General features: G+C 45.6%; 1 protein-coding gene across 1 annotated transcript; it reads right to left on the reverse strand.

Moving 5' to 3' along the window:
• Nucleotides 1–24,292: 24,292 nt before the first annotated feature.
• LOC120991095 (vomeronasal type-2 receptor 26-like) lies at nt 24,293–100,982 on the reverse strand. Its single transcript, XM_040419986.1, has 4 exons — nt 100,851–100,982; nt 98,155–98,655; nt 60,243–60,366; nt 24,293–25,200 (listed from the first exon to the last, which is right to left on the reverse strand). The coding sequence occupies exons 1-4, from the start codon at nt 100,980–100,982 to the stop codon at nt 24,293–24,295; spliced, it is 1,665 nt and encodes a 554-aa protein (XP_040275920.1).
• Between the last annotated feature and the right edge of the window lie 43,197 nt (nt 100,983–144,179).

Genomic DNA, 144,179 nt, shown 5'->3' on the forward strand with positions numbered 1-144,179 from the left:
AAAAGGATGCCTACAAACTCCCAGTCAGGACAAAAAGGTTCACAAGGAAAAACCCGGATGACATACCCTGAACCATGGAGCAAACTCACAAGCTATCGCGAGTAGCAAGTCGCTGTGACCTTCTCCTCCCAGACCTGTCTGGATCAGTCACAGTCATGACAGAGGTAGAAGCCAATTTTCCTCACTTTTGGGGAATAAAAAATTCCCACCCGACTCCAATCAGGCAATCAGAATATCTCCCTGGATCACCGACCCCTCTCTAGTAGCTATATCCTGTAATATTATTACACTCCAGAAACACATCCAGGCCCCTCTTGAATTCCTTTATTGTACTCACCATCACCACCTCCTCAGGCAGAGAGCTCCATAGTCTCACTGCTCTTACCGTAAAGACTCCTTTTCTATGTTTGTGTACAAACCTTCTTTCCTCCAGACGCAGAGGATGTCCCCTCGTCACAGTCACAGTCCTGGGGATAAATAGATGATGGGATAGATCTCTATACTGACCCCTGATATATTTATACATAGTAATTAGATCTCCCCTCAGTCGTCTTTTTTCTAACGTGAATAACCCTAATTTTGATAATCTTTCAGGGTACTGTAGTTGCCCCATTCCAGTTATTACTTTAGTTGCCCTCCTCTGGACCCTCTCCAGCTCTGCTATGTCTGCCTTGTTCACTGGAGCCCAGAACTGTACACGGTCCTCCATGTGTGGTCTGACTAATGATTTGTAAAGTAGTAGGACTATGTTCTCATCACCCCCATCTATGCCCCTTCTGATGCAACCCATTATCTTATTGGCCTTGGCAGCAGCTGCCTGACACTGTTTTTTGCAGCTTAGTTTGCTGTTTATTAAAATTCCTAGATCCTTTTCCATGTCAGTGTTACTGAGTGTTTTACCATTTAGTATGTACGGGTGACTTGCATTATTCCTTCCCATGTGCATAACTTTACATTTGTCAGTGTTAAACCTCCTCTACCACTTATCTGCCCAAGCCTCCAATCTATCCAGATGCCTCTGTGGTAGTATACTGTCCTCTGTAGTGTATATATACAGTATACTGTCCTCTGTAGTATATATACTGTGTACTGTCCTCTGTAGTATATATACAGTATACTGTCCTCTGTAGTGTATATACAGTATACTGTCCTCTATAGTATATATACAGTATACTGTCCTCTGTAGTAGTATACTGTCCTCTGTAGTATATATACAGTATACTGTCCTCTGTAGTGTATATACAGTATACTGTCCTCTGTAGTATATATACAGTATACTGTCCTCTGTAGTATATATACAGTATACTGTCCTCTGTAGTATATATACAGTATACTGTCCTCTTCAGTGTTAATTACTTTACACAGTTTAGTGTCATCTGCAAAAATTGATACTTTACTATGCAAGCCTTCTACAAGATCATTAATAAATATATTGAAGAGAATAGGGCCCAATACTGACCCCTGAGGTACTCCACTAGTGACAGTGACCCAATCTGAGTGTGTACCGTTAATAACCACCCTCTGTTTTCTATCATTGAGCCAGTTACTTACCCACATACAGACGTTTTCTCCCAGTCCGAGCATTCTCATTTTATATACTAACCTTTTATGTGGTACAGTGTCAAATGCTTGTGAGAAGTCCAGATATACGACATCCATTGATTCGCCGCTGTCAAGTCTAGAACTTACCTCCTCATAGAAACTGATTAAATTAGTTTGACATGACCGATCCCTCACAAAGCCATGCTGATATGGTGTGCTTGGTTTTAACGTAACTGTGGCGAAACCAATCTCGCCACTTGGGTTTTGGAGAGGCCTGTTTATCAGCCTCTTGCCCCAGGATTATGGGCCCTCTCATCAGCCCATGCAAAACTTAAACCCCATGGCGATTTGACTGTGTTTGTGGCATCTGAGCGCTCAGATCCAAGCCATATGGGGACATGTGGGGTTTTGAGATGTGTGACAGAACCATCTGTCTGTGTAATTGTATTGTATGTTATGTGAGGGTACCCAGTTAGCTCATTTTATTGTATTCATGTTGTCTGAGTGTCATTCACCTAATAATATGCACTCAGACTTGAGCTGTCTGGGAATGTGTTAAATGTCTATGTGTATTGTAAAGGGTAAGACATTGTATGTTTGAGTAAGTGATGTCTGTTCCATTGTCCCCACGTGTGTATTGGTGACTTCTCTTTGTCTTGAGAGATAATTGGATTACGCCTCGGGTGTCTCCAGGGCAGAGAGGATTAAACCATGATGCATTGTGGGGATGTATTGTCTCTGTAAAACCTGCTTGAGCCAGATTGCCATGCTGCCAGCCAGGGCCCAAAAGATACTTTTATTAACTTTTCAACCCCTGGTCTGATTCATGCCATTTTGTAATATGTTGTTCCCCTGAATGGATTGATTGTGAATATGTAATTTTTATGTGAATGTGATGTATGGTTTTACAGTTATGAAAGTTAGGTAGAAAGTATGTTTTAACTGTATGTGTAATTAAGTTTCCTCTCAGGATAAGGGGAGGGAATATGTGGGATGTAACTGATATGTGATTGGTTGTTTTATACCTCCCTGTGGGCGGTCCTGTATTTGAAAAGACTGTAATAAAAACCAGGCTGGGTGTGCCAGCACCTCAGACCACTGCTTGACCCTCAACACGGAGCCTTGTCTCGTTATTGGGGGGATCCGCTGTATGCTGTCAGAGACTGATTGCCAGGAGTGTAAGCTGATTCCTGTTCGTCTGCTAGCAGCTATTCGTGAGGTTCCAGTTTGGAGTGCTACTTTGTATCCAGTTCGGGGGTTTGGTGTTCTGCAGTAGCTGGGCCTGTCTCTCAGAAAAGGGGCCTTTCGCCTGAACGGATTTTAACCCCTTGTCTGCTGAAACGGTCCGTTACAGTAACTTTATTCTTTCAAGAGTTATTTACAAGTTTCTCTTTGTTTACAGCCATTGACATGTCGCCGAGGTTAACACGTGAGGAGCGGATAGAAATTGTGTTGATGTCTGGTGAACGCAGTAACCGGGTCATTGCAGCAGATTTCAATGCAAGACACCCTACGAGACCACCCATCTCCCATGCTACAGTTAGAAAAATGCTTGCTAAGTTTTGTGAAACTGGTTCAGTGTTGGATTTGCCAAAATGTGGAAGCATGAAATCTGTCTCTAATGAAGAAACATCAGTGGCTGTCCTAGCTTCATTCAGCAAGAGCCCACAGCGTAGCACTCGCCGCATGTCACTGGAGAGTGGCATTAGTCAAACATCCCTTCGGCGGATATTAGCTACTCACAAATGGCACCCTTACAAACTCCAGCTACTGCAGCATCTCAGCGAGGATGACCCAGATCGGCACACTGAATTTGCAGAATGGGCAAAACAAAAATTGGAACAGGACCCTCAGTTTACGCAGAAGATTTTGTTCAGTGATGAGGCAAACTTTTATGTGAATGGTGAAGTTAACAAACAAAACCACCGCTATTGGTCTGACACTAACCCACATTGGATAGATCCCTCCAAGACTGTTGGAACAAAAAAAATTATGGTATGGTGTGGTATATGGGGTACAAAGATAGTGGGGCCATTCTTCATCAATGGAAACCTCAAGGCCACTAGATATGCGAAATTGCTACATGATGATGTGTTTCCCTCTTTATGCACTGAAGCTGGCACGTTCCCTAAGTTTTTCCAGCCAAATGGTGCACCACCACATTATGGGTGTCAGGTCCGAGCATTCCTAGATGAACAGTTTCCTGTAAAGTGGATTGGTCGTCGTGGGCTAGTTGAATGGCCCCCAAGGTCTCCCGATCTGACCCCCTTAGACATTTATCTTTGGGGTCATCTGAAGGCAATTGTCTATGCTGTGAAGATACGAGATGTGCAGCACCTGAAACTACGGATACTGGAAGCCTGTGCTAGCATTTCTCCTGCGGTGTTGCTATCAGTGTGTGAAGAGTGGGAGAAGAGGGTTGTATTGACAATCCAGCACAATGGGCAGCACATTGAACACATTTTATAAGTGGTTAGAAACTTGTAAATAACTCATGAAAGAATAAAGTTACGTTAAAACCAAGCACACCATTGTTTTTTTTGTGAAATTCCCAATAAGCTTGATGTGTCACATGACCCTCTTCCTATTGAAAAAACAAAAGTTGGATTCAAAATGGCCGACTTCAAAATGGCCACCATGGTCACCACCCATCTTGAAAAGGTTCCCCCCTCACATATACTAATGTGCCACAAACAGGAAGTTAATATCACCAACCATTCACATTTTATTAAGGTGTATCCATATAAATGGCCCACCCTGTAGATCGCTGAGTTCAATTGGAGTTCTGATCACAGATTCTCTCCTATTCTCTCCCTCACAGCAGCCGCGTCCTCTCCCTACAGTAAGCACAGCAGAGTGACGTGCAGCGCTACGTGACTCCAGCTTATATAGAGCCTGGGTACATGCTGCACTGGCCAATCACAGCCATGCCATTAGTAGGCATGGCTGTGATGGCTTCTAAGGGCACAGAGTTAAGCGCTTGTTGATTGGCTGCTCTGCAGCCGTTCAAAAAGCGCCAAGAAAGCGCCGAACACTGAACCCAAACCCAAACTTTTACAGAAATGTTCGGGTTTGGGTCCGGGGTCCAAAAATCCTAAAGCTCGGCTCAACCCTACCGATAACATATACCGATATTCTGTGCATTTTCATTTTTGAAAAAAGAAACTTTTTCTGTTCCGGCGTTCACCACAGAGAATCTGTCAGATAGTGTTGGTATAATACAGGCCTTAGATCCATAATGGTTATATAGCGGACACTGGGTAGTGTGGGGATTCGCTCGGGTAGGCAGCTTAGGGGACGCAGTATAGAGGCAATCACAGAGTCTTTAACTTAAATAGTTCAGTGTTTATTCACACAGAAGGCAAAATAAAATAACAGTCCGCAGTGTTGGTGCATGTTCACACCATGGAAAGTCCACAGAACACAAACATTCACTACAGCAGACTTTAGGGGGCCTGTTTTCCAGCAATGTGGCTCTCAGCCCTTTAGCACGGCACACCTCATGCAGATCCCAAAACCACAGCATCTCCACAGCTTCACTGTGAAGTGGAGGATAATCCACCCACAGCTGAGACTGCTGGCTGGGTTTTTATATCACTAACCAAAACCCGGCCTGGAACGTGGGGAGAAGCGACCCACCCTGCACTTTGGCTGCTCCCAGTAAGAGCCTGCCCAGATCGGCTCTACAGCCATACTAAATAACAAATAGTGTCAGTCAGCACTAACTGCCGCTGACACTTAACCCCTTAAGGACCGGGCTCATTTTCACTTTAAGGACCAGGCCATTTTTTGCTAATCTGACCAGTGTCACTTTATGTGTGAATAACTTTAAAACACTTTTACTTATCCAGGACATTCTGAGATTGTTTTTTTGGTCACATATTGTGCTTCATGACACTGGTAAAATGGAGTCAAAACAATTCATTTTTATTTTTTATAACTACCAAATCTTCCAAAAATTTGGAAAAATTTGCAAATTTCCAAGTTTCAATTTCTCTACTTCTATAATACATAGTAATACCTCCAAAAATAGTTATTAATTTACATTCCCCATATGTCTACTTCATGTTTGGATCATTTTGGGAATGCCATTTTTTTTTGGGGGGGGGACGTTACAAGGCTTAGAAGTTTAGAAGCAAATATTCAAAAACCCACTTTTTAAGGACCAGTTCAGGTCTGAGGTCACTTTGTGAGGCTTACATAATAGAAACCACCCAAAAATGACCCCTTTTTAAAAACTACACCCCTCAAGGTATTAGAAACAGATTTTACAAACTTTGTTAACCCTTTAGGTGTTCCACAAAAGTTATTGGCAAATAAAAATGAAATTTCTGAATTTCAATTTTTTTGCAAATTTTACATTTTAATCCATTTTTTCCAATAACAAAGCAAGGGTTAACAGCCAAACAAAACTCAATATTCATTGCCCTGATTCTGTAGTTTTTAGAAACATCCCATATGTGGTCGTAAACTGCTGTACGGGCACACTGCAGGGCACAGAAGGAAAGAAACACCATATGGTTTCTGGAAGGCAGATTTTGCTGGACTGGTTTATTTACACCATGTCCCATTTGAAGACCCCCTGATGCACCCCTAGAGTAGAAACTTCAAAAACATGACCCCATTTTGGAAACTATGAGATAAGGTGGCAGTTTTTTGGGACTATTTTTAGGTTACATATGATTTTTGGTTGCTCTATATTATATTTTTGTGAGGCAAGGTTATAAAAAATTGAAATTCTGAAATTTCATCTCCATTTGCCAATAACTCTTGTGGAACACCTAAAGGGTTAATGAAGTTTGTAAAATCAGTTTTGAATACCTTTCAAAAACCATATGGCGTTCCTTTCCTTCTGCGTCCTGCCGTTTGGCCATAAAGCATTTTTTGACCACATATGGGTTGTTTCTGTAAACTACAGAATCAGGGCAATAAATATTGAGTTTTGTTTGGCTGTTAACCCTTGCTTTGTTAACGGAAAAAATGGATTGAAATGGAAAATTTGGCAAAAAATAGCTGTTTACGCACCATTTATTTTATTTATTTTTTTCGACTGTATTCATTTGATTGGTTAGGTCATGTGTTATTTTTATAGAGAAGATTCTTACAGACGCGAAAATGCCTAATATGTCTATTTTTTTTATTTATTTAGGTTTTACACTATAATATCCTTTTTTAAACAAAAAAATAAAAAAATTTGTGTCTCCTAGTCTGAGAGTCAGTTTTTTCTTTTTTTTAGCCAATTCTCTTAGGAAGGGGCTTATTTTTTGCAGGATAAGAGCACTGTTTTGGGGTGCATATGACTTTTTTATCGCTTGCTATTACACTTTGTGATGTAAGGTGACAAAAAACTGGCTTTTTTTACACCGTCTTTTTTTTTTGACTGTGTTCATCTGAGGGGTTAGGTCATGTGTTATTTTTTATAGAGAAGATTCTTACAGATGCGGCAATACCTAATATGTCTCCTTTTTTTAATTTATTTAGGTTTTACACTATAATATCCCTTTTTAAACAAAAAAACAAACATTTTACAAACCGGATTCGATTAAAGTTGGGACACTAAACAAATTGTGAATAAAAACTGAATGCAATGATGTGGAGATGGCAAATGTCAATATTTTATTTGTAATAGAACGTAGATGACAGATCAAACGTTTAATCAGAGTAAATGTATCATTTTAAAAGAAAAATACGTTGATTCAAAATTTCACGGTGTCAACAAATCCCAAAAAAGTTGGGACAAGTAGCAATAAGAGGCTGGAAAAAGTAAATTTGGGCATAACGAAGAGCTGGAAGACCAATTAACACTAATTAGGTCAATTGGCAACATGATTGGGTATAAAAAGAGCTTCTCAGAGTGGCAGTGTCTCTCAGAAGCCAAGATGGGTAGAGGATCACCAATTCCCACAATGTTGCGCAGAAAGATAGTGGAGCAATATCAGAAAGGTGTTACCCAGCGAAAAATTGCAAAGACTTTGCATCTATCATCATCAACTGTGCATAACATCATCCGAAGATTCAGAGAATCTGGAACAATCTCTGTGCGTAAGGGTCAAGGCCGTAAAACCATCCTGGATGCCCGTGATCTCCGGGCCCTTAAATGACACTGCACCACAAACAGGAATGCTACTGTAAAGGAAATCACATAATGGGCTCAGGAATACTTCCAGAAACCATTGTCAGTGAACACAATCCACCGTGCCATCCGCCATTGCCAGCTGAAACTCTACAGTGCAAAGAAGAAGCCATTTCTAAGCAAGATCCACAAGCTCAGGCGTTTTCACTGGACCAGGGATCATTTAAAATGGAGTGTGGCAAAATGGAAGACTGTTCTGTGGTCAGACGAGTCACGATTCGAAGTTCTTTTTGGAAATCTGGGACGCCATGTCATCCGGACCAAAGAAGACAAGGACAACCCAAGTTGTTATCAACGCTCAGTTCAGAAGCCTGCATTTCTGATGGTATGGGGTTGCATGAGTGCGTGTGGCATGGGCAGCTTGCATGTCTGGAAAGGCACCATCAATGTAGAAAAATATATTCAGGTTCTAGAACAACATATGCTCCCATCCAGACGTCATCTCTTTCAGGGAAGACCCTGCATTTTTCAACAAGATAATGCCAGACCACATTCTGCATCAATCACAACATCATGGCTGCGTAGGAGAAGGATCCGGGTACTGAAATGGCCAGTCTGCAGTCCAGATCTTTCACCTATAGAGAACATTTGGCGCATCATAAAGAGGAAGGTGCAACAGGGAGGCCCAAGACGATTGAACAGTTAGAGGCCTGTATTAGACAAGAATGGGAGAGCATTCCTATTTCTAAACTTGAGAAACTGGTCTACTCGGTCCCCAGACGTCTGTTTGGTTTTGTAAGAAGAAGGGGAGATGCCACACAGTGGTGAAAATGACCTTGTCCCAACTTTTTTGGGATTTGTTGACACCATGAAATTCTGATTCAACATATTTTTCCCTTAAAATGGTACATTTTCTCAGTTTAAACTTTTGTTCCGTGATTTATGTTCTATTCTGAATAAAATATTATAAGTTGGCACCTCCACATCATTGCATTCAGTTTTTATTCACGATTTGTATAGTGTCCCAACTTTTTTGGAATCCGGTTTGTAGTATCTCCATAGTCTGAGAGTCATTTTTTTTTTGTTTTTAGCCGATTGTCTTAGGTAGGGGCTTATATTTTGCGGGATGAGAGGATTGTTTTATTGGCACTGTTTTGAGGTGCATATGACTTTTTGATCGCTTGCTATTACACTTTTTGCGATGTAAGGTTACAAAAAAAATGCTTTTTTTACACTGTTTTTATTTAATTTTTTCGACTGTGTTCATTTGAGGGGTTAGGTAATGTGTTTTTTTTATAGTTCAGGTTCTTACGGACACGGCGATACCTAATATGTATACTTTTTAAATGTATTTTAGTTTTACAAAATAATATCATTTTTGAAGCAAAAAATTGTTTTAGTGTCTCCAAAGTTTTTTTTTTTTATTGGGCGATTGTCTGTGGCCAAATAGTATTTTAAAATTGGAGAAGGGGATTATAAATTTAGTAATCCATGGAAGTGTGTTACTCCCTGAAGCAACCGTCAATGCAGAGGCCCGGATAATCGGGGCACGTGTCACACTGAGTAGTGGTGTTCTTCTGTATCCCCCTCCTGTGACACGCTCTGCACTTCGTCCCTTCTTTCCAGTATGGGGGACCACACCTGGAAAGTGTTGGCCAGGGACGATCCGGGCGCCTCCAGTTCCCGAGGTACTTTGGCCTGCTCTTTCCCGGTAAGAAAAGATCAGGTCCTTGAGGACTGCCTCATAGAACTGAAGGAATGTCCCTGTTGCCAGCGCTCCGGGACAGCACAAAAGAGTTGTACAAGGCAACCTGCACCAAGTAGACCGCAACTTTTTTGTACCATGCCCGGGTTTTGCGCATGGCATTATATGGCTTGAGGACTTGATCAGAGAGATCAAATCCTCCCATATACCGATTGTAGTCCACAATACAATCGGGCTTGAGGACCGTTGCCGCGTTACCTCGCACAGGGACAGGGGTGATGATGTTACCGTGAATTGTGGACAGTACAAGGACATCCCTCTTGTCCTTATATCTGACCAGCAACAGGTTTCCACTGGTAAAGGTATGGGTCTCACCCCTGCGGATAGGTACCTGGAGGGGGTGGGAAGGGAGGCCTTGTTGATTTTTCCGCACGGTCCCACAAGCGGCGGCGAGGGACTGGAACAAGGGGATACTAGTATAAAAGTTATCCACGTACAGGTGGTAACCCTGATCTAGCAGTGAGTGCATAAGGTCCCACACAAGTTTCCCGCTAACACCCAGAGTGGGGGGACATTCTGGGGGTTCAATACGCCTTGGGGGCCGACCTTGGGGGCTCATCATCATCATCTAGATGATGAGGAGGACGCGGATGACAAGAGGAAAGCGGGGTCATACTCGTCCTCACTGGGGCTCTTTTTTATAAAACTAAATAAAAAATATATAAAAGCCCCAAAAATTGGAAAAAAAAACCAAAACGATTCAAACTCGCTGATCAGCGGTCCGAAGCTGATCAGCGGTGGGGTGGGCGATGCACTAACAGTGGCCGGATGCTAAGAGTGCCGGCCACAGTCAGCGCACGCACACAAAAAAAAAAGCACTTGCACCCCCAAAAATGTGTGTGTGGGGGGGCAAGACACCCGATCAGGGTGAAGCCCAAAAATAAAACTTATTTTTTTTCCCCCTAAAACCATCCCTGATTAATCTAACCTTTCCCTGCGAACTTTGAGTGGCTCACGTGAGGGAGCTGGAGGTGCTGGGCTGAGGTGGACAAACGGGCTCCTCTCTCTCCTGTGTACGGAAGCAGTGTGGAGGAGGAGAGCAGAGCTGGAAGATGTGAACCCCGCCCGCCCGTCCAGCCAAAAGGATGCGATCCTGAGAGGTGTCACCGCCACCTCTCAGGATCTAAGGATGGTGATTTGTGGTGTATTATCACACCACCGATCACCATCCTATTCCGGGTTATCGGGTCACCGGAGACCCGAATGACCCGGAAACGCAGGGATTGACCTGCGGTTTGCTGCGATCACCGATACGAGGGAATCACAGGACCCCCCTCGGCATTGTCACAGAGTGCCTGCTGAATGATTTCAGCAGGCACTCTGTTCCGATCACCGCCACGCTGCGGTGATCGGGAATACACAGGGTGTACCTGTACGCCCTGTGTCCTTAAGGACTCAGACATCACAGCGTACCTGTACTACCTGTGCCCTTAAGAGGTTAAAATTACCGGCTCTTACCTCACCAAAGCCAGGAATCTCGGTGACACATACCTTCGGTCAATGATGCGCCTTCCTACATACCTCCCCCCTTCGTTCAACCCTGAGGGGGTGAACACTTGTCAGACAGTGTACCCGGGACAGGGCATCCGCGTTTCCATGTAACCTGCCTGTAAAGACAAGAACCACCTGGTGACCCGAGCATTCCTCTCTTTGGCTTGGCTCATCCACTTGAAAGGGGAGTGGTTGGTTTCTCCCCAACAGATAATAGTGGAGAGACTCGAGTGCCCATTTGATGGCCAGGCACTCTCTCTCCACTATACTGTACCTAGTCTTCGCTGAGGTAAGCTTTCGGCTCAGGAAAACAATGGGATGTTCCTCCCCATTGATGTCCTGAGAGAGTACAGCTCCGAGGCCTACTTCAGAGGCATCGGTCTGTACCACAAACTCCCTCTTGAAGTTGGGCGTCACCAATACAGGAGACCCACACAGGGCCGATTTCAATGCAGAGAGCCTTTTCCGCCTGCTCATTCCACTGGAACGTCACTGACTTGAGTCCCTTCAAAAGGCCTGTCAATGGTGCGGCGACTGTAGCAAAATTGGGGACAAACCTCATATAGTACCCCACTATACCCAGGAACGACTTTACTTGCCGAGTAGTGACAGGTCGGGGCCAATTCCCAATTGCCTCAATTTTGTTCACCTGAGGTTTGATCATTCTACTGGACTTAACAATCACATTTCGTATGCATGTTTTATTGCTCTGTAGTTTTCCTAAAGTCCACATTCTTGAGCTGTCACAAACGTCCTGTCTTATTTGCAATTTCCTAGATATAATGGCAACAAATTTTTGTTGGAGGCTTTGCATGTGAGATATTTTTGACACAGCTGTGTCAAATATGGGCTGATACCCTTGTATCTGTCATAAAAAAATAAAATAATATTTGGGTTATTGATTACATTTAGGAATTATTGACCTTTAACTGAATAGTGATGAGCGGCATAGGCAAAATTAGTTTTTTTGCAATATTTTGCAAATTTTTTGCATACTATTCACAATAAATTCACGAATCGGCACTAATGATGCGCATATTTATTGCGGAATACATGCAACTTCCATTTGATCAGGTCTGAGTAGATATTACTGATTGGTGCACTAAATATTGTTGTGACATCACAGCACTATGTCTGTAGCTGTATGTATGGACAGCAGAGAAACAGTAATTCCTATCACACTACCTAACACCCTGCACTGGAACCTATCAAATCCACTATATCAGGATATAACCCACACTGACTATCTCAAACTAACTATCTGTAATATATATATATATATATATATATATATATATATATTACAGTACAGACCAAAAGTTTGGACACACCTTCTCATTCAAAGATTTTTATTTTATTTTCATGACTATGAAAATTTTAGATTCACACTGAAGGCATCAAAACTATGAATTAACACATGTGGAATTATATACATAACAAACAAGTGTGAAACAACTGAAAATATGTTGTATTCTAGGTTCTTCAAAGTAGCCACCTTTTGATTACTGCTTTGCACACTCTTGGCATTCTTTTGATGAGCTTCAAGAGGTAGTCCCCTGAAATGGTCTTCACTTCACAGGTGTGCCCTGTCAGGTTTAATAAGTGGGATTTCTTTCCTTATAAATGGGGTTGGGACCATCAGTGGCGTTGAGGAGAAGTCAGGTGGATACACAGCTGATAGTCCTACTGAATAGACTGTTAAAATTTGTATTATGGCAAGAAAAAAGCAGCTAAGTAAAGAAAAACGAGTGGCCATCATTACTTTAAGAAATGAAGGTCAGTCAGCCGAAAAATTGGGAAAACTTTGAAAGTAAGGGCTATTTGACCATGAAGGAGAGTGATGGGGTGCTGCGCCAGATGACCTGGCCTCCACAGTCACCGGACCTGAACCCAATCGAGATGGTTTGGGGTGAGCTGGACCGCAGAGTGAAGGCAAAAGGGCCAACAAGTGCTAAGCATCTCTGGGAACTCCTTCAAGACTGTTGGAAGACCATTTCAGGGGAATACCTCTTGAATCTCATCAAGAGAATGCCAAGAGTGTGCAAAGCAGTAATCAAAGCAAAAGGTGGCTACTTTGAAGAACCTAGAATATGAAATATTTTCAGTTGTTTCACACTTGTTTGTTATGTATATAATTCCACATGTGTTAATTCATAGTTTTGATGCCTTCATAGTCATGAAAATAAAGAAAACTCTTTGAATGAGAAGGTGTGTCCAAACTTTTGGTCTGTACTGTATATATATGAGATAACTAACTATCTAGTGTAATTGGATTTAGTACCAGAGGTCTGGCATTTTCTATGTAGGTTATTTATATGTATTTATTGCCACAGGCTAGGACAGCACTTTTATTGTGGATTCAATCAATGGTTGAGGTATCTATTTCGGTAGTGTAATTGGATAAGGCCTAGGATCCCGATGAAAGCACAGAGCACAGCAATGTCACCGCTCTCTCTCACAGAGCAGAAAATGGCTGCTGGGGAGGTTCTTATATAGTAAGGGGTCGGCACCTTTTCTATTGGTTGTTAGGGATGTTGCTAAGCTCAGACAAAGACATTGCAGCCTTCCCATTGGCCCACAAGCAAGAAGCGAGGTTACCGATGAAACAATTCTAGAATATTTGTGATTACGAATATATAGCACTATATTCTACAATGTTGCAAATTCTCGAAGTGTCGTGATAAAAATTAAGAATGTGAATATTAGCGATCAACACTATTACTGAATTCAATAACCATCAGCAACCATCATCATTCTTTAGGTTCCTCTTTTTAATTGATAATCCCTATTTCCTCAGTAGTAGTTTTCTCTACCATCAATTCCCATTATCATCTGGGTTCCATCAGATGTTTCTTCGTATCCTCTATAACCGATACAGTGTGTATACTTCTCACTTGATACTTTTTGAATCATCTGTGCATATTGTGAACACTGTTGTAATTGAGCTATTGATACATAATTAGCCTCTTATAAGGAAACTTCCTTTCCACGTTGTCTCCAATTATTTTAGCAGCAGAGAGAAGTGCTTTGCCTGCTGCCCTTGCTCACCTCTATCCCTGTTTATAGTTGGCCCCTACTCCCTTACCTGCCGATGTTGTCCCTGGTTATCCGTTAATTGTTAGGTGTATGCGGGACTTATCCTATGCGGCTCTATGAGATGCAAAGGGTTAATATCACGACCGGCGTGCCGATCACATACGTGACGCAAAGGGAGGGAAAAGGGAAGGCCCTGTCCAAGGGAGAGGGAAAGGTGGTGACCCCTAACTCACCTTGAGGCTGGCACCTGACTGCCCTGACGTCCCTAGATGGGTTTTTCACCCGTACGCCGATCACGTGCCGAAACCTAAAAGCTTTCCCTAAGATGAGCCCTACGTAGTGAATAGGGCGGTGGGATCACTAGTCCACACCACTAACACTAAAGGGAAACAGCAAGGAGAGGACAGACAATACAGACAAACATATAATCCCAGGTGGGCGACAACAGTGGAAAACAAACAGAGGGAGGGTAACGCTCTGGTACGACAACCAGGGATAACAGCGACACAGCTCCAGAGAGTCAGTATAGAAATCCAGGCAGGAAGCTCTATATCTGGCAACCAGAGAAGTGGGAGATGGGAATATAAGGAGGTTGGGATTGCCGGACAAGAAACAGCTGAGGAGAAGAAGCTACGGATCCCTGAGTGAGACAAAAACGATTGCAAGGCAAACACAGAAAGCTACCATTAAGTAACAGCGCTATCTTTAGACATAGAGCGCACCGCCACCCGCTGCGACTTCCTGACCCCGGGTATAACGGAGTCAGACGTGGCTCTTGACACCCTCGTGACAGTTATGGAGTCAATTCCTCCCCGTTTGCATCCTATTGGCCGCTGGTCCTCTTTGCCCCTCTGGGGGGAAGGTGTCTCACCTCCCTATATATTCCGGCGGTTGGCGCGGCCGCTTCACGTCCGCCACAGTGGTGGTTATGCTGTCACACAACACCAGTGTGACAGCGTTTGTTATCATTTTCTCCACTACATGCTCTTGTACTTTGCATAGTTAATTGCTCCTGATGAGTCCTCTGTGATGAAACGTGTCGAGCCCTAGACGCTGCATGTGGGAGCTTTAGTTAGTGGTGGCCACGTGGTTGGTGGCTTATATTAAACAAATAAATCCCTTAGGTACATGTACAGGAGGGTCAGATTTTGTCTAGCTGGCAAAATTGGCAAAATCCCATCAATTGTGAGATACTGACCATCAGGCCTCTTACACCAGTGTATCTTACCACCTGCTGATACATATTTGGGCCCCTAGAATGCCAGGGCAGTATAACTACCCCACAAGTGACCCCATTTTGGAAAGAAGACACCCCAAGGTATTCCGTGAGGGGAATGAAGAGTTCCTAGAATTTTTTATTTTTTGTCACAAGTTAGCGGAAAATGATGATTTTTTTTTCTTACAAAGTCTCATATTCCACTAACTTGTGACAAAAAATAAAAACTTCCATGAACTCACTATGCCCATCAGCAAATACCTTGGGGTGTCTTCTTTCCAAAATGGGGTCATTTGTGGGGTAGTTATACTGCCCTGGGATTCTAGGGGCCCTAATGTGTGGTAAGTAGTTTGAAATCAAAATCTGTAAAAAATGGCCGGTGAAATCGGAAAGGTGCTCTTTGGAATGTGGGCCCCTTTGCCCACCTAGGCTGCAAAAAAGTGTCACACATCTGGTATCCCCGTACTCAGAAGAAGTTGGGCAATGTGTTTTGGGGTGTCATTTTACATATACCCATGCTGGGTGAGATAAATATCTCGGTCAAATGCCAACTTTGTATAAAAAAATGGGAAAAGTTGTCTTTTGCCAAGATATTTCTCTCACCCAGCATGGGTATATGTAAAATGACACCCCAAAACACATTGCCCAACTTCTCCTGAGTACGGGGATACCAGATGTGTGACACTTTTTTGCAGCCTAGGTGGGCAAAGGGGCCCACATTCCAAAGAGCACCTTTCGGATTTCACCGGCCATTTTTTACAGATTTTGATTTCAAACCACTTCTCATGCATTCGGCCCCTAAAATGCCAGGGCAGTATAACTACCCCACAAGTGACCCCATTTTGGAAAGAAGACACCCCAAGGTATTTCGTGATGGGCATAGTGAGTTCATGGAAGTTTTTATTTTTTGTCACAAGTTAGTGGAATATGAGACTTTGTAAGGAAAAAAAAATAAAAAAAAAAATCATCATTTTCCGCTAACTTGTGACAAAAAATATAAAATTCTAGGAACTCGCCATGCCCCTCACGGAATACCTTGGGGTGTCTTCTTTCCAAAATGGGGTCACTTGTGGGGTAGTTATACTGCCCTGGCATTCTAGGGGCCCTAATGTGTGGTAAGTAGGTAAATGACCTGTGAAATCCGAAAGGTGCTCTTTGGAATGTGGGCCCCTTTGCCCACCTAGGCTGCAAAAAAGTGTCACACATGTGGTATCGCCGTATTCAGGAGAAGTTGGGCAATGTGTTTTGGGGTGTCTTTTTACATATACTCATGCTGGGTGAGAGAAATATCTCGGCAAAAGACAACGTTTCCCATTTTTTATACAAAGTTGGCATTTGACCAAGATATTTCTCTCACCCAGCATGGGTATATGTAAAATGACACCCCAAAACACATTGCCCAACTTCTCCTGAGTACGGGGATACCAGATGTGTGACACTTTTTTGCAGCCTAGGTGGGCAAAGGGGCCCACATTCCAAAGAGCACCTTTCGGATTTCACCGGCCATTTTTTACAGATTTTGATTTCAAACCACTTCTCATGCATTCGGCCCCTAAAATGCCAGGGCAGTATAACTACCCCACAAGTGACCCCATTTTGGAAAGAAGACACCCCAAGGTATTTCGTGATGGGCATAGTGAGTTCATGGAAGTTTTTATTTTTTGTCACAAGTTAGTGGAATATGAGACTTTGTAAGGAAAAAAAAAAAAAAAAAAAAATCATCATTTTCCGCTAACTTGTGACAAAAAATATAAAATTCTAGGAACTCGCCATGCCCCTCACGGAATACCTTGGGGTGTCTTCTTTCCAAAATGGGGTCACTTGTGGGGTAGTTATACTGCCCTGGCATTCTAGGGGCCCTAATGTGTGGTAAGTAGGTAAATGACCTGTGAAATCCGAAAGGTGCTCTTTGGAATGTGGGCCCCTTTGCCCACCTAGGCTGCAAAAAAGTGTCACACATGTGGTATCGCCGTATTCAGGAGAAGTTGGGCAATGTGTTTTGGGGTGTCTTTTTACATATACTCATGCTGGGTGAGAGAAATATCTCGGCAAAAGACAACGTTTCCCATTTTTTATACAAAGTTGGCATTTGACCAAGATATTTATCTCACCCAGCATGGGTATATGTAAAATGACACCCCAAAACACATTGCCCAACTTCTCCTGAGTACGGCGATACCAGATGTTTGACACTTTTTTGCAGCCTAGATGCGCAAAGGGGCCCACATTCCTTTTATGAGGGCATTTTTAGACATTTGGATCCCAGACTTCTTCTCATGCTTTTGGGCCCCTAGCAGTGGCGTAACTATCAGGGAAGCAGGGGAAGCAGCTGCTTCGGGGCCCGAGCTCAGAAGGGGCCCGGGAGCAGTCACTGTACTTCCTCACCCCGGGCCCCTGTCATAGAAGCTGACTTCTCCTGCACTTGCACCTCTGACCTGACATCAGTGACATCGCTCCGCCTCTCCTCAGTTCTTATGATGGACACTGACCAGCAACAGGCGGGCCCTATGTGGGCGGAGCTATAATAGCCCCGCCCCCTTTTCTACCCGCGATTCCTGCAGCTTGAATCTTCCCTGCCCGGCAAGCTGAACATCAGTTGGATTGTCACAACTGCACCAGTGATGTGAGTAGCAGGGGAACTGGGGTTATATTCAGCTTTCCCAGACTGTGCACATGTGACCTGCAGTACAGTAGGAAATCTGGGTGAATTATATCATGAAATGTCATCCAGCTTCCCTGCTATCCTGCATGGCACCAGTGCAGAGGCATTAGAGTATGCGGGAGAGGCACAGCAGGAAAGCTGGGTGTCTATATATGTGTATTGTATATGTGTGCGTCCATGTATGTGGTGACTATGTGCATGAGTGCGTCCATTTATGTGGAGAGTGTGTGTATGAGTGCGCCCATGTATGTGGAGAGTGTGTGTATGAGTGCATCTATGTATATGGTGAGCACATGTATGAGTGCATCCATGTATGTGGAGAGTGTGTGTATGACTGCGTCCATGTATGTGGAGAGTGTGTGTATGACTGCATCCATGTATGTGGAGAGTGCGTGTATGACTGCATCCATGTATGTGGAGAGTGCGTGTATGACTGCATCCATGTGTGTGGAGAGTGCGTGTATGACTGCATCCATGTATGTGGAGACTGTGTGTATGACTGCGTCCATGTATGTGGAGAGTGTGTGTATGACTGCATCCATGTATGTGGAGAGTGCGTGTATGACTGCATCCATGTATGTGGAGAGTGCGTGTATGACTGCGTCCATGTATGTGGAGAGTGCATGTATGACTGCATCCATGTATGTGGAGAGTGCGTGTATGACTGCATCCATGTATGTGGAGAGTGCGTGTATGACTGCGTCCATGTATGTGGAGAGTGCATGTATGACTGTGACCATGTATGTGGAGAGTGCGTGTATGACTGCATCCATGTATGTGGAGAGTGCGAGTATGACTGCGTCCATGTATGTGGAGAGTGCGTGTATGACGGCGTCCATGTATGTGGAGAGTGCATGTATGACTGCGTCCATGTATGTGGAGAGTGCGAGTATGACTGCGTCCATGTATGTGGAGAGTGCGAGTATGACTGCGTCCATGTATTTGGAGAGTGTGTGTATGACTGCGTCCATGTATGTGGAGAGTGCATGTATGACTGCGTCCATGTATGTGGAGAGTGCGTATATGACTGCATCCATGTATGTGGAGAGTGTGTGTATGACTGCGTCCATGTATGTGGAGAGTGTGTGTATGACTGCGTCCATGTATGTGGAGAGTGCGTGTATGACCGCGTCCATGTATGTGGAGAGTGTGTGTATGACTGCATCCATGTATGTGGAGAGTGCGTGTATGACTGCGTCCATGTATGTGGAGAGTGCGTGTATGACTGCATCCATGTATGTGGAGACTGTGTGTATGACTGCGTCCATGTATGTGGAGAGTGCGTGTATGACCGCGTCCATGTATGTGGAGAGTGCGTGTATGACTGCATCCATGTATGTGGAGAGTGCGTGTATGACTGCGTCCATGTATGTGGAGAGTGCGTGTATGACTGCATCCATGTATGTGGAGACTGTGTGTATGACTGCGTCCATGTATGTGGAGAGTGTGTGTATGACTGCGTCCATGTATGTGGAGAGTGTGTGTATGACTGCATCCATGTATGTGGAGAGTGCGTGTATGACTGCGTCCATGTATGTGGAGAGTGCGTGTATGACTGCGTCCATGTGTGTGGAGAGTGTGTGTATGACTGCGTCCATGTATGTGGAGAGTGTGTGTATGACTGCGTCCATGTATGTGGAGAGTGTGTGTATGACTGCATCCATGTATGTGGAGAGTGTGTGTATGAGTGCATCCATGTATGTGGAGACTGTGTGTATGACTGCGTCCATGTATGTGGAGAGTGCGTGTATGACTGCGTCCATGTATGTGGAGAGTGCGTGTATGACTGCATCCATGTATGTGGAGAGTGCGTGTATGACTGCATCCATGTATGTGGAGAGTGCGTGTATGACTGCGTCCATGTGTGTGGAGAGTGCGTGTATGACTGCATCCATGTATGTGGAGACTGTGTGTATGACTGCGTCCATGTATGTGGAGAGTGTGTGTATGACTGCGTCCATGTATGTGGAGAGTGCGTGTATGACTGCGTCCATGTATGTGGAGAGTGCGTGTATGACTGCGTCCATGAATGTGGAGAGTGCGTGTATGACTGCGTCCATGTATGTGGAGAGTGTGTGTATGACTGCGTCCATGTATGTGGAGAGTGTGTGTATGACTGCATCCATGTATGTGGAGAGTGCGTGTATGACTGCGTCCATGTGTGTGGAGAGTGTGTGTATGACTGCGTCCATGTATGTGGAGAGTGCGTGTATGACTGCATCCATGTATGTGGAGAGTGCGTGTATGACTGCGTCCATGTATGTGGAGAGTGCGTGTATGACTGCGTCCATGTATGTGGAGAGTGTGTGTATGACTGCATCCATGTATGTGGAGAGTGTGTGTATGACTGCGTCCATGTATGTGGAGAGTGCGTGTATGACTGCATCCATGTATGTGGAGAGTGCGTGTATGACTGCATCCATGTATGTGGAGAGTGCGTGTATGACTGCGTCCATGTGTGTGGAGAGTGCGTGTATGACTGCATCCATGTATGTGGAGAGTGCGTGTATGACTGCGTCCATGTATGTGGAGAGTGCGTGTATGACTGCGTCCATGTGTGTGGAGAGTGTGTGTATGACTGCGTCCATGTATGTGGAGAGTGCATGTATGACTGCGTCCATGTATGTGGAGAGTGCGTGTATGACTGCATCCATGTATGTGGAGAGTGTGTGTATGACTGCGTCCATGTATGTGGAGAGTGCGTGTATGACTGCGTCCATGTATGTGGAGAGTGCGTGTATGACTGCATCCATGTATGTGGAGAGTGTGTGTATGACTGCGTCCATGTATGTGGAGAGTGTGTGTATGACTGCGTCCATGTATGTGGAGACTGTGTGTATGACTGCGTCCATGTATGTGGAGAGTGTGTGTATGACTGCGTCCATGTATGTGGAGAGTGCGTGTATGACTGCGTCCATGTATGTGGAGAGTGTGTGTATGACTGCGTCCATGTGTGTGGAGAGTGCGTGTATGACTGTGACCATGTATGTGGAGAGTGCGTGTATGACTGCGTCCATGTATGTGGAGAGTGCGTGTATGACTGCGTCCATGTCTATGACCTGACCATGCACGCAGTCAGGTGACAGAGCAGCGCAGGCTGGGAAGACAGGGGAGCGCAACTTCTGCCAGAGGTGAAGAGGAGCCGCGGCGCAGGACAGGTTAGAGGAGGTTTTTATTTTAATCTGATATAAGATCTGATGGGGTCTAACATTGAGGGCTGATCAGAGGTCTGATGGGGGTCTGACAATGTGGGCTGATATAAGGTCTGATGGGGGTCTGACAATGTGGGCTGATCTGAGATCTGATGAGGGTCTGACAATGTGGACTGATATAAGGTCTGATGGAGGTCTGACAATGTGGGCTGATCTGAGGTCTGATGGAGGTCTGACATTGTGGACTGATCGGAGGTCTGATGGAGGTCTGACGATGTGGGCTGATCAGAGGTCTGATGGAGGTCTGACAATGTGGACTGATATAAGGTCTGATGGAGGTCTGACAATGTGGGCTGATATAAGGTCTGATGGGGGTCTGACAATGTGGGCTGATCTGAGGTCTGATGAGGGTCTGACAATGTGGACTGATATAAGGTCTGATGGAGGTCTGACAATGTGGGCTGATCTGAGGTCTGATGGAGGTCTGACATTGTGGACTGATCGGAGGTCTGATGGAGGTCTGACAATGTGGGCTGATTTGAGGTCTGATGGAGGTCTGACGATGTGGGCTGATCAGAGGTCTGATGGAGGTCTGACAATGTGGGCTGATATAAGGTCTGATGGGGGTCTGACAATGTGGGCTGATCTGAGGTCTGATGAGGGTCTGACAATGTGGACTGATCTGAGGTCTGATGGAGGTCTGACATTGTGGACTGATCTGAGGTCTGATGGAGGTCTGACATTGTGGACTGATCTGAGGTCTGATGGAGGTCTGACATTGTGGACTGATCTGAGGTCTGATGGGGTTTTGACATGGAGGGCTGATTTGATGTCCTGATATTTATGGGGGTCTGATCTGAGGATCTTATATGAGGTCTGATGAAAAATATTTTTTTCTTATTTTCCTCCTCTTAAACCTGGGGTGCCTCCCCACAAGAGAAAAAAAAAGTAATTGGGAGAAAAAAAAAAAACACCCAAACTATAACTCCTAGAACCATTTCTACAATCTAGGCGCCATGTTTCCCTAAGGCCTCTTTCACACGGGCTTCGCGTGTGAGGGCCGGATAGGATGCAGGTAAGTTCAGGGAAAATGGTGCGAGTAGGCATGCATTGCAGTCAGTCTTGACTGCGATTGCGTGTTATTGTTGTTTTTTCTGCGCGAGTGCAATGCGTTTTGAACGCGGGTTAGAAAAAACTGAATGTCGTACCCAAACCCAAACTTCTTCACTGAAGTTCGGGTTTGGGATCGATGGTGAGCGCGATGACGTCACCGAAGGTCCTTTGCCAGTCATGTCCTGCAAGAAGAAGAAGAAAGAAGACGAGCTCGGCTGCGCAATCAAGTGGATGAGGTGAGTTACATTTTTTTTTTTAACCCCACAATGGACCTTTTACTAAGCATTCTGAATTAAAGAATGCTATTATTTTCTATTATAACCATGTTATAATGGAAAATAATAAAGTCAATGGGGTCCTGGGTAACTTATCCCTCGTCTCCTTAGCAACCATGCGTGAAAGACACTTGCTTGCGGATGCTTGCGATTTTCACACATCCCCATTCATTTCTATGGGGCCTGCGTTGCGTGAAAACCGCAGAATATAAAACATGCTGCAATTTTCACGCAATGCACAAGTGATTCGTGACTTGATTTATAATCTTAGCTCTTGACATAACTTATGGATCCGATCCACCCTTAATTCCATGGGGGCATTTTGGGGTAACAACAATAAACACATATCGGTGAATGTATTTTTTAAATAACTTTCACGCAAGCCTTTTATTCTGATGTTGCTTTGTAACGCCCCAGAGGTGCTGCATTACCACCTTTTACACCCCCTCACTATCTCATATGGTTAACTCCAGGTCATCATATGAACTTATTTCCAAATCCTGCAAAATGTGTATATTTATTTCTATGTAACTGTTGTGTTCATGTAATGTGCCTGGTTCACCAGCAGGTGGCAGCAAGTTTGGCAGAGATAGTTTACCTGAAATGGAGCCTTTCTTTCCATTCTAGCCCTCTTTAGAGAGGGACGAGTTTTAGTTAATGAAGGTCAGATGAGAGTACCCCCTCTAAGGGGAAGGAAGCAGGCCCTCGTCCCTGCTGGACGGACCCTGCTAAAGCCAGCAGAGCACCATCAGCTCTGCTGGACCTGGAGGCCCATGCTACAAGCCACAAGAGCCAGGGAGAGACAGTTCCTTTAGATAAAGAAAGTTATAGACAGAACAGATGACAAAGTTAAGTTGCAGCATACAACAAAGGAAGAGTTCCTATTTAACAGCAGAGCCAGAGAGTAGCAGATGTAGCAGGGCCGAGTGTGTTTGTGTGCCAGGATTGAAGCCAAAGCCTGCTGGTGACCAAGATAAAGTTGGAAGATTGTTGCCTGATGAAAATTTATTCAAGTAATAATAATAATCTATATTTAGATAGCGCCAACATATTCTGCAGCGCCTTACAATTCAGGGGTTCACGTACAAACAGTCATAAATAACATAGCAACAGACAAGTCGATTATTACAACAAGAGGAATGAGGGCCCTGCTCGCAAGAGCTTACACTCTATGAAGTAAGTAAACAAGTAAAGCTGTTGTCAAGTTCATCACAGGGTCTGGACTCCATTTATTTCATCATCTACTTAACCAACTACCCCTTCTGCTTCAACGAACGGCCACACCTGGGGCTCCAGTATTATCCAGGTAGGAGCACCATGACAAGTGCAGCACCTTTAAGGGACATTAGGCCACCCTACACCACTCTGACATTCCTACACCTGGGTACCACCATATCACTAAAAGGGGCCCTGGGTCCTCATTGCTGCAATGCATCTGGCGTCACGACAAACACTTATTCCATCTTAAAGGGACCCCTTGCGGACCGCGGTTGCTGCAGCTTCTCTTAGATCTGTTCTCGAGGTCTGCTGTTTTTATCCTGAATGACCTTATGACATCACTCTGCCCTGCACGTTATACACTGTATATGTATGTAGAGTCTTGTGATAAAAGAATTCATCTTTTTTATATTTATTTGTATATTTAAAAATTCCTTACCCAGACAAAGAAAGACAATTACAAAGCCCCCGTAACCTAAAGGGACTGATATTTTCGATGTCTTTGACACCATGTCAGATGTATGAATTCATTAGCTATACCAAGGAGCAGTAATGCCTGTGTATAGATCCTACATATCAGCAGGTAGACATGGAGAGAGCCTCTCCTTCTCCTACTAATAAATGCACTGCTGAGATAATGTAACGATTGGAATCTACTTATATTTTATCATTTCTTTCTAGTATAAGATGATATCTACAAGTTGTTATTTTCAGAGTTAATCACTATTATCGGGGTTACCATTTTGCCGTCAGTTCTTTCTTTTCCCCAGCAGGTCAGCTTTTCTGTTCATTTCAGATTTAAACAAAATAATAAAACATTTTGGGAAAAATACACAACTTAAAAGTCCAGCACTGGAAGCCATTACTGCAAATATCTCCACAGCCACCATGTTCTTTCCCCTGGTGCTCAGATAAGCCGGGATCATGGAGATCCAGACGCTGCAGAACACCAGCATGCTGAAGGTGATGTACTTGGCCTCATTAAAACTGTCCGGTAATGTCCTCACCATGAAAGCCAGAACAAGGCTCACACCTGCCAGGAGCCCCAGATAACCCAACATGGAGTAGAACCAGATATCTGAGCCTTCATTACATTGAATGATGATCTTCCCAGGATAAGAGTCAGTGTCCAGGTCCTGAAATGGAGGAGAAATAGACAACCAAATAATACAGATTACAGCTTGAAAGGATGAACACAATGACACTATGGTATATGGTAGTTTCACACTGAGCCATTTTCTCCAAGGGCTTCCAGGCTTGGTGGACTTAAAAGCAACACAAACCATCACAGTCTTGGCGAGAAGTGAAGAGACGGCTACTGAGAAGAAGATTCCAAAACTGGTTTCACGTAATCTACAAGTCACATCATTGGGACGACCCAGAAACAAGAAGACAGAGAGGAAGCTGAGGATGATGGAGACCAGGAGGAGATAACTCAGGTTCCGGTTATTGGCTTTAACAATAGGAGTGTCTCGATGGGAAATGAATATTCCAAATATGAAGCCGGTCACAAGACATCCGAAGACCGAGACACAGGAGAAGACAGAAGCAATGGTGTCATTCTGGTAAGAGATGAATTCCACTACTTTGGGCCGGCATCGGTCTCTCTTCTCATTAGGCCATTCATCACTTTGGCATTTAATGCAGTTGTCAGAATCTGTAGGAGAATGTCAAAACATCTTATATCTATCTCCCCATCTGATACACAGTAGTAGCGATGCTAAACAGCATGGTTTATTACATCATCCACATAATATGCCTACGATGGTTGTTTAGTGACTCTTACTAACGTTATATTAGAAAACCAAAATTACTCAAATAGCAAATACAATAAACCGTGATGCACCGCACTATTAACAGAACAGGCCATACAGTTATTTGGCACTTGCTTCATCTGTATATCCATCCACCACAGTTGCACCTACTGTACCATCTGGTGGGGATGAACCTGGATCATTGGCTTCTTTAGTAAGGATGTGTGGCACAACATGCTTCCAGAAGGTGTCAGTGGTTCAGCTGCCCATCCTTGAAGATGTTCTCCAAGAATGATTTAAAATGGCCACAAGCAACCTGCCCTAGAATGTGAGCCAGACTGATTTCTACTAGAACATCTGGCATATTGTGGGCAGAATGGCATCATTAACATTTATTGTAGAGCAGTGTAGTTAGGCCGAGCACCCTCATTGTGATGAGCACATTGGTTTGTCCCATTACAACCCCGATTCCTTCATTATATTATCTTTACTGGCCGTCTTTATAACACTGTTAAAATGGATTCTTTCTGATGAGGCCAGATTAAGATGGCCATCCGTATCGCGAGACCTTCTTAATCCTGCACATGTACCAGTATTGTCAGTAGTGACTAGTGATGAGCGGCAGGGGTCATATTCGAATTCGCATCACACTTATTGTCAACAAGCAGTCTAATATATAGGCACATTTATCTAGTTCACCTGCTGCTCCATTCATACTTAGCTACATAGTTACATTACTAATTCAGTTACTGTACACTATAGATAACAGACAGTTGCCTGGGCCCTCAAAAGGAACGGGCAGTGGCAAAAATCTTGCTGAAGCTGGCACAAGCAGCGGCAGAAGAAGGGTTGGTGGTAGCAGCTTCTGCAGCAACTAGCCAGAGCTGCCACTGTCATCCAGCGGTTGCGTATTGAGCAACAATCTAGCTGTACTGGAATGGTTGACTCGCTCTTCAACATCTTCCCAGGTGACAACAGATACACACAGCGAGGAATCTGTGGGTTCTTCTGAAACCACACTTAGTTGGCATGGCCCAGGAACTGACTCTGTGCCCTCACCTGTCCTGCAACTGCCTCTTTCTTTTGCTGCTCCTTCTGCTCGGGAAGTAAGACATGCTGCCGGCTCATCTCTGCTTTTCAGCGAGGATGAGCTTAGTGAAGACAATCAGCAGCTACAGGCCAGCACAGACTTGGAGAAGAGATCCCCAGTGTCCTTCCTTAGGCGTACAACTACCGATAATGACAGTCAGGTGGGAGCACGTGTTGTGAGTGGTCAGGGGCTTGGCCATGAGACTGGTGAGGGCAACATAAGTGACAAACAGACAAGTTTGGATGATGATTTATCCACACATAGGAGCCGGGTGAAGAGGAGGCATCATCATCATCATCATAAAGTGAGGGTGACAAGGTGGCAGTGAGACAGCAGCAGGGTGGCAGCATCGATGAGCCAGCAGAGTGGAAGCAGTGGGAGATCTGGAGCCAAATGTGCCTGGGGTAGATCATCTCAACCTCAGAAGAAGTAAGCGGTCATTTCTTTCCTTTGTCTATTGCTTCTGATGCTCCTTGCCTTTTCCTACTGCTCATCACGTGTTTCGCCAGCAATTGATCACTGAGGCTATCGCACAGAGACAAGAGTATGTGTGCACTCGTCCAATGGCGCAGAATCTGAATGTGCACCTGGCCAAGTTACTGATACTACAGTCCCTCCCTTTTCATATCATGGACTCTGAACGTTTCAGAGAACTGATGGTTTGTGCCCACCCAAGGTGGAGAGTCCCAAGCCATCATTACTTCTCTTTAAAACCTGTACTAGCCCTGTAGAGTTATGTTGAGCAGAAGATGGGCCAGTCCTTGAGCCTGTTGAATTCTGATACAGTTCATGCCAGCACTGACATGTAGAGCTGTAACTATGCACAAGCACACTATATAAGTCCTTTACAGCCCACTGGGTAGACGAGCTAGAGGGTGACGGCAAAGACAACACAGATAACCCGACAGACAGTCGCAGTATGCAGTGGAGATGGAGGAAAGGATTCCCTCCGATTCCCTTGTGCAAAAGGCCAGATGCATGCTGAGTTGTTTGTGTAGTGACAACCATATTGCCACCATTCGGCAGAGGGATGACTACTGGCATGCCACAATGTTAGACCCACACTACCAGTCGAAATGGGGGAATTTTTTACACCTTCTGAAAGAGATGAAAAACTCAACTACTATCGAGATATCCTTTTGTAGTGAGTTGGTCGCTGCCTATGTGCGCCATCGCCAATCATAAAGAAGGCCTAACTAGGGGGACCCTCTGAGCTCCTGCTCCACTGTCATGACTGTTGGAGGGGGTGGTGGTGCAGGAGCAGTACCAGCTCCATCAGTAGCAACTTAACTCTTGATTCTCAAACTGACTATGTGATAGAAGCCATTAAAGTCCTGCATGCAGGATTTCTTTTACATCTGAATAAAACGGATTTCAGAGGCAAAAGGTCAAAATTCATGCAAATTGAGCATGAGGCCTCTATCACATGGTCAGTATTTTGGATCAGGATTTGATCATGATTTGGAGGCCAAAAGCAGGAGTGGGTAAAAAAAACCCACAGAAGACATTCAAATATTGCCATCACATGTCATCTCTGTTTTGGACCCATTCCAGTTTTTGCCTTACAAATACTGATCAAATGCTCACCAAATACTGACTCTTTGAAGGCAGATGCTCAAAATAAAGAGTGGTGTGAACACAACCTTACTGCTGACATCCTCCCCGTTGCACTGCATGCAGGGGTCGAGTCGAGGGGGAACGCGTGGGAACGGCGTTCCTGCACTTTTTTCATGGCAGGAACGCCGTTCCCTTTCAGCATGGTCTGTGTGCGGCGGCGGCGGCAGGCAGTGTGCGGCGGCGGCGGGGCAGGCACTGAGATGAGCGCTTCCATTGTGGAAGCGAAGCGCTTATCTCCATGGTGATCTGTTTCTGTTTATATCGCTGTCCTCAGGACAGCAATACAAACAGAAGGCTGCGGAGGAGCAGGGCAGGGAGGTGTGTCCCTTTCCTGTTCCTCTGATAGGCTGCCGGCACTACTAGGCCGGCAGCCTATCAGAGGCCGGCATAGGCGGCGCGATGACGTCATCGCGCCGCCGGCCTGAGCCGTACAGCGCTGGAGTCAGGACACAGGCTGGAAGAGGCCTGCATCGCATCGCTCCAAAGAGGTAAGTATAAGTTTTCTTTTTTTTTTTTAACTATATTATACTGGCACATGATTGGGGAATTTGGGGGGGCCCTGGAATTACTGGCACAGATTGGGGGGGGGTCTGGTATTACTGGCACATGATTGGGGGGGTCTGTTATAGTGGCACATGATTGGGGGGGGTCTGGTATAGTGGCACATGATTGGGGGGGTCTGGTATAGTGGCACATGATTGGGGGGTGGGGGGTCTGGATAGTGGCACATGATTGGGGGGGTCTAGTATAGTGGCACATGATTGGGGGGGTCTGGTATAGTGGCACATGATTGGGGGGGTCTGGTATAGTGGCACATGATTGGGGGGTGGGGGGTCTGGATAGTGGCACATGATTGGGGGGGTCTGGTATAGTGGCACATGATTGGGGGGGTCTGGTATAGTGGCACATGATTGGGGGGTGGGGGGTCTGGATAGTGGCACATGATTGGGGGGTCTGGTATAGTGGCACATGATTGGGGGGGTCTGGTTTAGTGGCACATGATTGGGGGGTCTGGTATAGTGGCACATGATTGGGGGGGTCTGGTATAGTGGCACATGATTGGGAGGTGGGGGGTCTGGTATAGTGGCACATGATTGGGGGGTGGGGGGTCTGGTATAGTGGCACATGATTGGGGGGTGGGGGGTCTGGTATAGTGGCACATGATTGGGGGGGTCTGGTATAGTGGCACATGATTGGGGGGGTCTGGTATAGTGGCACATGATTGGGGGGGTCTGGTATAGTGGCACATGATTGGGGGGTGGGGGGTCTGGATAGTGGCACATGATTGGGGGGGTCTGGTATAGTGGCACATGATTGGGGGGGTCTGGTATAGTGGCACATGATTGGGGGGGTCTGGTATAGTGGCACATGATTGGGGGGTGGGGGGTCTGGTATAGTGGCACATGATTGGGGGGTGGGGGGTCTGGTATAGTGGCACATGATTGGGGGGGTCTGGTATAGTGGCACATGATTGGGGGGGTCTGGTATAGTGGCACATGATTGGGGGGGTCTGGTATAGTGGCACATGATTGGGGGGGTCTGGTATAGTGGCACATGATTGGGGGGTGGGGGGTCTGGTATAGTGGCACATGATTGGGGGGGTCTGGTATAGTGGCACATGATTGGGGGGGTCTGGTATAGTGGCACATGATTGGGGGTGTGGGGTCTGGATAGTGGCACATGATTGGGGGGGTCTGGTATAGTGGCACATGATTGGGGGGGTCTGGTATAGTGGCACATGATTGGGGGGGTCTGGTATAGTGGCACATGATTGGGGGGGTCTGGTATAGTGGCACATGATTGGGGGGGTCTGGTATAGTGGCACATGATTGTGGGGGGTCTGGTATAGTGGCACATGATTGGGGGGGTCTGGTATAGTGGCACATGATTGGGGGTGGGGGGTCTGGTATAGTGGCACATGATTGGGGGGTGGGGGGTCTGGTATAGTGGCACATGATTGGGGGGTGGGGGGTCTGGTATAGTGGCACATGATTGGGTGGTGGGGGGTCTGGTATAGTGGCACATGATTGGGGGGTGAGGGGTCTGGTATAGTGGAACATGATTGGGGGGGTCTGGTATAGTGGCACATGATTGGGGGGTCTGGTCTGGTATTACAATACTGCCACATGATTGGGTGGGTCTGGTATTACTGGCACATGATTTGGGGGGGGTCTGGACCGTCTGGTATTACTGGCACATGATTGGGGGGGTCTGGTATTACTGGCACATGATTGGGGGGGTCTGGTATTACTGGCACATGATTGGGGGGGCTGTTATTACTGGCACATGATTGGGGGGGCTGTTATTACTGGCACATGATTGGGGGGCTGTTATTACTGGCACATGATTGGGGGGCTGTTATTACTGGCTGATGAGAGGCACTGAGGGGCTGATGAGAGGCACTGGGGGGCTGATGAGAGGCACTGGGGCTCTTATCTGAGGTCTGATTGGGGGTCATTCATATTGGGGTCTGAGCTGAGGTGTGATCTGAGGTCTTATTAACATTGGTGATCTTATTGGGGCTGTTAGCTGAGGTCTGATTAACATTGGGGGTCTGATTGGTGGTCTGACCTGAGGTGTAATGAAAAATATTTTTTTCTTATTGTGCCCACTTCCAGCCCGGAGCCCAGCTGACCAGAGCACTGATCCGGAGCAGCTTGGAGAAAAAAGGCCTCACAGTCTCCCACTCCTTCTGCTCGGCCAAGCCTGTCAGCACCCCTGAGGCCAAGCCTGTCAGCACCCCTGAGGCCAAGCCTGTCAGCACCCCTGAGGCCAAGCCTGCCAGCACCCCTGAGGCCAAGCCAGCACCCCTGAGTCTTCAGAACTGTAAGTAAATTATATATAAGGGGAGTTTTTGTTTTGTTTTGATCACAATGTGTACATTTGGCTCAGTCCGCAGCGACACAAATTACAGCATGCTCGATTTTCTGTGCTTTTCTTTTTTTTCCGCTACACGTAGCTTTCAAAAGGCCATTCACATGTATTGTATTTTAAAGGGGTTTTCCCATCTCAGACAATAGGGGAATATCGCTAGGATATGCCCCCATTGTCTGATAGGTGCGGGTCCCTATATATATTTGTTTATTTCATGTTAATTTTGCAGTTGTTTGTGTAAACTGTCACTTTACAATAAATGTTGCACTGAATTTTCAGCGAAATATATATTTTTTTGGCGGGGGTGGGGGGGGGGGGGTTTGCAGTGGATCTTGGGTGAGTTCCCACACTTTTTTTTTCCAGGACTTGACCCCTGACTGCATGGTTAAGTCCACTCCGAGTTCACACTTCAGTTATTTGTTCAGTTATTTCCATGAGTTTTTGTGGACCAAATTCAGGTGCCAAGCCTACTCTCTGATTAGGTATCCCACCTGCTTTGGGTTTACAATAACTGACCAAATAACTGATGTGTGAACTAGGCCTAATAGTGATGCACAGTCATTCTACAGCTAACATAAGAGATTCAAAAGCATGCGTCTGCACAGCCACAACATGTTTTTTTGTTTGTTTGTTTAGCTGGGGGTCAGCTTGGAATGTTGGTGGCTTGCACAATGATCCATACCTACATATGTTTGACCTTTCTGTCATTCAGATGCACAGTAACTATTTTGCTTCCAGAAAGGACTAGCTATGCATGTTGCTGCACTGCACAATGATGTACACCGAGATATACTCTTCCTATAGTTTAACTGCAGGCCAGGATAGACCTGATTTAATGCACTTCGTGATTAATTAATTCGCAATGAATCTAATTTTTGAAAACTTTGCTCATCACTAATTAGCACCCTGGCTGCACATCACCTTCTGGCCACATATCCTGTATAGTGCCACGCTAACATCCACCAGCGATATGCTGAAACATTCTCACGCTGCCAAGTATGGCATTTTACCTACAGTCGTGGCCAAAAGTTTTGAGAATGACACAAATATTAGTTTTTTTCCTTCTAAGTCGGTATTTATTGCGATATCTATCATCATTGCAATAAATTTCTTAAAGGGATTCTGTCACCTCGTATAACCCAAATTCTGATTTTAAACCAGTCATGCTCCACAGCTTACCTTGAATCGGCTATGCTGTTTGTTATTGTAATCCGTACAGCAGTTTACCAGAAAAACGACTTTTATAAAACCCTGAAGGTGCCCAGAGGGGCGTTATGTTCCCCTTTGTGTGCCCAGTAACGCCCCTCTTACAGTGCCCAGAACGCCTTCCTCCAGAATCCCTAACCGCCCACAGCGTCTGATCCCTCTCCTCCCCCTCCCTGACGGCCGAGCGAAGTCTCGCGCGAGCATCGGACGTCACTGGGCTCGGCGCATGCCCAGTGACGACGATGAAGCTCCTGCCCTCAGTCTCCTGCAAATCGCACTGGCGCAGCCCTCAGTGGGTACTGCGTCTGCATGAGACTTCGCTCGGCCATCAGGGAGGGGGAGGAGAGGGATCAGACGCTGTGGGCGGTTAGGGATTCTGGAGGAAGGCGTTCTGGGCACTGTAAGAGGGGCGTTACTGGGCACACAAAGGGGAACATAACGCCCCTCTGGGCACCTTCAGGGTTTTATAAAAGTCGTTTTTCTGGTAAACTGCTGGACGGATTACAATAACAAACAGCATAGCCGATTCAAGGTAAGCTGTGGAGCATGACTGGTTTAAAATCAGAATTTGGGTTATACGAGGTGACAGAATCCCTTTAATATCGTTATCGTGGGAAATAAACTGATTGAGGGCTGCGATATACCTGTTGCCCCAAATAAACAGTGTGGTGTGATGTAACTGTTGTGGCAAGAAAAATAAATGAGGGGTGTGATATACCTGCTTCCACAAAATACTGATTGAGGCCTGCGATATACCTGCTTCCACAAAATATTGATTGAGGGGATTGATATACCGGCTTCCACCAAATATTGATTGAGGCCTGCGATATACCTGCTTCCACAAAATACCGATTAAGGGGTTCGTTATACCTGTTTCCACCAAATATTGATTGAGCCCTGCGATAAACCTGATTCCACAAATACTGATCTCTCTAGAGACTTAGGCACAGGATCATTTTGAAAATGACAGGCAGAGGAAGAGGCAGGCTGCCCCCATACAGTATAATGTCTCCTTGTAGCCCCCCCATACAGTATAATGTCTCCTTGTAGCCCCCCCATACAGTATAATGTCTCCTTGTGGCTGCCCCATACAGTATAGTGGCTTCTTGTTGTTGCCCCCATACAGAATAATGTCTCCTTATGGCTGCCCCATACAGTATAACGTCTCCTTGTGGCTGCCCCATACAGTATAACGTCTCCTTGTGGCTGCCCCATACAGTATAATGTTTACTTGTGGACCCCATACAGTATAACATCTCCTTGTGGCTGCCCTATACAGTATAATGACTCCTTGTAGCTGCCCCATACAATATAACGTCTCCTTGTGGCTTCCCCTGTCCCCATACAGTATAATGTTTCCTTGTGGCCCCCATACAGTATAATGTCTTCTTGTGGCTGCCCCATACAGTATAATGTCTCCTTGTGGCTTCCCCATACAGTATAATGTCTCCTTGTGGCCCCCATACAGTATAATGTCTCTTTGTGGCTGCCCCTGTCCCCATACAGTATAACGTCTCCTTGTGGCTGCCCCATACAGTATAATGTCTCCTTGTGGCTGCCCCATACAGTATAATGTCTCCTTGTGGCTGCCCCATACAGTATAATGTCTCCTTGTGGCCCCCATACAGTTTAACGTCTCCTTGTGGCTGCCCCATACAGTATAATGTCTCTTTGTGGCTGCCCCGTCCCCATACAGTATAACATCTCCTTGTGGCTGCCCCATACAGTATAAAGTCTCCTTGTGGCTGCCCTATACAGTATAACGTCTCCTTGTGGCTGCCCCATACAGTATAATGTCTCTTTGTGGCTGCCCCTGTCCCCATACAGTATAACATCTCCTTGTGGCTGCCCCCATACAGTATAACATCTCCTTGTGGCTGCCCCATACAGTATAACATCTCCTTGTGGCTGCCCCCATACAGTATAACGTCTCCTTGTGGCTGCCCCATACAGTATAATGTCTCCTTGTGGCTGCCCCCATACAGTATAATGTCTCCTTGTGGCTGCCCCCATACAGTATAACGTCTCCTTGTGGCTGCCCCATACAGTATAACGTCTCCTTGTGGCTGCCCCCATACTGTATAACGTCTCCTTGTGGCTGCCCCCATACAGTATAATGTCTCCTTATGGCTGCCCCCATACAGTATAATGTCTCCTTGTGGCTGCCCCCATACAGTATAACGTCTCCTTATGGCTGCCCCCATACAGTATAACGTCTCCTTGTGGCTGCCCCCATACAGTATAACGTCTCCTTGTGGCTGCCCCCATACAGTATAATGTCTCCTTGTGGCTGCCCCCATACAGTATAACGTCTCCTTGTGGCTGCCCCATACAGTATAACGTCTCCTTGTGGCTGCCCCCCATACAGTATAACATCTCCTTGTGGCTGCCCCATACAGTATAACATCTCCTTGTGGCTGCCCCCATACAGTATAACGTCTCCTTGTGGCTGCCCCCATACTGTATAACGTCTCCTTGTGGCTGCCCCCATACAGTATAATGTCTCCTTATGGCTGCCCCCATACAGTATAATGTCTCCTTGTGGCTGCCCCCATACAGTATAACGTCTCCTTATGGCTGCCCCCATACAGTATAACGTCTCCTTGTGGCTGCCCCCATACAGTATAACGTCTCCTTGTGGCTGCCCCCATACAGTATAATGTCTCCTTGTGGCTGCCCCCATACAGTATAACGTCTCCTTGTGGCTGCCCCATACAGTATAACGTCTCCTTGTGGCTGCCCCCCATACAGTATAACATCTCCTTGTGGCTGCCCCCATACAGTATAACGTCTCCTTGTGGCTGCCCCCATACAGTATAACATCTCCTTGTGGCTGCCCCCATACAGTATAACGTCTCCTTGTGGCTGCCCCCATACAGTATAATGTCTCCTTGTGGCTGCCCCCATACAGTATAACGTCTCCTTGTGGCCCCAAGTGTTTTTTTCTTCTAAATGGGTATTTATCGCGATATCTATCGTCATCGCGATAAATTTCTTAATATCGTTATCGTGAGAATATTTTTGATATCGCCCAACCCTAGTAGGAGTCAGGAGTCCTGACATTCTATGTGCTGCTGTGACGCCCCTTCCATTCACAGATTGTCTGTGATCTCCATGTTGTCTCCATCCCCCTCCTAATATGCATTTAATCAGGTGAGTGGACAGATTACTGCACAACGCTAGACCACTGCACTGAAATACTCTGCGCTGCTGTGAAGCCTCTTCCATTAACTGTCTGTGATCTCCATGTTGTCTCCACACCATCCTCCTCCTTGCAAATCAGATGAGTGGACAGATCCCTGCATCTCGCTAGACCACTATACTGAAACACTCTGTACTGCTGTGAAGCCCCTTTCATTCAAATCTATGCCCCCCACCTGCATCTATTCCCTTCCTCATGCATTTAACCATATGAGTGGACAGATAACACTCTGCGGAAATACTCTGCGCTGCTGTGACACCTCTTCCCCTCACTGTCTGTCGACAGCCTTATGTTTCACCATTTCGATGATCAGGTCATGACACAGCCCTTGTCACACGAGGCCCTGTACCTCCGTCTAGTACAGACCACCGCCCTACTGTAACAAAGCACAGGTTAAGGATTATGCCTGCACTTTACACATACAGACTGCTGTGTATTGGGGGGGTCACTATTTACACAGGGACACTGTAATGGGGGGGGGGGGGATCTGTGGATGACACATGTATAACATAAGATGCTGTGTGTCATCCCCAGATCTCCCCATAACAGTGTTATCCACAGATCCCCATAACAGTATGTCATTCACAGATCCCCCATAACAGTGTCATTCACAGATCCGCCATAAGTCTGTCATCCACAGATCCCCCATAACAGTGTGTCATCTACAGATCCCCATAACAGTGTGTCATCCACAGATCCGCCATAACAGTGTCATCTACAGATCCCCCATAACAGTGTGTCATCCACAGATCCCCCATAACAGTGTCATCCACAGATCCCCATAACAGTGTCATCCACAGATCCACTCATTAACAGTGTGATCCAGAGATCCCCAATAACAGTGCCATCCACAGATCCCCCATAACAGTGTCATCTACAGATCCCCCATAACAGTGTGTCATCCACAGATCCACCATAACAGTGTCATCTACAGATCCCCCATAACAGTGTGTCATCCACAGATCCCCCATAATAGTGTCATCTACAGATCCCCCATAACAGTGTGTCATCCACAGATCTCCCCATAACAGTGTTATCCACAGATCCCCATAACAGTATGTCATTCACAGATCCCCCATAACAGAGTGTCATCCACAGATCCGCCATAACAGTGTGACATCCACAGATCCCCTATAACAGTGTCATCTACAGATCCCCATAACAGTGTGTCATCCACAGATCCGCCATAACAGTGTAATCCACAGATCCCCCATAACAGTGTCATCCACAGATCCCCCATAACAGTGTCATCCACAGATTCCCCATAACAGAGTGTCATCCACAGATCCCCTCATTAACAGTGTGATCCAGAGATCCCCAATAACAGTGCCATCCACAGATCCCCCATAACAGTGTCATCTACAGATCCCCCATAACAGTGTGTCATCCACAGATCCCCCATAATAGTGTCATCTACAGATCCCCCATAACAGTGTGTCATCCCCAGATCTCCCCATAACAGTGTTATCCACAGATCCCCATAACAGTATGTCATTCACAGATCCCCCATAACAGTGTCATTCACAGATCCGCCATAAGTCTGTCATCCACAGATCCCCCATAACAGTGTGTCATCTACAGATCCCCATAACAGTGTGTCATCCACAGATCCGCCATAACAGTGTAATCCACAGATCCCCTATAACAGTGTCATCTATAGAGATGGCCCGAACTATCCGACGGCGAACAGTTCCCGGCGAACATAGCTTGTTCGCGTTCGCCTCTGCCGGGCGAACACATGCGATGTTTGGTCCGCCCCCTATACATCATCATTGAGTAAACTTTGACCCTGTACCTCACAGTCAGCAGACACATTCCAGCCAATCAGCAGCATACCCTCCCTCCCAGACCCTCCCACCTCCTGCACAGCATCCATTTTAGATTCATTCTGAAGCTGCAGTCTTAGTGAGAGGAGGGAGACTGTAACTGCTGCTGATTTAATTGGGAAATCGATAGCTAGGCTAGTGAATTCAGTGTCCACTCCAGTCCTGAAAGACTCATCTGATCTCTGCTGTAAGGACAGCGTCCTGACAGCACCCCAAAAAGCCCTTTTTAGGGCTGCAACATTAGTCTGCTTTTTTTTTTTCCTTTATATACATATTGCAGTTGCCTGGCCTGCCTGTGTGTGAGGAGCTGCAGGCCCACAGACTGTAGTGTGCCCACTGCCAGTGCTCACCCCTGTCATTCCGTGTGGCACAGGACTTTGCTTAAAAAAAGGCACTTAATTTTTACACTTTAATCTAAGGTTAGTTGCCTGCCAGTGTGTGTCAGGCTGACTTCCACTGACTGTAGTGTGCCCACTGCCAGTGCCCACCACTCATACCGGCTGGCACAGGACTTTGCATAAAAAAGGCATTTAATTTTTACACTTTAGTGTAATTTCAGCTGCTTGCCTGCTGCTAGTGTGTGTCAGGCCGACTTCAACTGACTGTAGTGTGCCCACTGCCAGTGCCAACCACTGATACCGGGTGGCACAGTAGCTTGCCGATAAATAAGGCATTTAATTTTTAGACAGTAGTCTAAATTCAGTTGCTTGCCTGCTGCCAGTGTGTGTCAGGCCCTCTTCCACTGACTGTAGTGTGCCCACTGCCAGTGCCAACCACTGATACCGGGTGGCACAGTAGCTTGCCGATAAATAAGGCATTTAATTTTTACACTTTAGTGTAATTTCAGTTGCTTGCCTGCTGCCAGTGTGTGTCAGGCCCGCTTCCACTGACTGTAGTGTGCCCACTGCCAGTGCCAACCACTGATACCGGGTGGCACAGTAGCTTGCCGATAAATAAGGCATTTAATTTTTAGACAGTAGTCTAAATTCAGTTGCTTGCCTGCTGCCAGTCAGTGTGTCAGGCCCTCTTCCACTGACTGTAGTGTGCCCACTGCCAGTGCCAACCACTCATACCGGGTGGCACAGTAGCTTGCCGATAAATAAGGCATTTAATTTTTACACTTTAGTGTAATTTCAGTTGCTTGCCTGCTGCCAGTGTGTGTCAGGCCCGCTTCTACTGACTGTAGTGTGCCCACTGCCAGTGCCAACCACTGATACCGGGTGGCACAGTAGCTTGCCGATAAATAAGGCATTTAATTTTTACACTTTAGTGTAATTTCAGTTGCTTGCCTGCTGCCAGTGTGTGTCAGGCCCGCTTCCACTGACTGTAGTGTGCCCACTGCCAGTGCCAACCACTGATACCGGGTGGCACAGTAGCTTGCCGATAAATAAGGCATTTAATTTTTAGACAGTAGTCTAAATTCAGTTGCTTGCCTGCTGCCAGTCAGTGTGTCAGGCCCTCTTCCACTGACTGTAGTGTGCCCACTGCCAGTGCCAACCACTCATACCGGGTGGCACAGTAGCTTGCCGATAAATAAGGCATTTAATTTTTACACTTTAGTGTAATTTCAGTTGCTTGCCTGCTGCCAGTGTGTGTCAGGCCCGCTTCTACTGACTGTAGTGTGCCCACTGATGAGAATAGTACTACAGAAAATACCACTCATATCGGGTGTGACAGTAAATTGCACGGTGCAGACGCAGTCACCGTGGATTAAAACAGAGTGGAGGGAGCCAGCGTTTTTTTAACCATCTCCCCGTCCGAAAAATCTGTTTAATAAATGGCCCCCAGATTGGGGAGTCGGGGACGTTAGAGGGATTAAACTGATGAGAATAGTACTACAGAAAATACCACTCATATCGGTGGAGGGAGCCAGGTTTTTTTTAACCATCTCCCCGTTCGAAAAATCTATTCAATAAATGGCACCCAGATTGGGGACGTTAGAGGGATTAAACTGATGAGAATAGTACTACAGAAAATACCACTCATATCGGGTGTGACAGTAAATTGCACGGCGCAGACGCAGTCACCGTGGATTAAAACAGAGTGGAGGGAGCCAGCGTTTTTTTAACCATCTCCCCGTCCGAAAAATCTGTTTAATAAATGGCCCCCAGATTGGGGAGTCGGGGACGTTAGAGGGATTAAACTGATGAGAATAGTACTACAGAAAATACCACTCATATCGGGTGTGACAGTAAATTGCACGGCGCAGACGCAGTCACCGTGGATAAAAACAAAGGGGAGGGAGCCAGCGTTTTTTTAACCATCTCCCCGTTCGAAAAATCAATTCAATTGACCTTTCGGGGACCCTTGGTGTTGTACGTGGCTGGGTGGAGGAAGAAACCTTCAATGACATCACCGGGACGTGGCTAGCTTGGTATCCAACCTTGTGCAAATGGGGAGTTTGCGGTTGTGCAAATGAACTGTTTGCGGTGCATTAAAAGGGGAGTTTGGTCTGTCAATGTCTGTGATGCGGGCGTAACCCTTACACTACCTGATCGATACAACATCATACCTGATCGTATACACACACTGGATGTTTTAAAGCACGTTATTCCAAACAATTTAGGAATGTTAGTTGATTTATGCCCTTTATGGATTAAAACCCGACTCTGCGTCCACTACGTAATTTTCCATGGGAGTTTTGCCATAGATCCCCCTCCGGCATGCCACAGTCCAGGTGTTAGACCCCTTGAAACAACTTTCTCATCACTATTGTGGCCAGAAAGAGTCCCTGTGGGTTTTAAAATTCGCCTGTCTATTGAAGTCTATGGCGGTTCGCCCGGTTCGCCAGTTCGCGAACATTTGCGGAAGTTCGCGTTCGCTGTTCGCGAACTGAAAATTTTATGTTCGCGACATCACTAGTCATCTACAGATCCCCCATAACAGTGTGTCATCCACAGATCCGCCATAACAGTGTAATCCACAGATCCCCCATAACAGTGTCATCCACAGATCCCCCATAACAGTGTCATCCACAGATTCCCCATAACAGTGTCATCCACAGATTCCCCATAACAGAGTGTCATCCACAGATCCCCTCATTAACAGTGTGATCCAGAGATCCCCAATAACAGTGCCATCCACAGATCCCCCATAACAGTGTCATCTACAGATCCCCCATAACAGTGTGTCATCCACAGATCCACCATAACAGTGTCATCTACAGATCCCCCATAACAGTGTGTCATCCACAGATCCCCCATAATAGTGTCATCTACAGATCCCCCATAACAGTGTGTCATCCACAGATCCGCCATAACAGTGCCATCCACAGATCCCCCATAACAGTGACATCCACAGATCCCCCATAACAGAGTGTCATCCACAGATACCCTCCTTAACAGTGTCATCCACAGATCCCCATAACAGTGTGTCATCCACAGATGCCCCCATAACAGTGCCATCCACAGATCCCCCATAACAGTGTCATCCACAGATCCCCCATAACAGTGTCATCTACAGATCCCCCATAACAGTGTGTCATCCACAGATCCCTCATAACAGTGCCATCCACAGATGTCCCCATAACAGTGTCATCCACAGATCCCCTCCTTAACAGTGTCATACACAGATCCCCCATAACAGTGTCATCTACATATCCCCTATAACAATGTGTCATCCACAGATCCCCCATAACAGTGTCATCCACAGATCCCCTCCTTAACAGTGTCATCCACAGATCCCCCATAACAGTGTCATCCACAGATCCCCTCCTTAACAGTGTCATCCACAGATGCCCATAACAGTGCCATCCACAGATCCCCCCATAACAGTGTCATCCACAGATCCCCCATAACATTGTGTCATCCACAGATGCCCCCATAACAGTGCCATCCACAGATCCCCCATAACAGTGTCATCCACAGATCCCCCATAACAGTGTGTCATCCACAGATCCCCCATAACAGTGTCATCCACAGATCCCCCATAACAGAGTGTCATCCACAGATACCCTCCTTAACAGTGTCATCAACAGATGCCCATAACAGTGTCATCCACAGATGCCCCATAACAGTGTCATCCACAGATGCCCCATAACAGTGTCATCCACAGATGCCCCATAACAGTGTCATCCACAGATGCCCCATAACAGTGTCATCCACAGATGCCCCATAACAGTGTCATCCACAGATGCCCCATAACAGTGTCATCCACAGATGCCCCATAACAGTGTCATCCACAGATGCCCCATAACAGTGTCATCCACAGATGCCCCATAACAGTGTCATCCACAGATGCCCCATAACAGTGCAATCCACAGATCCCTCATAACAGTGTCATCCACAGATCCCCCATAACAGTGTGTCATCCACAGATGCCCCATAGCAGTGTCATCCAAAGATGCCCCATAACAGTGCCATCCACAGATCCCCATAACAGTGTCATCCACAGATCTCCCATAACAGAGTGTCATCCACAGATACCCTCCTTAACAGTGTCATCAACAGATGCCCATAACAGTGTCATCCACAGATGCCCCATAACAGTGCCATCCACAGATCCCCATAACAGTGTCATCCACAGATCCCCCATAACAGTGTCATCCACAGATCCCCCATAACAGTGTGTCATCCACAGATGCCCCCAAAACAGTGCCATCCACAGATCCCCCATAACAGTGTCATCCACAGATCCCCTCCTTAACAGTGTCATACACAGATCCCCCATAACAGTGTGTCATCCACAGATCCCCCATAACAGTGTGTCATTCACAGGTTCCCCACAACAGTGTCATCCACAGATCCCCCATAACAGTGTTATCCACAGATCCCCCATAACAGTGTCATCTACAGATCCCCCATAACAGTGTCATCCACAGATGCCCATAACCAGGGGCGTAGCTAAAAAGTCATGGGCCCTGGTGCAAAAGTTCATCTTGGGCCCCCTTCCCTCTGTGCTTTGTGGCCAGGGGCAAGGAGGCACATAGCCTTCCTGCTGCCTGAGGCAAGAATTGAAACGGAAATCCTCTCATGCCAAATTCTTGACCTAACCCCTTTCCTCCAGCCAGAGGTGTAACTTGACCAGCATGTGCTTTCTATAATACCGGTGTCTTCTTATGTGGCACAAGGGTCTTTGGAACCCCCCTCAGGCTCCTGGGCCCGGTGGCGACTGCTAATTCTGCACCCCCTATAGCTAGGCCCCTGCCCATAACAGTGTCATCCACAGATGGCCCCATAACAGTGCCATCCACAGATCCCCCATAACACTGTGTCATCCACAGATCCCCCATAATAGTGTGTCATCCATAGGTTCCCCATAACAGTGTGCCATCCACAGATCCCCCATAACAGTGTGTCATCCATAGGTTCCCCATAACAGTGTGTCATCCACAGATGCCCATAACAGTGCCATCCACAGATCCACATAACACTGTCATCCACAGATCCTCCATAACAGTGTCATCCACAGATCCCCATAACAGAGTGTCATCCACAGATCCCCCATAACAGAGTGTCATCCACAGATACCCTCCTTAACAGTGTCATCAACAGATGCCCATAACAGTGTCATCCACAGATGCCCCATAACAGTGTCATCCACAGATCCCCCATAACAGTGTGTCATCCACAGATGCCCCCATAACAGTGCCATCCACAGATCCCCCATAACAGTGTCATCCACAGATCCCCCATAGCAGTTTGTCATCCACAGATCCCTCATAACAGTGCCATCCACAGATCCCCCATAACAGTGCCATCCACAGATCCCCCATAACAGTGTCATCCACAGATCCCCTCCTTAACAGTGTGTCATCCACAGATCCCTCATAACAGTGCCATCCACAGATCCCCCATAACAGTGTCATCCACAGATCCCCTCCTTAACAGTGTCATCCACAGATCCCCTCCTTAACAGTGTGTCATCCACAGATGCCCCCATAACACTTCGCCTGTGCACTGAGGAGAGACAGAAAGGAGGGGAATGATTCTGCGGAAGCAAGCAGAGGACGGCACAACAGATGACTGAATAGCTTGTTTTGTAAGTCAATTGTTTTATAATAAATGTAGTTTAATGTCTGTTTTTGTCTTTTATTATATTCTGGCTTTTGCTTAAAGGGACAGTAACTTATTTTTATTTTTTTTGTTATTTATGATGCTTTTTGATAATAAATAAATGTAAATGTAGTGGTGCTATAATGTGGACCCCAGGCCTCTCTGATGTCCTGCAGGCTGGGCTGGCGCTGTGGCAGCATACGGTTGGCCAGGCAGCAGAAAGGCTCTGGGGCTGTCATTGTGTGCTCTGGAACTTTTCCCTTCACAGCCACTGCTATCTGCTATCTCCCTGTCCCTGCCTCTCGGCGGCGCAATGTGTGGGTGGGGCTGTGTGTGGGTGTGGCTTGAGGGTGGGTGGGGACACTGGGGCTCCATAATCTCCTATTGCCCGGGGGCCCCATGAGTTGTCAGTCCGCCCCTGGGGGGATTTTAGACTTTTTGGGGATCACTGGTATTGTACTTGGCTGGGGGGAGAAGACCGAGGATGACATTCTCCTGGGCGATAAGCAGGAGCCAGGGCGCTCTACCGCTTCCAATTTAGTGCAAATGGGGGCCTTCATGCTCCAGTGTTTGAAGAAGGACCCCCATATAAAAAGCATAAAGGGCAAGGACCAGTACTGGGTGGCAACGTACTTTGTAGGGTTGAGCAAGAGTATTTGAAAAGTGAATTTTTATCTCGAATATCGCCAATTCGAGAATTTGAGAATATTTAGAATATAGTGTTATATATTCGTTATATCGAATATTAGTCATTTTTTTCATCTGAACACATGATTCCTCCCTGCTTCTTGCTTGTGGGCCAATGAGTCATTGGCCCACAAGCAAAAAGCAGGGAACAATCATAGAAACATGTGTTCAGATGGAAAAAATTATGAATATTGTAAAAACAAATACATACAGTAGCACTATATTCTATAGTACTATATATTCGTTTTTGATCCATGCCTGTATTGATCGCGTAATATTCGCATATTACGCGATCATTACCTTGCCAATTTTTTTATTAAAAAAATGAATGTAGAATATAACGAATATTCAAATTCGCGACTATTCTACAAATATTCTACAAAATATTTGCAAGATATTACGAATTTGAATATGACCCCTGGCGCTTATCACTAGTACCTAGACCCCCAGTACAAACACAAAATGGCGGACATGTTACCAGCATCACAGAGGGCTGGCAGAATGCAGCATTTCCAGGCCTTGCTGCGAGAGATGCTGCATTCTGCTTTTGCGGGCGCTGGCAGAGGAATTTCCACCCACAGGGAAACAGTTGCGGGTACCAATCCTACTGCGCATGCAAGAAGAGGGCGGTTTGAAGATGTGTTGGTCACTTCGGATATGAGATCATTCTTGCAGCCAACCCATCGACAGCCGCCCTCCGGATCCAGCCTCAGGGAACGCCTAGACCGACTACATCAGGTTAACGGCCGATGTGGACGCTCTGAGAAGCGACCTGTGGCCAGAGCTGTCACAATTTGCCATGGAGCTCTTGGCTTGCCCCTCGTCTAGTTTCCTGTCCGAATGGACGTTCCTGCAGCAAGGGGAGATCGTGACCGATAAGCGCACTCGCCTAGCTCACGACAGGGTGGACTACCTCACACTTCTAAAAATTAATGAGGCATGGATCTCGGAGGAATTCAACACCTGTGACGACCACGTGTAATTGAATTTTCTCATGCCAGCCCACACAAATCCACGACCACATAGAACAAATAATGGTCCTTATCTTATGTATATACAGCGGCATAAAAGGCCTTTTCTGTCAGGTGAATGCCTCATTTTTGGGGCCTGTACTGGCCGACAGTAAAATTTGTATTTAGTGACCGCCTAATGTACCTCCAGCCACATTATCACATCTTCTTTTCTGTCAGGTGAATGCCTAGTTTTTGGGGCCTATACTCCCGTGGCCTAAAATAAAAAAAATTCTAGGCTCCAGCAGGGCACATTTTTGAGAGTTTCCAATTAAGACGCATAAAAATGGCCCCTGATTAAAATACATATTTTTTGTGGGAATGTTTCCCAATGATCCCCCTCTAGTATGTCACTGTCCATGTTGTGGGACTATTTGTGCACTTCTAGTAATTATTTGGTGGCTTAAAATATGAGCTGAAGGTTTTTAAGGTTCGCCTGCCATTAAAGTCAATGGGGCCCGCCGCAAACGCGTGGTTCAAGAACATTTGATCGCGAACGTGCGTTTGCGAAACATTCCGGCCGATGTTCGTCCATCACTAGTCGTCTCTATTTCACTTACAGAGCGAGGTTCAAACACGAGGAATCAGGCTTCAACAGTTAGCAAGTCCACCAGTTTCCTAGGCTGTAATCATGTAGGTTAGCTTTCCAGGCAAACCTCCCTCAAACTGACAGTCTGGGATCTCTTTTATTTCCCCCAGTGATGATGTCAGCAAGCCTCACCTGGGATCATCTCTGGCTAGCGAAAGAACGTGTACTGGGGGATTGTGGACTGGGAGGTCCCACTACCAAACCTACCTACCAGTCCAAATAAAATCCCGCCCAGAACAGAACCTAAACAAACCTGTCTCTGCAAACTACACTTTGCTGAAACCACTGCAGATTTCTGGATTTCAGTTATCTCCCTCAGCTGAGATATCTGGGTGAGATACAAACGTCGTCCTGCATTTCACTGTACACATTACCACAATATATCTATACTAGACATTAAGCCCGTTACAATAACGGGCGCTAGAGCAGTAGGAACAGTCTATATTAGGCCTCTTTCACACAACCATTTTTTTTTTTCCATTTGCGGGCCGTTTCTTGCATTCCGTATACGGTCATTCATTCCAATGGTTCCGCCAAAAAACGGAATGTACTCCGTATGCATTCTGTATTTCCGTTTTTCCGTTCCGTTGAAACATAGAACATGTCCTATTATTGACCACAAATCACGTTCCGTGGCTCCATTCAAGTCAATGGGTCCGCAAAAAAAACAGAACACATACGGAATGTACTTCGTATGTGTTCCGTATCCGTTCCGTTTTTGCGGAACCATGCATTGAAAATGTTATGCCCAGTGTGAGACGACAGTGACAGGTCTCACGCAGGTTGGAGGCAAGGAAGGGGTGGATAGTGCGGTCCACACCCCTGTTCCACCACAGGTGAGACCAGCTGGAGGTACTCAGCCTGGCATAAAGCACCTCCCAGAGTGTCAGCAAGGGAAGTGTGTTACCTGTAGACAGAGGCCTGGAGGCTCTGTCTGTGTGGTCTCAGCTAGGCTAGGCTGAGGGACCACGAGGCTAAGTGACAGCCTGGAATTTGGGGGATGCGGTACAAGGGCCACAAGGTCGGGGTCGGGAGGACTGCTGGGCCACAATCCCCCAAAGGGACTAGCGTTTGCTACAGCCGGGAGGCTGCTGGACTATTGGGCTGAGAAAGCCGCATGTTATGACCGTGTGTGAACGGTCCTTTAGGTGAGTCAGGTTATTATATGTTTAGTTAGAGCCCAGCCGGATGTTTATTTGTATCATTTATGTTTGTTTTGCTGAGGTGCCAAATAAAGCGATGTTTGGACCTAAAACTTGGTGTCTGGCGACGATACTTGTGTGAATGACCCCCGGAGAAGAGCTAACCCCCCACAATTGGTGTCGGATGCGGGCAGGTGTCCCTGCTGATAAGTAAAAGTGCTGGAAGCCTGCTAGTGTGCAGGAGCAGAGACTGCTGGTGTTAATCTGGACATTTTTTTTTTTTCTGTGGTGCAAACAGTGCAGGATTTAAAGGGCCAGTAGCCGAGTAAAAGAGACTGACGTGGCATTTTTGGTCAAAATGGCTGCGGCTTGGTATCATCCATGTGAGAAGGACTGCGAGCTAGTGATTGGGGGAATCCCACTGGGGGTCACTCTAGATGCCCGCCAGCAGGTGTCTCGCGTCAGGCCTGAAGTGCTGGACTTTCTGGAGAGAGGGCCAGAGACGGATGCCACCGTGTCTCTGACCTTTGTGACAGAGTATGGCTCTGTGCAATGGGAGCTGTTAAAATGTGAGACACTGGAAGTGGAATTTGTACTGGGCAAGGACTTTCCATTGTTTGGGCAGTTGTGGAGCGGAGTTCCTGATAAAAAGCAAAGATATGCCGTTGAAAAGGGCAACCTTCGGGAAGACAAAGAGGTGGAGAGCGGTGGGGTTCTCATGAGTACATATCTTCTCTGCGGCTGGAAGGACCGTCCAGGAAGAGTCTCAACTGCAGGCCAAGTTGTTTCCGGTAGTAACTGCTGGAGTAAGGAGTCTGCAGGTGATCATGGTGCCAGCAATCAAGGGCAGGTCTCCAGAGGCTGGATTTTGGAGGATCGTCTCGGTAGAGATGTCCATGGGATGTACTCGTCTCCCGAGACTGCTGTACCCGTGACAACGAAGGGTAAGACTGTTCCTGTTATTAACTATGTAGCAGACCCAGTGACAGGGAGCCGGCGGCAGTTGATACCTGCTGGGCCGGTAGGTAATAAGTCACACAGAAAAAAAGCAGTGTCTGAACAGGCGGATAAGCATGTTGGGATTGCTCCCTCGCAGAAATCTACAGAGGAGAAGGTTTCTGTGTTACCTCAGGTGCCCATGACCAAAGCTAGTTTTGGGATGACAAGGATCCGGGATCCCATGCTAGCCCGGGTAAGAGGTAGCACAATATTGAAACCTGAGACTGGTAAAACAATAAAGGTGCTGGACAGTAGTGCGGATAAGGACTATCCGCGGATTTTCACTGAGCGTCAGACTCCAATGAGAACAGGGACTTATGAACTTGATGTTACAGCTCATGCATGAGGGAGTGTTGGGGTGTAATTTTCCCTTATGCTGGGAGTTGTGGAGTAATGGAGACACTTCTGCAGAGAGTGCAAAAACTCCTGCAGAACTTGTACCTGTCCCTTTAAGTGAACGTGTAAGGGAAAGGACCATTGAAAACAGCGATGTAGCTGAAGTGAAAAATGAAAATGTGAGGTCATGTGAAGTATCCCTTTCAGGATGTGATCAGGAGAGAAGCGCCCCCTGGTGGTAAAAATGTAAATGATGATGAAGCTTTATTTTCTTCATCTGCTACTTCTCATGAAGAACTTTATGACTTGAGGTTTGAAGAATTGCATATAAGTAATGTGAACCGGGCACCTGAAAGAGAGCCTGAGCAAGTGCAGGTGGTTCTCACTGAGGGGGAGTCTCCAGTGAGAACTGGGTCTTGTGGACCTGATGTTACAAATATGTTCTTATATGATGTGATGTTGGGTTGTGATAACGTTTCGTTGTTGTGGGGCAAGGTAGACACTTCTGCAGATAGTGACGAAACTCCTGCAGAACCTGTACTTGCCCGTTTAAATGAAGGTCTAAGGAAGCTGCACATTGACTGCCATGGGGAAAGAATATTGCCTATTGAAAACAATGGTGCTGATATGAAACATGTTAATGATGCAGAAGTGCAGATAAATGTTGGGAGCACCGAGTGGAGCAATCCTACTCTGGTGAACGTGCAAGAAAGGGTAGCACTCCTAGAGGGTGTATCACACAAACCAGAGGTGGACATGCAGTCTCCACGGTGTTTTATGGTCAATAAAGTAATGTCCCAGGTAGGGATTAACTCAGCAGTGCCCCTAGAGGTCAGCGTTAATAATGACACGAGTGACATAGGCGATGTATGTGATGGGACCATTAGCAACTCCGAGAGGAAAGCTACCAGGTCAAGGTATTGCAAAATTCAGGCGGTCACTAGTAGCGACCAGACGACATTTATACCTGACATGATGAGAGCTGAGTGGGGAGATGGCAGCCTAGTGTCTGAGACCCATACCCAGGCAGGGGTAGATGACCTGACACGTCAGTACAGCTGCAATCCTGAAGATTTTTCTCTCTCCACACGGTCCCTAGATATGATAGAGAAGGGACTAGATGTCTTCACAGAGCAACTGAAGGAGAGCCAGAAAGAGAATGGTGATACTCCTACATCTGCTGCAGCAGAGCCGAGCAAGGAGCAGCTGGAACCGAAGGCCCAAAAGCGGGGCACTTCCCACAAGCTTGTGCAAAAAGCTGAAAAGAAACTGCTGAAAAACATGGAGTTGGTGGTTCAGCGCCTGGAGAAACAGGGTGTGACATACAAAAAGGTGGAGAAAACCAAGAACAAACTTCTGCGAGAATTGGATGATCTGATGGTGGACCTGGACCACCAGAAGCAAATTAGGTCTAATCTAGCGAAGAAACAGGAGAAGTTTGACTGGCTCCTAACTGAAGAGAAATACATCTCGGCTTGATATGATGAAAAACGTGACCAAGCAGAGACTGTTGCTTGGGAAAAGGAGACCCAGGCCCTCTCCTTGGCTAGAGCCCTTGAAGCGCTTGAGGAGTGTGCTGAATTGAAGAGGCTAAACAAGCAACTCAGAACAGAGATGGAAAATCTCATGACGAGCTTAAAAGATGAGTTGGAGAAATCTAAGTGTGCTCTCGAGCAGCAGGTGGAATGTGAGAAACCTGAAGAGGAGAGTTCTCTGGAAGACGTCAAGAAGCCAGAGCCTGTTAAAAATGGGACTGGAGATGGTGGCACTGTGGTGCTAGCTGTGGCAGAGAAGATGGAAGATGCTTCTGCTGAACCAGTTGATGGGGCTGATGTGGATGCCGAAGACCACAAACCCGTGGTAGCGTATAGCCCAGGTATGGAAGACATCCCCTATGCATACAAGGCCTTCCAAATAGCCAGCAGCCTGCTGGGGAAGAAGTACGAGGAGGTGAACTATCAGTTTTTGGATCCGGGCTATTAAGATGGGCTGTATCTCCTGACTCCTCCACAAAAGGAGAACAGTGTCCTGGGTGAGCCTCTGGAGAAAATGACAGAAGACGAGGAGTCTGCTGAAGACCCTAGTGCCTCCTGCCTCGATGAGAAAGAGGGGGAGGGGTTAACAGGGCAAGTGTATGGTGCCATGTCTCAGAAGGATGAGAAGGCGGTCAAAGAGACTGGAGACTTCGAGAAGACAAAGGCTGAAAAAGTTAAGGCCGATGTGTTCGTTGACGTGAAGTCCCCAGGTGCTACAGAGACCAAAGTTAAGCCAAAGGGAGCCGCGGCCGAAGTGGAAAAAGCCACTAAAGAAGCAGAGGTCTCTGAAACTGCCACCGTAACTGGGGTAACTACGGCTGGAAAGAAGGAAAAAGTGACCCAGATGCACGTAAAAGAAGCGAGCTGGGGCAAGCATGCTCTGCTGAAGGAGCCCTTCAAAGCAAAGGAGAAAGTGTCGGGACATGACCATGACTGGGAACAGTTCAGTCAAGAGTTGCAGCAGTCCAAGAAAGGACGTGAGGCGCATGTACAGGAGCCAGACGATCTAAAAAGAGAGAGAGATCAAAATATACGACAGCGCATCATTATCACTTGGGAAAGAGTAGAAAAAGATTATCTGGCCATGAGATGGGCACATGAGGTCGTTAGGCAGTTTCTGTTAGGCAAGATGTTGGTTTTGGTGATAAACCAAGCTCTGCTGGCGTGGGTCTGGCAGAACAAGGGGAAGGTACGTGTCACTGAGGTTCCTGGCCTCGGTGAAATAAGAACCGGTAATTTTCTGTGTCAGCGGCAGGTAGTGCTTGCTGACACTGGGTTACTTAGTGTGGCTGTAAAGCCAATGGGGGCCGGTTCTTATTGGGAGCAGCCAAAGAGCAGGGTGGGTGGCTGTTCCCCACGTCCAGGCCAGGTGGATGCCCTCTCACCAGCCTCCCGTGTTATGCAGGTGTTCAGCTTCACGGGCTTGAACAAAGGGGGGGGGATATGTGAGACAGTGACAGGTCTCACGCAGGTTGGAGGCAAGGAAGGGGTGGATAGTGCGGTCCACACCCCTGTTCCACCACAGGTGAGACCAGCTGGAGGTACTCAGCCTGGCATAAAGCACCTCCCAGAGTGTCAGCAAGGGAAGTGTGTTACCTGTAGACAGAGGCCTGGAGGCTCTGTCTGTGTGGTCTCAGCTGGGCTAGGCTGAGGGACCACGAGGCTAAGTGACAGTCTGGAATTTGGGGGATGCAGTGACGCCTGCGGTACAAGGGCCACAAGGTCAGAGTCGGGAGGACTGCTGGACCACAATCCCCCAAAGGGACTTGCATTTGCTACAGCCGGGAGGCTGCTGGACTATTGGGCTGCGATAGCCGCATGTTATGACCGTGTGTGAACGGTCCTTTAGGTGAGTCAGGTTATTATATGTTTAGTTAGAGCCCAGCCGGGCAGGTGTTTATTTTGTATCATTTAAGTTTGGTTTGCTGAGGTGCCAAATAAAGTGATATTTGGACCTGAAACTTGGTGTCTGGCGACGATACTTGTGTGAATGACCCCCGGAGAAGAGCTAACCCCCCACACAGGCTTAATTTTTTTCTATGTAATTACTGTATACTGTATATGCCATACGGAAAAACGGAACAGAAACGCAACGGAAACAAAAAAAATGGAACAACGGATCTGTGAAAAACGGACTGCAAAATACTGAAAAAGCAATACGGTCGTGTGAAAGAGGCCTTAAATGGCACTGACTGGTGGCTGAGACAGCTGGCAGCAACTGGTGATGAGACTGCTGGCACTGACTGGTGGCTGAGACTGCTGGCACTGTTACTGGTGGCTGAGACTGCTGGCACTGTTACTGGTGATGAGACTGCTGGCACTAACTGGTGGCTGAGACAGCTGGCACTGTTACTGGTGATGAGGCTGCTGGCACTAACTGGTGGCTGAGACTGCTGGCACTAACTGGTGGCTGAGACAGCTGGCACTGTTACTGGTGATGAGGCTGCTGGCACTAACTGGTGGCTGAGACTGCTGGCACTAACTGGTGGCTGAGACTGCTGGCACTGTTACTGGTGATGAGGCTGGTGGCTGAGACGGCTGGCACTGACTGGTGGCTGAGACGGCTGGCACTGACTGGTGGCTGAGACTGCTGGCACTGTTACTGGTTGCTGTGGCACTGACTGATGGCTGAGACTGATGATGTGGCTGGTGGCACTGACTGGTGGCTGAGACTGCTGGCACTGTGACTGGTGCCTGTGACTGATGGCACTGTGACTGATGGCTGAGACTGCTGGTACTGTGACTGGTGGCACTGACTGGTGGCTGAGACTGCTGGTACTGTGGCTGGAGGCTGTGACTGGTGGCTGAGACTGCTGGCACTGTGACTGGTGGCACTGACTGATGGCTGAGACTGCTGGTACTGTGGCTGGAGGCTGTGACTGGTGGCACTGACTGATGGCTGAGACTGCTGGCAGCGGCAAGTGTCTGTGGCTGAGACTGCTGGGACTGTGCGGCTGTGTGATGCACGAACAGTAATGGAGAGCACACCATAACCTGCGCGCAGCGGCGATTTGCCTGGCCGGCACGCAGGTGCGTGCGGAGCGTCGTGTGATGATTGGTCGGTGCGCCGTGCGTGCTGGTGTGGGCGGCGCGGTTGCGTGTGGGGCGGCGGTGATTGGGCGGCACGTGCACAGTTCAATTATAGCCAGACATGCAGCCGTGAGCATGCACACAGGGCTTTTATCATAGTAGATATATAAAGTCCCTGTGTGCGTGTGGGACCGTGCGTGTGGGACTATTAGTTAAGTGCGCATGCGCGGCGGCCAATCAACACACGGCACTCCGCACGCACCGCCCACCCCTGCCCATCGGCCCGCTGCTGTGCCCAGCTCCACCGTGCCTCCTCCTACCCCTCCGGCTTCCTCTGCAGCTGACTGACACCCCGGGATCTGGGCCCAACAACCACCGCCTGCCACAGCGTATCCTACACCGACACCCTTACGCACTGCCCACACCTGCGCACCGGGCAGAGAGTGGCCCGTACCTGCTGCAGCATTGCATCCTGGAGTTCATAGAACTCCCAAAGAGCCTGGGAGGACAAAGCTGGGAGCACTGGGGATGGGGACCTCCGATTCTGGACCCCGGGTATCTGTCAGCACAGGGGGCACATGTTAGTCCCCGCAGCGGCCGCATCCTACTCGCTCCTATCTCACCCTAACCCCGTCCACCAAAGTCAGGAAATGGCCGCACAGTAGCAAGTGAGGGAAGCTATCACAGGCAGAGAGCATTACACATGTATTACACTCCAACCCCCATCATTACACTACAGCCCTCATTGGAGTGTAATGATGGGGGTTGGAGTGTAATATGTGTATAATGATGGGGATCCTGGGGTGTAAGGCGTCTGTGGAGGGGGAGGAGGAGTCACGGCGGAGCTGGGTGCAGGTGCGGCGGCGTGTGGAGCGCTGTGTGCTGATAGGTCCCCGCGCCACGCATGCCCAGTATAACAAACGGCGCACACGCACACGGACACAGGGATTTTATTATGTAGGATTACACTCCAGTGCCCTGCGTCTGTGTGCCGTTGTTATAGTGGGCATGCGTGGCACAGGGACCCATCAGCATCATTATATCCCACATCATTATACACTCCAACCCCTATCATTACACACATATTACACTCCAATGAGGGCTGTAGTGTAATGATGGGGGTTGGAGTATAATATGTGTACAATGATGGGGGTTGAAGTGTAATATGATGGAGGTTGGAGTGTAATATGTATACAGTACAATGTATTTCCTCCTGTATCCCCCTCTATCTCTACAATATATTCCCTGTAGCCCCCTCCCTAACTCTCTCTAATGTCATGGCCGGAGTTTACAGATGTAGTCAGAGTAATAGGGGGAGGAAGGGGGCAGGGAAGTTTCCCCGCGTCAGCTGCCTGCAGCTCGGGATGGCAGGGGACGGCACATAGGGATGGATGTGGCCTCTCACCTCCACTCACAGAGACTGCCGCCGCTGTTCTGCCACTTTTCTATACCCGGACAAAAGCCTATACCTGGAAGTGATGTAGCTGCACCGGAAGTCACGTGGACGCGTTGGAATCAGCTGGAGGAGGGGGTGTGCGCGCTGCGCAAGCGCATTCGGCTAAAGTATGTTAATCTGGCAGAACGCCCCTGCATTTTCCCAGCCCTCCATTTCTTTACTATCCATCTCTTTCTTTACCATCCATTTCTTTCTTTACTATCAATGGCGGCATAGAGTTAGTTCTAGCAAATGCCGAGCACAGCGAGGCCGAGCCCGATGCGTGGTGAGCAAAGCGAGCCCGCGAGGGTACAAATTAATGTAGATTACGGGCTCGCGGCGTTCTGCCAGATTACTATACTGTAGCCGAATGCGCTTGCGCAGCGCGCACACCCCCTCCTCCAGCTGACTCCAACGCGTCCACATGACTTCCGGTGCAGCTACATCACTTCCGGGTATAGACTTTTGTCCGGGTATAGAAAAGTGGCAGAACACAGGACGCACATGTATGGGTGCTGCAGGCGGTGTCCGTACGTGCGTGCCTATTGGCCAGCGCGCCCCGCATGCGCACTTAACAAATCGGCACACACACACGGACGCGCACGTACACAGGGCTTTTATTATATAGGATATTAACAGTTTAATGTTAATGCTGTAGCAGGTGAGTCTGACACACAGTAATTCTTTGTATATTCGAACTAGAGGCGGGACAAATCCAATTTTTTTCAAATCCGAATCCGAAAAGGTTCTCGAATATATTGAATCTTTCGAATCTCTAATCCTACAAATACTGTACATAAGAATCGTGTGAACGGTGTAAGAAACAAAGTGATCCAAACACTTATGGGAGGGGGGGGGATCTGTGGATGACACTGCTATGGGGGGAGATCTGTGGATGGCACTGCTATGGGGGGGAGATCTGTGGATGGCACTGTTATGGGGGGAGATCTGTGGATGACACTGCTATGGGGGGGATCTGTGGATGGCACTGTTATGGGGATCTCTGGATGGCACTGTTATGGGGATCTCTCGATGGTACTGTGATGGGGGATCTGTGGATGACACATATATAGCATTTTATGCTATGTGTCATCCACAGATCCCCTCATAACAGTGTCCCTGCAGTGTGAATGACCCCCAATACAGGGGCTGGGGGCCGGCATCTGGATTAGGATTGACAGCGGGGACCGGTGCAGTCCCTGTATTCTATTGCACTGGCCCCGCTCACTGTTATCTTATCTAACCTGTAGGCATTTTTAAATTTAATAATCATTTGTAATCCAGCTGTATTACTTACAACTAAATTCCGTAGCAGAGAGGAGGCAGGCAGGAGGGAGGCAGGCCGGGAGCGCGGGCGGAAGACGCGTCACTCACTAAGTCATGTGCCCGCGCCGCCTGCTTCATTCATAAAGTGACGCGCCGCCCGCCGCCCTCCCGCCCTCCCGGCCTGCCTCCTCCGGAACTTAGTTGTAAGTAATACAGCTGGATTACAAATGATTATTATATCTTAACAATGTCTACAGGTTAGATGAGATTATACAACAGTGAGCGGGGGCCGGTCCCGCTGTCATTCCTAATCCAGATACCGGCCCCCAGCCTCTCCTCCCTCTGTTGATACACGCGCCCACCGCACTGTGCGGCATGGCAGTGGCCATGTATCATTAGGTAAACTAATCACAGCATTTTTGGGTCGGTCAAATCGCCATATCTTGTCGCGGGATTTGTCGGATTCGAATTTTGCTAAATTACGTCGGGATTCAAGGACACGAATCCCACAAATCCAACAAGATTCGAGGGATTCGTGGATTTGACGGATTAGTTGTCCCACCTCTAATTAGAACAGATTAAGTATGAAGGCTGCAGCAGGTGAACAAGATAAACGCAGAAATAGATTAGACTGCTTGGTGACAATAAGGCCTCTTTCACACTTGCGTTGTCCGGATCCGGCGTGTACTCCATTTGCCGGAATTACAAAAACGCAAGTGAACTGAAAGCATTTGAAGACAGATCCTTCTTCAAAATGCGTTCAGTGTTACTATGGCAGCCAGGACGCTATTAAAGTCCTGGCTGCCATAGTAGTAGTGGGGAGCGGGGGAGCAGTATACTTACAGTCCGTGCGGCTCCCGGGGCGCTCCAGAATGACGTCAGAGCGCCCCATGCGCATGGATCACATGATCCATGCGATCACGTCATCCATGCGAGTGGGGCGCCCTGACGTCACTCTGGAGCGCCCGGGGAGCCGCACGGACGGTAAGTATACTGCTCCCCCGCTCCCCACTACACTTTACCATGGCTGCCAGGACTTTAGCGTCTTGGCAGCCATAGTAACCATTCAGAAAAAGCTAAACATCGGATCCGGTAATGCGTCAAAACGACGTTTAGCTTAAGGCCGGATCCGGATCAATGCCTTTCAATGGGCATTAATTCCGGATCCGGCCTTGCGGCAAGTGTTCAGGATTTTTGGCCGGAGCAAAAAGCGCAGCATGCTGCGGTATTTTCTCCGGCCAAAAAACGTTCCGGTCCGGAACTGAAGACATCCTGATGCATCCTGAACAGATTTCTCTCCATTCAGAATGCATTAGGATAAAACTGATCAGGATTCTTCCGGCATAGAGCCCCGACGACGGAACTCTATGCCGGAAGACAAGAACAACGCAAGTGTGAAAGAGCCCTAAGTCTGATGCACAGTACTGTAAGTCTATGTAACATAGTGTTGAGCGCGAATATTCGAATATCGAATTTTTTTTTTTAGAATATCTGCACTTCGCTAATTCGCGAATATTTCGAATATAGCACTATAAATTCGCAATTTCGAATATTTTTATTTTATTTTAATTGTTATATTTTTTTCTTTTCCACTTCCCAAAAGTAGTTCTTACCTGTCCTGAGGATTCCTGGCTTCCTGGCTGCTCCAGTCAGTGCCCGTTGCCGCTTCTGACCTTCTTCCGTGCTCATGGAGAGTCCCCATCACCATGGGAACGCCTCCATACTAGAATGTACTGTCGGATGTGAGAATTAAGTTGAAATTGCAATTCGATTATTATAACTTGAATTAATCGAATTGCAATTTCAACTTAGAACTGGTTTGGCCTCTTTCACACGACCGTATGGCTTTTTCAGTGTTTTGCGGTCCGTTTTTCACGGATCCGTTGTTCCGTTTTTTGCTTCCGTTGTGTTTCCGTTTCTGTTCCGTTTTTCCGTTCCGTTTTTCCGTATGGCATATACAGTATACAGTAATTACATAGATAAAATTGGGCTGGGCATAAAATTTTCAATAGATGGTTCAGCAAAAAACGGAACGGAAACGGATCGGAAACGGAAGACATACGGATGCATTTCCGTATGTGTTCCGTTTTTTTTGCGGACCCATTGACTTGAATGGAGCCACGGACCGTGATTTGCGAGCAATAATAGGACATGTTCTATGTTAAAACGGAACGGAAAAACGGAAATACGGAAACGGAATGCATACGGAGTACATTCCGTTTTTTTTGCGGAACCATTGAAATGAATGGTTCCGTATACGGACCGTATACGGAACGCAAAAAACGGCCCGCAAAACGGAAAAAAAAAACGGTCGTGTGAAAGAGGCCTTACTATGGTTGGCTTGGTAGAATTAGCGAAGATGACGAATGTATTCGTCATATTCCTCAAAACGAAGATAACAAAGTATTCTCCAGCTTCATTTTAGCTCCATATTCGTCAACTTCGCTAATTCTAGCAATCAAATAGGAAAGTTGACTATTGAGACAGCTAAGTTTAATTCGCTATGCGATAATATTACTTTGCTTTTTTTTTTAATAAATAGAATAATTATAATTATCAAATATTATAATCTATTTATTTTAAAAAAAGCAAAGTAATATAATCGCATAACGAATTAAACTTAGCTGTCTCAATAGTCAACTTTCCTATTTGATTGCTAGAATTAGCGAAGTTGACGAATATGGAGCTAAAATGAAGATGGAGAATACTTCGTTATCTTCGTTTTGAGGAATATGACGAATACATTCGTCATATTCGTCATCTTCGCTAATTCTAGATGTCAAACCAATAGGAAAGTTACCGTAAGTTAAAATCGCAATAAGCGATTATTTAAATCGCATATTAATAGCGATAAGTAGAATAATGACGAATATTTGATTTCGACAAATATGAGACGAATATTCAAGCAGATATTTGCAAATTTAGTCGAAATCGAATATGGCACCTCCCGCTCATCACTAATGTAACATAGTAACATAGTACATAAGGCCGAAAAAAGACATCTGTCCATCCAGTTCGGCCTGTTATCCTGCAAGTTGATCCAGAGGAAGGCAAAAAAAAAACCTGGGAGACAGAAGGCAATTTTCCCCACTTTAGGGGATTAAAAAATTCCTTCCCGACTCCAATCAGGCAATCAGAATAACTCCCTGGATCAACGACCCCTCTCTAGTAGCTATAGCCTGTAATATTATTACGCTCCAGAAATACATCCAGGCCCCTCTTGAATTCCTTTATTGTACACACCATCACCACCTCCTCAGGCAGAGAGCTCCATAGTCTACACAACAGATTAACTATGAATGGCGCAGCAGGTGAACAAGATGCACAAGTCCAATAAATTCAGCCTGCACTGTCCCTACAGTCTCACGGCGAATCACGTTAAAAAACGGCTATTTCCTGGCTGCAGAGAGCCTGTATAGCGGTGTAGAACACTGTGCCTGTATAGCGGTGTAGAACACTGTGCCTGTATAGCGGTGTAGAACACTGTGCCTGTATAGTGGTGTAGAACACTGTGCCTGTATAGCGGTGTAGAACACTGTGCCTGTATAGTGGTGTAGAACACTGTGCCTGTATAGCGGTGTAGAACACTGTGCCTGTATAGCGGTGTAGAACACTGTGCCTTTATAGTGCTGTAGAACACTGTGCCTTTATAGTGCTGTAGAACACTGTGCCTGTATAGTGGTGTAGAACACTGTGCCTTGCAGTAACACACATAGGGAGTCTGCTGTGGTAGTGAAATAATACTGTGAGTCCGTATGACATGCAGATGACAGGCGTCGCTCCTAGAATCACTGCACACTTCACTTATTTGGGCAGTTACGGGGCCAAAAGTGACCAAATAACTGAAGTGTGAACTCAGCCTTACAGAGCGATGTTAGCGCCAAGAAGAAGCGCACTCCTTTTACACCGTCGTCAGCTGATTCCACATAGATGTCTACAGAACCTGTTCTATTAAACGCTTATACAAATTGAGCCCCCCAACAGATTGGAGAGGGTGTCAGCCGTAAGTTTGTGTTTATGCCACAGATTATTTTGCCCCTGTCTGTTGAGCATCCGCCTTCACTCGGTCACATTTTTTTTTTTTTTCATATTTCTACACCCTATAAAAAGAAATATAACAATCAAAATTCACTGCAGAACGACTAATAGGACGTACGTATATATCCTATTAATACACCCTGTAAATGGCTGTAGTACAATGGAACTTCACTACTGAACGGCAAATATATTTTTTGCCAGTAATACACACCAAAAAGGGCTTTAGAACATATAACTGCACCGCTGAACGGCAAAAGTTTTTCTTTTGCCACTAATACACGACAAAATGGGCTGTAATTTTCACACTTCGCCACACAACGGCAAATAAATCCTTTTTATTCCCACTAATACAAGCCAAAAAATGCTTTAGATCATATAACTGCACCTCACAAGGGCAAATAAGACGTAGAAATATTTCCTGTAATAAACCCTGTTAATGGCGGTATCACACAGCACTTGCACCCCAATAACAAGAACGGTTTGCTGGCATTACAGAGCTGTATAATGGCAATTTGGATCCGCAGTCAGTGCAGCAAGGTGTAATAGGATTGTTCCTATTCCCCAGGCTGTAACCTCCCCTACTGAACCCTGTTCTACATAAACTCTTTGGAATGATTCCTCCCTATCCTTTCCCTACACCTTGAATAATCTTTCCCTGAACTTGTAAATCGTTTTTTTTAGCACAATTAAGTTTTTCCTAGCACTGTCCCTAGCGCCTGCCGACGTCTCTCCCTGCACTAAGTACACTGGAAAATGGCAGAATCCAAGATGGCTGAGGCTATTTATAGGGCTGTGACATCACAGGGCTGGCTGGCTGCTGATTGGCTGCATGCATGGCATTATGGGTGATCCCGCTTTCCCATAGTTCTTTGCTCCATGTTCTCTCATGCGCAGCAGTCATTTTAGGAAAAAATGTGATTAGTTACCAGAAAGCGTGAGGAAATTAGGATTCGATGTGAATCGAATAATGCCTGAAATTCGGATCGAATTCCACTTCTTCAGCTTTGATTCGCTCATCTCTCATCACCACAACTGGTAACACAGTACTACAACTCCATACTATCACATACCGGTTATATTGGATATCTCTTCTTCTGAACATGGGACGCAGTCATAGCAGCAGGTGTGAATTGTCGGTCTCGCCATTTTCCGGCTTCCAGGTAAACATGGGTCTGAGCAGCGGGATACCGGGATCTGAAGGAAAAGAGAAAATGCACAAATGTGATAATAGTGATGAGGAAACCTAGAAGGGTGGACTACAGAAAGTGAAATCACCATCATAAGAAGTATATGAAGACAGCACCAGCGGTTCTCCAAATATTACATAGAAGAGTGACGCGAGCAGGTCCTATTTCTTCTAGCTTTAGGTTACAGACATACACTCACGTAAAGAATTATTAGAAACACCTGTTCTATTTCTCATTAATGCAATTATCTAGTCAACCAATCACATGGCAGTTGCTTCAATGCATTTAGGGGGGTGGTCCTGGTCAAGACAATCTCCTGAACTCCAAACTGAATGTCAGAATGGGAAAGAAAGGTGATTTAAGCAATTGTGAGCGTGGCATGGTTGTTGGTGCCAGACGGGCCGGTCTGAGTATTTCACAATCTGCTCAGATACTGGGATTTTCACGCACAACCATTTCTAGGGTTTACAAAGAATGGTGTGAAAAGGGAAAAACATCCAGTATGCGGCAGTCCTGTGGGCAAAAATGCCTTGTGGATGCTAGAGGTCAGAGGAGAGTGGGCCGACTGATTCAAGCTGATAGAAGAGCAACGTTGGCTGAAATAACCACTCGTTACAACCGAGGTATGCAGCAAAGCATTTGTGAAGCCACAACACGCACAACCTTGAGGCGGATGGGCTACAACAGCAGAAGACCCCACCGGGTACCACTCATCTCCACTACAAATAGGAAAAAGGGGCTAAAATTTGCACAAGTTCACCAAAATTGGACAGTTGAAGACTGGAAAAATGTTGCCTGGTCTGATGAGTCTCGATTTCTGTTGAGACATTCAAATGGTAGAGTCCGAATTTGGCGTAAACAGAATGAGAACATGTATCCATCCTCTGATGGCAACTTCCAGCAGGATAATGCACCATGTCACAAAGCTCGAATCATTTCAAATTGGTTTCTTGAACATGACAATGAGTTCACTGTACTAAAATGGCCCCCACAGTCACCAGATCTCAACCCAATAGAGCATCTTTGGGATGTGGTGGAACGGGAGCTTCGTGCCCTGGATGTGCATCCCTCAAATCTCCATCAACTGCAAGATGCTATCCTATCAATATGGGCCAACATTTCTAAAGAATGCTATCAGCACCTTGTTGAATCAATGTCACATAGAATTAAGGCAGTTCTGAAGGCAAAAGGGGGTCCAACACCGTATTAGTATGGTGTTCCTAATAATTCTTTAGGTGAGTATATATGAAGCATAGCAACATTTCCACTTAAAGGGGATCACTTTCTCTGGAATACCCCTTTCATATAAGCCTTTTTCAAGCCATACAAATACAGACTAAATACAATGGTATGAAACACCAACCAGCATACATTAACCTTTTGTTTACCGCCATACTATTTACGTTGTGGCTGTAAGCTCTTATATGTAACCCGACGTATGAAAGTGTCAGGTTACATTGAGATCTGTCAGCACTCCATGGAGTTGTAGATCTCTGTGGCTGTGCTGCCATTAGACCTCTCCGGTCACAGTAAGTATCCCATAGCCCAGGCAGGTGTACAGCGATCCATCACAGTATGAAGTCAAATAGCCAGCAACGGCGTGCTCTTCTTGATGTCAGAGTGCCCTTGTTGGTAGTTAAATTAATTGTGAGCCTTCAGGCTGCCATGACTGTGGCAGGATGGGGTAAATTCACTTTTTGCAGATTTCAGAAAAATTTTTAATACAAAATTAATAACAATGTAGAAAATAATATTATAAAAAATGGAACAAAGAATAGTTTAAATATAGAGAATAGTATAGCAGACATTGTTTGTGTTAAATATACAAATGTCCATCTTTTTTTTTTTCTTTTTGATTTCTTCCAATTTTTTTAAGTATAGGTATTTTTTTTAGCTCTATATACTATATATGGGGGAGTGGTGGTTGTATGTAAAATATGCAAACCCTTTTTTTAATTTGATTTAAAAATGAAAAAAATAAAATAAAATAAACATAAAACATAAAAAAGTCACCTTGAAGGAGCTTCTAATGTTTTGGCTCTGTACAACAAATAGAAAAATAGGCTGCCAAAATCCAAAATGCTCTCCAGTCCTCTGAAGTCTTGTGGCGGGCCCAGCCAGTAGATAAATTGTACAAAAAGTGCCCATTTCCATAGTAAAAACATATGGTAATGGTTTTAGAAATATTTTGTCTTCAAATCTTTTGTAACAGAAAAAAATGGATATTATTCTATCATCTAATGGCTAGAGTTGAGCGGACACTAATGTTAGCTCTCGTTGGAATGGAAAAGAACTGTACAAGAAAGATGGTTTGCATCTTTCTCTCAAGGGAACGAATTTCCTCAGTGAACAGTTCAAAGTATTTGCTATGGAGCATTTAAACTAGGAAAGGGGGGCAAAAGAATGATAATCCAGCAGTTCGACTGCCCTCGAAACAATGCCAGAAGATGCCAGTAGCACATAGGTTAAGAAATGATAAGTTCAGAGTCTTGTCTACAAAGGCTCACAGTTTAGGGAATAAGATCAATGAACTTGAGTCTATAATGGCATCTGAGAATGTAGATTTAGTAACTGTTACTGAGATATGGTTCAATGGGAGTAATGACTGGGATATAACAATACCAGGGTTCTCTCTATATAGGAAAGACAGAGAAGGCAAGAAAGGGGGAGGGGTGGCCCTGTATGTGAAAGATAGCATAAAATCTAATTTAATACAAGTTAGCGAGACCAATTTAGAGTCAGTTTGGGTTACCTTGCAGCTTGATAATCATAAGTTAACTCGTGCAGGTGTGATATATAGACCACCTAGCCAAGTCAAAGAATTAGATGATCTACTAGTTGAGAAAATAGCTAAAATGACATTGAAAGGGGAAGTTATCATTATGGGAGACTTTAATCTTCCTGATGTAAACTGGAAAACCAAAATAGCTAGTTCTGCCAGGAGTACAGATATTCTAAATTCCCTACTAGGATCATCTCTACAGCAAGTAGAGGAGGAGCCAATCCGGAAGGAGGCCTTTTTAGATTTAGTATTCACAAATGGAAATTTGGTATCTGATATTACTGTAGGGGAAAGCTTGGGATCTAGTGCTCACCAGTCAGTGTGGTTTACTATAAGTACAGTGACTGAGTCACACCACACAAAAACAAAAGTTTTAGATTTTAGAATAACTGAATTTCTAAAATTAGATTAGAGGTATTCGAGTCCCTACCAGATTGGAACAGTTTCAATGGAGTCCAGGAGAAATGGGACTACTTAAAAGTGGCACTATTGAAGGCAACAGATAATTGGATTAGGCTTGTCAGTAAAAGCAAAAAAAGGAAGAGACCACTGTGGTACTCAGCAGAAGTGTCCAAATTCATTAAAAACAAAAAGATAGCATTTAGTAATTATAAAAAAAAAAAAGAGCATGACAGACACATTTATGATTAGGCAGAGAGAGGCCAAGCAAGTTATAAGAGCTTCTAAAGCACAGGCAGAAGAGAAATTAGCTCAGTCAGTGAAAAAAGGCGATAAGCCATTCTTCAGAAACATAAATGAAAAAAGGAAACTAAAACAAGGAATTACCAAATTAAAAACAAAAGAAGGAAGGTATATGGAAGAAGATAAAGAACTAGCTGACTGCCTCAATGAATACTTCTGTTCAGTCTTTACAAAGGAAAATGAAGAAAAAGGCCCTCAGTTAGGAAAGAAGACTAATGAATCTTTTGATGCATGTGTCTTTACAGAGGAAGAGGTTCTAAGTCAGCTGTCTAAAATTAATACAAGTAAGTCACAGGGGCCTGATGGGATACACCCAAAGCTATTAAAAGATCTTAGCGGTGAACTAGCAAAACCATTAACAGATTTATTTAACCAATCACTGGTAACAGGAGTCGTCCTAGAAGATTGGAAATTAGCAAATGTTGTGCCCATTCACAAGAAAGGTAGTAGGGAGGAATCGGGCAACTATAGGCCAGTATGCCTGACATCAATAGTGAGGAAATTAATGGAAACCATACTTAAAGAGAGGATTGTGGAACATCTAAGATTTCATGGATTGAAAGATGAAAAACAGCATGGGTTTACTTCAGGGAGATCATGTCAAACTAATCTTATTGATTTTTTTTGATTGGGTGACTAAAATAATAGATGGCGGAGGTGCAGTAGACATCGCTTATCTAGACTTTAGTAAGGCTTTTGATACTGTCCCACATAGAAGGCTTATCAATAAAGTGCAGTCATTGGGCTTGGACTCCCATATTGTTGAATGGATTAGGCAGTGGCTGAGGGACAGACAACAGAGGGTCGTAGTCAATAGAGTATATTCAGACCATGGTCTTGTTACCAGTGGGGTACCTCAGGGATCTGTTCTGGGACCCATATTGTTTAATATCTTTATCAGCGAAATTGCAGAAGGCCTCGATGGTAAGGTGTGTCTTTTTGTTGATGACACAAAGATTTTTAACAGGATTGATGTTCCTGGAGGGATACACCAAATGGAAAAGGACTTAGGAAAACTAGAGGAATGGTCAAAAATCTGGCAACTAAAATTTAATGTTGATAAGTGCAAGATAATGCACCTGGGGCATAATAACCCAAGAGCAGAATATAAAATCAGTGATACAGTCCTAACCTCAGTATCTGAGGAAAGGGATTTAGGGGTAATTATTTCAGAAGACTTAAAGGTAGGCAGACAATGTCATAGAGCAGCAGGAAATGCCAGCAGAATGCTTAGGTGTATAGGGAGAGGCATTACCAGTAGAAAGAGGGAGGTGCTCATGCCGCTCTACAGAGCACTATTTAGACCTCATCTGGAGTATTGTGCTCAGTACTGGAGACCATATCTCCAGAAGGATATTAATACTTTGGATAGAGTTCAGAGAAGAGCTACTAAACTAGTACATGGATTGCAGGATAAAACTTACCAGGAAAGATTAAAGGACCTTAACATGTATAGCTTGGAAGAAAGACGAGACAGAGGGGATATGATAGAGACTTTAAAATATATAAAGGGAATCAACAAGGTAAAAGAGGAGAGAATATTTAAAAGAATAAAAACTGCTACAAGAGGACATAGTTTTAAATTAGAGGGGCAAAGGTTTAAAAGTAATATCTGGAAGTATTACTTTACTGAGAGAGTAGTGGATGCATGGAATAGCCTTCCTGCAGAAGTGGTAGCTGCAAATACAGTGAAGGAGTTTAAGCATGCATGGGATAGGCATAAGGCCATCCTTCATATAAGATAGGGCCAAGGGCTATTCATAGAACTCAGTATATTGGGCAGACTAGATGGGCCAAACGGTTCTTATCTGCCGACACATTGTATGTTTCTATGTTAGGGTTCGACGGGTTCGGCCAAACTTCACAAAAAAGTTAGAGTTCGGGACCCAAACTTGACCCGAACTAGACCCCGAACCCGAACCCCATTGAAGTCAATGGGGACCGAAACTTTTGAGCACTAAAATGGCTCTAAAAATGTCATAGAAAGGGCTAAAGGGCTGCAAATGCCAGCAAAATGTGGTTAAGAGCATGGCAAGTGCTCTGCAAACAAATGTGGACAGGAAAATGACTTAAAATAACATAAATTACATAAAAATAAAAATATATAATCTTGATCTAGGAGGACAAGGTCCATATGTAGTAGGAGGTTGAGGAGGCGGTGGATGTGGCAGTGTAGGTGGAAGCGGCAGTGGAGGAGGAGGAGGTAGCAACACTGTTTTTTGGTTTTAATTTTTTATCTAATTTTTTTGGGTTTAAATTAGGGTACACCCTAAAACAGCCGTGCTAAACAAATGTTCAGACAATACACTGGCTGCAGGGCAGGCCAGCACCTCCAAGGCGTAAAGGGCAAGCTCAGGCCATGTGCCTAATTTGGAGACCCAAAAGTTGAAGGGGGCAGAACCATCAGTCAACACGTGTAGGCGTGTGCACACATACTGCGCCACCATGTCGCACGTCCCCGTGATGTACATGATCCAATTGGATATCTGCTCCATCAACTTTCGATGTTCTTTTCTGCGCCTACCATGTTAATCACTGTTAGCGGTGAATCAGGGTTCCACGCCGGAGAGGGAGAGTGAGAATGGGAGACCACATGCAAGGGAGGTCAATGTATCAAATTCAATGTGATCGAGCAGAAATGTGGGACAAATTATTGAAGCCGAAGCTTCCAAGTAAAGGAGGGGGCGCGTAGCAATTACCCACTTCCGACACGGGGACGTAGTAACGATAAATAACAATACAGGACTCTTAAGATGCACTGTTATTGGAATGATTAATAAAAAATTATAGGGAATGTCACTGGGTTATTTTGGATTTGGAAACATTAGACAGGAGAAGCCCTGCTGCTGCTTTGTTGACTCTAGATAACTTCTGCCTGATCGCACGTCCCCATGACGTCCACGATCCTTTTAGATATCTTCTCTATCAACTTTCAATGTTCTTTTCTACCCCTACCATGTTGATCACGGTTAACGGCGAATCAGGGTTCCATGCCGGAGAGGGAGCGTGAGAAAGAGAGACCACATCCAAGGGAGGTCAATGGCTCCAATGTGATCGAGCAGAAGTGTGGAGCAAGTTGTTGAAGCATCGAATGAAAGGAGGTGGCGCACGTCAATTAAAGACAAATTTTTGAAATTTAATTCCCTGTCACCAATGCAGAGCAGGGGTTTTTCATCGCCAAAAATGGATTAATGTCACCCACCAAAGGAACAGACAATTTTTAAAAATTTCGGTCACTGTCACCTATGCAGAGCAGGGGTTTATTCACGGCAAAAATGGTAAAATGTCACCCAAGAATGTAACAGACGAATTAGTGAAATGTATTTCCTTGTCCACTAGGTAGGGCAGGGGTATATCACAGCCAAAAATTGGTGAATGTTACCCAACTATGTAACAGAAAAAATAGTGAAATGTATTAACCTGTCCACTAGGTAGAGCAGGGATATATCACAGCCAAAAATTGGTGAATGTCACCCAACAATGTAACAGAAAATAAATACAAAGATATGGTGGCTCACTCTGTCTATAGCTGTGGGTTGGGTGCTGCTAAGCCTAATGACTCACCCAGTCATGAGAAAAATTGAATACAAATAGCTAGAAAGGCTGAGCACTCACCACCTGGACTGCACAGAGAAACGTACAAATGTGGGCAGTGGTAACAATTGAATAATTTATTATTACACAAAATGCAGATATGACTACTTAAAATATATAATTATTAAAAAACGATAATAGTAAAATCTAACCAATATACACTCACCTAAAGAATTATTAGGAACACCTGTTCTATTTCTCATTAATGCAATTATCTAGTCAACCAATCACATGGCAGTTGCTTCAATGCATTTAGGAGCGTGGTCCTGGTCAAGACAATCTCCTGAACTTCAAACTGAATGTCAGAATGGGAAAGAAAGGTGATTTAAGCAATTTTGAGCGTGGCATGGTTGTTGGTGCCAGACGGGCCGGTCTGAGTATTTCACAATCTGCTCAGATACTGGGATTTTCACGCACAACCATTTCTAGGGTTTACAAAGAATGGTGTGAAAAGGGAAAAACATCCAGTATGCGGCAGTCCTGTGGGCAAAAATGCCTTGTGGATGCTAGAGGTCAGAGGAGAATGGGCCGACTGATTCAAGCTGATAGAAGAGCAACGTTGACTGAAATAACCACTCGTTACAACCGAGGTATGCAGCAAAGCATTTGTGAAGCCACAACACGCACAACCTTGAGGTGGATGGGCTACAATAACAGAAGACCCCACCGGGTACCACTCATCTCCACTACAAATAGGAAAAAGAGGCTACAATTTGCACGAGCTCACCAAAATTGGACTGTTGAAGACTGGAAAAATGTTGCCTGGTCTGATGAGTCTCGATTTCTGTTGAGACATTCAAATGGTAGAGTCTGAATTTGGCGTAAACAGAATGAGAACATGTATCCATCCTCTGATGGCTACTTCCAGCAGGATAATGCACCATGTCACAAAGCTCGAATCATTTCAAATTGGTTTCTTGAACATGACAATGAGTTCACTGTACTAAAATGGCCCCCACAGTCACCAGATCTCAACCCAATAGAGCATCTTTGGGATGTGGTGGAACGGGAGCTTCGTGCCCTGGATGTGCATCCCTCAAATCTCCATCAACTGCAAGATGCTATCCTATCAATATGGGCCAACATTTCTAAAGAATGCTATCAGCACCTTGTTGAATAAATGCCACGTAGAATTAAGGCAGTTCTGAAGGCAAAAGGGGGTCCAACACCATATTAGTATGGTGTTCCTAATAATTCTTTAGGTGAGTGTATATAATTAACTACAATACATTAAATCTAAAATAGTGGCTGATGTGATAAAATCATCATTCAAATATATATAACATAATGTAGCGTCAATATTGGATAGGAATGATGTTCTTATCTTCTGTGGCATGTAATATTACCCATTCGATTATATGGTATCGATAAATTAGTAATGAAAAGTTCGATAAACTTTCGCCGATTAAAGTGCCCAGTGAATATTCGGAATGACTATCTAAACAAAGTCATCTGTATAGGTCTCAGTTCGATATTCTAGAAAGTTCGGCATATATTCGCTGACTGAGATGCTGTGATTACACCTCCTAATATGGTATAGTTCAATTGCCGTACGACTTGCGCACACAATGGCGTCCCACGTGGCTGGCAACGTCGAATATGGCGGTACCTGGTTGCCAGCCATGTGGGATGCCACTGTGTGCACAAGTCGTAAGGCATGGGAGGCCAGGTGCCTTCTTATGGCGGTCTTCCCTAGGTGCGTGCTGGGCTTACCGCAACTTATGCGTTGGCAGCACAGGCTGCAGATGGCAACACTATTGTAAGCAGCAGACACGTTAAAAAAAGCCCACACTGAGGAGCCATGTGCCGGCGTCCTGGGAGTGCCAGATGTGACCGTGCATGGTGGATGGCTCGTTCCAGATACATTAGCAGTCTGCTTTTTGCCTCCTCTGCACTCTGATCTCCCCTGCTCTTCATCTCTTGTTGGCACCCACGTGAAGTCCATCGACAGGTTATCATCGTCATCTTCACCACCACTGACATTAGAGATCTCAGAGTAGGCAGCAACAGCCGGGATCACCCTCCTTGGGCTGATCTGGGTTCTGTCGTCAGACTGCTGGTTGGCGACTGTTGATACCTCCTCTTCCTGATCCGATGCCAATAATGGCTGCGCATCGGTAAGATCTTGTAATGGATGGGAAAATAATTCCTCTGACTCTAGTGCATGGGATATGGTGGTGGTGGTGCTGGTGTCTTTGGGGGTGCACACAGCAGAGAGTGAAGAGGGTGCAGATAGAGAGGCTAAGGAGGGTGCAGAAGCTGAAGGCTCAGTGAGCCACTCAACCAAGTCTGGTGCGTCCTTTTGCGTAATCGCACGCACCTTCTGCAACTTCCCACTTAGGCTCCGGCCTGGTGCACCTGCCCACACCCTACCACCCCTGCGGAATGGCCTGCCTCTTCATCTGCCTGTCATTTTCAAAATTACCCTGTGACAAAAGTCCCTATAGAAGAGCAGTATGTAAGATCCTCACCTGCTTTGCACTCCAGGGGAACCAAGAGGGGTCCTCGTGGAGTTGCGGGACAGGTTATGCGTGTCTCTGATGCACCAGCGCTGACCCCTTTGCGAACCAGTGCGGGGATGCGTTCGCGTGGACATCGGAGGGGAGGACCGTCGGAGTCCCGGGGACAGAGTGGCCAGGCGAGTGACAAGACGCCGCGGCCAGGGTTGTCTCCGGTGTCTCCTGCGACTTCCGTTTCCGCATCTGGGTCCACGCGCTTGCATACTCGCGCTGAGTCAATCATGCGTCCGTGCGTACGCACGAGGGCAGGTTCGCAAAGGGATACACGGTCGCGAGTACGCGCTTCTTATGCGCTTCGTCGACCAGTGGCGCATAATATACTGACTCACAAGAGCAAAGTGGATTAGGGAGCCAGCCATGGGTTAATCAACTTGTGATTGCCTTAGGCCATGTACTCAGGTGCAGGGCAATTTGTTCACCTATGGTAGTGGACACTTGGCACCCTGGGATTGGTCAGCAGGCATTTAAAAGGAGGTCTCTCAGGGTGATCAGTGCCCACTGTTATTTTCCCTCAACCAGGTATAGGTCACAACTGCTAGTGACTGAAGACTTCCAGGAACTTTGTCCTTTGCAGCGGACCCAAGATCTGGAGTGACTCGACTGCCAAGTGCACAGCGTCATTCAGCACTGGTTGGGACTATTCCTGGAATCTCCTTGCCTGGTTTTTGTTATTATTCCTTGTTACCAGCAAGTGTCCTGGACGTTTATGTTTCTGGTGAATAAACACCTTTTTGCTTTCATCACTGGTCTGTTTGTTGGTGCCTTGCATTACACAGTAATTGTGGAAGCAGGTATATCACACCCCTGCCTCAATCTTTTTTTGGGGGCGGCAACTGTTATATCACACCAGTAGAAATTATTTGTTCCAATAGCGTTTATCACTCTGAGTAGATGCAGTAACGCAGCAAAACCGCAAACAATTGCTGCTCTGCCTAAATGCACTATATAGAAAGGATATTATTGGTATATAACACCCCTACTACTCATTGTCACGGATGGTGTTGCAGAAAGCTGGAACTTATAAATAAACATCCGACTGGCTTGATCCCAAACTAAGGAGCATATGGGTGAGCCCTATAAAACCCCTAGAGCTCTCCCTGACTGCTATGCCCATGCAAAGATCTTTATGGTAGACGATTAGGGTTAGATTGCATGTCCTCGTACCTTATACTATGTGACACCTGAAAACCCTATAATAGTGAGGGGACACGACCACCGGCTCCCTGCACTTAATACAGACGGAGTCAGGGTCACCTACAATCAAGCCAGCAAGAAACACAAATAAAGGAAACAGACTTATCTGAGGAATCAGGAGAAGCAGCCTCCAGCAGTGAAGACAATCCAGGAAGAAGTATAAACCGCAAAGTGAGGCAGTATGGGAGGAAATATAAAGGGACACAATCAGTGCAAATAGGTGCAAATAGGTGACAGCTGGGAGAAGGAAAAGAGATAAGAAAGTGAAACCAAAACAAAGAACATCATACAACAGGTAGAGAAGAACGTCTGCCAGAACTTCTCACAGAGCTTGCGGTGACAGTACCCCTCCCTCTACGGGTGGACTCCGGACAATTTAACAATGTGATCAACAAACGCTTGCGCCAGCGTCTTAGCATTGGGTAACCCAGGAAAGGGAATGAAATGCGCCATTTTGCTAAAACGGTCCACTACTACCAGAATCACAGTCTTCCCCGAGGAACGAGGCAGGTCCATAATGAAGTCCATGGACAGATGCGTCCAAGGACGGGAAGGAATGGGTAACGGGAGGAGAGAACCCGATGGCCATGAATGAGAGACCTTGGCACGAGCACAGGTCTCGCAGGATGCCACAAAACCCTCCACCGTCTTACGAAGAGCCGGCCACCAGAATCTCCGAGAAATGAGATCCATTGTGGCTCTGCTCCCCGGGTGCCCAGCAAGGACAGTATCGTGGTGCTCCTTAACCCCTTAAGGACACAGCCCTATTTCACCTTAAGGACCAGGCCATTTTTTGCAAATCTGACCATTGTCACTTTAAGTGCTGATAACTTTAAAACGCTTTGACTTACCCAGGCCGTTCTGAGATAGTTTTTTCGTCACATATTGTACTTCATGACACTGCTAAAATTTGGTCAAAAAAGTGAATTTTTTTGCATAAAAAAATACCAAATTTAACAAAAATTTGGAAAAATTAGCAAATTTCAAAGTATCAGTTTCTCTACTTCTGTAATACATAGTAATACCCCCAAATATTGTGATGACTTTACATTCCCCATATGTCTACTTCATGTTTGTATAATTTTGGGAATGATATTTTATTTTTTGGGGATGTTACAAGGCTTAGAAGTTTAGAATCTAATTTTTAAATTTTTCAGAAATCTTCCAAATCCCACTTTTTATGGACCAGTTCAGGTTTGAAGTCACTTTGTGAGGCTTACATAATAGAAACCATCCAAAAATGACCCCATTCTAGAAACTACACCCCTCAACGTATTCAAAACTGTTTTTACAAACTTTGTTAACCCTTTAGGTCTTCCACAAGACTTCATGGCAAATGGACATAAAATTTTGATTTTTTGGAAAATTTTCCATTTTAATCCATTTTTTCCAGCAATAAGGTAAGGGTTAACAGCCAAACAAAACTCTAGGATAGTGTCTAGGAGACCTGACACATTGGGTAAAACACTCTCCCCCTCTATGTACATTTCTACACATTCTAAAAATCCACCTACGTGGTTAAAGTATACTGGCTTCTCAAAGTGTGGAAGTACAAGATGTAAAACATGTAAAGTCACCAAAAATACTAAAGAATTTTATAATTCAACGCATACTGAGATCTTCCCTATCAAGAGTTATATTAACTGCAACACAACGGGAGTTATATATATCATCACCTGTACCTCATGTGATTTGACATACGTAGGTTGCACTAGCAGGAAATTTAAAGATAGATTGCGTGAACATCTCAACTACATTTTGAATCCATTAACCACATGAATTTCCAATGCGGCACATCACTTCATAGATACCCATAATCGCAGTATAAATACATTCAGTACCTTTGCTTTTGAACATGTCACATTGTCTCAAAGAGGTGGTAATATCAAACAAAAAATTCTCCTTAGGGAAGCATTCTGGATTTGGAGATTAAACACAAGATTCCCACATGGCCTCAATCTCAAAAAAGAATTAATGTATCTATATTAATATCAACATGCACTGCAGCCATTTTTTGCTTTGTTTTTATACATACCCATATAGAGATTAATATATGTATGGTTATTTTTAATTCTCTGTAGTGTTTTTTCCTCCAAATCTATGATTGGATTGCCTTATGATATTTGTACAGGTATTATATATGTGTACTTGAAGGATCAATTTCTACAATATATACATATGACCTAGTCCAGGTATTAATATTGTGACAATACAGGTGTGCTGCTCCGCATCCCCAGGTGGTTTATGCGCTCCAGCACACATGTGATCCCCCGATGACACAGTAACCGGTGAATATGAGAATAGGCATGCATAGCATTGCTTTCTGTACATGATTTTCTGATGTCTACAGAAATTATGTCCAGACAGATACTAAGACCATAAAAATTATAGACTAGTAATACAAACAAAAAAACAAAAATAATAGAAAACAAATAATATAAAAAAATACACACAGAAGAGAATCAATGTGATTCTCAGTAAATAAGATTATAGGTGAAGGTGCAATACAACAATATAACCATATTAAGATAATTGTTATAGGTAATACTGACAGAATATATAATATCCATCTGTCTTTAAACTGTGTGTAAATATCCAACACCCGCAGACTCTGTCTCAGCCTACATTATATGATCTTTTTCTATATTATAACAAATTAGCATGCTGCTTTTCCAATGGATCGGCTTGTATTCCGGGACTTACAACACAGTTCACATGGAACGACTTCTCAAGAGACGGATGGGAATGGGAGTGGGGAGCTATTATATCCCAGGTGAAAAGGCAGCATGATTAGTGATCCCTGAACGTATTGCAGTCATCACAACCTCCCTGATTACTTTCTGTGTTGGAATTCTGGTTTCTGTCTACACCCTGCGTTAATTCGCCAATATGTTGTAGACAGAATAACCAGTCTATACCCTGCGTTAATCTACAAATACGATGCAGACAGAATAACCAGTCTATTTAGGACCCATATTTAAATGAAATCAAATATCCATTAGTCAATAATAATATAAATAAAAATGTATGAAATAAAAAACAAAAAATCTGAAAAATATGATGCAGTTAGGTATTACTGACATATAACTACAGAAAACTCAGTTCTGATTTATGTCATCTTTATTTCATTCTATCAATTTCCTCTTAATTTTTCCAGCAAAGTTTGTTCATTTGTTTGTTCATTTGCCAATTTTTAGTGGGCAATGTCAATGCATCCATATTATGTAGGGTTGTCATTTATTATATTTTATAAATTATATACTTTTTTGGAGGAGATTAACTACACAATTTTATATTCTATATTCTATATACTTTGTATTATATTTCGTAGCACTGTGAGGTATATGTTTTTATATGTCATGGGTGAATATGTTTGCACAGGTGTCTTGCATTGACCGGACTGATTTTCTGATCACCCTGCTCTCTGTGATCCCTCCTTGTGGGTGGATACATTGGGGGTGAGCCTTATTTCAGCCCGGTACATGCCAGACACCTCAGATCATGACTAAGAACAACATTGTTCGAAACGCGTAGATCTTGGGGATAAAGTGGGACCCAGTGTCACTGTTTGCTGTATGCACCTGTATCTTGGTGACGAATAGTGTTGAGCGCGAATATTCGAAATGCGAATTTTTTTCTCGAATATCGCAACTTCGAGATTTCGCGAATATTTAGAATATAGTGCTATATATTTGCGAAATCGAATAATAGTTTTTTTTTTTTTTTATTGTTATATTTTTTACTTTCCCACTTCCCTAAAGTAGTTCTTACCTGTCCTTTGGATTCCTGGCTTCCTGGCTGCTCCAGTCAGTGCCCGTTGCCGCTTCTGCCGACTTCCGTGCTCATGGAGCGTCCCCATCACCATGGGAACGTCTCCATATACTAGAATGTACTGTCGGATTTGAGAATTACGTTGAAATCGCAATTCGATTAATTCAAGTTATAATAATCGAATTGCGATTTCAACTTAACACTGCTATATTCCATATTCGTTAATTCTAGCCTAATATGTAATATAGCAGTGCTAAGTTGTAATCGCAATCCGATTATTTTAAGTTATAATAATTGAATTGCGATTTCAACTTTTTACATATATTCTTAATATTGCTCTAACTTCGTCTTTTAGAATATTCGTTATATTCTAAAAGACGAAGTTAGAGCAATATTACGAAATTTCGTAAAATACACATATAGACTCTATATATGTGTATTTTACAAAATATCGTTATATTGCTCTAACTTCGTCTTTTAGAATATTACGAATATTCTAAAAGACGAAGTTAGAGCAATATTAAGAATATATGTAAAAAGTTGAAATAGCAATTCGATTATTATAACTTGAAATAATCGGATTGCGATTACAACTTAGCACTGCTATATTACATATTAGGCTAAAATTAACGAATATGGAATATAGCAGTGTTAAGTTGAAATCGCAATTCGATTATTATAACTGGAATTAATCGAATTGCGATTTCAATTTAGCACTGCTATATTCCATAGGCTAGAATTAACGAATATGGAATATTTCAGTGTTAAGTTGAAATCGCAATTCGATTAATTCAAGTTATAATAATCGAATTGGGATTTCAACTTTTTACGTATATTCCTAATGCTCTAACTTCGTCTTTTAGAATATTCGCAATATTCTAAAAGACGAAGTTAGAGCAATATAACGAATATTCTAAAAGACGAAGTTAGAGCAATATTACGAATAGTCTAAAAGACGAAGTTAGAGCAATATTAAGAATATTCGTAAAATACACATATAGATTGTAATTTAGCTAATATACTGCTATAGTAATTTTTTTAATAGTGTACATATTTTAGAAAACTTAAGTTCAGAGGCAAAAAAAATTTGAGAAAAAAAAAAAAGGATTATAGCACTATATTAGCTAAATTACAATCTATATGTGTATTTTACGAAAATTCGTAATATTGCTCTAACTTCGTCTTTTAGAATATTACGAATATTCTAAAAGACGAAGTTAGAGCAATATTAAGAATATTCGTAAAATACACATATTAGCCTAGCCATAGTCAATTAGTCATAGGAACGTTACTATCGAAGGAATAATCGCAATTCGCGAATAATATTCGCAATTCGCGAATATTATCGCGAATATTATTTACGATAATTGGAATAATTACGAATATTCGATTTCGACGAATATAACACGAATATTCAATCGAATATTCGCGAAATATCGCGAAATCAAATATGGCACCTCCCGCTCATCACTAGTGACGAATAAAGACCGGGATTTTTTCACTACGTCCTTCTGGTGCTGGAGCCTTTTTCTATCTTGTCAATATGGGTTGCCCTGATTCTGAAGTTTGCAAAAACACCCCATATGTGGTCGTAAACTACTGTTTGGCCAAACAAAAGGACATAGAAAGAGGGGAACGCCATATGGGTTTTGGAAGGCAGATTTTGCAGGACTGGTTTTGTTTATACCATGTCTCATTTCAAGCCCCCCCCTTGCACCCCTAGAATAGAAATTCCAAAAAAGTGACTCCATCTAAGAAAGTACACCCCTCAAGGTATTCAAAACTGGGTTTACAAACTTTTTTTTAACCCTTTAGGTGTTCCACAAGAGTTAATGGCAGAGGGAGAACCAATTTAGAAATTTCTATTTTTTGGAAAATTTTCCATTTTAACCCATTTTGTCCAGCAATAAAGTAAGGGTTAACAGCCAAACAAAACTCAATATGGGTTGCCCTGATTCTTTAGTTTGCAAAAACACCCCATATGTGGTCGTAAACTACTGTTTGGCCAAACGGGAGGACATAAAATGAGGGGAACGCCATATGGGTTTTGGAAGGCAGATTTTGCAGGACTGTTTTTTTTTATACCATGTTCCATTTCAAGGCCCCCCTTGCACCCCTAGAATAGAAATACCAAAAAAGCAACTCCATCTAAGAAAGTACACCCCTCAAGGTATTCAAAACTGGATTTAAAAACTTTGTTAACCCTTTAGGTGTTCCACAAGAGTTAATGGCAGATGGAGAAACAATTTTGGAATTTCTATTTTTTGGAAAATTTTCCATTTTAACCCTTACTTTATTACTGGAAAAAATGGGTTAACAGCCAAACAAAACTTAATATTGGTTGCCCTGATTCTGTAGTTTGCAGAAACACTCCATATGTGGTTGTAAACTACTATTTGGCTAAACGGCAGGACATAGAAGAAGGGGAACGCCATATGGTTTTTGGAAGGCAGATTTTGCTGGACTGGTTTATTTACACCATGTACCCTTTCAAGCCCCCTGATGCACCCCTAGAGTAGAAACTCCATAAAAGTGACCCCATCTAGGAAACTACGGGATAAGGTGGTTGTTGTTTTGGGACTATTTTAGGGGTAAATATGATTTTTGGTTGCTCTATATTACACTTTTTTGAGGCAAGGTAACAAAAAATTTTAATTCTAAAATTGTTTCTACATTCGCTATTTAGTTTTGTGGAACACCGAAAGGGTTAACAAAGTTTGTAAAGTAACTTGAGGGGTGTCGTTTCTTAGATGGGGTCAATTTTTTGGAGTTTCTAGTCTAGGCTACATCAGGGGGGCTTCTAATGGGACATGGTGTAAAAAAAAAAAAGTCCATCAAAATCTGCCTTCCAGAAACCATATGGCGTTCCCTTCGTTCTATGCCCTGCCGTGTGGCTATATAGCCATTTATGACCACATATGGGGTGTTCCTGCAAACTAAAGAATCAGGGCTTTAAATATTTAGTTTTGTTTGGCTGTTAACCCTTGCTTTATTACCGGAAAAAAAGGATTCAAATGGAAATTTTGCCCAAAAATGGATGTTTTGGTACCGTTTTTATTTTATATTTTTAACTCTGTTCATCCGAGGGGTTTGGTCAAATGTTATTTTTATAGGGCAGATTCTTACGGACGCGGCGATGCCTAATATGTCTACATTTTTTAATTTATTTAGATTTTACACTATTATCATTTTAGGAACCAAAAAAAAATATTTTTGTATCTCCATAGCCTGGGAGCTAAATTTTTTTTTTTTAGTTGGACGACTATCTAATGTAGGGGCTCATTTTTTGCGGGATGAGATGGCGGTTTTATTGGCACTAATTGGGGGTGCATATGACATTTTGATCACTCGTTATTATACTTTTTGTGATGTTAGGTGTCAAAAAATGGCTTTTTTTTTACACGTTTTTTTTTTCAAACGCTGTTCATCCGGGGGGGTTGGGTTAAATGTTATTTTTATAGAGAAGATTTTTAAGGACGCGGCGATGCCCAATATGTATGGCTCTCAGACTTTGGAAACAATAAGCAGGCATCCTAAAACTGCGGCCCTCCAGATGCAATTCCCACCATGCCCTGTTGATGGCTGTAGGTTGTCTGGGCATGCTGGGAGTTAGTTTTACAACATCTGGAGGGCCGCAGTTTGAGGATGCCTGCACTAAAACTAATATTTTTTGGAAAAAAAAAATTGTTTCCGTGTCTCCAAAGTCTGAGAGCCATCGTTTTTTATGTTCTCTAGGGGACTGTTGGGGATTATAAAAATTTAGTACTCCATGGAAGTGTGAAACTCCCTGAAGCAATCGATAACGCAGAGGCCCGGATGATCGGGGCAAGTGTCACATTGAGTGGTGGAGTCTTTCCGTATCCCCCTCTTGTGACACACTCTGCATCTTTTTTGGGTTCGTCCCTTCTTTCCAGTATGGGGGACCACACCTGGAAAATGTTGGCCAGGGACGATCCGGGCGCCTCCAGTTCCCGAGGTGCTCTTTCCCAGTCCGAAAAGATCAGGTCCTTGAGGACTGCCTCATAGAATTGGAGGAATGTCCCTGTGCTGCCAGCGCTTCGGTATAGTACAAAAGAGTTGTACATGGCAACCTGTACCAAGTAGACCGCAACTTTTTTGTACCATGCCCGGGTTTTGCGCATGGCATTATATGGCTTGAGGACTTGATCAGAGAGATCAACTCCTCCCATATACCGATTGTAGTCGACGATACAATCGGGCTTGAGGACTGTTGCTGCGGTACCTCGCACAGGGGTGATGCCATTACTGTGGATTGTGGACACTACAAGGACATCCCTCTTGTCCTTATCTCTGACCAGCAACAGGTTTCCACTGGTAAGTGCATGGGTCTCACCCCGGGGATACGTACCTGGAGGGGGTGGGCAGGGAGGCCACGCTGATTTTTCCGCACTGTCCCACCAGCGAACCTGAATCTGGCGGCAAGGGACCTGAACAAGGGAATGCTAGCATAAAAGTTGTCCACGTACAAGTGGTAACCCTTATCTAGCAGTGGGTACATAAGGTCCCACACGAGTTTCCCGCTAACAACCAGAGTGGGGGGACATTTTGGGGGTTGAATACGGGAATCTTGCCTCTCGTACACATGAAATTTGTAAGTGTACCCTGAGGCATTCTCACAAATTTTGTATAGCTTCATGCCATACCTCGCCCGCTTAGTGGGAATGTATTGGCGGAAACTGAGTCTCCCCTTGAACGCAACGAGAGACTCATCAACCGCGACCTCCCTTCCAGGTACGTAGGCCTGCTCAAATTTGGCCCCAAAGTGATAGATGACCGGCCGTGTCTTATACTGACTGTCATAGGCAGGATCACCTCGGGGGGGGACATGCTGCATTATCTGAATAATGCAGACATTTCCGGATGGCCTCAAACTGGGAGCGTGTCATGGCCATACTGTAGAGTGGGGTCTGGTAGAGGATGTCCCCACTCCAGTATTGCCTGACACTGGGTTTTTGCACTAGACTAGAGTTGAGCGAACACCTGGATGTTCGGGTTCGAGAAGTTCGGCCGAACTTCCCGTAAATGTTCGGGTTCGGGATCCGAACCCGAACCGAACTTCGTCCCGAACCCGAACCCCATTGAAGTCAATGGGGACCCGAACTTTTGGGCACTAAAAAGGCTGTAAAACAGCCCAGGAAAGAGCTAGAGGGCTGCAAAAGGCAGCAACATGTAGGTAAATGCCCTGCAAACAAATGTGGATAGGGAAATGAATTAAAATTAAAAAAATAAAAATGAACCAATATCAATTGGACAGAGGTCCCATAGCAGAGAATCTGGCTTCACGTCAGCAGAGAATCAGTCTCTTCATGCCATAGCAAAGAATCTGGCTTCATGTCATAGCAGAGAATCAGGCTTCACGTCACCCACCACTGGAACAGGCCACTGTCACACATTTAGGCCCCGGCACCCAGAGGAGAGCGGTCCCGTAACAGAGAATCTGGCCTTATGTCAGCGCAGAATCTGTCTTCATGTCATAGCAGAGAATCAGGCTTCACGTCACCCACCACTGGAAAAGGCCACTGTCACACATTTAGGCCCAGGCACCCAGGCAGAGGAGAGAGGTCCCGTAACAGAGAATCTGGCCTTATGTCAGCGCAGAATCTGTCTTCATGTCATAGCAGAGAATCAGGCTTAACGTCACCCACCACTGGAACAGGCCACTGTCACACATTTAGGCCCCGGCACCCACACAGAGGAGAGCGGTCCCGTAACAGAGAATCTGGCCTTATGTCAGCGCAGAATCTGTCTTCATGTCATAGCAGAGAATCAGGCTTCACGTCACCCACCACTGGAACAGGCCACTGTCACACATTTAGGCCCAGGCACCCAGGCAGAGGAGAGAGGTCCCGTAACAGAGAATCTGGACTTATGTCAGAGCAGAATCTGTATTCATGTCATAGCAGAGAATCAGGCTTCACGTCACCCACCACTGGAACAGGCCACTGTCACACATTTAGGCCCAGGCACCCAGACAGAGGAGAGCGGTCCCGTAACAGAGAATCTGGCCTTATGTCAGCGCAGAATCTGTCTTCATGTCATAGCAGAGAATCAGGCTTCACGTCAGCCACCACTGGAACAGGCCACTGTCACACATTTAGGCCCAGGCACCCAGGCAGAGGAGAGAGGTCCTGTAACAGAGAATCTGGCCTTATGTCAGCGCAGAATCTGTATTCATGTCATAGCAGAGAATCAGAATTCACGTCACCCACCACTGGAACAGGCCACTGTCACACATTTAGGCCCCGGCACCCAGACAGAGGAGAGCGGTCCCGTAACAGAGAATCTGGCCTTATGTCAGCGCAGAATCTGTCTTCATGTCATAGCAGAGAATCAGGCTTCACGTCAGCCACCACTGGAACAGGCCACTGTCACACATTTAGGCCCAGGCACCCAGGCAGAGGAGAGAGGTCCCGTAACAGAGAATCTGGCCTTATGTCAGCGCAGAATCTGTATTCATGTCATAGCAGTGAATCAGGCTTCACGTCACCCACCACTGGAACAGGCCACTGTCACACATTTAGGCCCCGGCACCCAGACAGAGGAGAGAGGTCCCGTAACAGAGAATCTGGCCTTATGTCAGCGCAGAATCTGTCTTCATGTCATAGCAGAGAATCAGGCTTCACGTCACCCACCACTGGAACAGGCCACTGTCACACATTTAGGCCAAGGCACCCAGACAGAGGAGAGAGGTCCCGTAACAGAGAATCTGGCCTTATGTCAGCGCAGAATCTGTATTCATGTCATAGCAGAGAATCAGGCTTCACGTCACCCACCACTGGAACAGGCCACTGTCACACATTTAGGCCCCGGCACCCAGACAGAGGAGAGCGGTCCCGTAACAGAGAATCTGGCCTTATGTCAGCGCAGAATCTGTATTCATGTCATAGCAGAGAATCAGGCTTCACGTCACCCACCACTGGAACAGGCCACTGTCACACATTTAGGCCCAGGCACCCAGGCAGAGGAGAGAGGTCCCGTAACAGAGAATCTGGCCTTATGTCAGCGCAGAATCTGTATTCATGTCATAGCAGAGAATCAGGCTTCACGTCACCCACCACTGGAACAGGCCACTGTCACACATTTAGGCCCAGGCACCCAGGCAGAGGAGAGAGGTCCCGTAACAGAGAATCTGGACTTATGTCAGAGCAGAATCTGTATTCATGTCATAGCAGAGAATCAGGCTTCACGTCAGCCACCACTGGAACAGGCCACTGTCACACATTTAGGCCCAGGCACCCAGGCAGAGGAGAGAGGTCCCGTAACAGAGAATCTGGCCTTATGTCAGCGCAGAATCTGTATTCATGTCATAGCAGTGAATCAGGCTTCACGTCACCCACCACTGGAACAGGCCACTGTCACACATTTAGGCCCCGGCACCCAGACAGAGGAGAGCGGTCCCGTAACAGAGAATCTGGCCTTATGTCAGCGCAGAATCTGTCTTCATGTCATAGCAGAGAATCAGGCTTCACGTCAGCCACCACTGGAACAGGCCACTGTCACACATTTAGGCCCAGGCACCAAGGCAGAGGAGAGAGGTCCCGTAACAGAGAATCTGGCCTTATGTCAACGCAGAATCAGTCTTCATGTCATAGCAGAGAATCAGGCTTCACGTCACCCACCACTGGAACAGGCCACTGTCACACATTTAGGCCCAGGCACCCAGGCTGAGGAGAGAGGTCCCGTAACAGAGAATCTGGCCTTATGTCAGCGCAGAATCAGTCTTCATGTCATAGCAGAGAATCAGGCATCACGTCACCCACCACTGGAACAGGCCACTGTCACATATTTAGGCCCAGGCACCAAGTCAGTGGTGTAGTACAGTCGATATGAACCACATGAAGTTTCACCAAATATCCAGTCTGCAGGTTTGCAATAGGGTCATACCAATATACAGGAGCTGCAGCAATGATCACTTGTTAAATATAGTTCCATATAATCATAAGCTGTTAGCAGAGAGTCAGGACATGCTAAATAAACCTCTTCAAATGTGCTATTAGATAACTGAGGAAAGTTTTAACAGACAGAGTCTTTACAGTGGACTCTTCCAGAAAGCCCCCTGTGTATTCTGCTACTTGGTTTGGTCTCCTCAGTGCAGACATTTACTGTGAAGCAGGTAGGATCTCTGTCTAAGTTCTCTAAAGCTAAAGTTCATTTATCTATTGTAAAAAGTTATAATATATACCCATAATAGTTCTGTAGAATGTAAAGAGGTGACTGTATGTTTTTTAGCAGCCTTTAAACCCTGCAGCACATGCTAGGCTGAGTTGATGATGTACAGTTAAAGAGACATGTGTTCTTCCTAAAATGGCTGCAAGACATGCTGTATTCCAGGTCACCCTGCTGCAATATCTTTGTAAATGATTTTCTCTTGTTCATTTTTCTGTATGCTTTGTTATATCCTGTAACATGTATGTGGGAATGTAATATAATGACTGCCTGTTATGATATAGGTGGGCTGGTGACCTGGCTGTATACCACATAGAAACATAGAAACATAGAAACATAGAATGTGTCGGCAGATAAGAACCATTTGGCCCATCTAGTCTGCCCAATATACTGAATACTATGGAAAGCCCTCGGCCCTATCTTATATGAAGGATGGCCTTATGCCTATCCCATGCATGCTTAAACCCCTTCACTGTATTTGCAGCTACCACTTCTGCAGGAAGGCTATTCCATGCATCCACTACTCTCTCAGTAAAGTAATACTTCCTTATATTACTTTTAAACCTTTGCCCCTCTAATTTAAAACTGTGTCCTCTTGTGGTAGTTTTTCTTCTTTTAAATATGCTCTCTTCCTTTACCGAGTTGATTCCCTTTATGTATTTAAAAGTTTCTATCATATCCCCTCTGTCTCGTCTTTCTTCCAAGCTATACATATTAAGGTCCTTTAACCTTTCCTGGTAAGTTTTATCCTGCAATCCATGTAGTGGCAGTGTTTCCCTGTTGTATTACAGGCTCCAGCCAAGTGCACTACTCCTCAATAAAGCTTTAAACCACAGAAGACCTGATTGTCGTCCCTTAGAGTCCACTTAGAGTTTATGCCTGGAGGAGGTGGTGACCGAGTGAGTGTGAAAGCTGGAGGTGTTGCAGATGGTGCAAGGAAAAGAGGGTTACATTTGGTGCCGTGACTCGGATGTCATCATTCTGCTCAAAGTGACCAGTGAAGATACCTAAAGTCACCAGTGTGCGAGTTCTGAGGTGATTGTGCCACGGCGGAGCTGCTAGGCGGCAGATTGACCTTATTAGCGGTTTATATCCTCTCAGGAATAGAAGATGAGTGGACGAGCCAGAGCCCGCGGAAGAGCACGTGCCAGGGGGCAGCCCAGCCAAGGACAGCCTGGACAGGAGCAAGAGGCTCAAGAACCTAGACGCATTGAAAGACCCCAGCAGCCACCAGCCGAGCCTTTGCTTGTGGGAAGAGGGCGCCAGAGAGGCCCGCCAGTAGTGGAGAGACCTCCAACTGATGTTCTGCAGCTTTCAGCTGGATTTCAGGACATATCCCTCGGAGAACGGGGTGGCCGCAGGCGTGACTTCCATGACCTTGTAGTGAACACCCGGCAGACCATTGAATAGAAATGTGAGACCTGGTTTTTTTTTGCACTGTGTGACAGGTTAAGGTTTAATCACAGAATCAGACTTCTATCTGCACGGTAGCGTTTGTCTTAGGTTTTTCTGAATGACACTATCAGTACCTTCAATGTAAGATATCCTTTTTGGGATAGATTTCAAGTAGGCCTCAAATACCAGAAACTAGTTATTTTGAGAATGGCAAATTTGGGAATAGTTTTTCAACCCAGAAAAAAAATAGGGCTTTTACGGTTGCTACAAATAACTTGACCAGATTAAACAGTACAGATTTGCTTGAATAGAAATGTGAGACCTGTTTTTTTTTGCACTGTGTGACAGGTTAAGGTTTAATCTCAGAATCAGACTTCTATCTGCACGGTAGCGTTTGTCTTAGGTTTTTCTGAATGACACTATCAGTACCTTCAATGTAAGATATTCTTTTTGGGATAGATTTCAAGTAGGCCTCAAATAACAGAAACTAGTTATTTTGAGAATGGCAAATTTGGGAATGGTTTTTCAACCCAGAACAAAAAGTGTGCTTTTACGGTCACTACAAATAACTTGACCAGCTAAAACTGTGCAGATTTGGTTGAATAGAGATGTGAGACCTGTTTTTTTTTGCGCTGTGTGACAGGTATAGGTTTAATCACAGAATCAGACTTCTATCAGCACGCTAGCGTGTGTCTTAGGTTTTTCTGAATGACAGTATCAATACCTTCAATGTAAGATTTTCTTTTTGGGATAGATTTCAAGTAGGCCTCAAATACCACAAACTAGTTATTTTCAGAATGGCAAATTTGGGAATGCTTTTCAACCCAGAACAAAAAGTCTGCTTTTACGGTCACTACAAATAACTTGACCAGCTAAAACTATGCAGATTTGGTTGAATAGAAATGTCAGGTCTATTTTTTAGGCGCTGGGTGACAGGCTCAACTTGCCCCTGATGTAATATATGGCCAAAAAATAACCACACTGTTGATGGTTAAATGCACTTGGGTGACACAGGCTCAGCCTGCACCTGATGTAGTATACGGCCAAAAAATAACCAGACTGTTGATGGTTAAATGCACTTCTTTGACACAGGCTCAGCCTGCAGCTAATGTAGTATATGGCCAAAAAATAACCAGACTGTTGATGGTTAAATGCACTTCGGTGACACAGGCTCAGCCTGCAGCTGATGTAGGATATAGCACAAAATAACCACACTATCGATGGTTAAATACACTTGGTGATAGCTCGTGCTGGCGCACCACAAGTCACAAAATGGCCGCCGATCACCCCAGAAAAAAAGTGATCTAAAAACGATCTGGGCAGCCTCAAAAAAGTGAGCAAGTCAATAATAGCACTTCAATGATCCACAGCTGCAGATCAATCACAGAATGAAGTCTTTTGGAGGAGTTAATCTGCCTAATCTCGCCCTAACGTCGCAGCTGCAACCTCTCCCTATACTGATCATAGCAGAGTGACGTGCGGCGCTACATGACTCCAGCTTAAATAGAGGCTGGGTCACATGGTGCACTGGCCAATCACAGCCATGCCAATAGTAGGCATGGCTGTGATGGCCTCTTGGGCCAAGTAGTATGACGCTTGTTGATTGGCTGCTTTGCAGCCTTTCAAAAAGCGCCAAGAAAGCGCCGAACACCGAACCCGAACCCGAACCCGGACTTTTGCGAAAATGTTCGGGTTCTTGTCCGTGTCACGGACACCCCAAAATTCGGTACGAACCCGAACTATACAGTTCGGGTTCGCTCATCCCTACACTAGACCCATATGCAGCACGAGGCCCCAAAATGTCCTCATCTCGGCTGCACTGACTGGCGTCCAGCCACCGGGTCTAGCCAAAAATGAGCCCGGGCGCTGAGTAATGAACTGTTGGGCATACAGGTTCGTCTGCTCCACCATCAGATTCACAAATGGGCTACTGAAAAAAAACTAAAAAAGTCCATTTCAGTAAACCCCACTGTGGGAATCTGGATTCCTGGATTGCCAGCAAAATCCGGAATCTCGGGCTCAAAGTCCACTGGGGGACACCAGCTAAGTTCATCGGCAGGGGGCTTATTTGGTGGGCTGGGAAACCAGTACGAACCCCAGGGCGGCTCGTACTAGGGTGGGCCACAGGATCCCTAGCATATGGGGCCCCTGGCTCCACCTGGCGGCGTCTCCGCCGCCTTGGGGGCTCATCGTCATCAGATGATGATGAGGAGGATGCGGATGACAAGAGGAACATGGGGTCATCCTCATCCTCACTGGGGCTCTCGGAGTCAGAGGCAATTTAGGTGTATGCCTCCTCCACCGAGAACATCCGGCGGACCATGAGTATGTGTGTGCATGTGTATGTGCGTGTGTGTAAACCTTTATTGTATGTGCGTGTGTGTGGGGGCACGGGTGTTCGCGTACTAAAAAGTCCAAACAAAAAATGTTAGGAAAAAAAATAAAAAATTCAAACTTGCTGATCAGCGGTTTGATGCGCTAACAGTGGCCAGGCGCTAAGAGTGCTGGGGGGGTCTAGGGTCTGAAAGCTGAAACAAAAAAAAGTTTAGATAAAAGTGCTTTTTTTTTTTTTCCTAACTAACTTTTCCCTTCTATCCCTGCCTAACGGTGCCTCTCCCTCACTGACCCTAACCTACCTGGAGGGCGATGGGTGCAGGAGGGTGATGGATGACGATTAAGGGGGACTCAGGAGCTGGTGCTGCAGGGTGCTCGTGCAGAACAGGGAGAGGAGGGGAGAGAGGAGCGCAGGAAGTTTGAATCTCGCGCCTCTCTCCCCTGCACCAATCAGCACCATGGACAGCAGCATTCAGTACCACGGCCAGCACAGCCTCTCCAAATCGTCGTACTGCGATTGGTGGTGTGTAATCACGCCACCGATCGCAGTGTTTTTCCGGTTCATCGGGTCACCGGAGACCCGAATGGACCGGAAACGCAGCAAACCGCAGGTCTGAATTGACCTGCGGTTTTCTGCGATCGCTGATACGGGGGGGTCAAATGACCCCCCTTGGCGTTGTTACAGGATGCCTGCTGAAGGATTTCAGCGGTCATCCTGTTCCGATTAACCCCGCGGCGCCGCAATCGCGTTTTAAAGCCATGACATACCGGTACGTCATGTGTCCTAAAGGGGTTAAAAACCTTGTGTCGTAAAGCGAGAGGCACAAACATCCTCCCAGGGGGACAAAGATCAGGAGCCTCTGCCTGGGCTGCCTGAACCTCTGCCTCCAAATCAGGATAAAGAGCAGAGACGACCACCCCTTCAGCCAAAATGGGACCCGGGTCTTCAAAGTTCCCCCTTCCCGGAAAACAACGTGACAGGGCATCTGCCTTCACATTTTTAACCCCAGGCCTGAACGTAACAACAAAATTAAACCTAGAAAAGAACAAAGACCATCTGGCCTGTCTCGGGTTCAGACGCTTGGCTGATTCCAAGTAGGCCAGATTCTTATGGTCTGTAAGCAGGTAATAGGGTGTCTGGCTCCCTCTAACCAATGGCGCCATTCCTCAAAAGCTAATTTGATGGCCAACAACTCCCTATCTCCCACATCGTAATTTCTCTCTGCAGAGGAGAGTTTCCTTAAGAAAAAAGGCACACGGTCGCCATTTGGCAGGAGAGGGACCCTGAGATAAGTCCGCACCCACACCCACCTCAGAAGCGTCCACCTCAACAATAAAAGTTAGAGAGACAACAGGTTGTACCAAAATGGGAGCGGAAGCAAAACTCTCTTTGATACTAGAATAGGCTTTAAGCGCATCTACCGACCACGAATAAAAATCGACCCCCTTTTTAGTCATATCAGTGAGTGGCTTAACAACAGAGCAATAATTAAAAATGAACTTTCTGTAATAATTGGCAAAACCCCAAAACCGCATCAGCGCCTTCTGATTCTCAGGAAACTCCCAATCAAGCACAGCGCGGACCTTCTCAGGGTCCATGCGAAAACCAGAAGCGGAGAGAAGAATACCAAGAAATTGAATCTCCGGAGCCGCAAACACACATTTTTCCAGTTTAACGTACAATTTATTATCCCGCAGAATCAGCAAGACCTGACGTAGGTGGTCTCGATGAGTCTTGAAATCAGGAGAAAAAATCAAAATGTCATCCAGATACACCAGTACAAATTTCCCCATTAAATGATGAAAAATGCTGCCAAAGGGCATAACCAAATCCTCGAAATGACCCTCAGGGGTATTGAAGGCCGTCTTCCATTCGTCCCCTTCCCTGACCCTGACTAGGTTGTATGCCCCTCTTAAATCCAACTTAGACAAAACCTTAGCCCCAACAATCTGGTTAAACAGGTCCGGGAACAGAGGAAGCGGATATGGGTCACGAACCGTGATACGGTTCAGCTCCCTGAAATCCAGACAAGGTCTTAAAGAACCATCTTTTTTCTTAACAAAAAAAACCCAGCGGCAACAGGTGACTTCGAGGGTCGGATGTGTCCCTTTCTCAGTCTCTCAGAGATGTAAGTACGCATAGCGACTCTTTCAGGTTGGGAGAGATTGTATAAACGTGATTTTGGCAGTTTGGCACCTGGGATGAGATTAATAGGGCAGTCGTACTCCCGGTGTGGGGGCAACTCCTGGACACCACTCTCGGAAAACACATCCGAAAATTCAGAGAGAAAAGATGGCACAGTCTTGGTAGAAATCTCTGAAAGAGACGCCGTGAGGCAATTCTCTCTGCAAAACTCCCTCCAACGATTTATTTGCCTTGCTTGCCAATCAATGGTGGGATTATGTTTAGTCAGCCAGGGTAGCCCCAACACTAGAGGAGTAGGTAATCCGCCTGAGACGAAACATGACATATCCTCAACATGAGCGTCACCCACAGTCAAACGGATATTGTGAACTATGCCCTTTAACGATCTTTGAGAAAGTGGAGCAGAATCAATAGCAAAAACAGGTATATCCTTTTCCAAAGTGCATACCTGGAAACCATGCGTTATTACAAATTGATTATCAATGAGATTGACAGCTGCTCCACTATCTAAAAAAATCTCACAAACAATGTTCTTGCTGTCTAGCGCCACCCTGGCAGGTAAGAGAAAACGGGAACTACAAGTAAATGGCAAATCTTCAATTTCCGCATCAACCTTGCCAATAGTAGCAAATGGAAAGTTTTTAGAGGGTTTTTTTCTTTTTGTTTTTCTTTTATTACCCTCAGAAAACTCCATGAATCTCCTAGAGGGGCAAACATTAGCCAAATGATTTATACCCCCACAACAGAAACAAACCCTCCTCTGAGAGCTGAATCCTCTACTATCAGAGGCAAGCAAACCCAGCTGTATGGCTTCCTCCTCAGAGGGGATTGAGAGAGACTGAGACACCCCCACTGTCCTTGGACTGAATATGACAGGAAGGAGTAGTCTCCTCTCTCTCTCTAAGACACCTGTCAATGCGAACAGCTAGAGACATGGCTGAATCTAACGATGCTGGTCTCTCATGAAAAGCAAATGCATCTTTCAATCTTTCTGAAAGACCATGGCAAAATTGACTTCGGAGTGCAGCATCATTCCAACCAGTATCAGCTGCCCATCTCCGAAATTCTGAACAATATATCTCTGCGGACTGTTTACCCTGGCATAAAAGATGCAGTTTAGATTCAGCCAGAACAATACGATCCGGCTCATCATATCTGTCCCAGGGCTACAAAAAATTCATCCACCGATCGGAGGGGCCGTGCCCCGACTAGCAGCAAAAAGGCCCAAGACTGAGCGTTATCCCTGAGCAGCAAGATGATGATCCCCACCCTCTGCTCCTCATCACCAGAGGAATGGGGAAGTAGGCGAAAATGGAGTTTGCAAGCCTCTCTAAAGCAAACAAAATTCTCACTTCCCCCGGAGAACGTATCCGGAAGCGAGATCTTAGGCTCGGAACAAACTCCATGAACGCAAGCAGAACTGGTCATCTGAAACTGAGACACAGTTTTACGGAGATCTGCTACCTCCAGTGAAAGACCTTGCATGCGGTCAATCAAGGCTGAAACCGGATCCATGCTTAAGACGGTTATGGCGGTTTATAATGTCACGGATGGTGTTGCAGAAAGCTGGAACTTATAAATAAACATCCGATGGCTTGATCCCAAACTAAGTAGCATATGGGTGAGCCCTATAAAACCCCTAGATCTCTCCCTGACTGCTATGCCCATGCAAAGATCTTTATGGTAGACGATTGCATGTACTCGTACCTTATACTATGTGACACCTGAAAACCCTATAATAGTGAGGGGACACGACCACCGGCTCCCTGCACTTAATACAGTCGGAGTCAGGGTCACCTACAATCAAGCCAGCAAGAAACACAAATAAAGGAAACAGACTTATCTGAGGAATCAGGAGAAGCAGCCTCCAGCAGTGAAGACAATCCAGGAAGAAGTATAAACCGCAAAGTGAGGCAGTATGGGAGGAAATATAAAGGGAGACAATTAGTGCAAATAGGTGACAGCTGGGAGAAAGTAAAACCAAAACAAAGAACATCATACAACAGGTAGAGAAGAACGTCTGCCAGATCTTCTCACAGAGCTGGCGGTGACACTCATCTCCTATATTGATGAACTATTGGTTTGTTTTTTGGCGTCAATTTTTTTGCAACATTTTTCCATGTGACTATCTTTTTGGTAGATTTCTTGATATCACTGTCTATGTGATCAATCTGATATATATCTGGACCACATCAGGAAGTGAATGCAGATACAGCAGGAAATGAATGCAGATACAGCAGGAAGTGAATACAGATACAGCAGGAAATGAATACAGATGCTATACTTGAACCACAATAGGAAGTAAATATATGCATCATTTTATTGTACTTTTGTACTTTTATACTTTGAGTGTTTTCATTGGTTTTTATCAGGTTTATGTGGTAATAAATGTGAATCTTTTTGACCTGTTGTCCCCGGGTGGTTGTAGATAATGAGTGCCTGCCGCTATTAATTTAATTTACATTTATTACATTTATTGATTGGGTGAATCAATTAGGTCAAGTGCACCGTATCCATATTAACAGACGGGTGAGCCTCTATATCATTATTTATTTATTTTGCTAAGTGTTGAGTATATGCATGTGTATATGCCTATGGATTCGCTTATGCTTTTTTTATGTGTTGCTATTTTTAGTGTCTATGCCATACGATAAATAAATAAATAAAAAATGTTGCGCGACACATGTTGTCATGTAGCCCTAGTAATAAAAGGGCAGGGTGCTGTGGAGGTCACTGTTAAGGAGGCAGGGACCAATATTAAAGGGGCAGCTGCTGTGAAGTTCACTGTTAAGGGGGCAGGGGCCACTATTGAAAGGGGCAGCTGCTGTGGAGGTCACTGTTAAAGGGGCGGGCATAGTGGAGGTCACTATTAAGTGGGCAGGGGCCACTATTAAAGGGGCAGCTGCTGTGGAGGTCACTTTTAAGTCATCAGGGTACTATAAGGTCACTGTTAAGTGAATGAAGAACTGTGGAGGTCACTGTTAAGGAAATGGGGTACTGTGGCAGTCAATGTTAAAGGTAAGGGTGCTGTGGAGGTCTCTGTTAAGGTGGCAGGGAACAGTGGAGGTCACAGATAAGGGGACGATCCCCTGTGGAGGTCAGAGTTAAGGGGCAAGGTGCTGTTAAGGTCCCTGTTAAGGGGCGGGACCCTGAGGAGGTCAATGTCAAGGGGGTTGGGTGCTGTGAAACTCACTGTTAAAGAGGCGGGCTGCTGTGAAAGTCAAAGTTAAGGGGATGGGCTGCTGTGGAGGTTCCATTTTAAGGAGGTTGGGCACTGTGGGGGGGTCAGTGTTAAGGGATAAGGGGCTGTGGCATTCACTGTTAAGGGGGCAGGGTGCTGTAGAGGTCACTGTTATGGGGGATACTGTCGATATCTTTTAACAACACACAGAAACATTAACTGAAATAGATGAAATATACCCACGAGAAGCCGGGACCTTCTGCTAGTCTCTTATATATATAAAAATGAGTTTCTGTCTGTCTGTTCTTTATGCGCGACAAAACGACAGGCCCAATCTTCACCAAATTTGGCACACAGGCATATCAGGTGTCCGGGAAGGTTTTAACCCTGTCTCTAGGACATACCATTCCTAAGATATTCCCAAAAATGCAAATATGGCACCATCACATAACCAATAGAAGCCTGCAGGTCATTCACTCATATCCCAACTCTCATACACATAGTCACATGTCCCTTATCAGCCAATAGAGGCTTGCAGGTCGTTAAGTTTTGACATGCACACATTGTTAAGGGTGCAGAGTGCTGTGGAGGTCACAGTAAAGGGGACGGTCTTCTATTGAGGTCAGTGTTAAGGGGGCAGGTTATTGTGGAAACTACTGTTAAGGAGATGGGGTACTGGGGAGGTCACTAATAAAGGAGCGGCCGCTGTGGAGGTCATTCTTAAAGGGGCGGGCACTGTGGAGGTTACTGTTAAGGGGGCAGGGGACTGTGGAGGTCACTATTAAATGGGCAGCCGCTGTGGGGGTCACGTTTATGGCAGCGGGGTACTGTGGCAGTCTTATGTGGAAATCACTGTTAAGGAGAGGGGTACTGTGGAGGTCACTAATAAAATGACGGCCGCTTTCAAGGTCACTGTTAAAGGGGCGTCTGCTGTGGAGGTCACTGTTAAAGGGGCAGGTGCTGTAGATGTTACTGTTAAGGAGGAAGGCCACTGTGAAGGTCACTGTTAAAGGGACGGGCACTGTGGAGAAGGACCTCCACTAGAAAGGATGACTAATATAAATCATTTGATGCATGTATCTTTACAGAGGAAGATGTTCTAAGTTTGCTGTCTAAGGTGAAGACAAATAAGTCACAGGGGCCTGATGAGATACACCCAAAATTATTAAAAGAGCTTAGTGGTGAGCTGGCAAAACCGCTAACAGATTTATTTAACCAATCATTAGTAACAGGAGTCGTCCCGGAAGATTGGAAATTGGCAAATGTCGTGCCCATTCACAAGAAAGGTAGTAGGGAGGAATCGAGCAACTATAGACCAGTGAGTCTGACATCAATAGTAGGAAAATTAATGGAAACCCTATTAAAGGATAGGATTGTGGAACATCTAAAATCCCATGGATTGCAAGATGAAAAACAACATGGGTTTACTTCAGGGAGATCATGTCAAACAAATCTTATAGATTTTTTTGACTGGGTGACTAAAATAATAGACGGTGGAGGTGCAGTAGACATCGCATATCTAGATTTTAGTAAGGCTTTTGACACTGTCCCACATAGAAGACTTATCAATAAACTGCAGTCATTGAGCATGGACTCCCATATTGTTGAGTGGATTAGGCAGTGGCTGAGTGACAGACAACAGAGGGTGGTAGTCAATGGAGAACATTCAAAACAAGGTCATGTTACCAGTGGGGTTCCACAGGGATCTGTACTGGGACCAATTTTGTTTAATATCTTCATAAGTGATATTGCAAAAGTCCTCGATGGTAAGGTTTGTCTTTTTGATTATGACACAAAGATATGTAACAGGGTTGATGTTCCTGGAGGGAAACGCCAAATGGAAAAGGATTTAGGAAAACTAGAAGAATGGTCAGAACTCTGGAAACTGAAATTTAATGTGGATAAGTGCAAGATAATGCACCTGGGGCGTAAAAACCCAAGGGCAGAATATAGAATATTTGACACAGTCCTGACCTCAGTATCTGAGGAAAGGGATTTAGGAGTAATTATTTCAGAAGACTTAAAGGTGGGAAGACAATGTAATAGAGCAGCACGAAATGCCAGCAGAATGCTTGGATGTATAGGGAGAGGTATAAGCAGTAGAAAGAGTGAAGTGCTTATGCCGCTGTACAGAACACTGGTGAGACCTCACTTGGAGTATTGTGCGCAGTACTGGAGGCCATATCTCCAGAAGGATATAGATACTCTAGAGAGAGTTCAGAGAAGAGCTACTAAACTAGTACATGGATTGCAGGATAAAACTTACCAGGAAAGGTTAAAGGACCTTAACATGTATAGCTTGGAAGAAAGACGAGACAGAGGGGATATGATAGAAACTTTTAAATACATAAAGGGAATCAACTCGGTAAAGGAGGAGAGCATATTTAAAATAAGAAAAACTACCACAAGAGGACACAGTTTTAAATTAGAGGGGCAAAGGTTTAAAAGTAATATAAGGAAGTATTACTTTACTGAGAGAGTAGTGGATGCATGGAATAGCCTTCCTGCAGAAGTGGTAGCTGCAAATACAGTGAAGGGGTTTAAGCATGCATGGGATAGGCATAAGGCCATCCTTCATATAAGATAGGGCCAGGGACTATTCATAGGATTCAGATATATTGGGCAGACTAGATGGGCCAAATGGTTCTTATCTGCCGACACATTCTATGTTTCTATGTTTCTATGTCACTGGTAAGGAGGCAGGGGACTGTGGAAGTCACTATTAAAGAAGCAGCTGTGGAGGTGGTCACTTTTAAGGCAGTGGGGTACTGTGGAGGTCACTGTTAAATGGGCTTCTGCTGTGGAGGTCATTGATAAATGAGCAGGTGCTGTAGATGTAACTGTTAAGGAGGAAGGCCAATGTGAAGGTCACTGTTAAAGGGGCAAGCAGTGTGGAGGTCGCTGTTAAGGGACAGTCGCTGTTGGGGTCACTGATAAGGGAGCAAAGTACTGTGACAGTCACTGTTAAAGGGGCGGGTGCTGTGGAGGTTTCTATTAAGGAGGCAATTGCTGTGGAAGTCACTGTTAAGGCAGCGGGGTACTGTGAGGTCATTGTTAAGAGAGCAGGGCACAGTGGAGGTCACTGTTAAAGGGGCAGGTACTGTAGAGGTCAATAACGACACACAGAAACATCAAATGAAATATATGAAATATACCCGTGCGAAGCCGGGTCCTTCTGCTAGTCTCTTATATACAGTATATAAAAATAAGTTTCTTTCTGTCTGTCTGTTCTTTATGTGCGACCAAACAACTGGACCGATCTGCACCAAATTTGGCACACAGGTACATCAGGTGTCCTGGAAGGTTTTAGACCAACTCTCTAAGATGTACATCTTTAAAATTTTTCGTTGGTATATTACACATTGCTCTGCAAGGCATATTAGTGAACAATATGATTAGTCATAGAAGGGGCTTTATCTCAGGGATCTAGGTTCCACAAGGTCAGGAACAGGAGGAATGACACTCTTTTGATATCAGAAGGACAGTCTTAACATTGAAAGGTCAGAAGATGCCTTCAAAAAATTCTCATGTTCTGTTTCCTCAGAATCAAGGGCCCAAAAGGGGCGGAGAGCAAGTGATGCCACTATTGTGGAGGAACAGAGAATCTATTGAGAAGTTCTAACAGTTTCATTAGTCAGCCTAACTGCTCAACTGCTATCTCATGGACTAAACTTGGGCAGGTACCACTGGAAACAAATTTGCAACTCTGCCGCAGGGTCAATGTTTTCACCCATGATGAATAATTATAAACTCGACATTTTCACTGCATTTACCTCTATTTACCCAAAAATATTTGGATGTAGTCTTTTGTTCCACACACTTGGACACTGCTTTGTAGGTCCCATTCATGCTTGTGCTGCCCAAGACGTCCAGGAAAATAAAAATGTATTTACCTGAAATGTTATTTTCCTGTAGGTCGTGGCAGCACAAATTTCCCTCCCTTTACTAAATTCAATATTGTTTTATAAAATAACATATACACTGGCACCTTCCTCCTGCTCAGTTTTATTGGGTCCAGGGTGGTTGTTTGATTGATTGATTCATTTATCATAACTGCTTATTAATCTGTCTCTGTCTGGTTGTATCTAACGGGCTTTAACCTCATTCATGATCTGCTGCCTATGGACTTCAGAAAATGAACATTTCCAGTAAATGCATTTTCATTTTATACACACATTTTTTTGTGGCAGTCCGAAACTGTTCAATCAGTGATTTTTCATCTATTGCTGTGCTTGTGTCTCCACATAATTTTTTATTTTTTTCAAAGAGGCATGAAAGCTATTCTCCTGTTCAAAAATTTGCTGTGGGGCTCAGCAGTCAGTTCTAGTTATGCCACAGGGCATCTCCCTACCTATGCCCCCTGATTGGCTGATGAGGTTGTCTTTCAGCCTCTGAACCAATCAGGGCAAACCCTCCCCCCACTTACTCCCAGTGTCATGTAATCTTCTTACTCTCTTGTGGTTTTCCCTGCCAATATTAACAGTAAAATGCTGCTGGGTGTCCGAAGCAAATGACAAATGACAAAAGCTTCAGATTTGTTTGGTGGAAAAATTATTGTGGAGTTTGTAACAGGGACACTACCACTCCGACATTCCTGTTGCTAGCCTGTTTGCTGCCATTGTATTGGTTTGCACCACCAACTGTACCATCAGCAGCAAAATCTGGTATGTTCATGTACTGTGCCTGGCTCACCAGCAGGTGGCAGTGTATCTGGCAGAGAGTATCTTTAGATAGAATGGAACTGCCCATTACATTCTCCCCCTTTTTGGGCAGAAGTGGGCTAGTCCTGCTTCCTACCAATGGAAGGGTTCCAGGAAGATATAGTTAGTTGTGAGTTGGAAAGGGACCAGAGCTTGGGCATTGAGGGGAGTGTTCCCACCTCCTGCAGCAGGGTTCTTCCAGGGAAAGCAGCTTGTAAAGCACCACGACCCCTTGCAGTTGATAGACAGAGTATTACTAGGGGGTGAACAGCCAAAGGCACCCCACTCAACGGTACCAGAACTTCTAGAAAGTCCAGTAACCAGACTGAAGCCAGAGATTAGCACAGAAGCAGAGAGAGAAAGCAAAGTAATCATATCTACCTGCCAGTTTACCCTTAGACTGCTGGAGCCAAGAGAAGGATTAAGTATTGTTTGAATGACGCAAGTTTATTGCAAGTTTATTCAAGTAAAACTATTGAACTTTACTAAGTCTGGACTCTTACTCCACCAACTACAACTCCTTTGTTGCTATGGAGCCTATCCCCAGGGAGCGACAGTATCCAGGTAGGAGCACAGTGACACAAACTATTAGGGCCACAACATACCACTCGGCCTTCGTGAACACTGGGACCCGATCGGCCCCGGGGGGGGGGGGGGGCACGCTGCAAATGCTGCACCCACTATTCTGCTACCCATACAATGATGAGGGTGGACAGTCCATAATCACATACATAATATAACACTTCTTACCTCCTTTGTCTGTTTCCATGTTATTGACTGGGTGTTTATGTGAAGCTGTTCTCCACTGACGGCCCATGGTGTAAAATTTCCTATTTCCACCTTACGGACATCCCTATGTGTGGTCTTATTTATAATTATCCAGTTTATTATCTCATATGGATGTACAGCTTCCCCCTCTTCATTAAAGTAATATGAAGGTTTCATTGGATCCAGTGGATTCTTCATCCATTGTAGGTAGCACTGTAACCTCCGTGTGTAATGTCTGACTCTGGTTATTGAGTTTTCTCCATATTGGTCTCTTATAAATGAGAACATTTCATGTAGAGCTTTTGCCAGAACTTCTACTGCATAATACAGTCGTGGAGAGACCCCTGACGAGAGGTAATTCCTCATACTTGGCATAGTTTCTGTATGAGTCTCATTATACTCTATATCAGTATAATTAAATGTAATGAAGGAATCTTTATCTCCAGTTCCTGCTATTATATCTAATAATGTCCACATAAGCTCGTGATGGTATATATTGGGGAGTTCCCTGTAATTTCTCACCAATTCTTCCTCTCCTGGAAAAGTTTCTGATGAAAATTCAACTGCTAGACTTCCATTCAGTTCTGGGTACTGATATTCTAGAATGAAGTTACTGGAAGCCCAGGATGGTGGAAGGATAAAGATTGTGTCTATAAATACAGATGAGTGGTTTTCTAGTAATCGAACTCCATTGAGAGATAAGCTCCCACACATTATAATGATATTGATTTGTGGATTCTTCAAAACTTGTAACATCCGCTCATTGTTATTGACATTCTGTTCTGTAAGTTTTATGGTGAAGGCGGCACAGATCCCGTGCTCTCTCATGTACTTTGTCAGTATTTGCAGTTCATTCTCTCCAGTATCATCATCCGACACTAAAATCCCAACCCAGGTCCAGCCAAAGTGCTCCAACAGTTTGGTGACGACCATATTGTGGATGTGGTGATTCTGGACAGTTCTGAAGACATGTGGATAGAGGAATCTATCGGATAATGAGTGTTCGGTGGCTCCATAGCTGATCTGCAGGACACAGGAGAAAAGAATTTCATGTAGAGCATTTTATATTCAATTATTTAGTAGGAAAGTCAAGAGAAAACTCCCAATAAGACCTGGACTGAACGACTACATGAATGTGAGGTACAGAAAAATTCTCTTTGAGATTCAGAAATGATTTTCTCATAGTGTCACGTGGTGTGCCCTAATGTCAGGCATGACGTTCTGAGCCCCAAGAGTCCACTGGTTATATGATGTAATAAATACAAGAATACAAGATTTCATATAACAATATACACTTCTCAAAATAGATGGCCTTGCGGTTCGCCCGGCGAACATTTCGCGGCGAACTTTGCTCGTTCGCGATTCGCCGAATGGGCGAACAAATGGCGATGTCCGCCGGCGAAATATTCTTTTACATTGTGAAGAACTTTGACCCGTGACACGCACATCAGGTGGTACAGGACAGCCAATTGAGACGTTTCAGCACATGGACATACCCCCTACCTTATAAATAAACCTGATCTGGCCGCCATTTTACATTCAGTCTTTTGCCAGTGTACGGAGAGGTTGCTGTGTGGAGCAGGGACAGGCTGTTAGGGACACCAAACGCTGGCTAATATGGCCACAAAAATCCTTTTAAGGACTGGTATAGGTGTGCTATCAATAGGTGTGATATACTGAGGAGTGTAATACACTTATAATATACTTTCTAACATAGAAAGTATATTATAGTGCATTTGTATTTTGCAGCAGTTGGGTGCGGTTCTGCTGCGATACTGCAGGTATATAGAGGGACAAACGCTATTAGAACAAATAATTTCTACTGGTGTGATTAACCAGTTGCCCCCCCAAAAAACTGATTGAAGCAGGGGTGTTATATACCAATAATATACTTTCTATATAGTGCATTTGGGTAGTGCAGCATTGGTTTGCCATTGGAACAACGCACTCCCGTGGCCTAAAATTTTCTTTTTCTAGACTCCAACAAGACACATTTCAGAGAATTTCCCTTTAAGACGCATAAAAATGTCCCCTGATTAAGATACATATTTTTTGTTGGAATTTTTGTCATTGATCCCCCTCTGGTATGTCACTGTCCATGTTGTGGGACTATTTGTGCACTTCTACTAAGTATTTGGTGGCTGCAAATATGAGCTGAAGGTTTTTCAGGTTCGCCTGCCATTAAAGTGAATGGGGCCCGCCGCGAACTTGCGGTTCGCGAACATTTGATCGTGTTCGCTAACCATACCGGCCGATGTTCATCCATCACTACTCCTCAACATGGAAATTGCAACACCAAAAAGGATAAGCAATAGTCTGAGATGTCAGCTTGGCTGAGATGTCAGAAGTAATCAGCTTTGTGTGTCCCGATAGCTTGGATGAACTGGAATGATGGCAAGAGGTCAGAATTTAATTAGAAAGATGGCACATAATGATCCATTCTTTAATGCAAGTGAAATTGGACATCACACCCCAAGCCTAGGGCGGCAAACAGTGTCTACACAAACCAATAGAAGGACAGGGCTATCAGCCAGACATCCAGCTTCAGGTGTTACACTGACTTCACAACTCACCCCCTGGAATCATCAGAAAACCAGGGGATCACAAGTACTGCATTCTTGCTTGACCAAGTGGATAAAGAAACCCCAAACCATAGAACATATAGAGTACAACTTCTCTGCATCTCCATGAGGTAGTAGGCTTTAGGCCCAGAAGGGTTAAAACACAAACTGGTGTATACCCAACCACCTAGAAGAAACAACAACATAAATATCCAAATACTACCAAGTAAGGTCAAGCATATCACTCAAATAGGATGTTCTGAAGACATCTTTTTAGACTTGGCACTGGCGGCTTTCTTCCAGGACTCCATGTGCGGCAAAGATGGCAAAGTCTCTTGATCTCGCAACGGCAGCCATGAAGGGAGTGGGACCTCCAGTGGTTCCATATCCAATTGACTCCAGGTGGCTTTATCAAGGTCTACAGGTGTATGGTAGATTTGACACGGTGGGTAATGTGTCTACTGCCCTGAATTCTGGTAGGCATTTGATTAAAATATTCTTCCTCCTGCTACTGTTCTTCTGGTGTTCTATAACAGCTAGTGCCCTACTAATATTATTAGCTTGATAGGCCACCTGTGAGGCCAAGACCCCTGAGAAAAAGGTCACTCCAGCTTGCAAGGTCTCCAAATTCTACACCCGCTGAACAATCTGTTGTACCTCTGTCTCAATGTCAGCTAGCTCAGACAACACAGGTTTCATTGCCTGTAACAATGTCTTTTTCAGATATGCCATTGAGATAGGCACCAGCGCGTTGCCATCTTCTCCTCCTTTGTCTGCCCCTGGAGCCATCTTGGAAGACTTATTCATTGAGCAAGCACATTTTTGTCTCCAGTATTTCTGCAATTCCATCTGGACTTTATGGGCTTTAGGTGTTTCGGGTATATCACCTCTCTTTTCTCTCCCAGTTTTGACCATTATAAGTAGAGTTGAGCGAACACCTGGATGTTCGGGTTCGACGAGTTCGGCCGAACTTTCGAAAAATGTTCGGGTTCGGGATCCGAACTCGACCCGAACTTCATCCCGAACCCGAACCCCATAGAAGTCAATGGGGACCCAAACTTTTGGGCACTAAAAAGGCTGTAAAACACACCCGGAAAGGGCTAGAGGGCTGCAAAAGGCAGCAAAATGTAGTTAAATCCCCTGCAAACAAATGTAGATAGGGAAATGATGAGTTAACATAAAATAAATAAAAATTAAACAATATTAATTGGAGTGAGGTCCCATAGCACAGAATCAGGCTTCAAGTCACCCACCAATGGAGAAGGTCACTTACTATTATTTTGACCACAGCACCCAGACAAAGGAGAGAGGTCCCACAGCAGAGAACCAGGCATCATATCACCCACCACAGGAGTAGGCCACCATTTAGTTACTTTGACCCCTACACCCAGACGGAGGAGAGAGGTTACACAGCAGAGAATCAGGCATTTAGATCACCCACCACAGGAGTAGGCCACCATTGAATCAGACCCCGGCAACCATGTCAGATGGCACAAGCATAAGCTTTATATCAATCAGCACAGGAGAAGGCGACTTTGACAGACTTTGACCCCTACACCCGGACGGAGGAGAGAGGTTTCAAAGCAGAGAATCAGGCATTTAGATCACCCACCACAGGAGTAGGCCCCAATTTAATGGGACCCCGGCAACCATGTCAGATGGCACAACCATCAGCTTCATATCAATCAGCACAGGAGAAGGCGACTTTGAAAGACTTTGACCCCTACACCCAGACGGAGGAGAGAGGTTTCACAGCAGAGAATCAGGCATTTAGATCACCCACCACAGGAGTAGGCCCCCATTGAATCAGACCCTGGCAACCATGTCAGATGGCACAACCATCAGCTTTATATCAATCAGCACAGGAGAAGGCGACTTTGAAAGACTTTGACCCCTACACCCAGATGGAGGAGAGAGGTTTCACAGCAGAGAATCAGGCATCATATCAACCACCACAGGAGAAGCCACCATTTAGTTACTTTGACCCCTGCACCCAGGAAGAGGAGAGAGGCACCACAGCACATATTCTGGCATCATATCAGCCACCACAGGAGAAGCCACCATTGAGTTACTTTGACCCCCGCACCCAGGAAGAGGAGAGAGGCACCACAGCACATATTCTGGCATCATATCAGCCACCACAGGAGAAGCCACCATTGAGTTACTTTGACCCCCGCACCCAGGAAGAGGAGAGAGGCACCACAGCACATATTCTGGCATCATATCAGCCACCACAGGAGAAGCCACCATTTAGTTACTTTGACCCCTTCACCCAAACAGAGGAGAGAGGTTCCACATCAGAGAATCAGGCATCATATCAACCACCACAGGAGTAGGCCACAATTTAGTTTATTTGACCCCTGCACCCAGGAAGAGGAGAGAGGCCCCACAGCACATATTCTGGCATCATATCACACACCACAGGAGAAGGCCTCTTTCAGTGATTTAGGCCTTTGGACCCAGACAGAGGAGAGAGGTCAGAGATTAGCTTCATATCCCCCAGCACAGCAGAAGACCGCTTTATTTGACTTAGGCCTCAGCACCCAGACAGAAGACAGAGGTAGCATGGCAGAGGTTATGGCTTCATGTCACCCGTTAGTTTAACCGGCCACTTTCATCTGGTTAGGCCCCGGCGCCCAGACAGAGAAGAGTTTCATTCAACTGTGGGTTTCATAAAATTTGCATCAAATAAAGAAGTGGCCCGTAGCACAACAAGACATGTTTTAGGCAGTTAATAAGGACTACTCTGCACAAGGGAGGGACAGGTCCTGTGGGATCCATGCCTGGTTCATCTTTATGAAGGTCAGCTTGTCCACGTTGGCTGTGGACAGGCGGCTGCGCTTGTCAGTAATGACGCCCCCTGCCGTGCTGAATACGCGTTCAGATAAAACGCTGGCCGCCGGGCAGGAAAGCACCTCCAAGGCATAACATGCTAACTCTGGCCACGTGGACAATTTCGAAACCCAGTAGTTGAATGGGGCCGAACCATCCGTCAGGATGTGGAGGGGTGTGCAGACATACTGTTCAACCATGTTAGTGAAATGCTGCCTCCTGCTAACACGTTCCGTATCAGGTGTCGGTGCAGATAGCTGTGGCGTGGAGACAAAACTTTTCCACATTTCTGCCATGCTAACCCTGCCCTCAGATGAGCTGGCCGTGACACAGCTGCGTTGGCGACCTCTTGCCACTCCTCTGCCTTCACCTTCCACCTGTTCCCCTGTGACATGTGGGAATGCTCTCAAGAGCGCCTCTATCAGCGTGCGCTTGTACTCGCGCATCTTACGGTCGCGCTCCAGTTCAGGAATTAAAGTGGGCACATTGTCTTTAAACCGGGGATCCAGCAGGGTGGCCACCCAGTAGTCTGCACACGTTAAAACGTGGGCAACTCTGCTGTCGTTGCGCAGGCATTGGAGCATATATTCGCTCATGTGGGCCAGGCTACCCATGGGTAAGGACAAGCTGTCCTCTGTGGGAGGCGTATCGTCATCGTCCACCGTATCCCCCCAGCCACGCACCAGTGATGGGCCTGGGCTGCCACCCCGCTGTGAACTTGCGTCATCCTCGTCCCCCTCCACCTCATCCTCCTCGTCCTCCAGTACAGTGCCTTGGCTGGCGACTTGTGAACCTGTCCTCTGCTGCTTAAACAAACCTCCCTCTGAGCCACTTCGAACAGACTGGCCCGAAAGTGTTAGAAACGAGCCCTCATCCTCCTCCTCCTCCTCCACCTGGGCCACCTCCTCTAACATCATTGCCCTAAGTGTTTTCTCAAGGAGACATAGAAGTGGTATTGTAACGCTGATAACAGTGTCATCGCCACTGGCCATGTTGGTGGAGTACTCGAAACAGCGCAGCAGGGCACACAGGTCTCGCATGGAGGCCCAATCATTGGTGGTGAAGTGGTGCTGTTCGGCAGTACGACTGACGCGAGCGTGCTGCAGCTGAAACTCCACTATGGCCTGCTGCTGCTCGCACAGTCTCTCCAGCATGTGCAAGGTGGAGTTCCACCGGGTGGGCACGTCGCATATGAGGCGGTGAGCGGGAAGGCCGAAGTTCCGCTGTAGCGCAGACAGGCGAGCAGCGGCAGGATGTGAACGGCGGAAGCGCGCACAGACGGCCCGCACTTTATGCGGCAGCTCTGACATGTTGGGGTAGTGGTGAATGAACCTCTGCACCACCAAGTTCAGCACATGCGCCAGGCAAGGGATGTGCGTCAAACCGGCTAGTCCCAGAGCTGCCACGAGATTTCGCCCATTATCGCATACCACCAGGCCTGGCTTGAGGCCCACCGGCAGAAACCACTCGTCGGTCTGTTGTTCAATACCCCGCCACAACTCCTTTGCGCTGTGGGGCCTGTCCCCCAAACATATGAGTTTCAGAATGGCCTGCTGACGTTTACCCCGGGCTGTGCTGAAGTTGGTGGTGAAGGTGTGTGGCTGACCGGATGAGCTGGTGGAAGCAGTGGAGGAGGAAGCCGAGTAGGAGGAGGAGGCTACAGGAGGCAGAGAATGATGCCCTGCGATCCTAGGGGGCGGAAGGACGTGCGCCAAGGAACTGTCCGCCGGGGGCCCAGCCGCCACTACATTCATCCAGTGTGCAGTTAGTGAGATATAGCGTCCCTGGCCGTGCTTACTGGTCCACGTATCTGTGGTTAGGTGGACCTTGCCACAAATGGCGTTGCGCAGTGCACACTTGATTTTATCGGACACTTGCATGTGCAGGGAAGGCACAGCTGTCTTGGAGAAGTAGTGGCGGCTGGGAACCACATACTGCGGGACAGCCATGGCCATCAGCTGTTTGAAGCTGTCTGTGTCCACCAGCCGGAATGACAGCATTTCAAAAGCCAGCAGTTTAGAAATGCTGGCGTTCAGGCCAAGGGCTCGAGGGTGACTCGGGGGGAATTTGCGCTTCCTCTCTAAGGTTTGAGATATTGAGAGCTGAACGCTGCTGTGTGATATAGTGGAGACGCTAGTTGACGGTGGCGGTGGTGGTGGTGTCGGTGGCACATCCTCTGTTTGCTGCTCGGCAGGTGGCAACATTCCTCTCGAGGCGGAAGCCGAGGCAGCAGCGGTAGAGGGAGCAGGGGGAGCCTCAGCGAGTGCCTGGTTTTTAAGGTGTGTACCCCACTGCAGTTCATGCTTTGCATGTAGATGCCTGGTCATGCAGGTTGTGCTGAGGTTCAGAACGTTAATGCCTCGCCTCAGGCTCTGATGGCAGAGCGTGCAAGTCACTCGGGTCTTGTCGGTAGGACATTGTTTAAAGAAGTGCCATGCCAGGGAACTCTTTGAAGCTGCCTTTGTGGGGCTGGGTCCCTGTTGGCGATGTCCAGTAGCAGGCGAACTCTGGGGGCGGCGGCTCGTCTGCTTTGGCCCCCAGCTCCCTCTTTGGCTTCGCTGTTGTCTCGGTCTCACCACTACCTCTTCCTCTGAACTGTGAAAGTCATCGCCACGACCTTCAGTCCATGTGGGGTCTAAGACCTCATCGTCCTCTGCATCGTCTTCCACCCAGTCTCCCTCCCTGACCTCCTCCTGTTCAGTCTGCACACTGCAAAAAGACGCGGCAGTGGGCACCTGTGTTTCGTCATCATCAGAGAGTCGGTGACTCTGCTGTGGTGGTATTCCCATGTCCTCTTCATCTGGAGACATAAGTGGTTGTGCGTCAGTGCATGGTATGTCTTCCTCCACTGGGGAAGGGCTAGGTGGACGCCCCTGGGAAACCCTGGAAGCAGAGTCTTCAAACAGAAGAAGAGACTGCTGCATAACTTGTGGCTCAGACCGTTTCCCTGATATGCTTGGGGGTGATGTGACAGACTGATGGGCTTGGTTTTCAGGTGCCACCTGTGCGCTTTCCGCAGAAGACTGGGTGGAAGACCATGTGGTGAACGTGCTGGAAGCACTGTCGGCCACCCAATCGATTAATGCCTGTACCTGCTCAGGCCTTACCATCCTAAGAGCGGCATTGGGCCCCACGAGATATTGCGGTACATTCTGCCGGCTAGTTGAGGGAGTTCGTTCCCTACTGTGTGCGCCTGGGGCCGAACGGCCACGTCCTCTACCAGCAACAGAGGCTCCACGGACACCACCACGACCGCGTCCTCGTCCCTTAATAGTATTTTTCTTCATTGTTGCGATTCAACTCGCACCACAATGAAATATATTATTTTTTATAAGCAAAATCCCCTCACTGGAATACTTTCAGTCTTTTGACTGTATGGATTACAGATGGAATGACTGTTATATGTGAGTACCGCTTTCTTTGACAGATTCTAGTATGGGTACATATATGTTTTCCCAACCCCAGCACATTAGTTTGCTAATTCCAGATGTATGAAACGCAGGCCTAACTGTATCTAGTATATTGAACGCCAGATAAACTAACTTGGCCTTTTTTAAATAAAAAAAAAATTCCCTCACTGGAATACTTTATGGCTTTTCACTGTATGGATTACAGGTGGACTGGTATTAGTAGGGGTGACACAAGCACACCCAAGTCCCTGATGTAGGATTTCTATGGCACAGACCACTATTACAAGTGATTAATGGATGTTGGGAGAGATTGTGCTGCAGCACTAGTCCCAAGATGGCCGCCGCCTATCAGCCCAGTAACATGTGCCACAAAATGGTCTGCACAACCTTTAAAAAAAATAGCCTTGGACTGTGCTGCTAAATCGCTATTGGTCTGAATCCCAGGTGTAGATGTCTGACTTGTTTGGAGCTTTGGAATGCACACTGTGGCAGCTTCTGCTGCAGCACTACAAGTCGCAAAATGGCGGCCGGCGGTCAGCCCGGGTACATGTGGATGGAAAAATCACTCTGGCCACTCTAAAAATAGCCAATCCCTATCAAAAAAGCAGCTCAGCTGCAGTTGTTCAGATGAATCACAGGTGGAGGAGAGAAATTTGCTTCCAGTTATTCAATTATCCCTGCCTATTCTCGCCCTAGCATCAGCTGCGTCTATCCCTGTTCTATTCACATCGGGAGTGAGCACGTCCCGACGTGCGCACAAGCTTATAAGAGGCTGAGTCACATGCTGCACTTGGCCAATCACAGCCTTGCCAATAGTAGGCATGGCTGCGATGGCATCTTAGGGCAAGTAGTATGATGCATGTTGATTGGCTGCTTTGCAGCCTTTCAAAATGCGCCAAAATACATGCCGAACGACGAACCCGAACCCGAACTTTTACGAAAAAGTTCGGGTTCGGGTCCGTGTCACGAACACCCCAAAATTCGGTACGGACCCGAACTATGCTCGAACTGTTCGCTCAACACTAATTATAAGCAAGTACTGCTCTCTGTGTGGCTGTATTCCAGTGTTTAGTGTGATGGAGCTGTAGGCTCAAACATCCATCACAGACAGCAGTCAGGTCCCCCCCCCCAATTTTTTTTTTTTAATTATATGTTTTTAACCATGTGAATGTTTAAAAAAGAAAAAAAGCTAGCTGTAGCTGTGACTTAGCTGTTCCCCTAGTTATGCTAAATGTCTGTTTAAATGGCAGAGCAATGACCGGATGGCTATGCTGCTTTTTAATCCTTTTGGGTTGAAAGTTGAACTGCACGTTTTTCACATGCAGATCTCTTTCTTGATTTATTCAAAACAAATTGCAAAACAAGCCAGATGAATTCCAAATTTAATTTGCTCATATCTAATATATAGGTTTATAGTGATGGACGAACATCGGCCGGGATGATTCGCGAACGCGGCGGGCCCCATTCACTTTAATGGCAGGCGAACCTGAAAAACCTTCAGGTCATATTTTCAGCCACCAAATACTTACTAGAAGTGCACAAATAGTCCCACAACGTGGACAGTAACATACCAGAGGGGGATCAAAGGCAAACATTCCCACAAAAATATGTATTTTAATCAAGGGCCATTTTTATGCGTCTTAACCACCTCCCGACCGCCTAACGCACGGATGCGTCCGGAAGGTGGTTGATTCATTCCTCCTGGACGCATCCGTGCGTCATCTCGCGAGACGCGAGATTTCGGGCATTGCCGGCCCGCGCATGCGCATCGCGGGCCGGCAAAATTCAAAGAAGAAGTTCGTCACCAGCCTGCCAGCAACGATCATTGGCTGGCAGGCTGGCGATTTTCAAAAAATCCAATCACAAGCCATATAACAGATCATATTAGTAAATATGATCTGTTATATGGCTTCTCTGCTCCTCTGCTGGTCCTTTTCGTCGGTTGGATCCAGCACAGGAGCAGACTGAACTGTGAGTACACCAAACACTACACCTTAGCCCCAGATCACCCCCCTGCACCCCAATTAACCCTTTGATCACCCCTTTGATCGCCCCTGTCAATCACTAGTGAAAGGAAAAAAAGTGATCAGTGTAAACTGTCACTTTTTTTTTTTCACTGGTATTGGCTGTTAGGTTTTAGGGATAGTTTAGGCCCCTTGGTTAGGTAGTTAGCGTCAGTTAGCGCCCACCCCACTGCACCGCAGTCACTTTTATTCGCTGAATAGCGTATCGCTAATCAGCATTTGTACTTTTATAGTATCTGTAAGTGATCAAAACTGATCACGGTCAGATCTATAATAGTATTAGTGTCACTTTAGTTCGCCCTCCACCCAAAACGCAGTGTTTGCCCGATCAGGCCTGATCGGTCGCCCACACGTGCGTTCACCCACGCCCGCCCCACCGCAGTGACAAAAAATATATATTTTTTGATCACTGCACTTTCATTTTACACGCACTGCGGCGATAAAAAAATCAGTTTTGATATTTTTTATCAACCGCAGCGGCCTCCGGTACTTCGCTAGCCTCCCCTTTGTAAGACAGGCTTGCTTTTTTTCTTGGGTAGTCTCAGGGAATACCCCTAAATTTAGTAGTCCAAAATGTCAAACAGGGGGTATTCTTCTGAAGAGGCCTACAGGATTCTGACCCAGTCGGATGAGGAGTGGGAACCCTCATCTGACGAATCTAGCGGGTCAGAATATGAACCTGTAGAAAGCAGTGGCTCTCTGACCCAAAGTTCGGACGAGGAGGCTGAGGTCCCTGATAGCACCAGGCGTACCCGGCCCCGTGTCGCTAGACCACAGGTTACGCAGGATCCGCTTCAAGAGCAGCAGAGTGGGGCTGTCGCTGCCGGATCACGTGGTGAGGCATACACCAGCAGCGCAGCCCTTCCTGGACCTAGTACCAGCACTGCCGTACAACATGGTGAAGTAGCGAGCACCAGAAGGGCAGTTGAAGCTGGTACGGTGGCACGTATAGTAGTTACCCCGTCGCAGCCACCGCACAGACAGGCCCGTAGAGCCCCTAGAGTCCCTGAGGTGCTGGCAAACCCTGATTGGCAGTCACCAACTTCAGCCGCACCTGTAGTTCCCCCTTTCACCGCCCAGTCTGGAGTTCGGGTTGAGACGGCTCAAATCGGTTCGGCCCTGGGATTTTTTGAGCTGTTCTTGACTGCGGAGCTCTTGGACTTAGTCGTGGCAGAGACAAACCGGTATGCCACACAATTTATAACCGCAAACCCGGGAAGCTTTTATGCCCAGCCTTTCCGGTGGAAACCAGTCCAAGTTTCCGAAATTAAAATTTTTCTGGGCCTTCTCCTCAACATGGGTCTAACTAAAAAGCATGAATTGCGGTCATATTGGTCCACGAACCCAATTCATCACATGCCCATGTTCTCTGCTGCTATGTCCAGGACACGATTTGAGACCATCCTCCGTTTTCTGCATTTTAGCGACAACACCACCTCCCGTCCCAGAGGCCACCCAGCTTTTGACCGGCTCCACAAAATTCGGCCCCTCATAGACCATTTCAACCAGAAATTTGCAGATTTGTATACCCCCGAGCAAAACATCTGCATAGACGAATCCCTAATACATTTTACCGGGCGCCTTGGCTTCAAACAATACATCCCAAGCAAGCGTGCCCGGTATGGGGTCAAATTGTATAAGCTCTGTGAAAGGGCCACAGGCTATACCCACAAATTTCGTGTCTATGAGGGAAAAGATCAGACCCTGGAGCCGGTCGGTTGCCCTGACTACCTGGGGAGAAGTGGGAAGACAGTCTGGGACTTGGTGTCACCCTTATTCGGCAAGGGGTACCATCTTTATGTGGACAATTTCTACACAAGTGTGGCCCTCTTTAGGCATTTGTTTCTAGAACGGATTTGCGCCTGTGGCACCGTGCGACCTAGTCGCCGGGGCTTCCCCCAACGGCTCGTTACCACCCGTCTTGCAAGGGGGGAGAGGGCTGCCTTGTGTAATGAAGAACTGCTCGCGGTGAAATGGAGAGACAAGCGTGACGTTTACATGCTCTCCCCCTTATTCACGCAGACACGACAATCCAAATTGAGCGAGCAACCCGTGTCATTGAAAAGCCCCTCTCAGTCCACGACTATAATTTGCTCATGGGAGGGGTGGACTTCAATGACCAGATGTTGTCTCCGTATTTAGTTTCTCGCAGAACCAGACGCTGGTATAAGAAGGTGTCTGTATATTTGATTCAATTGGCGCTGTATAATAGTTTTGTTCTCTACAGTAAGGCTGGGAGAACACGATCCTTCCTCAAATTCCAGGAAGAGATCATCGAGAACCTCCTGTATCCAGAAGGTTCCGTGGCCCCATCCACCAGTGTAGTTAGCCGTCTACACGAGCGACATTTCCCCAATGTCGTTGCTGGTACCTCAATCCAACCGTCACCCCGAAAAAGATGTCGTGTCTGTAGCAGGAGTGGAATAAGGCGTGACACCCGCTATTTCTGTCCTGACTGTCCTGACCACCCTGCCCTATGCTTAGGAGAGTGTTTCCGGAAGTACCACACACAGGTACACCTAGCATAGGGATCACATCTCACCAGGACAGGCACACAGGGCTATTAGGGCCCATTCACTCACAGCTGCTGCAAACGTCTCCTTTCACATGGGACAAAGTGCATAACGTACTTCGCCACATCTTTGGGCGATTTGCGCTTTGCACATTGACCCATGGGGAAGGAGAGGTTTGTTCTATAAAAGAAAAAAAAAAAAAAAAAAAAAAAAAAAAAGTAAGCAAAAAGGTTAATGTTCAGTTCAAAAAGTTAAAGTTTCTATGTTCTCTTCCAAAGTTAATAAAATTATTGTGTTGCGGCCTGGTTTTTTCTCTTTTTTTTTTTTTTTTTTTACCTTCCAGGTGGACCAACCGATCGACTAGCTGCAGCACTGATGTGCATTCGGACAGAAGCATTGCGCTGCTGTCAGATTACACGCAAGTCGGTGTATGCGGCGCTGCAAGACGAGATTTCTCCTCTGCAGTAAAAGATACGTTTGCCGAGGCATATGAGCTGAGGAGGTGGCGGTGTTCATATACTTTGGCAAACACTTTGTATATATAAAAAAAATAATCCCGGCAATGATTTATTCATCCACATCGATTGATGTGAATGGAGAAATCTGGTTTGCCAGGGCATACGAGCTAAGTGGGCATGGATGTTGGGCGGAGCTCCTATGTCCTGGCAGACGCCTTTCCCCTCCTTTTTCTTTTTTTGGCAGAGATTTTTTCATCCACATTGATCGATGCGAATGAAGAAATCTGTGCCGTTCATTTTTTTCTTTCAGCCCAGAGGCTGAACGGAAAAAAAAAATCTCATTACCTGTATGCTCAATATAAGGAGAATAGCAGAAACTCCTAATGCTGGGCATACATGTAATGATTGCGGAGACCCTCAAATGCCAGGGCAGTACAAACACCCCACAAATAACACCATTTTGGAAAGAAGACACCCCAAGGTATTCGCTGAGGGGCATATTGAGTCCATGAAAGATTGAAATTTTTGTCCCAAGTTAGCGGAAAGGGAGACTTTGTGAGAAAAAAAATTAAAAAAATCAATTTCCGCTAACTTGTGCCAAAATTTTTTTTTTTCTATGAACTCGCCATGCCCCTCATTGAATACCTTGGGGTGTCTTCTTTCCAAAATGGGGTCACATGTGGGGTATTTATACTGCCCTGGCATTTTAGGGGCCCCAAAGCGTCAGAAGAAGTCTGGTATCCAAATGTCTAAAAATGACCTCCTAAAAGGAATTTGGGCCCCTTTGCCCACCTAGGCTGCAAAAAAGTGTCACACATGTGGTATCTCCGTATTCAGGAGAAGTTGGGGAATGTGTTTTGGGGTGTCATTTTACATATACCCATGCTGGGTGAGATAAATATCTTGGTCAAATGCCAACTTTGTATAAAAGAATGGGAAAAGTTGTCTTTTGCCAAGATATTTCTCTCACCCAGCATGGGTATATGTAAAATGACACCACAAAACACATTCCCCAACTTCTCCCGAGTACGGCGATACCAGATGTGTGACACTTTTTTGCAGCCTAGGTGGGCAAAGGGGCCCACATTCCAAAGAGCACCTTTCGGATTTCACAGGTCATTTACCTACTTACCACACATTAGGGCCCCTGGAAAATGCCAGGGCAGTATAACTACCCCACAAGTGACCCTATTTTGGAAAGAAGACACCCCAAGGTATTCCGTGAGGGGCATGGCGAGTTCCTAGAATTTTTTATTTTTTGTCACAAGTTAGTGGAAAATGATGATTTTTTTTTTTTTTTTTTTTTACATACAAAGTATCATATTCCACTAACTTGTGACAAAAAATAAAAACTTCCATGAACTCACTATGCCCATCAGCGAATACCTTGGGGTCTCTTCTTTCCAAAATGGGGTCACTTGTGGGGTAGTTATACTGCCCTGGCATTCTAGGGGCCCAAATGTGTGGTAAGGAGTTTGAAATCAAATTCTGTAAAAAATGACGAGTGAAATCCGAAAGGTGCTCTTTGGAATATGGGCCCCTTTGCCCACCTAGGCTGCAAAAAAGTGTCACACATCTGGTATCTCCGTATTCAGTAGAAGTTGGTGAATGTGTTTTGGGGTGTCATTTTACATATACCCATGCTGGGTGAGATAAATATCTTGGTCAAATGCCAACTTTGTATAAAAAAATGGGAAAAGTTGTCTTTTGCCAAGATATTTCTCTCACCCAGCATGGGTATATGTAAAATGACACCCCAAAACACATTCCCCAACTTCTACTGAATACGGAGATACCACATGTGTGACACTTTTTTGCAGCCTAGGTGGGCAAAGGGGCCCACATTCCAAAGAGCACCTTTCGGATTTCACTCGTCATTTTTTACAGAATTTGATTTCAAACTCCTTACCACACATTGGGGCCCCTAGAATGCCAGGGCAGTATAACTACCCCACAAGTGACCCCATTTTGGAAAGAAGACACCCCAAGGTATTCCGTGAGGGGCATGGCGAGTTCCTAGAATTTTTTATTTTTTGTCACAAGTTAGTGGAAAATGATGATTTTTTTTTTTTTTTTTTTTTCATACAAAGTCTCATATTCCACTAACTTGTGACAAAAACTAAAAACTTCCATGAACTCGCCATGCCCATCAGCGAATACCTTGGGGTCTCTTCTTTCCAAAATGGGGTCACTTGTGGGGTAGTTATACTGCCCTGGCATTCTAGGGGCCCAAATGTGTGGTAAGGAGTTTGAAATCAAATTCTGTAAAAAATGACGAGTGAAATCCGAAAGGTGCTCTTTGGAATATGGGCCCCTTTGCCCACCTAGGCTGCAAAAAAGTGTCACACATCTGGTATCTCCGTATTCAGTAGAAGTTGGGGAATGTGTTTTGGGGTGTCATTTTACATATACCCATGCTGGGTGAGAGAAATATCTTGGCAAAAGACAACTTTTCCCATTTTTTTATACAAAGTTGGCATTTGACCAAGATATTTATCTCACCCAGCATGGGTATATGTAAAAAGACACCCCAAAACACATTCCTCAACTTCTACTGAATACAGAGATACCAGATGTGTGACACTTTTTTGCAGCCTAGGTGGGCAAAGGGGCCCATATTCCAAAGAGCACCTTTCGGATTTCACTCGTCATTTTTTACAGAATTTGATTTCAAACTCCTTACCACACATTGGGGCCCCTAGAATGCCAGGGCAGTATAACTACCCCACAAGTGACCTCATTTTGGAAAGAAGAGACCCCAAGGTATTTCGTGATGGGCATAGTGAGTTCATAGAAGTTTTTATTTTTTGTCACAAGTTAGTGGAATATGAGACTTTGTAAGAAAAAAAAAAAAAAAAAAATCATCATTTTCCGCTAACTTGTGACAAAAAATAAAAAGTTCTATGAACTCACTATGCCCATCAGCGAATACCTTAGGGTGTGTACTTTCCGAAATGGGGTCATTTGTGGGGTGTTTGTACTGTCTGGGCATTGTAGAACCTCAGGAAACATGACAGGTGCTCAGAAAGTCAGAGCTGCTTCAAAAAGCGGAAATTCACATTTTTGTACCATAGTTTGTAAACGCTATAACTTTTACCCAAACCATTTTTTTTTTACCCAAACATTTTTTTTTTATCAAAGACATGTAGAACTATAAATTTAGAGCAAAATTTCTATATGGATCTCGTTTTTTTTGCAAAATTTTACAACTGAAAGTGAAAAATGTCATTTTTTTGCAAAAAAATCGTTAAATTTCGATTAATAACAAAAAAAGTAAAAATGTCAGCAGCAATGAAATACCACCAAATGAAAGCTCTATTAGTGAGAAGAAAAGGAGGTAAAATTCATTTGGGTGGTAAGTTGCATGACCGAGCAATAAACGGTGAAAGTAGTGTAGGTCAGAAGTGTAAAAAGTGGCCTGGTCTTTCAGGGTGTTTAAGCACTGGGGGCTGAGGTGGTTAAAGGGAAACTCAAAAATGTGCCCTGCTTGAGCCTAGACAAATTTTATTTTAGGCCACGGGAGTACAGGCCACAAACATTAGGCATTCACCTGACATAAAACATCAAGTGATTATGTGACTGGAGGTATATTAGACGGTCATTGGATATCAATTTTACTGCAGGTCAGTGGAGTATAGGCCCCAAAAATTATTAATTCACTGTACATAAAGGAACTAGCTATTATGTTACGGGAGGTATATTAAAAGGTCAATGGATAACAATTTTACTGCAGGCCAGTGGAGTACAGGCCCCAAACATTAGGAATTCACCAAACAGAAAGGAACAGACAATTATGTGGCTGGAGGTATATTAGACGGTCATTGGATAACAATTTTACTGCAGGCCAGTGGAATACAGACCCTAAAAATGTTTCATTCATCGTACAGAAAACATCAAGTTATTATGTGGCTGGAGTTATATTAGACTGTCAATGGATATCAATTTTACTGCAGGCCAGTACTAATACATGTCAAATACATATGTTTAAAAGAACTAGAAATATAAAATTGGATTAAAAACATGGCCAACGAAATCTCCCCTGTTGAAAAATGATAATAGTTGAAATTCGATAACACATGGTCGTCACAGGTGTTAATTTCCTCCGAGGCCTCAAACATTAGGCATTCACCAGACAGAAAACATCAAGTGATTATGTGGCTAAAGGTATATTAGACTGTCAATGGATATCAATTTTACTGCAGGCCAGTGGACTACAGGCCCCAAAAATTATTCATTCACCGTACAGAAAAGAAGTGATAATGTGGCTGGAGGTACATTAGGCGGTCACCGTATAACAATTTTACTGTTGGCCAGTTAAATTACAGGCCTCAAAAATTATGCTTTCACCGTACCTAAAAGATCAAGTGATTATGTGGCCGGAGGTATATCAATTTTTCTGCAAGCCAGTGGACTACAGTCCCCAAAATGTATTCATTAACCATACTGTAACGGTCGCGTACACACACACACACACACACGGGGGAGGGAAGTGACCACTGCGCTCTACCCTCACCCTTGGCCCTGAGAACTTGCCTCGCAATTCCTAATGACAGGGGACAACTGGACGGCAGTCCCTAACTTGCAATAAGTCCAGGGAGGACAAACCAGACATACAACATTATGTGAACGGACCGAGTCAAATACCAGGAGAGCAACGAAGTACAAATGGAGCAAGCATAGAATAGTCAGTAGAAGCCGGGGTCAGAAATACCAAGAGAGTCGCGAAGTACCAAAGGAGTCAGCAGAAGATCGTCAGGAGGAAGCCGGGGTCAGAATACCAGGAGAGCAGCAAAAGTACACAAGGAGCAGGCAGAGGATCGTCGGATATTATCAGGAGGTAAGTACGCCAGGTCAGACACAATTGAAGGTGGAACCTAAATAGCAGGCAACCTGTGGCCAGCAGGCAGCCTGTTAAATACTGACTAGCAGGGGTCATGTGACGTGGCGAGTGTCACATGACTCACCATGCTGCATACAGTTGAGCACCGAGTGCCCAGCTCGGTGCTCAGACTTACTCTTGTTGCTGGGGAAACCAAGGACGCCGGCCGCGCTGAGGAGACATGCGCGGCCGGGTCCGTCCCGCCCCCTATCACCTATGAGACGAGGACGATGCATGAGTCCTTGCTCTTGCACAGAGGTGGGGCGTCGTTGGCGCTGTGAAGAGTAAACGCATCGTTGGCGCCCCGTGACACACACAGAAAAGAACAATTGATAATTAGAGATGTCGCGAACATAAAATTTTCTGTTTGCGAACGGAGAACGCGAATTTTCGCAAATGTTCGCGAACGGGCGAACCGCCATAGACTTCAATAGGCAGGCGAATTTCAAAGTGACCGCCCCTTTAACAGTGACTTTGACAGGGGCCGCCCATTTAACAGTGACTTTGACAACGGCCTTGACTTTGTTATCTTTGTTTTGAGGAATATGATGAATACATTCATCATATTCGCTAATTCTACCAAGCGAACCATAGTAAACCAGGTCCAAGTTGAAATAGCAATTCGATTAATTCAAGTTATAATAATCGAATTGCGATTTCAACTTAGCACTGCTATATTCCATATTCGTTAATTCTAGCCTAATTCAGATGTCCGCTGAACTCTAATCAATAATCAATCTTCTGAAGGTAGAATTTTTGGGTAGAATTGCTGGATGCTTCACTCTGCTAGGTAACGATGCATTTTCCAGTCTCCCTCCCACCTTCAGTATACAATCCTGCAGAACACGATTAAGCTTGTACAATGGGTGGTTGTTTGGAAGCCTTTTAGGTTCTTGACCAAGTCTCTTCAACTCTTCACTGTAGAATCTCTTTTGAATGAGTCTTATGACTGTTTCTTTAGCTTTCATCCTTTCTTCTACATTCAACAATTCCTTCTTTCTGATTCCCTTTGCCAAACATTGAATTTGAGATACTACGTTTATGACTGTATTCCATTTTGAACATCTGGGTAGTCTTTCAAGTATGTCATCTTGACACTTGGCAGCAGTGCTCAATATTTGTACCACTTTTACTTCTGGATCACCCATAGGCAATTCTGTGTAACCTTTACTGGGCGTGATTTCCTTTTCCCAATTAGAATTTTTCAATTCTGTTACATTCAGGCCTCTTGAAGCATCATCTGCTGGGTTATGCTTTGTGTCAATGTGATACCAATGTTCTGGATTTGCTATTTCCCAAATTTTCTGAACTCTGTTGCGACAAAGACATTAAATCTTCGGGCTTCATTGTTTATGTATCCTAGGACAACTTGTGAGTCTGTCCAAAAATATTCTTAATCTATTTTCAATTCCAATTCTCTCAGAAACTTGCTTACTGATGCTGAAACAACAGCTGCTGTCAGTTCAAGTCTTGGTATTGTCTGAATACTGGTAGGTGCAACTCTGGCCTTTTCCATAACCAGGGAACAGTGTATTTTTTCTTCTCCTATCACTCTGATGTAGGAGCACTGACTATAACCTTAACTACTTGCATCTGAAAAGTGATGAAGTTTTATTTTCTTGTACTTTCCGAAATCATGAGGTACAAAACATCTGGGTATCCAAACTTCTCTCAAGTTTTGCAAGTCTCTTATCCAACTCTCCCACCTTGGCCTCAAATTTTCAGGTATGGGCCTGTCTCATCCCAACTTCTGTCTGCATAATTCTTGTAGTATTTCTTTTGCTTTGAGGAATACTGGGGCCAAGAATCCCAATGGATCATATATAGAACCCACTGTGGAAAGAATGGTGCGTCTAGTTGCAACTTTCTTCTCAATAGATAATTCAAAGAAGAACTTGTCATTCTCTACATTCCATCTGAATCCAAGTACGTTCTGGACTGGAAGATGATCATAATTGAGATCTACAGTACATTCTTCATTGTTGCTGCACGTTCAGAGTCACTGATGGATTCCAGTACCTCTCTGTTGTTTGAGATAAATTTGTGAAGGCACAGGTTTCCTCTTGCGCATAACTCTTGGCTTTCTTTGACTAGTTTGATTGCAGATTCTGTGAACTCTAGGCTTATAAGCCCATCATCTACATAAAAGTTTTTCTTCAGAAAATTTGCTGCTTATGGGCAATCCTTTTCATTCTCATTGGCCAAATACTTCATACCATAATTGGCGCAACCTGGAGATGATGCAGCTCCAAACAAGTATACTTTCATTCTGTATTCCGCTGGCTCTGTATCTGTATCTCTGCCCTCCAACCATAGGAACCTCAGGAATAGAGTTGAGTGAACACCTGGATGTTCGGGTTCGAGAAGTTCGGCCGAACTTCCCGGAAATGTTCGGGTTCGGGATCCGAACCCGATCCGAACTTCGTCCCGAACCCCATTGAAGTCAATGGGGACCCGAACTTTTGGGCACTAAAAAGGCTGTAAAACAGCCCAGGAAAGAGCTAGAGGGCTGCAAAAGGCAGCAACATGTAGGTAAATCCCCTGCAAACAAATGTGGATAGGGAAATGAATTAAAATTAAAATTAAAAAAATAAAAATGAACCAATATCAATTGGACAGAGGTCCCATAGCAGAGAATCTGGCTTCACGTCAGCAGAGAATCAGTCTCTTCATGCCATAGCAAAGAATCTGGCTTCATGTCAGCAGAGAATCAGTCTCTTCATGCCATAGCAGAGAATCTGGCTTCATGTCAGCGCAGAATCAGTCTTCATGTCATAGCAGAGAATCAGGCTTCACGTCACCCACCACTGGAACAGGCCACTGTCACACATTTAGGCCCTGGCACCCAGGCAGAGGAGAGAGGTCCCGTAACAGAGAATCTGGCCTTATGTCAGCGCAGAATCTGTATTCATGTCATAGCAGAGAATCAGGCTTCACGTCACCCACCACTGGAACAGGCCACTGTCACACATTTAGGCCCAGGCACCCAGGCAGAGGAGAGAGGTCCCGTAACAGAGAATCTGGCCTTATGTCAGCGCACAATCTGTCTTCATGTCATAGCAGAGAATCAGGCTTCACGTCACCCACCACTGGAACAGGCCACTGTCACACATTTAGGCCCAGGCACCCAGGCAGAGGAGAGAGGTCCCGTAACAGAGAATCTGGCCTTATGTCAGCACAGAATCTGTATTCATGTCATAGCAGAGAATCAGGCTTCACGTCACCCACCACTGGAACAGGCCACTGTCACACATTTAGGCCCCGGCACCCAGACAGAGGAGAGAGGTCCCGTAACAGAGAATCTGGCCTTATGTCAGCGCAGAATCTGTCTTCATGTCATAGCAGAGAATCAGGCTTCACGTCACCCACCACTGGAACAGGCCACTGTCACACATTTAGGCCCAAGCACCCAGGCAGAGGAGAAAGGTCCTGTAACAGAGAATCTGGCCTTATGTCAGCGCAGAATCTGTATTCATGTCATAGCAGAGAATCAGGCTTCACGTCACCCACCACTGGAACAGGCCACTGTCACACATTTAGGCCCAGGCACCCAGGCAGAGGAGAGAGGTCCCGTAACAGAGAATCTGGCCTTATGTCAGCGCAGAATCTGTATTCATGTCATAGCAGAGAATCAGGCTTCACGTCACCCACCACTGGAACAGGCCACTGTCACACATTTAGGCCCAGGCACCCAGGCAGAGGAGAGAGGTCCCGTAACAGAGAATCTGGCCTTATGTCAGCGCAGAATCTGTATTCATGTCATAGCAGAGAATCAGGCTTCACGTCACCCACCACTGGAACAGGCCACTGTCACACATTTAGGCCCAGGCACCCAGGCAGAGGAGAGAGGTCCCGTAACAGAGAATCTGGCCTTATGTCAGCGCAGAATCTGTCTTCATGTCATAGCAGAGAATCAGGCTTCACGTCACCCACCACTGGAACAGGCCACTGTCACACATTTAGGCTCAGGCACCCAGGCAGAGGAGAGAGGTCCCGTAACAGAGAATCTGACCTTATGTCAGCACAGAATCTGTATTCATGTCATAGCAGAGAATCAGGCTTCACGTCACCCACCACTGGAACAGGCCACTGTCACACATTTAGGCCCAGGCACCCAGGCAGAGGAGAGAGGTCCCGTAACAGAGAATCTGGCCTTATGTCAGCACAGAATCAGTCTTCATGTCATAGCAGAGAATCAGGCTTCACGTCACCCACCACTGGAACAGGCCACTGTCACACATTTAGGCCCCGGCACCCAGACAGAGGAGAGGTTCATTCAACTTTGGGTTGCCCCGCAATATAATGGTAAAATGAAATTAAAAATAGTATTGAATGAGGAAGTGCCCTGGAGTTGAATAATATATTGTTAAGGGGAGGTAGTTAATATCTAATCTGCACAAGGGATGGACAGGTCCTGTGGGATCCATGCCTGGTTCATTTTTATGAACGTCAGCTTGTCCACATTGGCTGTAGACAGGCGGCTGCGTTTGTCTGTAATGACGCTCCCTGCCGTGCTGAATACACGTTCAGACAAAACGCTGGCCGCCGGGCAGGCCAGCACCTCCAAGGCATAAAAGGCTAGCTCTGGCCACGTGGACAATTTGGAGACCCAGAAGTTGAATGGGGCCGAACCATCAGTCAGTACGTGGAGGGGTGTGCACAGGTACTGTTCCACCATGTTAGTGAAATGTTGCCTCCTGCTAACACGTTCCGTATCAGGTGGTGGTGCAGTTAGCTGTGGCGTGGTGACAAAACTTTTCCACATCTCTGCCATGCTAACCCTGCCCTCAGAGGAGCTGGCCGTGACACAGCTGCGTTGGCGACCTCTTGCTCCTCCTCTGCTTTCGCCTTGGGCTTCCACTGGTTCCCCTGTGACATTTGGGAATGCTCTCAGTAGCGCGTCTACCAACGTGAGCTTGTACTCGCGCATCTTCCTATCACGCTCCAGTGTAGGAAGTAAGGTGGGCACATTGTCTTTGTACCGGGGATCCAGCAGGGTGGCAACCCAGTAGTCCGCACACGTTAAAATGTGGGCAACTCTGCTGTCGTTGCGCAGGCACTGCAGCATGTAGTCGCTCATGTGTGCTAGGCTACCCAGAGGTAAGGACAAGCTGTCCTCTGTGGGAGGCGTATCGTCATCGTCCTGTGTTTCCCCCCAGCCACGCACCAGTGATGGGCCCGAGCTGCTTTGGGTGCCACCCCGCTGTGAACATGCTTCATCCTCATCCTCCTCCACCTCCTCATCCTCGTCCTCCTCGTCCTCCAGTAGTGGGCCCTGTCTGGCCACATTTGTACCTGGCCTCTGCTGTTGCAAAAAACCTCCCTCTGAGTCACTTCTAAAAGACTGGCCTGAAAGTGCTAAAAATGACCCCTCTTCCTCCTCTTCCTCCTGGGCCACCTCCTCTTCCATCATCGCCCTAAGTGTTTTCTCAAGGAGACATAGAAGTGGTATTGTAACGCTGATAACGGCGTCATCGCCACTGGCCATGTTGGTGGAGTACTCGAAACAGCGCAACAGGGCACACAGGTCTCGCATGGAGGCCCAGTCATTGGTGGTGAAGTGTGTCTGATCCGCAGTGCGACTGACCCGTGCGTGCTGCAGCTGAAACTCCACTATGGCCTGCTGCTGCTCGCACAGTCTGTCCAGCATATGCAAGGTGGAGTTCCACCTGGTGGGCACGTCGCATATGAGGCGGTGAGCGGGAAGGCCGAAGTTACGCTGTAGCGCAGACAGGCGAGCAGCGGCAGGGTGTGAACGCCGGAAGCGCGAACAGATGGCCCGCACTTTATGCAGCAGCTCTGACATGTCGGGGTAGTTGCGAATGAACTTCTGCACCACCAAATTCAGCACATGCGCCAGGCAAGGGATGTGCGTCAAACCGGCTAGTCCCAGAGCTGCAACGAGATTTCGCCCATTATCGCACACCACCAGGCCGGGCTTGAGGCTCACCGGCAGCAACCACTCGTCGGTCTGTTGTTCTATACCCCGCCACAACTCCTGTGCGGTGTGGGGCCTGTCCCCCAAACATATGAGTTTCAGAATGGCCTGCTGACGTTTACCCCGTGCTGTGCTGAAGTTGGTGGTGAAGGTGTGTGGCTGACTGGATGAGCAGGTGGAAGAAGAGGAGGAGGAAGCTGAGTAGGAGGAGGAGGAGACAGGAGGCAAAGAATGTTGCCCTGCGATCCTTGGCGGCGGAAGGACGTGCGCCAAACAGCTCTCCGCCTGGGGCCCAGCAGCCACTTCATTTACCCAGTGTGCAGTTAGGGAAATATAGCGTCCCTGGCCGTGCTTACTGGTCCACGTATCTGTGGTTAGGTGGACCTTGCCACAGATGGCGTTGCGCAGTGCACACTTGATTTTATCGGACACTTGTTTGTGCAGGGAAGGCACGGCTCTCTTGGAGAAGTAGTGGCGGCTGGGAACAACATACTGTGGGACAGCAAGTGACATGAGCTGTTTGAAGCTGTGTGTGTCCACCAGCCTAATTGACAGCATTTCATAGGCCAGTAGTTTAGAAATGCTGGCATTCAGGGCCAGGGATCGAGGGTGGCTAGGTGGGAATTTACGCTTTCTCTCAAATGTTTGTGAGATGGAGAGCTGAACGCTGCCGTGTGACATGGTTGAGATGCTTGGTGACGCAGGTGGTGGTGTTGGTGGTACATCCCATGTTTGCTGGGCGGCAGGTGCCAACGTTCCTCCAGAGGCGGAGGAAGAGGCCGAGGCTGCAGCAGCAGCAGAAGAGGCCGAGGTGGCAGCAGCAGAAGAGGTAGCAGGGGGAGCCTGAGTGACTTCCTTGTTTTTAAGGTGTTTACTCCACTGCAGTTCATGCTTTGCATGCAGGTGCCTGGTCATGCAGGTTGTGCTAAGATTCAGAACGTTAATGCCTCGCTTCAGGCTCTGATGGCACAGCGTGCAAACCACTCGGGTCTTGTCGTCAGCACATTGTTTGAAGAAGTGCCATGCCAGGGAACTCCTTGAAGCTGCCTTTGGGGTGCTCGGTCCCAGATGGCGGCGGTCAGTAGCAGGCGGAGTCTCTTGGCGGCGGGTGTTCTGATTTTGCCCACTGCTCCCTCTTTTGCTACGCTGTTGGCTCGGTCTCACCACTGCCTCTTCCTCCGAACTGTGAAAGTCAGTGGCACGACCTTCATTCCATGTGGGGTCTAGGACCTCATCGTCCACTGCATCGTCTTCCACCCAGTCTTGATCCCTGACCTCCTGTTCAGTCTGCACACTGCAGAAAGACGCAGCAGTTGGCACCTGTGTTTCGTCATCATCAGAGATGTGCTGAGGTGGTATTCCCATGTCCTCATCATCAGGAAAAATAAGTGGTTGTGCGTTAGTGCATTCTATCTCTTCCACCCCTGGGGAAGGGCTAGGTGGATGCCCTTGGGAAACCCTGCCAGCAGAGTCTTCAAACAGCATAAGAGACTGCTGCATAACTTGAGGCTCAGACAGTTTCCCTGATATGCATGGGGGTGATGTGACAGACTGATGGGCTTGGTTTGCATGCGCCATCTGTGCGCTTTCTGCAGAAGACTGGGTGGGAGATAATGTGAACGTGCTGGATCCACTGTCGGCCACCCAATTGACTAATGCCTGTACCTGCTCAGGCCTTACCATCCTTAGAACGGCATTGGGCCCCACCAAATATCGCTGTAAATTCTGCTGGCTACTGGGACCTGAGGTAGTTGGTTCACTAGGACGTGTGGCTGTGGCAGAACGGCCCCGTCCTCTCCCAGCACCAGAGGGTCCACTAACACCACCACGACCATGTCCACGTCCGCGTCCGCGTCCCTTATTAGATGTTTTCCTCATTGTTCCCGTTCACCACAATTTTGAGAATGGCAAATTTGGGAATGCTTTTTCAACCCAGAACAAAAAGTCTGCTTTGACGGTCACTACAAATAACTTGACCAGCTAAAACTGTGCAGATTTGGTTGAATAGAGATGTGAGACCTGTTTTTTTTTGCGCTGTGTGACAGTTATAGGTTTAATCACAGAATGACACTTCTATCAGCACGCTAGCGTGTGTCTTAGGTTTTTCTGAATGACACTATCAATAACTTCAATGTAAGATTTTCTTTTTGGGATAGATTTCAAGTAGGCCTGAAATACCACAAACTAGTTATTTTCAGAATGGCAAATTTGGGAATGCTTTTTCAACCCAGAACAAAAAGTCTGCTTTGACGGTCACTACAAATAACTTGACCAGCTAAAACTGTGCAGATTTGGTTGAATAGAGATGTGAGACCTGTTTTTTTTTGCGCTGTGTGACAGTTATAGGTTTAATCACAGAATGACACTTCTATCAGCACGCTAGCGACTGTTGATGGTTAAATGCACTTCGGTGACACAGGCTCAGCCTGCAGCTGATGTAGGATATAGCACAAAATAACCACACTATCGATGGTTAAATACACTTGGTGATAGCTCGTGCTGGCGCACCACAAGTCACAAAATGGCCGCCGATCACCCCAGAAAAAAAGTGATCTAAAAACGCTCTGGGCAGCCTCAAAAAAGTGAGCAAGTCAATAATAGCACTTCAATGATCCACAGCTGCAGATCGATCACAGAATGAAGTCTTTTGGAGGAGTTAATCTGCCTAATCTCGCCCTAACGTCGCAGCTGCAACCTCTCCCTATGCTTGAATCAGCAGAGTGACGTGCAGCGCTACGTGACCCAAGCTTATATAGAGGCTGGGTCACATGCTGCACTGGCCAATCACAGCCATGCCAATAGTAGGCAAGGCTGTGATGGCCTCTTGGGGCAAGTAGTATGACGCTTGTTGATTGGCTGCTTTGCAGCCTTTCAAAAAGCGCCAAGAAAGCGCCGAACACCGAACCCGAACCCGGACTTTTACGAAAATGTTCGGGTCCGTGTCACGGACACCCCAAAATTCGGTACGAACCCGAACTATACAGTTCGGGTTCGCTCATCCCTACTCAGGAAGTCTCTATCTTCATTCTTCACATGAAACTGGTGGAACATCTTTTCAATGTCACATATGACTTCTATGGGATACTTTCTGAATCTACAGAGTACTCCAGGCAGAGTGTTTGTTAGATTTGGTCCTTTTAATAGATGATCGTTTAATGCAACACCATCATACTTTGCTGAGCAATCAAACACCACTCTAATCTTATCTGGTTTCTTTGAGTGGTAGACACCTTGATGTTAGATGCACCACACTAATTATTTAGGCTGATTATTAACTTTCTCTGCATGTCCTTCTTTGAGTATGCCTTCCACAAATTTCAAATAATCATTCTTGAGTTTGGGATCTCTTCCCATCCTTTTCTTCAAACATTTCAATCTTGCCAGGGCAAGATTTCTATTATTTGGCAGACGAGGTCGTTCTCTAAAATGTAAAGGCATTTCAAGATGACCTTGTTTATCCTGCTGAATACTTTCTTCTAGAGTGTGTACGAACTTTATGTCTTCTTGGGATACACTCTTTTCCTTAGAACTTATCTCTGCAAAGTCGGATTCAAGGATCTTGATTACTTTTGCTGGACTTACAGTTGGTAACTCTTGGACAGATATTTGATGACACAATCCTGTCACCTGTCTTGAGTTTGCGATCTGCTGTTTTCCTCCAACAACACCCCATGCTAGATCAGTTTGAACAGCGTAGGGTTCACCCTTTCCTCCTGTGATTACCTTTCGTGGTACCAAGGCTTCGAGACAATTGTAGCCTATCAACACTCCAACACCAAACTCCTTCAGCGGGGACATTTCATGAGATATGACAGATAGGTCCTCCCATTCAATGGCTGTTTCACAGGTAGGTATGTGATCTCGATCTAGAGGTATATTGTCTTTTGTATAAGCTGGAGGTAGATCTAATGTGCACTTTGAATGAAGTCCTCTAACTCTCAGTCCTTCGACCATTTGACTGTTCACTAATTTGTCTCTCCCCATCATTGTGGTGAGTTTGAGCTTCACTGGTTCTGTAGCCATTTGCAATTTCTTGCAGATTTCTTGATCAATGAAGGTGACGTCACTCTGGGCATCCAGGAGCATAATCACCAAAAAAATGAATGAAAATAACTTACATATGTATGAAGATCCAAACAACTTTATTGTAGGTATATATAAACATATAAACAATACATACATATATGATAAAACAGGCAGCACAAGGCGGGACACACAGATGAGTAGCAGGACCCAAGGAGAGGCCGGGAGATCGGTGCACGAAATAACAGGGAAAAAGAATGCTAGCTAAAAGAGCATACCTCAAAACCTCATAGCAGCAACGCCCCAAACAAAGTGCAAAGGAGGCAATTGTGGAGATTGAGGTTGAAATAAAAAGGACAAAGTATAAACATACCCTGGATGGTGCAAAGATCTCTCGGCCGACTCCTGACCCAACGCCGTTTCGCCAGCAGATCTGGCTTCTTCCGGTATCCCCCGATCTCCCAGCCTCTCCTTGGGTCCTGCTACTCATCTGTGTGTCCCGCCTTGTGCTGCCTGTTTTATCATATATGTATGTTTTGATTTTATGTTTATATATACCTACAATAAAGTTGTTTGGATCATCATACATATGTAAGTTATTTTCATTCATTTTTTTGGTGATTATTATGACTCCTTGGGGGTCCGATGTTTTTGATATTAATCTGTCCGGTTAATATTGGTTGACCAGTAGCATGTAGGTGTATACCTTCTTGTTCCTCCTTATAGGATTTGAAATGCAAACTGGTACAACCATTGATATGCCGTTGTTTTCTCCTTCCCTCACTCTGCAAGAGAATACAGATACTTTCTTTCCTTCCTCAGTATCTTTAGGTATTGAGGATTTATCCTTCTTTGGACGTTCTTCAGGTAGTGGTGTAGGATGGCATCCTTTGCAAATGCTGCATGTAGCCTTTTATTTACACTCCTTAGTAACATGGCCTTTTCTTAGACATCCGAAACACAGTTGGTTATGCAGTACAAACCTTTTCTTTTCATCTGGGGACTTCTCCTTTAACTGTTGGCACTTGTGTATGAAGTGGTTCTCTTCACAGAACATATATTTGAAGATAGTCTGAAGATTTGTTGGTTCTGTCTCTTTACTGATCCTAACATAGTAACATAGTAACATAGTACATAAGGCCGAAAAAAGACATTTGTCCATCCAGTTCGGCCTGTTATCCTGCAAGTTGATCCAGAGGAAGGCAAAAAAAAAACTGTGAGGTAGAAGCCAATTTTTCCCCACTTTAGTGGAATAAAAAATTCCTTCCCGACTCCAATTAGGCAATCAGAATAACTCCCTGGATCAACGACCCCTCTCTAGTAGCTATAGCCTGTAATATTATTACGCTCCAGAAATACATCCAGGCCCCTCTTGAATTCCTTTATTGTACTCACCATCACCACCTCCTCAGGCAGAGAGTTCCATAGTCTCACTGCTCTTACCGTAAAGAATCCTCTTCTATGTTTGTGTACAAACCTTCTTTCCTCCAGACGCAGAGGATGTCCCATTGTCACAGTCACAGTCCTGGGATAAATAGATGATGGGAGAGATCTCTGTACTGACCCCTGATATATTTATACAGTCGTCTTTTTTTCTAAAGTGAATAACCCTAATTTTGATAATCTTTCAGGGTACTGTAGTTGCCCCATTCCAGTTATTACTTTAGTTGCCCTCCTCTGGACCCTCTCCAGCTCTGCTATGTCTGCCTTGTTCACAGGAGCCCAGAACTGTACACAGTCCTCCATGTGTGGTCTGACTAGCGATTTGTAAAGTGGTAGGACTATGTTCTTATCACGGGCATCTATGCCCCTTCTGATGCAACCCATTATCTTATTGGCCTTGGCAGCAGCTGCCTGACACTGGTTTTTGCAGCTTAGTTTGCTGTTTATTTAAATTCCTAGATCCTTTTCCATGTCAGTGTTACCGAGTGTTTTACCATTTAGCATGTACGGGTGATTTGCATTATTCCTTCCCATGTGCATAACTTTACATTTGTCAGAGTTAAACCTCATCTGCCACTTACAGTAGGTGTTTGTGAGATTGTGCTTTCAGCACGACAGCGTCGCGCTGATACTCGGCGACGTGGTGCCGAGATCTCGCACTCACTGGGATAGCGACAGCACATCCCAGCAAGCGCGTCATAGAAGAGGCGGGAGATCCGACTTGGATTCCCGCCAATTCTACACGTGTGCGGCGTTTGTTATGAATCCTGAGGGGGAAGTCCCCGCCGGATTTTAAATAAAAATCCGGCCTGGGTCCCGCCCTCAGGAGCATACCGGGCCCTTAGGTCTGTTATGGGTTGTAAGGAGAGCCCCCCCTACGCCGAAAAAAACGGCGTAGGGGGTCCCCCTACAATCCATACCAGACCCGTATCCAAAGCACGCTACCCGGCCAGCCAGGAAGGGAGTGGGGACGAGCGAGCGAGCGCCCCCCCCCCCCCCTCCTGAGCCGTACCAGGCTGCATGCCCTCAACATGGGGGGTTGGGTGCTCTGGGGCAGGGGGCGCACTGCGGCCCCCCCACCTCAGAGCACCCTGTCCCCATGTTGATGAGGACAGGGCCCCTTCCCGACAACCCTGGCCGTTGGTTGTCGGGGTATGCGGGCGGGAGGCTTAACGGAATCTGGGAGCCCCCTTTAATAAGGGGGGCCCCCAGATACCGGCCCCCCACCCTAAGTGAATGAGTATGGGGTACATCGTACCCCTACCCATTCACCTGCAAGAAAAGTGGTAAAAACACAAATAAACCACACAGTGTATTAAAATATTTTATTTTTCTGCTCCGGAGGCCGCCCCCTGTCTTCTTTATTAGCTCTTTTACCAGGGGGGGCTCTTCTTCTTCCGATATCCCGACGGGTCTTCTCCGCTATCCGGGGGGGTCTTCTCAACTCTCCGGGGTTCTCCTTCTGTCTTCTCCTTCTGTCTTGTTGTCTCCTTCTGTCTTCTGTCTCCGGGGGGGGCTCTTCTTCTTCCGATATCCCGACGGGTCTTCTCCGCTATCCGGGGGGGTCTTCTCAACTCTTCGGGGTTCTCCTTCTGTCTTCTCCTTCTGTTCTTCTTCTGTCTTCTCCTTCCTTCTTGTTGTCTCGGCGCACCCCGGTTCTTCGTCTCGCGAGACTCGGCGCACCCCGATTCTTCTCTCTGTTGTTGACTCGGCGCACCCCGGTTCTTCGTCTCGCGAGACTCGGCGCACCCCGATTCTTCTCTTCTCGCGAGATGAAGAACCGGGGTGCGCCGAGTCAACAACAGAGAGAAGAATCGGGGTGCGCCGAGACAACAAGAAGGAAGGAGAAGACAGAAGAAGAACAGAAGGAGAAGACAGAAGGAGAACCCCGAAGAGTTGAGAAGACCCCCCCGGATAGCGGAGAAGACCCGTCGGGATATCGGAAGAAGAAGAGCCCCCCCCGGAGACAGAAGACAGAAGGAGACAACAAGACAGAAGGAGAAGACAGAAGGAGAACCCCGGAGAGTTGAGAAGACCCCCCCGGATAGCGGAGAAGACCCGTCGGGATATCGGAAGAAGAAGAGCCCCCCCTGGTAAAAGAGCTAATAAAGAAGACAGGGGGCGGCCTCCGGAGCAGAAAAATAAAATATTTTAATACACTGTGTGGTTTATTTGTGTTTTTACCACTTTTCTTGCAGGTGAATGGGTAGGGGTACGATGTACCCCATACTCATTCACTTAGGGTGGGGGGCCGGTATCTGGGGGCCCCCCTTATTAAAGGGGGCTCCCAGATTCCGTTAAGCCTCCCGCCCGCATACCCCGACAACCAACGGCCAGGGTTGTCGGGAAGGGGCCCTGTCCTCATCAACATGGGGACAGGGTGCTCTGAGGTGGGGGGGCCGCAGTGCGCCCCCTGCCCCAGAGCACCCAACCCCCCATGTTGAGGGCATGCAGCCTGGTACGGCTCAGGAGGGGGGGGGGGGCGCTCGCTCGCTCGTCCCCACTCCCTTCCTGGCTGGCCGGGTAGCGTGCTTTGGATACGGGTCTGGTATGGATTGTAGGGGGACCCCCTACGCCGTTTTTTTCGGCGTAGGGGGGGCTCTCCTTACAACCCATAACAGACCTAAGGGCCCGGTATGCTCCTGAGGGCGGGACCCAGGCCGGATTTTTATTTAAAATCCGGCGGGGACTTCCCCCTCAGGATTCATAACAAACGCCGCACACGTGTAGAATTGGCGGGAATCCAAGTCGGATCTCCCGCCTCTTCTATGACGCGCTTGCTCTCCATCGCGGCAAGCCAGCTCGGCGCTGGCTCCCGCGATGGGGCTCGTATGTGCTCAATCTCGCCGAGAAATACGGCGAGATTGACACAAAATCGGGTTCACCTACTGTATCTGCCCAAGCCTCCAATCTATCCAGATCCCTCTGTAGTAGTATACTGTCCTCTGTAGTATATATACAGTATACTGTCCTCTGTAGTATATATACAGTATACTGTCCTCTATAGTATATATATACAGTATGCTGTCCTCTGTAGTATATATATAGTATACTGTCCTCTGTAGTATATATGCAGTATACTGTCCTCTGTAGTATATATACAGTATACTGTCCTCTGTAGTATATATACAGTATACTGTCCTCTGTAGTATATATACAGTATACTGTCCTCTGTAGTATATATACAGTATACTGTCCTCTGTAGTGTATATATACTGTATACTGTCCTCTGTAGTATATATACAGTATACTGTCCTCTGTAGTGTATATACAGTATACTGTCCTCTGTAGTGTATATATACAGTATACTGTCCTCTGTAGTATATATATATACACAGTATACTGTCCTCCAGTGTAAATTACTTTACACAGTTTAGTGTCATCTGTGAAAATTTATACTTTACTATGCAAGCCTTCTACAAGATCATTAATAAATATATTGAAGAGAATAGGGCCAAATACTGACCCCTGAGGTACTCCACTAGTGACAGTGACCCAATCTGAGTGTGTACCGTTAATAACCACCCTCTGTTTTCTGTCATTGAGCCAGTTACTTACCCACATACAGACGTTTTCTCCCAGTCCGAGCATTCTCATTTTATATACTAACCTTTTATGTGGTACAGTGTCAAATGCTTTGGAGAAGTCCACATATACGACATCCATTGATTCGCCGTTGTCAAGTCTAGAACTTACTGACTTTGGACTTTCTCTCGTAGGTATCTGGACTTTTAGCTGCTGTGTTGGTTATATGTCTTATATGTCTTACAAGCCTTTCTTCGAAGGATTTTAAGACGCAAGATGCTGTTACTGGATTAAATGATATCTGTGCTTCCTTATTGATGAACTCAGAGAACTTTTTAAAACCTGGGAAGCCCTTACCTAGATCTATCTCTTCAGTCACATAGCATCCTGTGGTTTTCTAGATAATCATTCAGTACTTCTAGTCCTCGTACATGTGGGATGGCTTTCCTGCATGCTTGCAGGAAGTCACCCTACTTTTGGAGTTTAAAGTGCTCTTTAGAACCTATTTTAGGCCAGCTATTCAGTTTCTTTCTAAAGGCTCTCTGTACTAGGAAAGGATGACCATATCTTGCATTCAATTTTTGCCAAGCTTGCTTGTAGGCTTCTTCGTCTTTTCTATATAGCTACCTTCAAGAACTTCCTTGGCTTCTCCACCAACATATCTCTGAAGGTAGAATAACTTGTCAACTGGACTGAAGCAATGATGCTCAATGATCATCTCAAAACTTGCCTTCCACTCTATGAACTTCAGTACGTCTGCCGAAAATATAGTAGGTTCCGGAACGGGAAGTCTAGCTAGGACTGTTCTCTGTGGTCTTGCTGGGAGAATGGTTGTAACATTCTCCTGAGCATTGACGTGACATCTAGGAATAGAATCATCCGGTTCTATTTTCTCACTTAGTTCTGAATTAGGTGAGTCCCTTTCTTCATCTTTTCCGGTAGAGATAGAGGGTACATTCACACACCTTTTCCCTGACACTGGACTAGCCCTCTCTTTGTTTTTCTGAGCAGGGATTGAAGGATAATTACTTATTTCCTCACTACAAGCTGGAGATTTCCTTCCATTCTCATGGGCGTATGAAGGAAAGTAGTAGTCTGTTTCTTCACTTAGTACCTATGACTACTCTGACTTATATCCTCCTCATGTACTCCGAGTCTGGCTTCTATGATCTTAACTTCTTTCTGCCTTTCCAGACTCTTCATCTGTTGGCGCTGAGCTTCCATTTCAGCTTCCATCTGATGGAGTTGTCCATCCATTTCAGCTTCCTTTTCAGCCATCAGTTGGTGCTGTGCCTCGATGGCAGCTTCCATTTAAATTTATGCTCTCTTGACAGCAAGTTGTTCAGCTAATTCCTTTCTTTTGGCTGAATAATTTGATGACTATGATATGTAGGTGGCACTTCTTTTTTTTTTTTTTAATTGACAATTTTTATTGTTTTCTCTTTTTCATAGCAAAGTACAATGTCAAAGAAATATTGTAATAACATTTCATGTGACATAACAAGAAGCAACTATCTAGTAAATATAGAAGTTACTTGTACATATAACTTACGGGCGGAAGGGCCCAAAAGTGGTATCAAATAGAACTAAACACAGGTACATTCTTAGGTAAACAGAATGGCAAGGGTACTGAACTACAATTCTTGTGTTGTGAAGAAGGGGATTGTTAGAGCAGAGGAATCTCAATAGCAGGATGCAGGTAAGTGGACAATAGAAGATAGACGTTAACAAAACTTTCTATATAAATTTTCTATAGGACCTCCAAGGTGACCATATTTGTATGAAAGATTATCTGGAATGTGACTCCCAGTGAGAGATTTCTTGTAGCCTATATATTTGGTCCACTTTGTTAATCCAATAGTCAATACTGGGGATCTCGGGGGATAGCTAATGGGTTGGTAGGAGCAGTCTGGCAGCCGCCATTAAGAGGGCGAAGAGAGACGTTTTATGGGGACCTATACCTCCCATTCCCAAAGATAACAGAGCTAGTTCAGGATTGCAGGGGAGGAAGGTTTGGCAAATCTGATTGCTCAGCTGAGTTATATTACGCCACCAAGGTTTAATTAAGTCACACATCCAGCAGATATGCATAAAAGAACCCTTAGATTTGTGACATCTCCAGCAGACATCAGAGGCCGTTGAGCTATATCTACATGTCTTGTCTGGAGTCTTGTACCAGCGCATAAGAATTTTGTAGCTATTTTCTTGGATACGTATACATCTGGAGATCCTATGAGGAGAGATTAGTATTTTAGCTATTTCAGGGGGTGTCAGAGTCCGCTGTAAGTCTTTTTCCCATATACCCACTATTGCAGGCTTAGGGAGGGAGGGAGGTGATTTCAGTTGTCTATAAATTGTGGAAATGGATTTAGGAGGATATCTCTTGTTGCTTAACATTTCCTCAAACCAGTTAGATTCCTTTGAAAAGGGAATTCTCTTAGCAAAAAGAAGTGATTCTCTTCTGAGGAAGTGCAATAGAATAGGGTTGTGGATCTGTGTGTCAAGTAGTTTGCAGATTTCAAAATCTGGGAGTACGCAGCCATCTTGGTCTAGAATTTGAGAGATGGCAACTTCCGAGGACCTTAGGTTAATCGGACAACTCTCTCTCAGTTCTTTAGGTGCCAAGGCAATAACATCTTTTATAAGCAGGAGAGGAGAGGGGAGTGCTAAGGCCCCAGAGCTGGACGAGAACCACCTCCAGACCTTTAGGGTGTTGCGTATGAGGGGGTTAGGTATTGAGCCAGGCGCTGGTGGTGGTCTGTCGGCCAGCAGAAGGGCCCGAGTGGGGGAGGGGAGTAAAGCATTTTCCAATGTGAGCCAGGATTTATGAGTATGGCCCCTGATCCAGTCTATAGCTCTTGAGAGCTGGATAGCTTTCATGTACATCTCAGGATCAGGAAGGCCATTTCCTCCTTTAGCTCTAGGTTTGGTTAAAGTATCAAAGGAGATATGTGAGCTTTTACCTTGCCAAATAAACCTACGTATATGTTTATTTAGGGAGGCAAAATAGGATTTAGGTATCTCAATAGGGAGTACTTGCATCAGGTAAGTGAGTCTCGGCATAACCAGAGAAATAAAAATGTACTTCCTCCCAAACCAGGAGAGGTATGGAGAATCCAAAGAGTCCAGCTGGGTCTGCATAGAAGATAGGAGGGGTTTATAGTTCAGTTGAAATAAATCAGGCAAATGGGGGGAGATTTTTACTCCCAGATATGTTAATTGTTGGGTTTGCCAATTAAATGGAGAATTTGTTTGGAGAGATGAGAGACTGGTGGGCGAGAGGCCAATATGTAGAATTCGGGATTTGGAGGGGTTAACCTTAAAGTTGGACAGGGAACCAAAAAAGCTAAGTATTGATAGAATTCTGGGCATGGATTCATGCGGGTTTGTGGTAAGGATCAGTAAGTCATCTGCAAAGGCCGCCAATCCAAACTCCAGGTCCCCAACTTTCAGTCCCTTAATTTCTCTGTCTTGTCTAAGAGCTTGCAAGAGGGATTCCATCACCAGGACAAATAGAAGAGGTGAGAGTGGGCATCCCTGCCTCGTTCTGTTTCTGATGGGGAAATGGGAAGATAGGAGCCCATTGACTGACACAGATGCCGAAGAGCAAGAGTACATGGCGAACACAGCATTAATATACTGTTCTGATATTGGAAATTTAGATAGGGTCAACTTAATGTATGTCCAATCTACCCTATCAAATGCTTTTTCTGCATCTGTGCCAATCAGTACTAGGGGGGTGGATTTATAGGAGGCATAATACAAGGCATCTAATATTTTGGTGGTGTTATCTTTCCCCTCTCGTCCTTTAACAAAACCCACTTGATCTGAATGGATCAGTTTGGGTAGAAAGTTCTGTAATCTTGTGGCTAACATTTTGGCTAAAAGTTTAAGGTCTACGTTAAGTAGGGAGATAGGACGGTAATTGGAGCAGGCTGTGGGGTCTTTGCCCTCTTTGGGGATAATTGGGATGATGGCCTTAGTCATATCAGAGGAGAGTGGGAGGTTGGCCATTGCGAGATTGCAGATAGGAAGCATAAAAGGTAGTAAGATATTTCTGAAGGCCGAAAAGTAAGAGATGGGGAGACCATCTGGGCCAGGGCACTTGCCTTTAGTGGTTGACTTAATGTCTGCCGTTAATTCTGAGATAGTAAATGGTTTAGTTAAGGATTTCTGCTGTGATGGAGTTAAGGCTGGGAGGTTGAGAGTATCTAGGAAGGAGTTAATATTGGCCTCTCTACCCAAGGAAGGATTTGGGAGATCAGGGACTGGGAGATTGTAAAGAGACTCATAAAATAGTCTAAATTGCTCAGCAATCTCTTCTGCTTTGAATAGCCGAATGCCTTGGGGAGATTTAATGCTCTGAACATAACGGGAATTTCTTCTCTGCTTAATTCTATGCATCACGTATTTGGAGGCTTTATTGCCTAGAGCGAAGATTTTTTGCTGAACAGACGAGAAAAACTTGGCTGAGCGCTCATTCAGGAGGTTTTTTAACTGAGCCCTGAGAGAAGAAAGTTCCGTCAGTTGCTGAGCCAGTAGAGATTGCTTATGGGCTTTTTCAACTATGTGAATTTTTGATAATAATATAGTGAGTTTTTTCTCAGATTCTTTCTTAAGGAAGGAACAGAGACTGATCAATCTGCCCCTAATATAAGCTTTGTGCGCGTCCCAAAAGGACCTGGGGGGATACCTCTGGAGTATTGTTGGTTAGGAAATATGAGCAGTGTGTTTGGCATTGCCCAGCAGAGACTCATTGAACCTCCAAGTTGGTTGTCTATCAGACTTTAGGTCAGGACGTATATCACAGTAAACAGGGGAGTGATGGGACAGAGTAATATCTCCTATCTTAGGGAGTGAACAGAATTGCAATTTATCTTTAGGAACTAAGATATAATCAATTCTGCTATAGGAGTTATTTGCCGGGGAGTAAAAGGAGTAATCTATTGTTTCAGGATTATGGCAACGCCATACATCTATAATACCCAGGTTATACAGTTTTGAATGTAGCAGTCTAAGTGCTTTCGCTGAAACAGGAGATTTTTTGGAGGAGGTGTCAATAAGCGGGTTAAAGGCTAAATTAAAATCGCCGGCCATGATCAGAAATCCTTCCCTATGCTTTTCAATTAGTGAAAAAATAGGGATGAGCCAACTGATTTGGTCTGTGTTAGGGGCGTAGATGTTTACAAAAGTGAACATGGATTGTCCCACCTGGCCTTTGAGGATAAGGTATCTGCCATCTGGGTCCTGGATATGAGATTTGTACTGGAAGGGAAGGCCTCTATGGAAGCCTATACTGACTCCCCTCGAGGCGGCACCCCCAGCCCCACAATGGTACCAGCAGGGAAATTTAGAGTGAGAAAGGTTGGGGTAACTATCATGTTTGAAATGTGTCTCCTGTAGGAAGACTATTGAACATTTCTCTTTGTGTAGAAGGGAGAAGATCTGACATTGTATGATGCTAGCCTGAGGTCTGCCATATTTGAATAAAAAGGTGGAAAAATGGAGGGGCTATGAGTAATGTAGCAGAGGGATAATGACCAACCAGAGTTAGGGGAGTAGAGAGAGTGCCATCTCGAGGGGGATCCGGTAACAGCCACCCTCCCAGACGGTCCCAGTCCTGCGTTTTCTTTCTCTGCGCAACCCTCAGCCCCCACACTAGAGAGATTAGCGAAGCATTTCTTGAGTACCTGTCAAAACAACAAAAATATAGAACACAAAGTATTACAGAAAATAAGAACAAAAGATGGTTGGTTATTCGCCAATCAAGAGAGGTCTTAACAATTGCGCCTCCCTGATTAGGCAACATGAGGGGGAGAAAGGTAAAATACCTAGGCGCATTTCCCTCTTAGAGGACAATGATACTGGGTATTAATAATGTTGACAATAATATTAGAAGGACCTGGGAGATAGCATTGTGCTGGGGGACACCCTTGGTGATATTATCAATAAAGAATGGGTAAGGGGTGGGGGAAAGATCATATCTGATCTAACTGGTGGAAAAAGTGGTGTAGGCTATTTAAGGAGATAGAGGTATAGGAAGGGGATCCCCTCTCTTGATATCTTGGAGAAGGAATGACATTGTAGCACGCGTGATATCATATACGTTACATAAATCAATGTTTGGAATTGCGGCTAACTTAACCCTAATACAGATGGGAAAACTAAAAATGAAATCCCTACTGTCTCGACGTCTAATACTGAGTGGAGACAAGGCATAGCTGGATAGATTGAAAGCATGGGTATCATGGTCACCACTCAGTATATAAAGTGGAGCCACGTGATAAGCATTCTAACAATAACTTGATGGTAAAAAGTCCCGTACAATGGTTCCTATAGCCTCCTAATCATAGAAAAGAGGATCTAGAGCAGGTTACTTATCCACCATAGTTAGACGTTTAGGGGTGGAAGAAAAATTTCCTCGTCTGTGCCTTTGGAGCTTTGCGGTGCGTAGAGGCTCCCAGGGTGTCACTGTAGGAAGGTCAGGTAGGGAGGTCAAGTTCTGGACCATGTCCCAGTTTTCAATGGGCAGTGGGGAAAGCTGATGGAGATCATATGTTTTGTCCAGATCACTGAAGGAAGAAATGTGGATGCGACGACCATCATGGATGAAAGATAGACCGAATGGGAATGTCCATCTGTAGATGATTCTAGCCAGTCAGTGAGAGGTTTCATGGCTTTACGTTTTCTGAGTGTTGATTGGGCTAAATCTTGGAAGATGGTGATGGTATTTTCTTCCCATTCCACAGAGTTGGAGTTTCTGGCGCTTGTAAGTATAGCTTCTTTAACTGGGAAGTGCAAAAACTTGCAAATAACATCTCTGGGGGGTTCATTAGCTTGAGGTTTAGGGCGGAAAGCTCTGTGAGCCCTCTCAAGCAGGACCTCATGTGCAGAGTCAGGACCCAGAATTTTAAGGCATATCTGGATCACTGTTTCCGGAATGTCCATAGCTGAGATTGTTTCAGGAATACCTCTAAAGCGCAAATTATTATGCCTACTCCTGTTTTCTTGGTCTTCCATAGCTGTATATAGGGAGTTGATGTGGCTTTGGGCTGGCGCTAAGCTAGAGGACACCTCGCTCTGGTGGTGCAGGATTGCGGCCTGGGTTTCCTCTAAGACTCTTTTATTGAGGAGATGTCCAGGCTAAGGGGCCCCAGGGAGTCTGCAAAAGCCTCCTTAAGGTAAGCTCTAGATGTGGGCAGACAGTCTGTATCATTGGGGTTGTCCCCTACCTTGTCGCCGCCTGCGGCTGTTGATAGCTTGGAGTTTGAGCGCGGTGTGCCGGGCGCCATCTTTGATTCTCTACTCACTGCTGCAGCAGCTGCTTTTTTAATAAACTTCTCCATTTCTCCTGACTGGCTCTGGGAGCGACTGTGTCCCGACTGGTCAGCGGGTTTCTGGTTTCCAGTAAGCCTATGATAAAGTGCTGTGAGGGATATGCTGGCAGGAGAGCTGCACTTCACACGACCATCCGGCTCAAGTGCAGGCTCTGCCTCCCTGTAGGTGGCACTTCTGCTAGCGAAGAAAGTCACACTTGAGATTGTGGTACCACCTAAGGACCCAGCATAGTTTCTCATAAAAAGCTCATTTATTCTACTTCTTGCTTTAACTTCATCATAGTTTTTTGCAGATGATAGTTCTCTCATGAGCTTTACCAAATCTTTAGTGACCGCAGTACATGTGTCCATGTTCCTTACAATATCCTGGGAAGGTGTCGTAAACGACAGCAGGTTGACATATGCTGCCATAAGCTCTGATTCAGATTCTTCTCCCGTCTCTACCATATCACTCAAGTTCCTTTTTATACTTTTTTGCTTTAGCTTTCTACGAATGTCTTTAATGTATGATTTCCACCTATCATACATCCGGGTGAACTTTTACTCTTTTAATGCTGCTTCTTGCTCCAAATTTTCCAGCATCTTTGAGGTCGGTTTTCTGGCACGTGATGAACGTCTTAGTTCATCTGTTTGGGCTATATTTGTTTGAGGCAAGACTAATGCTGCATCAGACTCTTCTACCTCAGACCGGTTCCCTTGCTCTTCCCCCTCTACTCTATCTATCTTTGTATCCTCTTACAGTGGCATGGTAATACTAGGCTCAGACATTATACTTTAAATGCTATAACAATCAATAATAATAAAATGCCTTTCACTTTAAATGCAATATTGACAAATGCAGAAATAAATTACTTTCACTTTAAATGTAACAGCGATAAATGAAGGCAATAAATGACTTTCACTTTAAATACTTTAGAGTCCGTCTACTACAAACTGTCCTTTGTTTTACTTTAGAGTCTTTTATTCCTGAACTCGAAAATGTCTCTGTGATGACTTGCGATGCTCTGTGCAGACTTGCGATGCTCTGGGATGACATGTGATGTGCTGGCTTGGATACGCTGCTTGCAGGCTTTGGGCCTAGTGGCAGGAAACTAGATGGCTGCAGTACATGGCATCTTCGTGGATAGCGATGCAGGCAATCTAGCACTGGACTTTGGTCTCCCACCATGCGTCTCTTTCTCTCTCTAGGGATCGCAGGAGGCTTGGCGCCGTTCTGCCACTTTAAGAGTCGGCTGCAGTTTGACTAATGCACACGTTCTATGGCCTCGATGGTAGCTCCGCTGAGGTGTCTTTGCTTGCTCACTCAGGGAACAGTTGATCTGCGGCAGTATATGCTGGAGCAGTGCTGCTCCAATGCTCTCTTTACTTTGCAAGTTAAGGAGTGGTATTGCTTATGCAGGCATATTCAACCTTATTCTGCATTATTCCTGTACCTCTCATCTAGGAGGTAGCCCATGGAGGATCCGACTATCTTGGCATACCTCAATATCAGCTGACTTACCATGTCATTCTGGGTCTGTGAGAACGATCATTTATCTAGGGATTGATCCACTATACTTTTTTCATCTCCCCTGATGAACTGCTCCATGTCCTGGCAGTGAAACATGCGTGTAGGGATTTATTTCATGCATTTCTAGGGACATATAGAACTTCAGACTGAGGGACAGGTTCCGGACGGGGTCGTCCTTATAAGGACGAGTGCCCTATGGTCAGGCTGCTACCATATCTTTAGTATCAGGGCTATAGGGACCGTATAGGGACCCTGCACACGTGTATTATTGCCAGCCTTTTTCCTGATGTTCATCCGGATATCCATACAGGATGAGCAACTATCAACACAGCGTGTGGTGTAGCATCTGGTGACCGTCCCTGGGTACCGGTAGGACCTGCTGGTTACCAAGTGCCGCCGTGCACTTTAAATTTTTTTTTTTTGTATTTTGTTTCATTTGGGATAATCATTGGCATTATTGAAAAGTGGTTAGTTACCCTTTATCCCAATGTTCGTCTTTTGCACACTGTATTTAGGATTTAACTACTTTTATCTGCATTTCTAATTAAACGTTATGTTTTAGGATTATCCTTTCTGATTTATGAGTGGTATCGCTTCGCCCACTGTGGCAGGCGCTCTATGAAGTGCCTTTTGCGCTGTGGCATTAGAAGAGTTTTGATATCTCTATCTTTTTAGTCTTACCAGACTGTCTGTTACTCTATAATTCTAGTGCCGTTCTATGGAAACAGTAGGTTTAAAGAGCACACCAAATGCTTGAAATAACTTCTTTATTAACTTCAACTTTTCTATATACACTGCTCAAAAAAATAAAGGGAACACTTAAACAACACAATGTAACTCCAAGTCAATCGCACTTATGTGAAATCAAACTGTCCACTTAGGAAGCAACACTGAGTGACAATCAATTCCACATGCTGTTGTGCAAATGGGATAGACAACAGGTGGAAATTATAGGCAATTAGCAAGACACCCCCAATAAAGGAGTGGTTCTGCAGGTGGTAACCACAGACCACTTCTCAGTTCCTATGCTTCCTGGCTGATGTTTTGGTCACTTTTGAATGCTGGCGGTGCTTTCACTCTAGTGGTAGCATGAGACGCAGTCTACAACCCACACAAGTGGCTCAGGTAGTGCAGCTTATCCAGGATGGCACATCAATGCGAGCTGTGGCAAGAAGGTTTGCTGTGTCTGTCAGCGTAGTGTCCAGAGCATGGAGGCGCTACCAGGAGACAGGCCAGTACATCAGGAGACGTGGAGGAGGCCGTAGGAGGGCAACAACACAGCAGCAGGACCGCTACCTCTGCCTTTGTGCAAGGAGGAACAGGAGGAGCACTGCCAGAGCCCTGCAAAATGACCTCCAGCAGGCCACAAATGTGCATGTGTCTGCTCAAACGGCCAGAAACAGACTCTATGAGGGTGATATGAGGGCCCAACGTCCACAGGTGGGGGATGTGCTTACAGCCCAACACCGTGCAGGACGTTTGGCATTTGCCAGAGAACACCAAGATTGGCAAATTCGCCACTGGCGCCCTGTGCTCTTCACAGATTAAAGCAGGTTCACACTGAGCACATGTGACAGACGTGACAGAGTCTGGAGATGCCGTGGAGAACGTTCTGCTGCCTGCAACATCCTCCAGCATGACCGGTTTGGCATTGGGTCAGTAATGGTGTGGGGTGGCATTTCTTTGGAGGGCCGCACAGCCCTCCATGTGCTCGCCAGAGGTAGCCTGACTGCCATTAGGTACCGAGATGAGATCCTCAGACCCCTTGTGAGACCATATGCTGGTGCGGTTGGCCCTGGGTTCCTCCTAATGCAAGACAATGCTAGACCTCATGTGGCTGAAGTGTGTCAGCAGTTCCTGCAAGACGAAGGCATTGATGCTATGGACTGGCCCGCCTGTTCCCCAGACCTGAATCCAATTGAGCACATCTGGGATATCATGTCTCGCTCTATCCACCAACGTCACGTTGCACCACAGACAACCAGGAGTTGGCAGATGCTTTAGTCCAGGTCTGGGAGGATATCCCTCAGGAGACCGTCCGCCACCTCATCAGGAGCATGCACAGGCGTTGTAGGGAGGTCATACAGGCATGTGGAGGCCACACACACTACTGAGCCTCATTTTGACTTGTTTTAAGGACATTACATCAAAGTTGGATCAGCCTGTAGTTTGTTTTTCCACTTTAATTTTGAGTGTGACTCCAAATCCAGACCTCCATGGGTTGAAAAATTTGATTTCCATTTTTTTATTTTTGTGTGATTTTGTTGTCAGCACATTCAACTATGTAAAGAACAAAGTATTTCAGAAGAATATTTAATTAATTCAGATCTAGGATGTGTTATTTTTGTGTTCCCTTTATTTTTTTGAGCAGTGTATATAACACTGCCGCCTCCGCAGCAGATAGTCCATGTACAAAACACGTGTTAAATAAAGTATCACAAAATGGCAGTTCAACTGTTCAATCTTGTCATTCAACATAAAATGGTGGATATATCACTTTCTTCAATATCTGTACTCTCACTTTAAGTTATTTAAGCACTTTATGATCTCTCTGAGAGGTATATCTGAGGTCTAACTAATAGTTCAACTCACTCAACTTGGTTTGCAGTTTGCAGTATGCAGTTAGCAGTAACTATCTGTAGATTGATTGAGTATGATCTGGAATGGTTGTATGTAATTTGGATTGCAATATGGAATTTGAATTTGTATGCAATTTGGATTGCAATATGAAATTTGAATTTGTATGGTGGAACTGTAAACAAACATATAACTGGTTCAGTATACAGTTCTAATCACAATACTAACAATAGGAACATTTTAGAACTGTTCTAAATACCTATTTTGGCCTCTCTGCTTCCATAAAACTCAGCTCTTAGTGAAGTGAATGTCTGTTCAGCTCCTCTCCTCTGGTGTAATGAATCCAGCCAGGGGAGTTCCCACACAGGCTCAGTGTGAGGCTGGCTGTGATTGGTGAAGACTCCTGCTCAGTGTGAGGCTGGCTGTGATTGGTTAGGACTCCTGGGCAGTAACAACAGTTTAACTGTATGCTTTGTGTTGTTTCCACTGTGTCATTGAGCTTACCTTACATAATGAATCTTAACCCCTCTTATGTTAGGGTCAGAACCGACCCGTTTTCAGGTTTTGAATGTCTATAAGTATCACATAAATTTGTTTATTGCATCAAGATTTTTTTACTTTGTCAGGAACCTCTATTTAAACAATGTAATAGAAAAAGAATCCTTTTCACAAAATTATAAAATTCTGTGGTGAAAAGTAAGACGTTTATGGTGTTAGGGTCAATTCTGACCCAGTTATAATATAGGATTATAGGACACTAATAAGTGCCAAAACTGAAATCATAAACACTCTCTCTGCTTAGTAACACTGACAGCCAATCACCTCTCAACCCTGTGAGCTGTAGTTAGGGAGGTGCCGATCTCTTCGCCTGCTTGTCTGTTTCTCTAAGTAAAGTAAATATTCTATTGAGGTTTATTTTACCATTTTTTTTATTTGAAAATGAGAGGTATGCTATCAAAAGAAAGGTCTAAGGGGTCACACCAAAAATATTAAAACCAATCTTTTCAAGGATAAAGAAGCCTAACAAGGTAACCAAGAGGTAAGAAACAAATTGGATGATAAATAATTGTTCAGAGGGTATTTTATGGCTGATTTAAGACACGGGTCAAAACCGACCCGTTAACATCATGGATAGTAACAGAAAGCTAACATAAGAGGCATACTATCTTTTCTGCTTCTGTGAACACAATATATAACAGTTATATGACATCCAAACATGAAGTCACTGTAAATAACTCTGCTTTTGTCTTTAACACACAAACATAGGAACTGTATTAAGGTTATTGGCAGGTCCAGCTGTATACACATATAAGTTATATTAGCAACCTAGGACAGGCCTTAGCTTGCCAGCTACAGCAACTTTATTCGGTTCAGGAAGTCGTGCAAACTATATTTTAGACTACGTCCTAACTCCTCTGGGAATGAGAGTCAAAGAGTGGGGATTATTATTTTGTTACTTAAAAGTGATGCTCAGTCTTGTGCTTTTTCACTGCCGACCAGATCACAATACCTCCGGT

Source organism: Bufo bufo, chromosome 2 (genome assembly GCF_905171765.1).
Source record: "Bufo bufo chromosome 2, aBufBuf1.1, whole genome shotgun sequence".
Lineage (NCBI taxonomy): Eukaryota > Metazoa > Chordata > Amphibia > Anura > Bufonidae > Bufo > Bufo bufo.

What these genes read in the sequence shown, in the direction of transcription:
- LOC120991095 (XM_040419986.1), bottom strand. Translation starts at nt 100,982, where the DNA reads ATGGCTCCAGGGGCAGACAAAGGAGGAGAAGATGGCAACGCGCTGGTG. An exon ending in TAGCTGACATTGAGACAGAG is followed by an intron (nt 98,656 to 100,850) that starts GTACAACAGATT and finishes TGTGTCCTGCAG; the next exon opens with ATCAGCTATGGAGCCACCGA. An exon ending in AGAGATATCCAATATAACCG is followed by an intron (nt 25,201 to 60,242) that starts GTATGTGATAGT and finishes ATTCTCCTACAG; the next exon opens with ATTCTGACAACTGCATTAAA.